This window comes from Temnothorax nylanderi, unplaced genomic scaffold, assembly GCF_030848795.1.
Source record: "Temnothorax nylanderi isolate EJ_2023f unplaced genomic scaffold, tnyl_v1.0 TNYL_tig0337_pilon, whole genome shotgun sequence".
NCBI lineage: Eukaryota > Metazoa > Arthropoda > Insecta > Hymenoptera > Formicidae > Temnothorax > Temnothorax nylanderi.
Window position 1 is genome coordinate 5,777 of NW_027249399.1, and position 131,971 is coordinate 137,747.

Sequence of the window (131,971 nt, forward strand, 5' to 3'; positions counted from 1 at the left end):
TATTCTTTTCACAATTCCTTCTTCTCTCTCTTCCATTCCATCTGCGGCTATTTCTTTCCTTACGCCTGTTATTATTCCTTCTCTTGCTCTTCCCTTTTTTCTTTCTTTCGTCGCTGGCTGATTTCCACACATATTTATCCGATAGCCTTCTTTTAACTTTACACCATTCTTTACACCCATGTTTCTAACATAGCTATTATATCCCAGTTTTCTATCTCTTTCCAAAATTCTTCGTTTTTCCTCTTTAATCCAGCTATATTCCAGAAGCCTACAGTCATTCACCCTTTCCTCAATTTGCTTGCCCCCTTCCTGTCCCCCGTTCCGCATCCCCTCTCTCTTTTTCCTGTTCCTTAGGCCTTCTCCTTCCTTATCTCCTTTCCTTTCCTTATAACTTCCGAAAATCACTCCTCTCCTTTAGCTCTCCTTTACTTTCGTTCCATTTCAACTCTCTGTTATCCACCCACATCTTCTGATAACCAACTGTGGTAGTAAGGTCGTCATCTAAGAAGATTTCCTTCCTAACTCTTTCCTTTTTGCTATTATTTCCCTCTTGTCTTCCCAGTTTCTACATTTAATCAATGTCATTTTGTTATTTCCATACCCTACTTCTTGTAATTCTTCAATGGCCTCTTTTATCTTATTTATTTCACCTATTATCTTCTCGGTTTTCTCTTTCTTTTCTATCTTGCTTCTTATCGCCGCCCCTTTCACAATTATATTGTTTCTCCTTCTTCTTCTCTCCGCCATTTCCATATTTTTTTCTATCTCCTTCATTTTTCCTATTAAATCTCTTCCCTTACTTTCCTCTGTTCCGCTCAGGTCTACTTTCTCAACTTTCTCCTCCAGCTTTTTCATTCTTTCCTCCAACGACTTTCTTTCCTGCTCCCATATTTCTTCTCTCTTCTTGTATTCTTATGTTCTTTCAACCCTTTTATTTCGTTTTTTATTTCCTCTTTATCCTTTTTTCTTTCCTTCTCCTGTTCCTCCAATTTCCTTAAAATTTCTTTTAGCATCTCCTCTGCTGCCATGTTCTCTTCTCCTTCTCCTCCTTTTTTAATTTTAGTTGGCGGTGATCTACTAACCTTCCTTGCTGCGTTAAATTTTTCCAGTATTTCCTTTTCTGCTCTAGCTGTTTCTTCCTCTACTTCTCCTCTTTTCCTTTTCTGAATATAGTTTTTAATTGATTCCAGACTATCTGTTCTCCCTCTTAGCTTGGACAGCTCTTCCGCCTTTGTTGGTCTGCCCTTTGTTTTCTTTCTACGCTCGTTTTCTTTCTTCTCCTCCTTATCGACTTGCCGCTTACTCTTTATTACTCCTTCCTTCTCTATCTCCATCCGCCACCTCTATATTCTTTATGTCTACACAGACTTCCTCTATGCCTATGCTTTCCTCTTTCTCTTACTATTTTTATCCGTTCCTTCCTTGCCGATAAATTAACTCTTGTTTCCTCCGACAGGTGTCTTCGCTTTCCGTCTTCTTTACTTTCGTGTCTTTTCCTGCCGCTCTAACCTAACTCGTCTTTCGACTTTCTTTAGTGTCTCTTAAAATAAATTCCTATTTCCTACAATTGACCTACCGTATGTCCTCTTATTCTCCTGCCTCCGCTATTTCCTACTCCCTGCTTCTCTCCTCTCTCTTCCTACTGTATCCGCTACGTCCAACTGTCTATCTCCGTCTGAGTAACCACGTCCGCTCCCCTCAACAGTCCAACTCGGCTATTCTAATAAATACAATATAATATTAAAGATAAAAAACATTTCAATCTTATTAACTAAAATTTAAGAAATGGATCTAAGTCTTATAGAATATCCTGTCAATTTTTTAAAATTAATTATGTGTGTATAAAAATGTGACATTATTAAGAAATTTTATTAGACATATATATTTAAATAAGTTTTAGAAAATTGTTTTATATTTTCAAATGTTATTTTTTAAGCGTGCCACTTTATTATAAGAGTGGACTCCACGATACAACTGATACAAAAATTGTGTCGCTCCATAGCGCGAGACAGTGTCGTGTCTTTTGATACCGTTCTTATAACACTATTTGTCAAATTTTGAATACGAGAAACAGATCACATCGAATGCCTTCTATCGGATACTTTGAGATGCAATATTCTCATCTGATCATATATAATCTTATATGACTATATAATTTCATATACGATTATATTATTTTCAGTTTAAATTATAAGATATGTTTGCAAAGTAATACGATTAATATATTTGTTTATAAAAACTATAATATATATTATATAACAGTTTTTTTCATTAATTATTACAGGTAATTTCACTGTTTACGAAAATATTTAATAAAAATTAATATGTCAATTAAAAGAAATTAAGTAGGTATCTTATGCAAAACCATATATGACTATATAAAGTTATACTTAAAGAGGTTTAGCCATATAATATTGTTCAAGATTATATTTCCATTTCTTATATGACCATATATAATTATATATTTACTAATATGCACAAATAAAAGGTATTTTTTCCCGAGTGTATAATCATATATGCTTATATATGGCCATGTATAATTATATACTCTCATATATGGCCATATAATATTGTTTAAGATTATATTTTCCATTTCTTATATATGATCATATATAATCATGTATCTACTAATATAAACTAATATGAATAAATAAGAGATTTTTTTTCCCGGGCATATATAAATATATACTCAGATCTATCCATATAAGTTTGTATAACTGCCCGGGAAAAAAAGTTTGTATATAATTATATATAAATATATATGATTATATATAATGCAATTATATATGAATTTTATCTCTATACGATCATATATAATTATATATAATCATATATAATCATATATGAACATATATAATGAGTAAATAAGTAACATTTGCTTCGCCAGAGAATAATTAACACAATTAGGAATTTTTAATTGACTATATACTGGCAATGATTATAATCGTGGCAACGATTATAATCGTCGTGACAAATCGTCACCGCGTTTTGACCAAGGATTCTGGTCATTTTTAAATTGATGTAATTTTAGATGCTTATAATATAAGCGTCTTAATTAAATAATTAATTTCATTGCGAAATTCCTTGTAATAATACAAGTCCATAGCCTCACTTTTAATGTGAGTTTATTAGATTCATTAAAGCACATGGTAGATTGATTGTGGATAAAAACTCAGTTGAATCTCACTTGCCAGCATATCAATACAGGCCCTGGATCCAAAATCCAATAAGATCGTCTATTGGCCCCTTTCGAACCTTTCAACTTTTATCTGAAACACTTTTCCAATAAACCAATACTTTCTGAGATAATTGGTGGAAATAATTGGCACACGAAATAAAACCTTATTTTATATATATATATATATAGGGGAGACCGGGGCCTAACCGTCAGTTTTTTTTCGGTGCCGATTTTTAACAAGAAAATAAATAATTTTAGTTAAATGTGGTATACCACTGTAAAGAGTGAACCTTTAGCTACAAAATTTATATAGGAAATTTTTATCTACGTCGCTTTGTTTAACCGGTATAGAGCAAAAACGACAACGGTGGAAAAATTGAAATCTCAAAAATGCCGGGGTTTAACCGTCACACTGCATGTTCAATACATATACGTACATCTAATCCTGAAAAATGATAGGATACATCTTAATAATTGTTTTTTAAGAGAAAAATATAAAAATTTATTTAAAATTTTTATGCGAAACGTTATTAAAAAATAGTTACGAGGGTTCCTCTTTCCGCAGAAGTCACTCGCCCGACTTGTTTCACTCCTCGACGTCCGATGACTCTATTCGGTGTCTGAACGGTTGTAATTCCCGTCTCATCCATATTCCATATGCAGTGACCCTGGAAATGCCCGGAAATGCCTTGGAAATGCACCCGGACTGCTTACTGACGGATTAACCCCAAACACAAGTTTCAGGTTTGATCGCCCACGAAATATTAGACATCAACGATAATGAAAAAACTACACTGGATTCGTGTTCAGCATGCATTACTCTTTATAATCACGTACCTCGAGATTTGGAGAGCAAATATTATTGCAGATATTACAAAATTTCCACGCGCAGAAAATGTAACTTTCACCATCCGAAAACACGTTTACCCTCGTAAAAATCATAACACGGCAGGTAACCTGCCGAAACTCCGTTGGTCACATGGGTACCATAAGCAGCGTTTACAATGTTAATAGCGAGTTCGCACAATATACAGGTTCCGAGATATTTGATTTGACGGTTCAACCCCGGCGACGGTTAGGCCCCGGTCTCCCCTATATATATATATATATACATATATAAACTTTGCATAGTGTGTGGTAATGTTCTCTTTTGCGGGTATGTATTATCGGCGGAAGCAAATTGAGAACATTTAAATATGGGGTTTATTCTCTTTGGGTGTTACTTTCATTTGAGGGTTCATATTTTTAGGGTTTATACCGTCATTTTTAAGGATTAACCATTAATTGAAGGTTAACTATCACTTGAAGGTTAACCATTATCCAAAAAAAAACCCTTAAGGTTGGGTGTGATTTCGGACCGCCAATTGAAGATTAACCTTCAAATAATGGTTAACCTTCAATTGGCGGTCCGAAATCACACCCAACTTTAAGGGTTTTTCTATGGTGTTTTTTTAACGGCTAACACCAAAAGTTGAGTGTATTTTTCCATAAGGGAAGAACGTGCATTTAACTGAGTTATGACGTCACAAGTGAGAATTATTTGAGTTTTGATGTAAATGGAAAGCAACTATTAGTTCACTCATTTAAGAGCCAAAGTACATAACATGGCGTAGCGATATACGACGGTCGTAGTCCTCAACCTGACAAATCAGGATACGCCAAAGCTTGTGCGTTACTTACGTCCACGACTACGACTGTCATATGTGCTTTGGCCCTTACGTGGAGGAATTATCGTATAAGTTACTACAGAAGTAACGCTCGCGTAAACGTAGTACGTGACAGATAGTGTGTGTGTATGTATGTGTGTGTGATCATCAATATATCATATAATATTATATATTAGAAGGTGCATCCAAAATCACACACGTATGGATATGCTGTCTTGTAAATGTTTTATAAATTGCTGTCTTGTAAAAGTTGAAGAGAACGAGGAAGTGATCTGTAGCGTAATTCGTATTGTAGGCAAGTTAAAATATTAATTGAATCGAGTCCATTATATTATTTATGATAGACGTTGATTTTATATCTTAGTATCTGGAAATATTAATTATTCACGAAAGCAATAACAACAAAATAAATTTTGGTAAATTTTATATTCGTATTCAGCTATCTCTAACATTTTAAAAAATAATTAAATTAAATATGTTCTTTTCACATACAAAAAAGATTAGACTCTAAAAGGATTAATTAATATTTAATCTAAATATATCTATCATAATAAAAATTATAATAGCAAAGTTTTTGGAAGTGGTGGACAAACCAGTTTATATTTTTAATGCAAACTTTACCTCGAATTTTTATATTCGTTGTCAATCATCAGAGGTTTTTTTCTGCAGATATTTGAAGACTGGTGGATAATGGATTTTCTCGTGATTGAGCCCATACACGATTCTCTCTATTTAGATACTAACTTTTTGAATTCTTACACTAAGACTTTACTTTGGAGTATGGCGAACTCTTTGGTAATGAAGTTCTTAACAAGGTAAGATTTAAGATTATGCAATATAATTATAATTAAATTATCGTTTGGAAATATTATATAATTACTTCTTTAATTCTTTCTAATTAAAATGATTCTTTGTAATATTAAAAATTTGTTAAAGAGAATTAAGAAGCTATTACCACTTGGGTTGGAATAGGAAGACCCTTGAATATGAACACAAAGATACCACTTGAGTTTTATTTTTTTAAAGTAGTTGCACAACAATTATTTTTCAAAGCAATATACATATTTTCTTTACAATTGGCGCAATTTAATTTAAAGATTTCACATCTTTTTTTGAAATACATGTCACTTGAGTTAAGTTAGGTAATATAATTTTGTGAAGGAAAAATAAAGCTACCACTTAGGTTGGATTTTTGAATTTACAAAATACATTGCGTGTACTTGGCGCCTTTTTTTTATCTTTTTTGAAAAAGGTAATTTTGTACTGATTAGACTTACCAGATGATCCTAAGGATCAAGAAGACAGATCACAAATTGTGCCATCAACAGCATTCTATGACGCACCAAGAGAACGTATAGAAGATCCGAAGCAATCTAGTATGAGTGGAATAAAACTTTTCCTACTGATGTTAGTTGGTGCGCTCTTTTTAATAGCTTGTGTTGTCATGGCCATTATGTTTTACCAAAAGCATCAGGAAAATAGTAGAAAACGATTTTACTAAGTCAGATTTTAGGTAGTGTATGTGTGTGTCTTGAGCGTCGCAGCTTACCGATTTCTCTTCTATTCGAGATTTTTTGTATACAAAGCGTAACTTACGAAATGCTCATAAGACTGTCTTTATTTAGTTTCTATTAAAAAATTAGTATAAATCTTTTTTTTGTCTATAAGAATAAAAGCTTCAAGGTAAAGGAGAGACGTGTATGTCTGTGTGTGTGTGTATGTGAATAGAAGTATTCTAATTCCAATATTTGCAGAATGTTGCCCCATTGGATTAATTGTCGATGTCATTGATTGGGCTCAATATACATTTATTTGATTTTATTATAGTCATACGTATCTTCATGTCCTTAGGTCGTATATCCTTCCGCTCTATAGTCATATACCCTTCCATCCTAAGGCCATGTGGCCCAGGGACATGTCTTCACGTCCTTAGGTCGTATAGCTTTTAGACCTAAAGTCATATGTCCTTCCAACATAAGGCTATCTAGCAGGTCATGTTCTAAGGGCAGGTGTCCTAAGGTTGTCCATTTCCGACCTTAGGACACCTGTCCTTAGGACTTACGTAAGGACATGGTTTGGACCAGGGCGTTCTAAAAATAACTTTAAATGGTCTCTCAAAGCTCCGGCGATAAGAGGTAGGCGTTCGTCGCAGAGAAAACATGAAGCAAGCATGATAGGAATTGCTCAAGATGTGTCGACGGCACGTGAAGCGTGGTCTATTTTATTTACGGATGAGATGCTCGATAAAATTGTAACGCATACAAACGAGGAAATAGAGCGATTTGTAGCTAGACTTAGAGCGAGAAATATCTCACCGCACTACAGTTTCTTAGATATAGTGGAATTAAAAGCATTCATCGGGTTATTATATTTCGCCGGGGTGCATAAATTAACCGGCACAAATATTAGACGATTGTGGAAGCCTTATAAGCCTTATGGTATGTCAATGTTTCAATGTGGGATGAGCGAAAATCGTTTTCTTTTTTTACTACTCTGCTTGCGATTTAATGATAGAGCTACGCGCGAAGAACGTAAAAGCCAAGATCGACTTGCTCATATTCGCGAAACTTGGGAAGCATTTATTGCGAATTGCACCGCTTATTATGAACCATACCAGAATGTGACAATTGATGAACAGCTTCTCGGATTCTGGGGTAAATGTATTTTCCGTATGTATATTCCGAACAAGCCTGACAAGTATGGCTTGAAAATTGTCATGCTAAATGACTCGTTGACTTCTTATATGTATACAGCTATCCCATACACTGGGACAGTGCAAAAGAATCCGATCAAAGCTGTTCCATCATATTATGTTAGAAAATTAAGCGAACCAATTTATAACAGCGGTCGGAATATTACCTGCGACAACTGGTTTACCTCAGTGCCGTTGATAGAAAAAATAAAACGTGAGTTTTCGTTAACTGTTGTAGGTACTATCAGAAAAAATAAGAGAGAAATTCCAGATTCCTTTAAAAAAAAACCGCGTGAAGGAAACTGTCAATTTGCTTACCATGACAATAAGACGCTAGTGTCGTTTTCTCCTGAGCCAAATAAAATTGTTCTCTTACTGTCTTCGCTTCATCCGTCCGGACAAATCGACGATGCTGGTAAACCTGAAATTGTCGTTCATTACAACAATGTTCACTACAACAAAGAATGTCGAGAGCACGCGGTTGCGCGAGACAGCGCGAGGTAACAGACGACCACAAAAAAATAGCAAGCACAGAAATTGAATAAACAAACTATATTTACAGAAGTTTATGTACAAAGTCTTATAGCGTGTCCCTTTCAGGCGACAAGCCGTGAGCGTTAGCGCGCACAGAGATTAGCGCGGCGAAGAAGCTGTTCCGCAAGCGAGTGCGAAGCGGCGGCGGTGTAGCAAAAGCGGTTACTCAAGCAAGCGAGAAAGCAAGAGCAAGTGCGGGATTCCAAGCGGAATGCGGTGTAACTCGGCGGAATATAGCGATCGTACAAAGATACTGCGCGATATCGGCAAGCGAAATCGATTCCGCGGCGCAGCGGCGATCCCTTTATCACCTCCGTGGTGATGCTCCCTCCAGGCCGATCACCGATGATTTCGGGCGGGTGATTGGCCCTCGGCGGCCTACGTCATCGCGTTGACGTCACGATTTCGGTTGGAGCTCCGACGTGCTCGTTACGTGTTTTCAATTGCCATGTTTATGGCATGGATCTTTCCTTAGTGAAAGCGTTGTTGTTTGACTTTATTTGTGCGCCCGGTCGGCCGTGGCTGTGTTTTGCCAGCAATTAGCGAACTTTCGATGCGATGAAAGATCCATGCCATATTAAACATTGCCGTCGACAAATTCTCAAAGGGGCTACTTGACATGCGATTTTCAGCAAGGAAACAAGCGCAATCTCAAACATCCCGCCCGCCTCGGCAAGTGTTGACGAAACATGGTGCGCTCGACGGTGCGACCGACGTCGCGGCAGAATATCGATTTTTCGATCGATTCATCGTGATCGCGATTCCGGCGCGTGGTGCTAGCGAGCAATGGCGGCGCGGCGCGGCTGCGCAGTATCACAACGCGTGGTGATCTCGAGCGAGAAGCATAAACATTCGCGATGCACGTAACGCGAATTCGGTGACATGTGAGAAGTGAAGTGATACGTGAAAGTGAATCTGTGTGTCGCACAGAAAGTGAAGTTGAGGCGGAGGGCCGAAATAAGTGGTTGAATGGATCTTCAACATTGGCAGAAGGCCGGTGACGGACGATTACATGAAGTGAACGCGAGAAATGCAGGCGGAGAGCCTATAATTAATTAAGCGACGGAGAGTGTCGATGGGCTCACGCATCCTTCGGCGTCGGCAGGTCCTCAACTCCGGGAAGAAGCACGAGTTTGCACAGTGGTCGAACCAGCTCTGACGTGGCGGTGCGAATCGTCGCCACTCGAATGATGTCATCGTCTCCTGGGTGCAGTCGAATGATGCGGGCTAGTGCCATCGGCTCGGTGGTGTGCTTTCGGCTCGCACCAGGCACAGAGATCCGACGGCAGGCGCATCCTCGCGTTTGAGCCACTTCGGGCGTGCGGTCATCCCGTTAACATATTCGCGCGACCATCGGGACCAGAAGTGATCGCGCATCCTTTGAAGGTGTTGCCACCGGGAAAGTGAGCTCTCAGCCGTGTCAGTCGAGGAGGGCTCGGGAACAGCCAGGAGAGGAGCACCGATCAGGAAGTGTCCTGGGGTGAGAGCGGATAGGTCGTCCGGATCGTCGGTCAAGGCTCGCAGCGGCCTGGAATTCAGGCAGGCTTCGACCTGAGCGAGGAAGGTGCTCATCTCCTCGAACGTGAGCGTGGTCTCTCCGATGACCCGACGGAGGTGGAACTTCGTCGACTTCACGGCGGCTTCCCACAGTCCTCCGAAGTGCGGTGCAGCTGGCGGGTTGAAGTGCCATTTGATGCCCTCCGTGGCGGCGGCGTGAGCAAGGCGACGGCCGTCGGCGGAAGAAGCTCGGAGAAGCTCTTTCAGAGCTCGGTCGGCCCCCACGAAATTGGTGCCGCAATCAGAAAACAGTTCCTCGCACAGGCCTCGCCGGGAGATGAAGCGCCGGAAGGCGGCGAGAAAGGCCTCCGTCGTGTAATCTGAGACGACGTCCAAATGCACAGCCTTGGTGCATAGGCACACGAACACGGCGATAAAGGCCTTGTGCGCTCGGTGCCCGCGGCCTTTGCTCGTGCGGATGAGGATCGGGCCGGCGTAGTCCAAGCCGGTCCGGAGGAAGGGGCGTGCTGGAGTGACTCGTCTCTTCGAAGATTGCCCATCGGCGGTTGAGGAGTCGTGGCTCGCCAGCGGGTGCACCTGACACAGCGATGCAATCGCTGCTTGACAATGGAGCGGCCCCGAGGTATCCAGAACCGGAGACGAAGCAGGCCAAGGGTGAGCTGCACTCCTCCGTGCAGAGTCCGACGGTGGCACGACTCAATGATCAATCGAGTGAGCCACGAGGAGGGCGGTGCGATCATCGGGTGCCGCTCGTCGGTGGAAAGCATGGCGTGCTTGAGGCGGCCTCCGACTCTCATGACGCCGTGGTCATCCAGGAACGGACTCAGGCTCGCCAATGAGCTTCGAAGTGACACAGTGCGGTTTGCCGAAAGTGCCGTGATCTCGTTGGCGAAGTGCAGGGCTTGCACCACGCGAAGCCAGAGCAGCAGTGCGTCGTCGATCTCGTTCGATTGCAGTGAGAGTGCGGTGGTGCGGGACGCGGTGCGTCGCCAGCGAGTGCACCAAGCCGTGACTCGAAGAAGCCGGTGCAGGGAGGAAAACCGAAGAAGCATCTCGGGCTCGGCCTCGACCTTCTCGGCGGCGACGTGCGTCCCGACTCTCTGTTCGGGCGGCTCGGTGTCGGGCATCTCCGGGCCCTCGCATGGCCACCGAGATCGGTCTTCGCGGAGCCAGGCGGGTCCAGTCCACCACAGGGGATGGTCCATTAGTTCGCCTGGAGCGATCCCTCTGGAGGCGCAATCCGCTGGGTTGTCCCGCCCGGGGACATGTCGCCATTGAGCGTCAGGGAGCTTCAGCTGAATGCGGGCCACGCGGTTCGCCACGTACGTTTTCCAGCGGGAGGCGTGTCCTCGAATCCACTTCAGAGTGACCTGTGAGTCGGACCAAAGAACCGTGGGTGCTGTGAACAGACGTAATGTGGCACGAGCGTGACACGTGAGAGAGGTGAGTAAGTCGGCGGCAGTGAGTTCGAGGCGCGGCAGGGTCACTTGCTTGACCGGCGCCACCTTGCTCTTCGCGGCCAGCAAGTGAAGAGTTACGGTGCCGTCTCTGGTGATGCGGAGGTACACGGCCGCGGCGTATCCTCGCTCGGACGCGTCGGCAAAGCCGTGCAGCTCCACTTGTGCGTTCTCGTCTCCGCTGTCAAGCCAGCGGTTTACGCGCAAGCGGGAGAGAAGAGGCAGTTCCTCGAGGAAGCCCCTCCAGCAATGCGCGTCGGCGACGGGAAGCGGATCGTCCCAATCAAGTCGTTGGAGCCACGCGGACTGGATCAGGATTTTCGCGCGAATCACTACGGGGGCGAGCCATCCCAACGGATCAAAGAGGCGAGCGGTTTCGGCGAGAACGCGTCTCTTCGTGAATTCCGGAACCGGGCGCGGGTGAATCGCGAACGCGAAGGTGTCCTCGCTCGGGTGCCACAATAACCCGAGGGTGGAAAAACTGTCATTTTCCCACGAGTGCGGTTCGTGGTGGAGTCGGTGCTCGGGAGGAATTCCCGACAGCACTTCGTCGCAGTTCGCGGCCCATTTCCGAAGCGGGAACCCGCCCGCCGTGCACAGCCCGCGGAGTTGTGTCTGTTTGGCGATCGCGTCGGACAAAGTGTTCGCGCCCGAGACAACATCGTCCACGTACGTGTCCTCGAGCAGTGTGCTCGCTCCCTGTGGATATCGCGATTGTTCGTCGTGGGCCAACTGTCGCAACGTCCGAATGGCCAAGAAGGGCGCGCACGCGAGACCGTACGTTACCGTGAGGAGCCAGTACACGCACACGAGGGCGAGGAGAGTGCAACGCCAAAGGATGCACTGGTACTTCCGATCGTCCTGGTGGATGAGGATCTGCCGGTACATCTTCTCGATGTCCGTGACGAAGGCGTAGCGGTGCCAGCGCCAGCGCATTAAGACGTCGGCGAGAGCGGGCAGCAGATTGGCGCCCACGAGGAGGTGGTGATTCAACGACTCGCCGGACGGCGTTTGTTGCGACCCATTGAACACCACCCGCAGTTTCGTGGAGGTGCTCGATTCCCGAAGCACACCATGGTGAGGTAAGTAGCATGCAGGAGTGATGTCGTGGTCTTGAGAAGCAACTGACTCCATATGTTTCAGGTCCTCATATTCTCGCATGAACGTGCGGTAGAGCTCGCCGAACCGGGGGTCCCTCTGGCATTTCCGCTCCATGGCGGTCAACAGGCGTTCGGCCGGTCGGCGTGTCTCGGCCAACGTCGTTGGCTCCCTGGAGAACGGTAATCGGACCACGTACCGTCCCGTCTCCGTGCGGGAATGCGTTTGCACGTAGAAGTCCTCGCACTTCTGTTCGTCTGGCGTGAGGGCGGAGGGAGCGGAAGGCTCTGCTTCTTGCTCCCAGAAGCGGCGCACGAGATCGGCCAACTCGTGGTCGGCCGTTGCTTGGAAGCTGCCGCGCGCGAGGAGAGCCGAGGCACCGCAACCTCCGGAAAGGATCCATCCGAAGGCGGTTTTCTGAGCGATCGGAGCGTACGGTCCGCCCTTGCGAATGCCATCTTCGAGAATGGTGGAGCAGACTTCCGCTCCGAGGAGTAGCTCGACCGGATCTCCAGCCGAAAACTGCGCATCGGCCAGAGGCAGCCCTTTGAGATGGGGCCACGCAGCGGGGCTCTGCGTCGTCGAGCCTTGATAGAGAGACAGGCGGGGCAGCACGAACGCGACGGCGGAAATCGTAGCCCCGGTCGTTTTCGACGTGAGCTTAACCGTCACTTTCCCGCGGGTTGACCCGGATTTCGACCCCCCGATTCCGAAGATTGATACGGCGGAACGAGAGCGTTGCAGGTGCAACCTTTGCACGAGTGGCTCGGCGATGATCGAAACCTCAGATCCTTGATCGATGAGGACTCGAGCGGAATGCGGATTCCCGTTGCGGTCGGCGATGGTCACTCGCGCGGTCGCGAGGAGGATCGCCTTGCGATCGTCGGCGGAGCGCACGGCGGACAGCGCACTGACCTCCGCGGACGCCGACGCGGGAACGTAGGCTTCATGAAGCATCGTGTGATGCCGAGCCTTGCACGTAAAGCAGTTCTTAGTCGATTGGCACTTCGCGACGGGGTGATTTCCGAGGCAGTTGTAGCACAACCGGCTGGACTCGACCACTGCCTTACGTTCTTGACCGGACTTGGCTTTGAACTCGCTGCACGTCATCAACGAGTGCTTTCCCCTGCACTGGGCGCACTGCGGATCGGAACTGTTTTTGGACCCTTGCTTCGCAACGTGGGTCTTCGCGGACCGAGCGGATTCGGAGGCCTTCGCGGCGGTTTTGGGCTTCGCGGCGTTCAGCGTGAGAATGCGCTTCGCAATGAAGTCCGTGAGCTTCTCGTGCTCTGGCGGATCGACGGAGTCGGAGATGAACGATTCCCACTCGAGTCGCGTGCGCTGGTCAAAGAGCTCGACAACCAGGTGGTTAAAGAGGTCCATCCCATGGGACTCGATGGGCCTCCCGATACTCTCCTGGGCATTGACCGCGGTTGTAACGGCGTTGAAGACGCGGCTCAGCTCATCAGCGGTTTCTCCCTTCATCTTCGCCACGGCGGTAAACGTGGCGAAGTTGGAGCGTATCAACTCCCTTTTATTTTCGAAATGTCTACTCAGAATGGCCCACGCGCGGTCGTAATTAGTTCCGGTCACTGTTAAAGAACGCACTAATTTTTCAGCGGGCCCCTTCAGACAGGATCGGAGGTAGTGGAACCGCTCAGTGTTCGAGATCGACGAATTCTCACCGATGACCGACAGGAAGAGATCCCGAAACGAAGGCCATTCCTCGTACGCGCCCGAGAAGTGAGGTAACGTGATACGCGGTAGCGAGGTCTTGGGGGCGCGGTCGCCTCCCTGCGCTGGCCCAGCTGGCACCTGGGGCAACGCGGCTTTCAACGTGCTCGCGTAGGTGGTGAGCAAGCTGTGCTGATGCACATACGCATTCTCGACGGTGTCAAAGAAATCGTTTTTAAAGTACTCACTCTCGGTGTAGAGATCTCGGTAGCATGCCCGAATGAGATCGTGGTTTGATTCGAACTTGGCCCACAAGTCGTCGAGAATGCGGAGGCGAGTTCTCACAGCGTCGAGGGTGATGTTCTCTGTACCCTGCTTCCTCAGGTTGGTCATCGCGTGGGCGATGCGCCTGTGGATGTCGTGCTGACTGTTCAACAAGGCGCTCTGATCCATGCTCATGGCTGCAGTCGTCGTTGAAGAAGCACTCCCGAGTTAGCGGTTGCCGGTCAAATCCGGCTCGAAGGACCAGAATGTTCGAGAGCACGCGGTTGCGCGAGACAGCGCGAGGTAACAGACGACCACAAAAAAATAGCAAGCACAGAAATTGAATAAACAAACTATATTTACAGAAGTTTATGTACAAAGTCTTATAGCGTGTCCCTTTCAGGCGACAAGCCGTGAGCGTTAGCGCGCACAGAGATTAGCGCGGCGAAGAAGCTGTTCCGCAAGCGAGTGCGAAGCGGCGGCGGTGTAGCAAAAGCGGTTACTCAAGCAAGCGAGAAAGCAAGAGCAAGTGCGGGATTCCAAGCGGAATGCGGTGTAACTCGGCGGAATATAGCGATCGTACAAAGATACTGCGCGATATCGGCAAGCGAAATCGATTCCGCGGCGCAGCGGCGATCCCTTTATCACCTCCGTGGTGATGCTCCCTCCAGGCCGATCACCGATGATTTCGGGCGGGTGATTGGCCCTCGGCGGCCTACGTCATCGCGTTGACGTCACGATTTCGGTTGGAGCTCCGACGTGCTCGTTACGTGTTTTCAATTGCCATGTTTATGGCATGGATCTTTCCTTAGTGAAAGCGTTGTTGTTTGACTTTATTTGTGCGCCCGGTCGGCCGTGGCTGTGTTTTGCCAGCAATTAGCGAACTTTCCGATGCGATGAAAGATCCATGCCATATTAAACATTGCCGTCGACAAATTCTCAAAGGGGCTACTTGACATGCGATTTTCAGCAAGGAAACAAGCGCAATCTCAAACACCAATGCTCGCAGATGGCCAATGCGATTTTTTTACGGAATGCTTGACCAAGCCGGTGTTGATTCTTTTAGATTGTTTAACTTTAATGCTTCAAATAGAAAGATTAAACGCGACTAGTATTTGCTCAATCTTGCCTATGAACTTATTAAGCCATTTATTGCCGTTCGATTAACAAAGCCGGGGATCAACACCAGTTTGCGTCTGCAAATGGAATCGTTGTTGACCTATCAGGATCTTCCTGAAGATCAAGATCCGAAAAACCTCATGGCCGAAAACAAAATGTCATCGTATAAGAGATGTGGCTTCTGCCCTCCCCCCCCCCAATCTTGATAGGAAAACGATGTACAAATGTTTGAAATGCGAATTGCCAATGTGCAAAATATACACGGCAAAAATATGTACTCACTGCTCGGTATAATAAACTTAATTTTTTTTATAAAAAATAAATTACTTTCAAAGAATTATATTGTAATTTTAAATTATTTTTAACTTATTTCTATAAAACAATTAAATATATGTATGATTCTCATGTCTGCCATTTTGTTGACGCCAAGTTTTTAAAGCCAAATTTAACTTTTAAATTATGTTTATCAATCGCAAAAACTAGACATGAAGTCTTAAGAATTTTTATAAATTAGTTCCAGAATTACAGGAATTTTTTTCACATGATTGAAATGCTCCAAAAAAGTTAAAAATTGTCCAAGTTCACCATGTCAAATAATTCAACTTTTTGGAACAAATAATTATGACGTATTTTTTTTCATATACTATCATTTCTGTACTTTTAAGATCTGTTAATAAAACGTCTTTATAAGTTTTTTTTAAGTTATGAATTTTTAAGAAAAAGTGATTTTTGCAAAATTTTCTTACGACTTTATTCGACTTATTTGCAAATATCTTTGAAGGTAAACGTTAAATCACAATATCATGTACATGGTCTTGTTCCTTACAGTTTGGCACACAATTAAAAAAAAACAGTTTAAAATTGATGCACAGGACGCGAAGTTATAGTTGAAATACGCGAGTCGGGTATGGCATACCCACGTTATGTATTAACGTTACAGACTGGACAGTATGTGTTTAAGGGTTAATATACCTTACCAAATTATTATTTTTCAAAATACACGTTTACTTCTCTTCTTTTTATCATATATTTCTTTATTATCGCTTTACTGACATAAATCGCTCGCTTCACTGACATGAAGTCTCTATCTATTACCATAAATCAAATAAATCATGATATTACCATGAACAATCCCAATCGATAATTCCATTTCGCGTATCATCGATAATGTTACCGATCGTAAGAAAAGAAATTGTGTATAATGCATAAACCGTGGATGAGCAGCTTGAGCTAAGTAAATATGATTGGTTGGATCCAAAGAGATAAAAATCAATCACATTCTTCGTGCGTTCGAAAAGGCTATTAGCGCTAAAAGTGCGCTCCCTGAGCACAACCTTTTGTTACTCAGCCAGTCGCCGTTGTTATTAACTTTCATTTGTTCATTTGGATCGTGGCATTCGTGGCTGTACCGCATCCGTAGAAAGGCCGAGATTAATCCGGTAAGGTAATCGTGATTATTTGGATCGTGGCATTCGTGACTGTACCGCACCCGTAGAAGGGCCGAGATTAATCCGGTGAGGTGATCGTGATTTCCGGCCATAATTAGAAAAAGAAGAATGATCGTGGCATTCGTGGCTGTACCGTGCAACCGCATGCTTCCCAGTCGCCAACCCTTCGCCAAGGGGTTCCATGGACACGCGACCGAGACATCCGACGACGGAGGCATGGACTAGAAGGAGGTCGAGTGGTCGGATAAGGTAAGGCGCTCCGAGGATGGAGGGGGCGAGTCCCCTATGTAGCAATCCCATCCGGCGCATAGGCGTAGGATTAGATTAAAATAGCGTTAAGGCCCGCCGGATATCGGCAAAATTAGGTTAAGTTTGATTATCACCGCCAAGTCCGTTTCCTGGTTTCAGTTTATATTTCTTTTGACGGCTCAGGCAGCCATGCCATTTTCTTTTGCCCGACATGCGGGGCTTGGCATCATAGGTAGTGCATGACAAAGGCATGAGCCACACACAATCTTCGGGACGGCGCGACATAGCGACAAGCAGGCGCGCGCGAAGAGTAGGACAAAGAGCACCGTCGCGGAAAAGAGGCGATAACCAGACGAGTCACCGCGCCCTGAAAGACGGGCGGGACAAAGCGTTGTCGGAATCCGAGCGATAGACCGCGAGTTTGAAGGCCGCCCGAGGGACGCGGAAATACAAGTCATCCGCGAAAAGTAAGGGTCCCCGACGAAGAGGCGAGGTAAAAAAACGAGCCATAGGGGGTCGTGACCCTGATCCGATAGCGCAGGCGCGAAGTGCGGGGCCGCCCGCCATCATGTAAACCGTGCGTCACCCGCGGGAACGAACCACCCAGAACGCGAGCGCGCCACCCAAAAGGGGTGCATGACCGGTCGGCGTCGAAATCCGACGACCGGGAGAGAAGATAGGGAACCGCCTACGATCTAAAAAACTAAGCACTTTCGGCGGGGAAAACCCCGGGGAATGAGCGTACTAGGTTCCGAACGTAAGTCAGGGAGGGTCGCCGTCGTCGGCGAGTACCATGAAATAGACCCGGACGTCTTCTCCGGGAAGTCGGTCCGGAAGCATGTACGAGAGCGTAATAGAGGACGTGCGCGCGGGTCGGCGCCGTGAAAAGTCAATAAACAAAAAAGGTGAAAAACCACTACCCGGGCGCGGATAGAGTGCCCAGTCCGGAAGGGGCGGCCGTTGGAATTTTCCACGGGAAGCCTCTGGAACGTTCGCAAACAGAAAAACTTGTTATTGCGTCGCGGCGAACATTCCAAAGGAGAAAGCGGCCGTGACGCGGTAGTGGGAGTAGCGGCTGAAAGTGGGGAGCCACTGCGAGCCACGGCACTCGTGGCAGTCTCTCGGGGATCGTAGAAGAAACAACACGTAATACGCAGTTACTCTCGCCGTCGCGCTAAGACCCGCGAACGTTATTGAGTGCGCAACTGATAGTTTTTTCGACATCCTTAACAACCGGGAACGCCCGCGAAACGCGTTAACTTTCGTTAATATAATAGCGAATGGCATTGCATTGCCAAAGATAAGTGTCCGCCGTTAGGCGAACGGGCGCGTGTGCCCAGCGTTACTTGTGACCAACAACTTGTGCAATTTGGATACTGTTAACCAACCATCTGTGTGAAAGCCTATAAATAAACAATTATTTGTAAAATTTATACGGAGATCACGTTTACTTACCCGATCAAGCGGATGCCCGCCATCTTGAACAGCCGTCGATCCGGATCGGAGATTATCGTCGATGGAACATCGGTGGGAGACGGAGAGGAGCCATTAGTAGCAAAAACCTAAAAAAGTGCAGTCGTTAATTAGTTAACTTTCCGCGATACGTATACTTACCTGAAGTGCGTGTCGGCCGGCCATCTTGTTCGAACGCTGATCCCGGTCGGTGATTATCATCCATGATCCACATGGCAGCAGCGCAGATGATCCATCCGGTGCGGGAACCTGAAAAAATTAACGAATTAATTGACTTTTTGGGCCGATGCCTGATACTTACCTATTGAGGCGGCGGCCGGCCATCTTCGTCCGGCGTTGATGTAGAGCGGTGATTGCTGTCGATGATCCGGGGATTGAGGCTGGAGATCGTCCATCCGTGGCGGAAACCTGAAAAGAAAGAAGGATCAATTAGTTCGGTGGCGCGTTGTGACTGGTCCGAAATTGTCAATTCGAGGAAACATATACGCTTACCTTCTCGGTTATTCGAGGTTAAACCGAGTGGCGACCGTTGAATCTAGGACATTCATTGGAATTAGAGGCCCCTGTAGTCCCGTCCGGCTACAACCGTACCCGTAGAAGGGCCGAGAAAAAGAAGAAAAGTGATCCGGTGAGGTGATCGTGATGTTGCGGCCCCAATTAATTATTAAGAAATAATATTTAGAAAGATTACACAGGACCACAAAAAATTTTTTTTTGAAAAGCAACTGGGATCAGAGTAGCAGGATAATAATCGCGTACGCGATGACCCGTTCGTACGCTGCCGACTTTCTTACCAGCTCTTATCGCTCTTAATGAACTGAAAGCCTGGCGTTGTTCGTATAAGGAAATATCGTTTCTTTCGTCGATACGTCCGAGTGTTTTGCGCGCCACAGCAAATTGAAAATTTTGGTGAGCGTGGCTCAATTCCTCAAATGGTTCCGCATGAATGGACAGTCCCATTAAGTAAACTTCATCCGCGCGTTTGTTATCCTCAATTTGCTCTAACTCGAAAGCCCAGGCCCTGTACATGTCTGCTACTCTGGTTCCGATACCACTGCTATGCAACAGCTGATACAGCTCCAAAGGATTCTTTTGCATGCTTATATAATTAATCCACAAACGTATATATCTGCGATCTTGATGATATTTTACATCCTTTTCAAATATCGCTAAACACTGTTGCAAGAGTCTTCCAATATGGGATTCATGCCCACTTTTTGGATAACTCTGCTCCACCCAGAGAATGTACTCGTACCAATTCTCTAAAGGATCATCTCCTTCGTAATTTTTAATTGCATCCTCATACATTTGCTTCTCCTGCAGCAACAACTGCTGGGCATCTGTGTCCTCCTGCGCCCTCAATGCGGTTCCCAATTGAGTGGCATTCCGCCCGTACCTCAACGGTAGGTGTTTCTTATAGATTTTGGGTCACTGAATCCGAATTCGTAAACCGTTTTGCTCCTTCACGTCTAGATTTTTAGATAATCGAGAAAAATAGCGGAAAATCTGTGAAAATTGAAATAAACATTTAAAGAAAGAGCAAAAGTATAACATCAAAGAAAGAGAAAAAGTATAACATCAAAATGCGGTCGCAGAACTGATTTAAATATATTTTGGTAAGTTAAATAAAGTGCAAAAAAGGAGGATGTTAAAAAAGGGACGAATTTCGCCCAAAAAGGTGTAAGTAAAAGAAATAGTGTTTTTTGTAGATCTTGATCTCCTGAATACGATAAAGCTAATAAAAAGTTCGTGGTGCTTGGGGAACACCTTGAAAATTGAGCATAAACGTGGTGTATTTACAGAAATTCGGATGAGATATATGCTATATCATAAAATGTACTGGTGAAAGATTTGTTGGGGAGAGGGAAAAGGGGGAAGAAAGAGTGTTTTGTGTGCGTGTGTGTGTGCATGTGTGCGGGTGCGTGTGCGGGTACGGGTGTGTGCGGGTGTGCGCGTGTGTGTGCGCGTGTGTGCGGGTGTGTGCACACTCGCACACACGCGCACGCGCGCACACACCCGTACCCGCACACGCACCCTCACCCGCACCCGCACCCGTACCCGCACCCGCACCCGCACCCGCACCCGCACCCGCACCCGCACCCGCACCCGCACCCGCACCCGCACCCGCACCCGCACCCGCACCCGCACCCGCACCCGCACCCGCGCACGCACCCGCGCACGCACACACGCACATACACACGCACGCACGCACACACACGCACACACACACGCACCCGCGCACACACACGCGCACACATACACCCGCACCCGCGCACACACGCGCCCGCACCCGCGCACATACACACACACACGCACACGCACCCGCACCCGCGCACGCACACACGCACACACACGCGCACACATACACCCGCACCCGCGCACACACGCGCACACCCGCACTCGCACCCGCGCACATACACACACACACACGTACACGCACCCGCACCCGCGCACGCACACACGCACGCACCCGCGCACATACACACACACGCACCCGCGCACACACGCGCACACCCGCACCCGCGCGCGCGCGCACGCACGCGCACACACACACACACACACACACACACACACAACACTCTTTCTTCCCCCTTTTTTCTCCCCAACAAATCTTTCACCAGTACATTTTATGATATAGCATATATCATCCGAATTTCTGTAAATACACCACGTTTATGCTCAATTTTCAAGGTGTTCCCCAAGCACCACGAACTTTTTATTAGCTTTATCGTATTCAGGAGATCAAGATCTACAAAAAACATTATTTCTTTTACTTACACCTTTTTGGGCGAAATTCGTCCCTTTTTTAACATCCTCCTTTTTTGCACTTTATTTAACTTACCAAAATATATTTAAATCAGTTCTGCGACCGCATTTTGATGTTATACTTTTTCTCTTTCTTTGATGTTATACTTTTGCTCTTTCTTTAAATGTTTATTTCAATTTTCACATATTTTCCGCTATTTTTCTCGATTATCTAAAAATCTAGACGTGATGGAGCAAAACGGTTTACGAATTCGGATTCAGTGACCCAAAATCTATAAGAAACACCTACTTTGATCCCAGTTGCTTTTCAAAAAAAATTTTTTGTGGTCCTGTGTTATTATTGTATGTATTATAAATTATAACAATGTAATAAACGCGACCGTGAAAGTGTCCGCAAGAGTTACGGAAGCCTAGTCAGCAAAACGATGAGTTGCGCGACCGGCCTACATCCGATCGAGCAAGGGTGCGTTCCGAATTAGGCATGAAGTGCGTAGACTGCAATACTGATGCGCAACGCTTCAAAATCGTTCCGTTTCTTAAATGCGCGCATAGTACGCATGAAGCGCTTGGGTGCGTTTCGAGTTACGCATGAAGCGCGTAGACTGCATGGAAAGTCGTTCCGATTTAGCCAATGCGCGCATTGGGAGCGCTTTGATAGTGCTGAGGATTCCCTAGATTGTACTATACGTCCTGAATTCTTAGCACTCCTCCCAGCGCATTGACTGCTTCTATTTCGACTTGAGGCAGTTGATTTGTTGCTTCTGATGCGTTTATGCGGTCTATGCGCTTCATGTGTAATTCAGAACGAACAATCGTTGTTCGAATAAATCCGTTAACCTGACCCTTCGCGATGGAACAGCAACTGCAAGAATTTCCGGTTGTAATAGAAGAAACTAACGAAGTAATAACGTTATTATTAAGTAGGGGAGACCGGGGCTAAACCGCCAACGGGGTTGAATTGCCAAATCAAATATCTTGGAACCTGTATATTGTGCGAACTCGCTATTAACATTGTAAACGCTGCTTATGGTACCCATGTGACCAACGGAGTTTCGGCAGGTTACCTGCCGTGTTATGATTTTTACGAGGGCAAACGTGTTTTCGGAAGGTGAAAGTGAAATTTTCTGCGCGTGGAAATATTGTAATATCTGCAATAATGTTTGCTCTCCAAATCTCAAGGTACGTGATTATAAAGAGTAATGCATGCTGAACACGAATCCAGTGTAGTTTTTTCATTATCGTTGATGTCTAATATTTCGTGGGCGATCAAACCTGAAACTTATGTTTGGGGCTTATCCGCCAGTAAGCACCCGGGGCTGGTCCGCCAGTCTCGTCACTGTGGCGCGCCGGGCGCACGACTTCAGCTCACGGCGATTTCAGGTTAGGTTGTGACCGGACGGCACCTCCTAGGGCCACGAATCGCGTTGAATGTCCCCTTAACTCAACGGTCGCCACTCGGTTTTATCTTTGTCACCGAGAAGGTGAGTATATTCCCACGGATTTTTAATTTAATTAACTTTCTCCCTTTTCAGGTTTCCGCCACGGATGGCCGATCTCCAGCGCCCACCCTCGGATCACCGATCTCAATCACCGCCCCAGATCAACGTTATCTGCACCGCCGTCCCATGGATCATGGATAGTATCGCCGACTGGGATAAACGCATGAACGAGATGGCCGACCACCGCTGGATCCAGGTAAGTAGAAGTATCGTGGTAAGTCAACTTTTAAATGCTGTACTTTTTTAGTTTTCCCGACACGTATGGCTCCTCCGCATCACCGCTGTTGGGTCACCGATGAGAAACTTCGACCCGGATGACCGCTTATCAAGATGGGCTGACCACCGCTTGATCAGGAGTTTGAAAGGTAAGTCAATCAAATAAATCCGGTAATATATTATATACTGATTGAACAATTATTTATTGCTCTTATTTCACATAGATGGTATGTTCGTATATATGCACTTTACACAAAATGGCGTTCGCGCACTTCGTCAACTCGCACTTAAGTCTAATTGGTATTGCAGTACCGGTCGCCTTTTTTATCGGCGATAGTTAACGCGTTTCGCGGGCGTTCCCGATTGTTTATGGATGACGGCTAACGATTGTTCAAACACTCGGCTTATACTCGCGGGACTTAGCGCGATCGCGGGTGCTTCTATTAGATGTAGTTACCGTGCCGACGATCCTCGAGAGACTGCCTCGAGGCCCCTCGCTCGCAGTGGCTATCACTTTTCGTGGCTACCCCCACCACGACGTCTCGGCCGCTTTCTCTTTAGGAATTTACGCCGCGGCGCAATAACATGTTTTTGCTCCCGGCGAACGTTCCCGGTGTTTACGGTGGAAACTTCCACTGGCCACGCCCTTCGGACGACGCACTTTCTCCTCGCCCGGGTAGTGGTTTTCCACCCCTTTCATTAATGACAATTTTATGGCGCCGACCCGCGCGTACGTCCTACTCCGCGCCCCTGATGACGCATCCGGACCGACTCCTCGAAGATGACGTCCGCGTATACCTCGCGGCGCACGCCGTAGACGTCGACCCCCTATGACCCTTTCGTGGGACCTTCCCGACCCCTTTCCGCCCTCTGTTCCAGGCGAAGACGCCCGGGTAGCGAGATCGTGGACGGTCCTGCTGTGCGGCCTCTACGTGGCCGGGCTTCGTCGCCGACCTGATTTTCCGGCGTACCAGGTATTGTACGTTGGTCAGGGACCATCTGTTCCTGCCTCCGACGCACCGTCCGCGATTTCTTCACCCTGTTGTCCGTCTTCGACGCCGACCTGCCCTGACCTCTTAGTCGGTCTCGCAGGTGAGTCATAGATGACCCCGGTTCACGGGAAACGTATGGTTTCCTATTTCGCGGACGCGTTGTCGGATTTCGTTGTCGACCTACTCTGACCCCTTAGTGGGTCTCGCGGGTGAGTCATGGCTGACCCCGGTTCACGGGAAACCTATGGTTTACTATTTCGCGAACGCCTTGTCGGATCTCGATGCCGACCTCCCCTGACCCTTTATCGGGCCTCGCGGGTGAGTCATAGCTGACTCCGGTTCGCGGGAAACCTATAGTTTGCTATTTTGCGAACGCATCGTCGGACTTCGACGCCGACCTGCTCTGACCCCTTAGTGGGTCTCGCGGGTGAGTCATAGATGACTCCGCTTGACGGGAAACGTATGGTTTCCAAATTTTCGAACACGTCGTCGGACTTCGACGCCGACCTGCCCGGACTCTTTGGTAGGCCTCGCGGGTGAGTCATGGATGACTCCGGTTGACGGGAAACATATGGTTTCCGAATTTTCGAACGCGTTGTCGAACCTCGACGCCGACCTACCCTGACCCTTTTGTGGGCTTCGCGGGTGAGTTATGGATGACTCCGTTTGCCGGGAAGCGCCTGGCCTACGAATTCGCAAACGCCTTCGCTCGCGGAAGATTGTGTGTGGCTTGAGCCACTTACCCGCGCGTTTCTCGTCGGTCGTCGCGCGTAAACTAAAATTTCGCTCTCCGCTCAAGCCAAACTAAAGGAAAATATCAACCGACGGCATGTTAACTTATACTATAAGAGCCGTAGCTCGGCGGGCTCTGCCGCGATCCTTAAGACTATCTTAGCCTATCTTAATATCTAACAGCGCCGGATGAGAATCTTAACGCACAACATAAGAATTTAGGGTCTCCTTCCCTATCCTCGGAGCGTCTCGCCTCTACTATTAGCGCCTCGGGTTGCGCTGGTGGCGCTTCTGCTTGTCCTCCTGCCAGTGTTGGGCTCGTCCGGGTCATGACTGCTGCCGACTCTACCCTACGGAGGACCATACGGGGTGCCCCTTTATAAAGGGGCCGCGGCCTGGAAGCATGCGGTTGCATGGTTTCCCTCGAGCGTGATTCTGTCTTCCCTTGCACGTGCGTCAGTTTGTGTAGGAGGGAAATGGTACGCACGTATCGTCGCAAAACGAGTGTTTTGGCCGACCGAAAAGATGGCGGACCGTTGTTTTCGAGATCGCTCACGCTCACGGCACGTCGGCGAGGTACGGCGAGGCACGGCACGGCTCTGAGATCCCGCGATTTCCGCGCGAGAGTTGACATGCCGCGCGCGCTGTAGATCGTCCCGACTCCCGGCCGCGGTAAATCGTCGTTGTTGGTCGTTGTGTCAGTGACAGTCGCGCGTGCGACCGCATCGTCCAGCGTTCGCCGCATCGTCTCGGCGTCATTGTCGCCGCCGTTGTAGTGGTGGTGGTGTCGGTGGTGGTCATCGTCGTCGTCGTCGTGGTGGTCATCGTCGTCGTCGTCGTCGTCGTCGTGGTGGTCGTGGCCGTTGTCGTCGTGGTGGTCGTGGCCGTCGTCGTCGTGGTGGTCGTGGCCGTCGTCGTCGTGATGGTCATAGCCGTCGTCGTCGTCGTCGTCGGCGCGTCGAGGAATCGGCGCGAGGACGCCGTCGAGTCGGTAAAATGGTCGCGCTCCACCGCGAGCTTTTCTAACTCCCCTGTCGCTATTTATCGCTCCCCCGCGAGAAACGCGGCTTGGTTAGGTTGCTCGAGGGTCCGCGCTGATCCTATGGCACCGGAACGCCGTCACGCGTATTCCCCGTGGTTGCCCGCGTTGACAATGTGACGTGCCGTTGGGGAGTTTACGATTTGGTTAACCTCTGTATTCACGTGCCTAAATTGTTTTATGGAATAGGTAAAACAATTATTTTTTAATAATGTTTTGCATAAAAATTTTAAATAAATTTTTATATTTTTCTCTTAAAAAACAATTATTAAAATGTATCCTATCATTTTTCAGGATTAGATGTACGTATATGTATTGAAAATGCAGTGTAGCGGATTAGCCCCGGGGGGTGGCGGTTCAACCCCGGCATTTTTGAGATTTCAATTTTTCCATCGTTGTCATTTTTGCTCTATACCGGTTAAACAAAGCAACATAGATAAAAATTTCCTATGAAATTTTGTAGCTAAAGGTTCACTCTTTACAGTGGTATACCACATTTAACTAAAATTATTTATTTTCTTGTTAAAAATCGGCACCGAAAAAAAACTGGCGGTTTAGCCCCGGTCTCCCCTACAGAAGATGTGGAGAAAGCAAAGGATGGTAAAGTTAATGTATTATTTTAAATGGATTTATTTAATGTACAGGTTATACGTTAGTTTAACCATTGTGTTGTTTTTCATAGACTCAGAATTTTTGCGGAACCTTGTTGCGAAGGCACAAGGCGTAAATAACAATAATATTGAGCCGGTAACTGAACTGGAAGATTCAACAAGTGAAAATTCTGTTGACAAAAACAATGCCGGTAAGATGCACACTTTATTTTTGTGTAACCAATGTCTATAATCAAGTCTTTAATTTTGTATAAAAGTATGTTTATGCAAGTTTAAGAATAATATTGTATATATAAATACTAATATTTCTTGAAGATCTTTTGTGTTTACTTTTTAATTTAATTTTTAGATAAATCAAAAACATTCGTATGGCCGGACAAAGCGGTACTTTTATTAATTGAACTGTATAGAGAAAAGGAGGAAGAGTTCTCAAGTGGTTTCAAGCGTAGCAACAAAATTTGGGCTGAAATTGCCGCTGAGATGAACAAAGCCAACCCAGCCTACGAAATAACAGCACAGCAATGTTCATAAAAAATGGCTGACTTGAAGCGGACGTACAAAAGTATTGTTGATCTGAATAAGAAGAGCGGCAATAATAGAAATTCGTAGGCATTTTTTTGGTATGTTTTATCACACACACATTTTATTTATTGTATGCGATATTCACAGGTGTGCAACAAGATATATTTGTATATTATTTAACACATTATTCCCATCATGCACTAGGTTATGGATTCATTATTTGGTGACAAAGCGTCCATTAGGCCTCCTGCAATTGCTACAAGTGACGGTCCATCGGACCCAAATCAGGAAGGATCATCGTTATCAGTGATTTCATCCCCTACATCGAAAAGTAAGACTTTTTACTTTTGTACACTTGTAGTGTAAAGTGCTCTTATCACGGCTTACAGCGCTCAAGCGTCAAGACGAACGCAGCCTTAATATTAATTTAATTCGGTTCTTATTATTTATTATAGTGTAATAATCGTTTTTGTATTATCTATTACAGGTCCGCCGAAAAAGAGAAAACGAATGGAAAACGTTATGGAAGAGTTCTTGGCCAATATTGCGATAGAAAAAGAAGAAAAAAAAGAAGAAATGAAAAGACAAAAAAAGATACGCAAAGAAAGAAGAATACAACGTAACAAAAGGCATGAGGATCAAATAAGCGTACAGAAGTCATTATAGTCTCCATATTGGGACAATTTATTTAAAAAATGTAGTTTGTACTCTTCTTAAAAGAAATGTTTTAAGTTAAGCGTTACTAGTTGGAAGCTTTGAAAGATGTTTATTTTATATTAATTACTTTATTTTATTTTAATTACGAATTTTAAGTTGGTTTAAGTGGGTAATCCTCACAAAGTATGGTTGGTTTAAGTGGGTAATCCTCACAAAGTATGATTTTGTATAACGTTATGCTTACGAGCAATAGGTCTCGCCTATTAAGGGATATCTTTTAAACGCTTTTTTAAACAATTTTAAGAAAAAATTATTTTTATTTTTTTAAATGTAAAAGTACAAACATTTAAAATACTAGTTATTTTGTTTACATTTCAAAATACACGAAATGTACGACTGAAATTCATAAGACTGAATAATATAATAGGAATAAAACCAAAAATTAAACATAACTAATGTTGGTTTATCAATCAAAAATGTTTATTCATAAAAAACAATATAAAATCCTTTGTATTACATTCAAATATTCATTATCGATCAATTGACGAGCCTCATTTGCAATGCATTCTGTTTCTACTGTTCGTGGGCGGTTCGCGCTCCGACAGGTGCGCTGGAAGGATCGTGGGATCGTAATGGGTCGAATGACGTATCACCAACTGGATCAAACAGCTCTTTATTTTGCACGCAATCTCATCAATGTCACAAATAACTCCGCGACACGCGGCCGCTTACGATTGCGGAATGGGCCGGCTGAACACGGCGCATCGCGCACGCAGCGCGCATCACCACATGTCGCCGATCGCGAACGGAAAATGGTCCAATGAGCGGGTCGCTCGCCACGCCGGAACAAGCTCATTCTCGGCGAGACGAAAATGGGCGATGCCAGTTCGCCAAACACAAAACGCGTGTCGCGTAATACTATGCAGATCAAATGGTTGAACACGGCTGACGCTGCACCTTATGCGTTGGCGATCGCGCGCACAGCGAGCTTAACGACAAACGGTTCAACATGGCGCGCCCGGTACATTGCTCATTAGACGCCACACGGCCGCCTCGGCGCCGCGGCAACTTGACGATGACGACAACGAACGGCCAATAGGGCGCACTTTGCACGTCGCTCTCTTCGACGGAAACGGCCGGACTCGGCGCACGCACCCTCAACGTTTAATGAAAGGAGCGGTTTAACCCGGCGCACTTTACACGCAGGTACGACAACGAACAGCCATACATGGCGAACTTCGCACAGCGAGAGTTATAACGACGAATGACCACAGGTACCCTTCACACATTCAGTATTTACCATGACGAACGGCCACACATGGCGCACTTCGCGCTTTACAACGAACGGCCGAACACGGCGCACTTCGCACCTCACACGTCACGACGACGAGCGGCCACGCGGCGCACCTCGTCTATCGTTTCCTTCACGGAGAACGGCTCAACAGCGCCTCCCGCTTGCCGCGGTTTCCTTCACGATCAGCCAAATATGGCGCACCCTGCACGTGGCTCGCTACCACGGAGAAGCCGACGACGGCGCACCGATCTGGCGAGACCCCGAGAGCGTCAATCGCACGGAAATCGTGATGCTCGCGGACGGAAATCTTGACGCGAAACGGAGATTCTCGTCAACGGAGACGAAGGCCCAGACAACACGAGCCGAATTCTAAGCTCACGCGGACGGACATCTTGACGACACGAAACGGAAATCTTGACGACACGAAACGGAAATCTTGACGACACGAGACGAGATCGTAGCGAACACGGCCGGATATCTTGCTTACGCGAACTCGGGGTCGTTTTCCACAACCGCCCTTTTCCTTGTTCCCTGGCAAAAATTCGAGAGTCTTTTACAAACCGTTGACTCGCACGCTTTCGCGACCGTACTTTTCGCACCGCGGGCGGCCGGCTTCTCTCCCATCCGCGAGCCGACATCCAGAACCCGAAATCCCGCGTCGACAGATCCGCGCCTCGGAGCTGAAAACTCGCGTCGCCGCGCGCGCCACCCGGCCGGGGGGCGCCTCGCGAGCAAAGCTCCCAGAATCGGAGCGACCAATCGCAACGGGGCAGCAACGGCTTACTCAAACCGAAACACATTCATTATTCTTGTTCTTTTAGCATTTCCCATGTCAGTGTTATTGTCGCGAACAGGTGCCTGTAATTCTTCATAATGTTGGACGCCAACAGTCATTACATCATTTTGTAATATGCAAATATTATGTAATACGCAACATGCTATGATAAACTCTGGAATTTTTTTAACATCCGTCAGTGGTAGACAATCTAATAGTATCTAATATTCTAAAACGTATTTTTAATTGTCCAATCGCACGTTTAACTGCCATTCTTGTTGACGATAGACAATAATTAAAATTTTTTGTCGGTTTGACAAATGACCATTGTCTCGAAACGGGACCAACAGGTGCGGATGAATTGCATATGCAGCGTCTCCGATAATATGGGAGTATTGGGAGTCATTAGGGAAGTATATGTCAGGCATCTCTAAAAAACGTGCTACGGGGGAGTTTCTAAAAACTCGAGTATCGTGAATTGATCCTACTTGTCCTGCATAACAGTGCGTAAAGAGGCCACGTGAATCACATACTACTTGGAGATTTAAGGATGGAAAACCTTTTCGGTTTATATAAGAAGCTGAATCAACTGGCGGAGCTCGGATTTTAATGTGTGTTCCATCTATGGCACCGATGACATTTGGAAAGCCGCAAGTCCTTTTGAAATGTTCCATGATATCTGCAACAACAACTTCTTTGGGCCACTGTATAAATCGTGGTGCGATGCAATGAAGTGATCGTCACATCTGAGGGTCCAGGGTTCGAGTCCCTGTTCGGGCGCCATGTAACAATCGCGTTTTCCCCGCTCGGAATTAGCTCGCCGGGCCAGGATGAGAAAACGTGGAGACACTGGTTGGTTTCACAAAACTTTATTCCTTATTCTCTATTTGATAATACAAATTGATGGAGGGTGTGAGTGTATGTGCTTGGGTGTGTGTGTGGCTCCGCTGAGCCGCTGTGTACGTGTGCGGGGTGAATTCGCGGACAAGAGACGGAGGCGCGGTTGCCTTGAGTACTTATCGCTAGACTTATGACTACGCGGGCGGATTCGCGGAGGCACGGTTGCCTTATGCGGACGGTCAGGTGGTCAGGAGCTCACTCGGGGGCACCCGAGCGAGCGGCCCGTACACCGGGGGCACCCGGCTTGAAGACGGGGGCACCCGTCTTTCGTACGGCGGAAAGGGTCGGGGGCGCCCGACCCAGCGGCAGGAGAGGGCAGGTAAATCAACCGGGGGCACCCGGCTGGGAGGCCCGTACTCTGGGGGCACCCAGGTGAGAACGGGGGCACCCGTTCTCTGCACGGAGGACGAGGTTGGGGACACCCAACCTGGTTAAGCGGTCTCGGAGAGTGGTCGTGTCGGGAACAGGAGCTGGACAGGACTGGTCTCGGCAAAAATGGGACTTTTCCGGATTTAGGCGGAGCTTAGCTTCCCTGAGGCGGCGGAACACCTCGGCCAATAGTCTGTGACGTGACAAGTCGCGTCTCCTTCCCGGACGGGCTCGGCCGAGGGGAATTCGGGGATACCTCCTCGTCGGCACGAGGGGAGGGCGGTCGCGTACTAAGAATTGATCTAATTAGCATTTAAGTTTTAAGAGATTGCCGGTGGTGACCGACGTCAACCTGTAACGGCCGCGAGCCGCAACGAGGAAGAGCGGTCAGGATCAAGGAAGCGGCCGGGGGACGTAGTCGACAGTCGGGTCGCCCGGACCTCCCCGCAAGCGCATGAGTGTCGCCGGCCGGAATTCACTCCACACTCGGTTCTAGCAGCGGCAGGAGAGGAATTGAGAGGACCCCGGAACACACCCGAGCGAAATACTCAGGCCAGGGTGCCGAGGAGCGGCCCAGGGAAGTGCGCAGCCCTGCGACCGCCGCCCCGGGGGGTTGCCGGCGGACGGGGCCGAGGCCCGGCCAGCCTGACCCCGAACACCGGCTCAATCATCGCGGCCCGGACAGCCGGTTGATTTGAGAAGCCCGCGCCGAGTCGGAGGTAGTTGGAGCGGCGCCGCCGGAAGGGGAGGCGCGCGAGTAGCGGAGGCGCCGGTGAGAACGCCTGAGAGTGGCGCCACCAGAAGGAGCGGCGCACGAGCGGCCAAGGCGCCGGGAGCGCGAGGATCGGCGATCCGGTCGAGCGACACACGACAGCGCAGGCGCGGGGAACCGGCGCGATCCCGGCGGAGGATAGTCCCGGGACTGTCGTGCCAGCGAACAACGAGGAGGGATCGCCCGAGTGACGAGCCGCCCGGATTGATAGCAGCCTCGACGAATTGTAAGGTCACCACCCTGGCGTCCCCGCGATCAGAAAGAGGGTTAACTCGAGGCGCTGGCCCCAAGCACGTATCGGTTACCTAGGCGCCGCAGGAATTACCTGTGGACGACGGCAAGAGCGCGTGTGTTACCTGGCGCTCGCTGAGAGAGTCGTGTCGGAAATCGTGCCGGGGCCCCGCCGAGAGTGAACTCCTGTAAGTAGAGACCAATGTACCCTCCCCGGGAGTGCCGCCGCGGCCGACAGTCGCGTGGCGTTTAATTGTGTGAGTCGAATAATCGTGTCGTGTTCGCTCGTGTTAATCGGAATAATCGTGTCGTGTTCGCTCGTGTTAATCGTGTCGCGTTCCATCGTGTTAATCGTGTCGCGTCTTATCGGGTGAATCGGAATAATTGTGTCGCGTTTCGTCGTGTTAAATGGGAGCAAGTCGTGAGGGAAAACGGCGAGTCGCGAGTGGTCACGTACTTTGAAGGGCACTCGGCCTCGTAGTGAGCGCCTCCGGGCCCTCGAGGACGGCGAATATTGTGTTTGGCGGGACAGGAAGGTCGTCGGGATCGGTGCGGGGCCGCGGAATCTCCGGATTTGCGAAAGAATTCGGGATTCGCGTGGCAATCCGCGGGATCGTCCGCGATACGAGTCCGTATTTTTGCGTCGTGCGGAATCGAGGTGGCCCGGGTGCACGTCGAAGGCGCAAGCGGAGGTATTGCGGTTCGGTTAGTCGGCCTCGTGGCGTGAGTATTCGTGGTGTGTTCGGCGGAAGGTACCGCGTTGCCGTAATGCTCTCTCGCGGTAATCTGTGTGTTCGAAGTGAGGTACCGCGCTACCTTAATTATCTCTTGTGTTAATTCGTGCGTTAGTCTGCGTCGACTATTTTTGCGTTTCTCAGTTGCGTTCTTGGGTGAGTCCGTCTATCGTGTTTAATATTCGACATTATCGCGTTCACATATTCTGAGATCTTAGTGTGACTATCCGACGTTTCCGTGTCCGCATATTGCGTGCGTCTTCCGGCATTCAGCATATCGGATCGGTTGGAGATAATCCATACCGCCTCTTCGCGTAATTCGTTGCATCGGCGTCGACCGCCGTCGTTAAGGTCTCTCGACCGCACGACCCAAGTTCGAATATGAAATGCGCGGATATATTATACCAACATCTACACGGACTGATATTACATTGCAAATACATTATATCTACACTGACTGATTAAATATATTACATGTGATTCCTTATTACGTTCTTGTGTGGTTAATTGCGTTACGCCTTCTCTCCGAGTCCCCCGAAAGGCAGCTACGCCCTGAGGTATCGCCGGGGATATCGCGTTATATCGAGTAGAGTACGGTGGTGCGATCAATCGCACCTGGCGCCCAATTATTTTGTGTCTGAATTAGTCGCGCGTTTCGCCAATCCACGATAGCCCTCCTCCGGATTGCGAGACCGGGGGAAAAAGCGTCGCAAGGAATTTTGGCGCCCAACGTGGGGCCTCTCGCATGAAAATCGAGAAAATACGAGGGAGTAAAGTATCGAAAGAAGGAACTTGGAGAGAGAGGATACGCAATTATTATTGTTTTGTGAAATTGTTTTCATTTATGTGTGTGCATGTATTGGCCCCGATCACGGCGAGATATACTTTTGAACCGTTTGCGTGTATCGTTTCTGAAATTTCGGTGCCGCCCGAGACGCGTGCCGTATGGAATTTCGGCCGAGTCCTTGAGCTGGCTTTGTTTTGATTTGCCTGCCGCTATCGTTCCGTTCGCATTTCTTTTGGCGAATTCCTGAGTGTTTGTCGCGAGTGGAATGTGGTTGACTTCGGCTCGTTTAGCCGACGTGAGGGGACGGTGAGAATTATTGGCCCTTGCGCGCGTTCCTTTGACCGGGCTCGGTTCTCGGTGTTATTATATTTTTTTTTTCTTTTCTTTTCGTGACTGGCGTATGCGATATTGGCGCGGGTTATTGGCGTGTATTAGCGTTCCCGCGGAATATTATTGAGGAGATAGAGCGTCGCGAAGTTACCGTTGCCTTGCTGAGCCGCGTTTCGCGAAGTACCGGGATTCCTTAAGCTCGACCCGACGCGATTATAATTCGGGGGGGGGAGTATCGTAACATCGCACCGGCGCCGCGACATGTCGGTGAGTAGGTCACCCCATCGCTGGGTTGATAAATTGTCATTGGCTCAGGCGCGTCAGCAATTGGAGAACCGCGGCCTGAAAACTTGCGGCATCTTGCCTACGTTACGAGCGCGCCTCATACGTTTCGAGGAGGCGAGATTAAAGGGCGAAGACCCCCCACCCTCGCCCCCGATGGAGACTGAAGGTGCCACCGGGGCAAATGTCGCCGATGGGGCACAGCCGGATCAGAGGGAACTGCTTCTGGGCGGGAGCCCTAATCCCGCGTTAGGGGCATGGTCATTGCCGCCGGGGTTTACGGAGCCGCGTGCGGGAAAAGGGGGAGGGACGCATTACAATCTTGCGCCACCCCCGCCCGCAAGGCACGAACCGCCTACGGTTGAACGGCGTTCTATGGGTGGGTCCGAGGCCTACAATCTGATGCGCAAATGGGACTTGCATTTTTCGGGTAAGCGGGGTAGTGACGCGGAGGCATTCTTAATGCGTATTCAGGAAGCTCGCGCGATCATTCCTATCAACGACGGGGATCTTTTTAAATGCTTGCCGTTGTTTTTGTCGGGAACCGCGCTATATTGGGTGCGTCTGGAGAGTCTGAACTGGTGTAACTGGCGTGATTTTGAGGCAGCGTGGAGGGCTAGGTTCGGGGATCCGGATTATCAGTATACGCTCAGGGAGGAAGTTCTCCGCCGAACGCAGGGAGAACACGAATCCGCCGCAGATTATATCACTTGTTTGCGCGCTCTGTTTGGTAGGATGAGCCCTCCCTGGACCTTGGCGGAACAACTAACCCTCGCGCACCGTAATTTATTGCCGCGGTTACAAATCGCTATTCGCCGGTTCGAGTTCGCGGATTTTCATGCTCTTGAGGATCTGGCCACTCGGGTGGAGCGTAGCTTTCTTGCCGACAAGAATTATCGACCTCCGTTACCACCGGAACAGTCGATCTTCCCGGATCTCGCGTATCATGCCCCTAAGGGGAAGCCTAAGACCCCGGGTACGGTCGCCGCAGGGGAGGCCGTCAGCCAGCCGGCGGGAAGACGTAGGAGGGCTCCGAAGGCCGCGCCAGCTGCTGCCGCGACAGCGGCCACCGCGACCGTGAGCGCATCCGCTCCTCAAACCGCGGCCGGAACCGGGACCGGCGACTCCGGGATGAAGTGCTGGAATTGCGAGAAGGTCGGACATCGAGCACGTGAGTGCACAGAGCCGTGTCAAATACATTGTTATCGTTGCGGGAAGCGCGGCTTTACATCGAGAACTTGCCCTTCGTGCTCGGGAAACGCGGGGGGGAGTGCGTAGGACGGGTCCCTACGGCTCCGAGTTGCGGGAACGAGGCCCGAGCCGCGGATGTCTCGGCGAAAACGTTACCGGAGTCGAATGTTACCTTTGAACCGACCGAATTGCCCCCACTACAATACCTTCAGATTCGCGTGGGCGGCTGCCCTATCTTGGCTCTCGTGGATTCCGGGTCAAGTCGTACCCTTATCGGTCGGGAAGGGATGGAAAGCTTCGAAAGGTTAGGAATACAACCGGAACGCGGGGGAGGAGCGCGAATCCGTATGGCCAACGGGCAATTGGCCACGATTCGAAGCGAGGTCTCCGCACCGATACGCTTGAAAGATAGAAGCGCTCGAATATCCGTGGACTGTTACCTGATTTAGCGGTACCTTGTATAATTGGAATGGATTTTTTAACTAAATTCGGAATTGCGTTAGACTTCGCTCGAAACGAGTGGTATTTCGCGGATAGGCCGCGTACTCGCTACCGCTTTCACTCGGATGCGACTCCACGCGCGTGTTGTGGTTTGGCCGAGCTAACGTCGGACCAACAACGGCGATTAAAAATTTTTTTACGGACAATCGCGACACCCCCGGAGAACCCGGGGCTAACGGATTTAACGAAGCACAAAATAGAGGTGGGGGATCACCCGCCAATTAAGCAGCGGTGCTATTTGGTTTCGCCAAAGGTCCAGGAGGCTATTCGCGCAGAGGTCGATAAGATGTTAGAGGCCGGGATTATTGAGCCCTCTGCTAGTCAATGGTCCAACCCGATAGTAATGGTTAAGAAATCGAATGGGAAGTACCGGTTCTGTTTGGATTTTCGCGGAGTGAATAAAATCTCGAAAAAAGACGCGTATCCAATACCACCTATGGATGGTATCTTAAATAAATTGCGTTCGGCCAAGTATATCTCGACGATAGATCTGAGCCAGGCGTACTTCCAAATACCCCTGAGCGAAGATAGTCGCGAGATTACAGCCTTTAGCGTACCGGGGAAAGGACATTACCATTTCGTTCGGATGCCCTACGGTCTGACGGGAGCACCCGCGACTTTCCAGCGATTACTGGATGGTCTGATCGGTCCGGAAATGGAACCATTCGTATTTAACTACCTCGACGATATAATAATTGCAACTGAAACGTTCGAGGAACATCTTGCATGGTTGAAGCGCGTGTTGGATAAAATCACGGAGGCCGGCCTCACGATCAATTTAGAAAAATGCGAGTTCTGCCGTCCCCAAGTAAGGTACCTCGGATTCGTAGTAGAAAAGGGGGGTTTATCGGTCGATCCAGAGAAAACAAAGCCGATTATGGAATATCCGGCCCCCCGAAACCTCCGCCAGTTGCGTCGTTTTTTGGGTATGGCATCGTGGTATCGTAGGTTCATACCACAATTCGCCACCCTTAGCGAGCCGCTAAACCGCCTTTTGAAGAAAGGCAGGCGCTGGGAGTGGGGGGATGAGCAGAGTCGCGCCTTCGAGAGTCTTCGCGAGAGCTTAGTGTCCGCTCCCGTTCTTGCGTGCCCGAATTTCGAGGAGCCGTTTGTCTTACAAACCGACGCGAGTTCCGTAGGTTTAGGGGCCGTATTGACGCAAAGATTGGAGGGTGAGGAGCGCGTGATCGCATACGCCAGTCGCGTCTTATCCGACCCCGAGACGAGGTACTCCGTGACGGAGCAGGAATGCTTGGCCGTAGTTTGGGCCATCCGGAAGTTCCGACCGTATTTGGAGGGATATAAATTCACGGTGGTCACCGACCATAGCAGTTTACGATGGCTGCACAACCTTAAGAATCCGACGGGTAGGTTGGCCAGATGGGCTTTAGAACTTTAGAGTATGATTACACGGTCGAATATAGGAAGGGGGCCTTACACCAAGTGCCCGACGCGTTGTCGCGTATATATGAGAAGGGGGAGGAGGGACTCGTTAGTGCCGTCGCGGAAGTGCCGGACTGCGTAGATACCGCGGATACCTGGTATAGGAAACGGTTCCAGGAGGTGACCACCGACCCTAGGAGGTTCGCGCATTGGCGGGTCGTGGACGGGCAGTTGTATTTTTTGCGGCCGAGACTGGTCATTTCCGACATAGTGGAGGATCTCGATAGGTGGAAACTGGTATTGCCGCGGGAGCAACGAGTACAAGCTCTGAAAGAATCGCATGACGCCCCTCAGGCCGGACATTTAGGCATCGAAAAAACTTATCAGCGTCTGGCCGTCGCGTATTACTGGCCGAATATGTTTAGAGACGTAACGAGGTACCTTCGGGCCTGTGATACCTGTCAGAGGACGAAAGTGGAGCAGGCGGGTCCGGCGGGGTGGATGGGACGTCGCGTGATAGAGGGACCGTGGACCGCGATTGCCGCGGATATCATGGGACCGTTACCGCGAAGCAAGGCCGGTCATCAGTATTTACTCGTGATTCAGGATCTCTTTACGAAGTGGGTGGAGATTAAAGCGTTACGAGCGGCCACGGGCCCAAAAATTCGGGTGGCTCTCGAGGATCTAATCATCTCCCGGTGGGGCACCCCGAAAATTCTTTTGACCGACAACGGGACCGAGTTCATTAATCGAGTCATGAGGAGTTTCGCGGAGGAGAATAGTATCATACACACGACCGTACCTCCGTATCATCCTCAGGCGAATCCGGTCGAAAGGGTCAATCGCGTATTAAAAACAATGATAGTGGCTTTTATCGAAAAGGATCACAGGGAGTGGGACCTCCACCTGTCGCAGTTTAGGTTCGCGTACAACACCGCATTCCACTCGTCATTGGGCACCTCTCCCGCCTTTCTGAATTTTGGGCGTGAGTTGACACCGCCCCACTCTTTGCGCGATCGGGGGGACGAAGCCACGGGGGTGGAGGCGCGAGATCCCGAGGAATGGTCACAGCGGATGAAGGGGCTGCCCGCCATCCGGGAGTGGGTGGCGGAAAACCTCGATCGGGCAAATCAAAGGCAGGCCGCGCACTACAATTTGCGAAGGAGGCCGCGTAGGTTTCGCGTCGGCGATCTGGTGTTGCGACGGCAACATGTGTTGTCGTCCGCTGCGCAGGGGGTGGCCGGAAAACTGGCGCCGAAATTTCAGGGCCCGCTCCGAATCAAACGAGTGATTTCTCCGGCAGTATACGAGGTGGCGCAGCCGGACGGATCACCCGCGGGTAAAGTGCACATACAAGATCTTAAGCCCTACCACCCTCCGAATGTTTAGAGATACCTGGCGAGATACCTGGGAGGGATACCGAGCGATGCCGCCGAGTTTAATGCGGCGCCTGTTGAGGCAGTTCTGGGCACGGCACCAGGAGGTATTGTACCTGTTCCACCTGGTAGACGAAACGTTCTGGCGCGACCTGGAGGACGTCGCCAGGCAATACCAGGAAGTGGCATGGCTTGACGGAAGCATGTATGGTCGGGTCCTGGGTCGGAGCCGGGAGATACACATCTTCACCCGAGATGCGACCACCCAGGCCCGTCCGGAGACCGCCACCGCGGCCACGCAACAGGCGGCGCCTACGAGGGATGCGGGCACGCAGGCTCGCCCGGGGACCGTCGCCGCCACCACCCAGATCAGCGGCCCGGAGAGGAGAGCCACCGGAATCCAAACGGTGGAGCCGGCGGAGGGCTGGTGGGATGAGCGACGGGCGCCCCGGCCGGAGCCCCGGGCCCGGGGACCGCGTCACCGGGAGTGTTGGAACTGCGGGGAGGACACCCACCTGTACATGGACTGTCCATGGCCCCGGACGACTCACTGCTACGGGTGTGGAGAAAAAGACGTCACCCTGACGGATTGCCGCCGCTGCGGCCCCGAGTATAGACGGACGGTCCCATATACGGCCCCCAGGGGGCCCCGCGACCGAGTGAGGGGCCGCGAGCGGGAAAGAAGCCGCGACCGGCAGAGAAGCCGCGACCGGCAGAGGAGCCACGGCCGGCAGAGAAGCCGCGACCGGCAGAGGAGTCGCGACCGGCAGAGGAGTCGGGACCGCCCCGGGCGACCTTAGATACCGGTTGCCTAAACCGGGATGACCTACCTGCGTGCGACGGGGCTGTCTCATTCGAGGATTGATGGACTAAAAACGACAAGTTCGCCGGACTGTCTCCTTGTGATCGATGGCCAAAAATTAAATGTTCAATTGTGTACTGTATTTCTGTGTTTTTCCTGAGCTTTTCCCTGGTATGTGGTTCGTTTCATATGCGTGAGGGAGGGAGTCGTGGCGCGTGGGATTGATGGGGGCGAGGTTGGTCTGTGGCGGGTTTCCCCGGAGTAGTTCGTGGGTGAGGTAGCGTACGGTGGCGTGCTACAACGCAGGGTACGATATTGTTGGTCTCTTTTTCGGAAAGCTTGCCAAGGTTACTCCGACGCCGGAGTGGTGATCAAATGTCCGGGTCGGGGTTCTCCCCTCGGCGCTCGTCTGGGGAGGGGGAGTTGTGACGTGACAAGTCGCGTCTCCTTCCCGGACGGGCTCGGCCGAGGGGAATTCGGGGATACCTCCTCGTCGGCACGAGGGGAGGGCGGTCGCGTACTAAGAATTGATCTAATTAGCATTTAAGTTTTAAGAGATTGCCGGTGGTGACCGACGTCAACCTGTAACGGCCGCGAGCCGCAACGAGGAAAGAGCGGTCAGGATCAAGGAAGCGGCCGGGGGACGTAGTCGACAGTCGGGTCGCCCGGACCTCCCCGCAAGCGCATGAGTGTCGCCGGCCGGAATTCACTCCACACTCGGTTCTAGCAGCGGCAGGAGAGGAATTGAGAGGACCCCGGAACACACCCGAGCGAAATACTCAGGCCAGGGTGCCGAGGAGCGGCCCAGGGAAGTGCGCAGCCCTGCGACCGCCGCCCCGGGGGGTTGCCGGCGGACGGGGCCGAGGCCCGGCCAGCCTGACCCCGAACACCGGCTCAATCATCGCGGCCCGGACAGCCGGTTGATTTGAGAAGCCCGCGCCGAGTCGGAGGTAGTTGGAGCGGCGCCGCCGGAAGGGGAGGCGCGCGAGTAGCGGAGGCGCCGGTGAGAACGCCTGAGGGTGGCGCCACCAGAAGGAGCGGCGCACGAGCGGCCAAGGCGCCGGGAGCGCGAGGATCGGCGATCCGGTCGAGCGACACACGACAGCGCAGGCGCGGGGAACCGGCGCGATCCCGGCGGAGGATAGTCCCGGGACTGTCGTGCCAGCGAGCAACGAGGAGGGATCGCCCGAGTGACGAGCCGCCCGGATTGATAGCAGCCTCGACGAATTGTAAGGTCACCACCCTGGCGTCCCCGCGATCAGAAAGAGGGTTAACTCGAGGCGCTGGCCCCAAGCACGTATCGGTTACCTAGGCGCCGCAGGAATTACCTGTGGACGACGGCAAGAGCGCGTGTGTTACCTGGCGCTCGCTGAGAGAGTCGTGTCGGAAATCGTGCCGGGGCCCCGCCGAGAGTGAACTCCTGTAAGTAGAGACCAATGTACCCTCCCCGGGAGTGCCGCCGCGGCCGACAGTCGCGTGGCGTTTAATTGTGTGAGTCGAATAATCGTGTCGTGTTCGCTCGTGTTAATCGGAATAATCGTGTCGTGTTCGCTCGTGTTAATCGTGTCGCGTTCCATCGTGTTAATCGTGTCGCGTCTTATCGGGTGAATCGGAATAATTGTGTCGCGTTTCGTCGTGTTAAATGGGAGCAAGTCGTGAGGGAAAACGGCGAGTCGCGAGTGGTCACGTACTTTGAAGGGCACTCGGCCTCGTAGTGAGCGCCTCCGGGCCCTCGAGGACGGCGAATATTGTGTTTGGCGGGACAGGAAGGTCGTCGGGATCGGTGCGGGGCCGCGGAATCTCCGGATTTGCGAAAGAATTCGGGATTCGCGTGGCAATCCGCGGGATCGTCCGCGATACGAGTCCGTATTTTTGCGTCGTGCGGAATCGAGGTGGCCCGGGTGCACGTCGAAGGCGCAAGCGGAGGTATTGCGGTTCGGTTAGTCGGCCTCGTGGCGTGAGTATTCGTGGTGTGTTCGGCGGAAGGTACCGCGTTGCCGTAATGCTCTCTCGCGGTAATCTGTGTGTTCGAAGTGAGGTACCGCGCTACCTTAATTATCTCTTGTGTTAATTCGTGCGTTAGTCTGCGTCGACTATTTTTGCGTTTCTCAGTTGCGTTCTTGGGTGAGTCCGTCTATCGTGTTTAATATTCGACATTATCGCGTTCACATATTCTGAGATCTTAGTGTGACTATCCGACGTTTCCGTGTCCGCATATTGCGTGCGTCTTCCGGCATTCAGCATATCGGATCGGTTGGAGATAATCCATACCGCCTCTTCGCGTAATTCGTTGCATCGGCGTCGACCGCCGTCGTTAAGGTCTCTCGACCGCACGACCCAAGTTCGAATATGAAATGCGCGGATATATTATACCAACATCTACACGGACTGATATTACATTGCAAATACATTATATCTACACTGACTGATTAAATATATTACATGTGATTCCTTATTACGTTCTTGTGTGGTTAATTGCGTTACGCCTTCTCTCCGAGTCCCCCGAAAGGCAGCTACGCCCTGAGGTATCGCCGGGGATATCGCGTTATATCGAGTAGAGTACGGTGGTGCGATCAATCGCACCTGGCGCCCAATTATTTTGTGTCTGAATTAGTCGCGCGTTTCGCCAATCCACGATAGCCCTCCTCCGGATTGCGAGACCGGGGGAAAAAGCGTCGCAAGTCGGAGGTGCTCTTCAAAGGTGCGGCTGACCACAATAATGTCGTCCAAGTATACGAGGACGTATGGTGCGAGGTCCGGTCCCAGTATCTCGTCGAGTAGCCTCTGGAAGGTGGCTGGTGCGGAATGGAGGCCAAACGGCATTACCCGGAATTGCATAAGGCCTTTTCCCGGTACGGTAAAAGCGGTGACTGGCCGACTTTCGGGCGTTAGTGGTATCTGCCAGTATCCGTTCTTTAGGTCCAGTGTGGACAGATAACGGGCTCCCCGGAGTTTATCCAAGGTGGCCATGACTTGTGGCAGGGGGTACGCGTCCTTTTCTGTGACTTCGTTCACTTGTCGAAAGTCGATGCAGAATCGGTACGTCCCGTCCTTCTTTCGGACCAGCACAATGGGCGAACTCCAAGCTCCGTGGGAAGGCTCAATCACGCCTTCTCGTTCCATCTTCTCTACCTCCCGGTCGATAACTGCCTGCATGGCCGGGTTCCGTGGTCGGTACCGTTGCTTGATGGGTCGGTCGGTCTTGACCCAGATACGGTGTGATATTCGATCGGTCGGGCCGCGGATGCCCTCGAATAGGGCGAGTTCCCTAGCTAGGAACTCCTGGAGGCGACGTTCCTCGTCGGGGGTTCGGGAGGCCAGTCCCTGGGCTACGGCTCCGCATTCGGTCTGCGCGGTCTTGCGTGGTGCGGTGGCCCGCAGCACGATCCCCGTCCGGGCCCACAGGTCCACGCCGATGAGTACGGCGCCCTGTAGCGATGGCATGATTAGGAAGTCGTGCTCGAGCACCTTCCGGCCAATCTTCACCGGGAGCGTCATGGTCCCGGGTATCGTGGTTGAACCTCCGTCTGCCAGGTGGACGGAGCTTGTGCCCTGTCGGATCGGGAATCCGAGGCTCTCCGCGTAGCGGGCGGTATCCGTATTAATAAAGGACACCTCGGAGCCGGTATCGATCAACGCTCGCATAGCGCGGTGTCGTATGCGGACGGAGATGTGCGGCCGCGGTTGGTAGGTTACTCGGACGGCGGCGGGGTCCGGGTGGCGGCGGCTTCGCCCCCGGCCCGTGCGGCGTTTCCCGGCGTCGGGTGGCAATCGCGGGTGAGGACGCCGTCCTTGCCACCGGAAATTAGTTGGCGCTGTAAGTTTATATTTTTTAATAAATTATAGCTCAAATGATTGCTCCCTAATTGCTCCCTCAGAATCAACAATTGCTCCCCTTTTAAAATTATTATTTTTTAAGATATTTGAAAAAAACGTAAAATTTATAATTTTTACTCAAAAACATATTTCTAATAACCCTATGCAACTGAATCCGGCATAGAACGATTGCTCCTTAATTGCTCCTTATTGCTCCATCATAATTTTAATGATTTATTGCATTTTTATTGAAAAATTAACAAATTAATCATTTCACTAGTGACGCCGCCGCCACGTATCGGCCGCCTATTGTAACTATGGCTCGGCAGCCATATTGGCGGAAATATTCAAACGTAATATAATAGCTCTATTGTTCATAACTATATCTGAAAGAGTTTAGTCAACATTTCCTATTGATTTTTGGTAGAATAACTATTTCTCGCTTTGCTCTATTGGGATTTTCAATCGCTCCATTCGTATAATTAATTTTATATGACATTTTAGCAAAGAACTGTTCATTTTCTTGAAAAAATACATTTCTCACAGTCTTCTGCAAGTATATCTAACATAAAACGATTGCTCCTTAATTGCTACGCGTTGCTCCATCATTACCTTAATGATTTATTGCATTTTTATTAAAAAATTAACAAATTGATCATTTCACAAGTGACGACGCCGCTACCTGTCAGCATTGTGCATTGAGCCCTTATTGACGTTAAGCTGAGTTTCCACTGTGCGCGTCACGCGTCGCGTCATTTGTCGTTAACCAATCTAAACATCCCATCTCAAATAATGTAATAAAATACGATGCTTTGATTGGTCGCGGCGGATAACGCGATGCGTGACGCGCTCAGTGGAAACTCAGCCTAAAGCCTTGTGTACACGATATTAAAAATCGGTCCGAGTTTTGGTTTAAACTAATGAAACTGCTGCTTTTCTGTAAGAGCTGCAAGTTGATTGGCTTAAACTAAAACTCGAACCGATTTCTAGTATCGTGTACACAAGGCTTTAGTGCCCATCTACAATATGTGTTTTAAGCCCTAAAGGTCGGTTTTCATGGGCAGTGTAATGCTGCAGCAGCGAGCAGCAGTTTAGTAATTTCTTAGAAAATTCCTAGGAAATTACTAAACTTTTTTAGAAATTATTAAACTTTTTTTAGAAATTACTTAGTAATTTCTAAGAAATTACTAAACTGCTGCTCGCTGCTGCAGCATTTTACTGCCCATGAAAACCCACCTTAAGCCTTAAGAATTTGTTTAATCACAATTGAATTTGAGGAGAATGAATTGACTGTGATTGGTCAATTTCTTAGGACTTAGGGGTTAAAACACTTATTGTAGATGGGCACTTAAGAACGTTGCGGACGTTAAGTGAAACGCATTCATAAAAAATTTTGATTAGTTGATACCGTTCAGGGATTGGGCGTAAACATAATACAAAACACAAGGCAATAAATTTTCAACCTCGGAAGCTGTGTATCAATGCATTCTGTTTCTATTCCCTATTTCTATTGCCTATACCTTTGTATTGTGTTGCGTATCCCCTAATGCTGGATCTACAATGCGAGTCGCAAAGTCGTGAGTTGCAAGAATTGACCAATCACAGTCGAATTTGAGGAGAATAATCGACTGTGATTGGTCAATTCTTGCGACTCACGACTTTGCGACTCCCATTGTAGACCTAGCATAACAGTTCAATATTATTAATATATAAAATTTATTAACACAAAATAGACGAACAGAAGAATAGCGCTAAGGAACAGTAATGAAATTTTATTTTATATTCTGTACATATGTTAATATATTAAACTGTTCCCTATTACCTGTTCCCTGTCCCCTATTTTTTTCATTGTGCGCAGCCCTTTACGCGTTTTGTTTGTTGCCGTCCTTGAACAAGACCAGACATGTTTCAACACGTTACGCGCGTGTCTTTTGTCTGGATTATATTTTGGTGCCTTTTCATGCTGACGCTCGACGCTCATTTCCAGCGGCAAGAAGGTCGCATTACCACAATTGACGCTACGGATTAGGATTTGATTGAAATTTGACCAATCAGAGCAAAGTTTACTAAACTTGAGATCAGTTTTCTCTGTTCTGATTGATTAAATTTCAATCCAATCTCAATCCCAATCCGTAGTCTCATACAGGCTTTACGATTACAACTAAATAGTTTGTAACGATGCACCCCCGAAAACTAATGCCGTAAGATGAAAATTCTCGGGTGCGGTGACCGCACTCGCCTTCGGCTCGTGCGTCAACTCCGCACCCGTGAATTTTCATCTTTACGCACACCCTATTTTATTGTCGCAAGTGCGTGGAAAGTGGTCCATCACGCACGCGCAATGGGCCACTTTCCATGCACGTGTGTCATAAACATTGTTATGTGCAATGGTCAGTCTGCGGTTTACTTGACGCTACAAATGCTTCGAAGCATTCCTCTTCTCTTTTCTTTCAATGAAGAAAGAAGAAGAAAAACGCTGCAAAGCATTTATAGCGTCAAATGGACCGTAGCCTTAATATGCAGTTAAAGCCCCTTGCACAATGCCAGGCAACACAGGCAATAGGCACAGAATTTCCAACGTGACGGAAACTCTGTGTCTATTCAATTGCCTGTGTCTCCTGCAGCGCAGCCGAGATAGACGAGGGATGCGTTGCTTACAGATCTCGCCCTGGCGACTAGGTTTCTCGTTGTAACGGCAAAGGCTATATTAGTTTTCCATTGCTTCAGTGTCTCGCAATCCCTTAAAGCATTGTTAACGGAGCTGTTGCGACTTCTCGGTGAGCAGTTTGCGTCCTCGCGCTTTTATGTAACGTTTAAGCCGAGCGGTGGAGAACGTGCAACGGAAGCTATCGCAAACCAAAGAATCTCTGCGACATCGTATCGAGAGCGAGCATCCGATCCTGTCGCGGATACGTCGTGGATGCGCGATCGCATGCACAAAACCGAGGAGGGCGAGGAGATTTTCATCGAGGAGTGCGAATGGAGCACGCATGAAGAAGCTCTCGCGCGCTGCAGCCATCAGAATCTCACGCAGACTGTGTACTTCCTCAATCGTGATTTAACTTTCATGAAAGAGGTATCTATTGCCCGATCTTTGAATTCTATCATCTTGGAACTTGTTAGAAACCTGGATTTGTCTGTTTCAGAGAGAGCCTGTTCTCCTGAAAGAACTGCGGAAGGTAAAAACTTTGACGAGGATTTTCCAATGGCCAACGCAAATCTGGCTACCGAAGAACTGGATAATAAGACGTAATTTCCAAGGCCAATCCGAAATCATTCCAACCATGCTGAGCAATACTCCGACTTCTATTACGACGCCTCGCGCTAATCCTAGCCAGCCTGTTTTTTTGGTTAAAAGAGAGATTGTACACATAACTGCGACTTCTCGGTGAGCAGTTTGCGTCCTCCGCGCGCTTTTATGTGACGTCTAAGCCAAGCGGTGGAGAACGTGCAACGGAAGCTATCGCAAACCAAAGAATCTCTGCGACATTGTATCGAGAGCGAGCATCCGATCCTGTCGCAGATACGTCGTGGATGCGCGATCGCATGCACGAGGCCGAGGAGGGCGAGGAGATTTTCATCGAGGAGTGCGAATGGAGCACGCATGAAGAAGCTCTCGCGCTCTGCAGCCATTAGAATCTCACGCAGACTGTGTACTTCCTCAATCGTGATTTAACCTTCATGAAAGAGGTATCTATCGCCCGATCTTTGAATTCTATCATCTTGGAACTTGTTAGAAACCTGGATTTGTCTGTTTCAGAGAGAGCCTGTTCTCCTGAAAGAACTGCGGAAGGTAAAAACTTTGACGAGGATTTTCCAATGGCCAACGCAAATCTGGCTACCGAAGAACTGGATAATAAGACGTAATTTCCAAGGCCAATCCGAAATTATTCCAACCGTGCTGAGCAATACTCCGACTTCTATTACGACGCCTCGCGCTAATCCTAGCCAGCCTGTCTTTTTGGTTAAAAGAGAGATTGTACACACAACTACGACAAGGTACCGCAATCGATCAAACTATTATTATGCATTTTCATGTTCGGAACTTTAATGATTTTGTGATAAAGGTGGCCAATGTGGCGTTGGATAAATTACATCGCCAATTCGACTTGGAATGCGATGTTCCTGTTGGGTGTAGCTGTCCCATGGTGTAGTCCAGTGTTTTTCCGCGCTCTACTGCTGGTGCAACCGTTTACCCCCGACTTGGAATTGAATCAACTAAATGGGACATTGTTCCCGAGAAAGTTTTCGCAAATGCCTACTCTTTGTTCCCGACTAATAGCACTCTGGAGGCATATCAGTAAAAGTAGGACGCATTTTGAAACTGAACCAGACACAGGTAAGATCTCTTTATCATGTTTATATTTTAATTCAGAAATATAATTAGAGTATCAGACTCTGAATATTAGTAATGCAATACCAATACGTTAACAATATTTAACAATATCTTTTTAGGATTCATCGGCATAAGCATGACCAGACATTTAAATAGGTTATGGAACTACGGTGCCAAGGGCCTATTAGGCCTGTTCATATTTCCCGTAGTGTGCGTTCTGACGAGCGTCAGTTCGCTGATTGTCGCTCTCACTGCGGTCTTGTGGTTAGTTTCTTATCGTGCGATGGGTCTCCTTTTTTTCTTTTTTAAAGTAGAACGCAATTGAATTTAACTCATTGGCTGTTTCAGGATGCCTTTGGTCACGTTGATGCTACATACGTTCATAATGGATCTGGATAGTCCTGAGCCGAGCTGCAATCGATACTTAGCAAAGTAAGAAATTTATCATTTTGGCACGGTTGACGATACAGGTTATATTGAGATTAATAATATATTAATAATGTAGATTGTTCTGACAATTATGGTGCTCACATTGGTATAGTTTCTATTCGCGATATTTTAAAATTATATTATAGTAAAAAAAAAACGCGATCACTGCAAATTCCATATCACAGTGCAAGACGTTTTCTATAATTTTTTTTATAACAATGGGTCCTCGTGCTGCAATATCTAATTCTAAAATTATAAAGACTTTAATACAGTTTAAAATTTGTGACAATCAAACCGGTAAATTGAAATCTAAATTTAATTCAGTTTGGAGAGACATATGCGCAACATGGGACAATCGAATGAAACCTTTTAATTTATGTTTTTATGTCCATCAAAATCGGCATAACGTTTTCGAAACATATAAAAAAATGAAAAATGTGATTAATTTTAATAATTTCAATAACTTTAGAGAAGAAAGTATAATTCTAAGTGAAACTGATGACATTGATATTTCTGACTTGTGTAATGATAGTGATAGCAGTTACAACAGTTTGGAGTGGAATACGCAACATCCATGTAATGATAAAAAAATTCAATTCAAAATTGTTTTATCGAAAGAACAATGGTTAAATATTAAACCAGAAGAAAAAGTCAATAATAGGGGAAAAATTTATTATTCTTTGAAGACCGGATGGACACATATTTTGTCTGAATTGATTTTTTTACAAGAAAAATTGCCATGTGCGTATTCATTCAAAAATCAAAAAGTATTACACACGAACTGTTATAATGCTACAGATTATATTGTAAAAATTAATGGATTTTGCAGTGATCACAATTGTAAAGCTCAAATTTATGGGCAAGGATCATTTCAGTTTACCAATGATGATAATGTATCGCTCGAATTCGTTACCTTAAACACTAAAGATTTAGTACACTCCAAAAAAAGATATGTGTCTGGGATTAGAAAAACGTCGTTTAAAAAGCATTTAAAACACAAAAAAGCCAATGTATTTAGAAGTGAATTAATTAAAAAATATCATAAATATGGCGATCAAATTGGTCCTTTGGTACCAAGTAACAATGTTATTAATGGAGTTCGTTTCGAGGCTAAAAATGAAGAATTCGGTGTTAAAGATACTGCATGGAAATCGCTTGAACATTTAAAAAGTGATGTTGAATTTAGTCGTGCTATTAAACAAACAGGCTTTGATAAATTTTTTTTTATGTATTGGACACCGGAACAAATTGACGTTTATAATGACGTGATAAAACTTGGCTCAGCTGTTTCTCTTGACGCGACAGGGAGTGTTGTCCGTAAAATAACACGTTCAGAAAATAATTCTAGTAATCACATTTTTTTATATCAAATAATTACTCACGTTCGAAAGATTATAATACCATGTGGTCAACTTCTCTCGGAACGGCAAGACACTCGAATTGTTGAATTCTGGTTACGAGAATGGATTTCATCTGGCGCACATATTCCTTTAGAAATAGTCACTGATATGTCAATTACACTTCAAAATGCAATTACTTTAGCAACTAATGGAATATTTTATAAAAAGTATTTGTCAATTTGTTATGATTTTTTAATTGGAAAAACTGAATCTGTACTACGGCCATTTATTCGTATTGATGTTGCTCATCTGATACATTGTGTTGCTAGACTGAAATGTTTATCTCGTGCAAAACCAGCAGTAAAAGATTTTTACTTACGATGTATAGGATTTATGACTACAATTGAAAACTTTCAAGACTTAGACAAATATATGAAATCAGTTCTGATTGTCTGTCAAAACGAGAGTAAATGTCATGCAGATATTCAGTGGATTTTGAAAAGAATAGAAACTTTCAAATTTGATGATTCCATTGATTATAAACAGATAAGACAGTCTACTGTTTGTAAAAATGGCAATAATTGTACAGAACACATTTCTTGTAACGATGAAATTAATGTATTTTCTGTTGAGACAGTAGATCATAATTATAACTACAACGCTGATAATCTTTCGGTTTATATTGATAAAATTGTAGAGCAAACGCATTCAGAGCAAAATTCAAATATGTCAATTAATTTTAATGATATAAACATGTATTATTTTCCAGAAATTACCAATGATTTGAAACGTTTATTTAAACAATTTCCATCGTGGACTAATGTTATGTTAAACTGTTTCAATTCAAAAAATACTGTTGCAACGTCTGCTCGATCCGAAAATTATTTTCGATTTGTCAAAGAAAATGTCTTAGAAGAACGTCAACCGTACCGATTTGATAAATTTTTTATAAAACACGTACGGTCAATTAATACCAAAGTTATCGAAGCAAGAGCAGCTTATGATGCATTAAAGAAAAACAAAATTATTATTAATCAAAAACATGAGGAAAAGTTACGTAAGGAGGAACAATTAATTTTACAAGCAAAAGAAAATTGGAAAAATAAAGTAGTTAATGATACATGTGATTTATCTAATGAAAATGAAAAAGATAATTTTTGTACTAATGATTTTGATACTGATGAGTGTAATCAATTAATGGAAGCTGTTAATTCAAAAGATTTTGTTCATTCAACTCCGAAAAGTATGGTGGATTATCCAATTATACAAAATTCAGAAAACAATTTTTCCATTGTGTTGGACGTTGAGAAAAAAGTAATTGAACCGATAATTAAAGTAAATAAAAATTCGGAAAATGACAAGAATTTTTTGAACAAACGTGGAACGTATGTTACTCCATGTCCTAACATAAAGGTAATCCATCAAAAACCTGCTCAAAAAAAGTTTAAAAAAGATTTTATTATAAATGGCAACAGATTACCTCCACGTATGATTAATAATAAAAAAGTTTATCTTTTTAACACTTGTCCGTTTGATTCAATTGCTGAAATTGTATCTGCTGCTTGTTATAACTCTAAAAACTTTAAGAATTTTGTTACTTCACAAATGAGAAAAGAAACTATTTGTTTTTTTACATGTGTAAGTAATTATATTGAACACGGAGCTACAGCGTCGTTTTACAAATTACGAGCAACATTGTTACATTCATTATTTCCGTCTTCTAGTAACATTATAACTTGTGATTGTGAAGGCAACGTTTGCGATTTATTTAGTAAACTAATGACAACATACGATGTAAATAATACTGAAACAATAATGTGTCAAAATTCTCAATGTTGTGCAGTTAATTCGCGGAATATACCAGTTTTAAATTTAGGCGCGAAAATAGTCTGGGAAAAAGGTATGCAACATTTGAATAAGAGTGTAGATGAGTTCATACGCGAAAAAATTATCTACTGTCAGAGCTGTCATACAAACTCCGCTAGAAAAATTATCCAAATTTGTGATTACTTATGTTTAAATATCGAACATTTTTATGAATCATCGATTCGTTTCCCTGACACTTTTCCGAACACTAATTTAAATGATATTCCAACTACAATACAAGTACAAGACAAATATTATATTTTGTGTGGCGTAATCCGGTTTATGCCACCTATTATTATCAAAGGTATAGGACATTATGTTGCATACGTTAGATCACTCACCAACAAATGGACTGAAATTAATGATCTCTGTAAAGAACCAAAAAATATTGTTAATTTACCGGCGATTAGAATATCGTTATTACTTTATGTATTACTTTAACTAATTTTAATAATTTTTCTTACTATGTTGACCAAAGATAACATTAAATATCCATCAGCAATAGTTGCATGCATAAAAAATTTCTGCATCTGTAAGATGTGGAACATCTACAAAAATATCTTTATAGTTATTTATTTTTGATGGTTATATAAAAAAAATACATTTTGTTTAAAATGGAATATATATATATATATATATAGTTTATTGCACATATAGTTAACAATTACAATGTATAAACAACAGCGCACGGTATGTGTGTGAGTGTATGTGTGTATATGTATGCATGCATGTATATAATAAAAAAAATTGCAAAAACGGCGCTATTGTACACACACACGCACACACACAAAATATTTATGTTATATTAATATTTATAATGACGATTTATTTACTACTATTAATAAACAAAATAAGAAACAGTGATAAAGTGCTGTTTTAAATAATTTACCCTTTTATATTATAATTATGTTAAAATGAGAATATACATGCACATATTATCTTTCATTTATGGTTGAGTAGGTCGTAGAAAATGGAATTTAGCCATTTCGCTTATGGCCTTAAAGCCCCTTGCACAATGCCAGGCAACAGGCAAAGGAACAGGGCAGGAAATCATGTATAAATGCAGAATAATAAACAGTGACACGGCAATAGACACAGAGTCTCCGTCACGTTGGAAATTCTGTGCCTATTGCCTGATGCCAACCAATCATAATATTCAAATTTTTTAGGTTGTAATTAACCATTTTTTGGTTATTTTCTGTTCCTATTGCCTGCTGCCTGACATTGTGCAAGGGGTTTGACAGCATATTAAGGCCATTGCACGTAAAAATGTTTTAGTTGTAATCGTAAGGCCGTAAGAAAATAGACCACTCACCAAAATTGATCAATGCTAGGTCTACAATGCGAGTCGCAAAATCGTGAGTCGCAAGAATTGACCAATCACAATAGAATTTGAGGAGAATAATCGACTGTGATTGGTCAATTCTTGCGACTCACGACTTTGCGATTCCCATTGGCTGCGTTCCACTTATCGCTCACAACGCGCGCGATCATCATTTCGTCCTTGTTTAACATTTAACAAACAACAAGGATGAAATGATTCCACGAGCGTTGCGAGCGATAAGTGGAACGCACCCATTGTAGACCCAGCCTAATTCCAATCGAGTATTGTGTGTCATCCGTAAATTACAAACTCGATTGATTTTAATGAATTATCTTAAGTGTATGCTTTACGTCCTTAAGGTATTTTATGTGTGAAAGCCTTAATTTTAGTCCATCCTGCTAGATTTTCTTTTTTGTTTAAAGAATGAGATTGTTAGTGTGTGCAGCAGTCTCTCTAAGGAAAAATAGAAACTCCAAAATATGATCCGGACAAAGGACACGCGCGTAACGTGTTGAAACATGTCTGGTCCTGTTCAAGGACGGCAACGAACAACAACGCGTAAAAAGGGCTGCGCACAATGAAAAAAATAGGGGACAGGGAACAATTTAATATTAACATATGTACAGAATATGAAATGAAATTTCATCACTGTTCCTTAGCGCTATTCTTCTGTTCGTCTATTCTGTGTTAATAAATTACATATGTTAATAAATTTTATATATTAATAATATTGAACTGTTAGGGGCGCAACATAATACAAAGGTACAGGCAATAGAAATAGGGAATAGAAACAGAATGCATTGATACACGGCTTCCGAGGTTGAAAATTTATTGCCTTGTGTTTTGTATTATGTTTACGCCCAATCCCTGAACGGTATCAACCAATCAAAATTTTTTATGAATGCGTTTCACTTAACGTCCGCAACGTTCTTAAGTGCCCATCTACAATAAGTGTTTTAATCCCTAAGCCCTAAAAAATTGACCAATCACAGTCAATTCATTCTCCTCAAATTCAATTGTGATTAAACAAATTCTTAAGGCTTAAGGTGGGTTTTCATGGGCAGTAAAATGCTGCAGCAGCGAGCAGCAGTTTAGTAATTTCTTAGAAATTACTAAGTAATTTCTAAAAAAAAGTTTAATAATTAAATAATTAATAATTAATAATAATAATTAATAATTAAATAAAAGTTAAATAATCGAACGGCTCTACGACAATATGAGCCCCGAGTATAAATATTACATCCGACTGGATGACGTTACCAGTCTGGGGGACCTGCACGCAGGCGCCGCGGAATACGAAGCTATCGAAAAGCAAAACCGCGAGCGAAAGGCAGAACGAAAGGCTCCGGCCGCTACTCCGTCAGTTGCCAGTACCACTTACAACCGGGAGGAGTGCTGCTGGCGATGTAAACAGCGCGGGCACACCCGGTTAGACTGCAAACGGCCGGCCAAGAAGTTCTGTTCCCGATGCGGCAAGGACGGCGTCCTCACCCGCGATTGCCACCCGACGCCGGGAAACGCCGCACGGGCCGGGGGCGAAGCCGCCGCCACCCGGACCCCGCCGCCGTCCGAGTAACCTACCAACCGCGGCCGCACATCTCCGTCCGCATACGACACCGCGCTATGCGAGCGTTGATCGATACCGGCTCCGAGGTGTCCTTTATTAATACGGATACCGCCCGCTACGCGGAGAGCCTCGGATTCCCGATCCGACAGGGCACAAGCTCCGTCCACCTGGCAGACGGAGGTTCAACCACGATACCCGGGACCATGACGCTCCCGGTGAAGATTGGCCGGAAGGTGCTCGAGCACGACTTCCTAATCATGCCATCGCTACAGGGCGCCGTACTCATCGGCGTGGACCTGTGGGCCCGGACGGGGATCGTGCTGCGGGCCACCGCACCACGCAAGACCGCGCAGACCGAATGCGGAGCCGTAGCCCAGGGACTGGCCTCCCGAACCCCCGACGAGGAACGTCGCCTCCAGGAGTTCCTAGCTAGGGAACTCGCCCTATTCGAGGGCATCCGCGGCCCGACCGATCGAATATCACACCGTATCCGGGTCAAGACCGACCGACCCATCAAGCAACGGTACCGACCACGGAACCCGGCCATGCAGGCAGTTATCGACCGGGAGGTAGAGAAGATGGAACGAGAAGGCGTGATTGAGCCTTCCCACGGAGCTTGGAGTTCGCCCATTGTGCTGGTCCGAAAGAAGGACGGGACGTACCGATTCTGCATTGACTTTCGACAAGTGAACGAAGTCACAGAAAAGGACGCGTACCCCCTGCCACAAGTCATGGCCACCTTGGATAAACTCCGGGGAGCCCGTTATCTGTCCACACTGGACCTAAAGAACGGATACTGGCAGATACCACTAACGCCCGAAAGTCGGCCAGTCACCGCTTTTACCGTACCGGGAAAAGGCCTTATGCAGTTCCGGGTAATGCCGTTTGGCCTCCATTCCGCACCAGCCACCTTCCAGAGGCTACTCGACGAGATACTGGGACCGGACCTCGCACCATACGTCCTCGTATACTTGGACGACATTATTGTGGTCAGCCGCACCTTTGAAGAGCACCTCCGACTATTGGCCGAGGTGTTCCGCCGCCTCAGGGAAGCTAAGCTCCGCCTAAATCCGGAAAAGTGCCATTTTTGCCGAGACCAACTCCGATACTTGGGCCACATCGTGGATCGCTACGGCCTCCAAACCGACCCGGACAAGGTGAGCGCCGTGGCCCGATGTCCGGCACCGACCACCGTACGCAAAGTACGCCAATTCTTGGGCATGGCCTCCTGGTACCGGCGATTCGTCGCGAACTTCTCGACGGTGGCTGCCCCGCTCACCCGCCTGACAAAGAAGGGAGTAAAATGGACTTGGGGTCCGGACGAAGAAAGCGCTTTCGAGCGCCTGAAGGAGGCGTTGACCTCCACCCCAGTACTGGCCTGCCCAGATTTTGATCGCCGTTTTATCCTCCAAACGGACGCTAGTTCTCACGGGCTCGGAGCCGTGCTGACCCAGCACCAGGACGACGGGGAACGGGTCGTGGCGTATGCCAGCCGAACACTGAACGGCGCAGAGAGAAACTACAGCGCCACGGAACTCGAATGCCTCGCGATCGTATAAGGCATCCGGAAGATGCGAGGGTATCTCGAAGGATACTCCTTCACGGTGGTGACCGACCATCAGTCCCTCCGGTGGTTGCAACGCTTGGAAGAACCCACCGGCCGGCTGGGTCGGTGGCTGTTCGAACTACAGCAGCACGACTTCGACGTACGATACCGCAAAGGCAGCCTCAACAAGGTCGCCGATGCCCTCTCACGCCAGCCAGAGGTGTGCGGCGCCCAGGCCGCTCCGAGGTGCCAATGGTACCGGCGGATCCTGACCGGAGCAAGACAACGCCCTACCGAGTTTCCAGACTACCGCATCCAAAACGGCCAGCTGTTTCGTCACATCCTGCACGATGTGGATTTCCGGGAGGTCGACCCGGCGGACCAGTGGAAACGGTGCATTCCGAAGGAGGAACGGGCCCGGACCATGCAAAGGCACCACGAAGACCCCACAGCGGGCCACTTCGGGGTCGCCAAGACCATCGCTCGCATGGCCAGACTGTTCTATTGGCCGGGGATGTTCCAAGACATCACCCGGTATGTCAGCCAGTGCCCAACCTGCCTGGCGCACAAGGCACCCACTACCAAGCCAGCCGGAAACCTCCATACGGCACCCGTCACCGAGCCCTGGCAGCAAGTGACCCTGGACCTCGTCGGCCCCTTGCCACGGTCCACCCAGGGCCATGCTTGGCTGTTAGTTATGCAGGACCGGTTCACGAAGTGGGTCGAACTCAAATCCCTGCGCAGGGCCACCGCTCCGGCCGTAACTAAGGCGATCCTCGACCGAGTCATCTACCAGCACGGATGCCCCGACCAGATCATTTCTGACAACGGAACCCAGTTAAAATCGGTTCAGCTCGAGGGGGTCCTACGAGCATTCCAGATCGAGCACCGAACTACCCCCGTGAGAGCGCCTCACTGCAACCCGGTCGAGCGCACCAACCGGACACTGAAAACCATGGTAGCCCAGTATGTCGGGAAAAACCATCGGCACTGGGACGAGCACCTGTCCCCGTTGCAGTTCGCCTATAATACCGCTCGACACGAGGCCACCGGGTACACACCGGCGTATCTCAACCACGGCCGGGAGCTCGCCCTCCCGCACCCGGAAGACCGTCGCCATGCGGCGAACCCGGCACCCCACCAGACCCGACGTCGGCTCGAAGAAGCCTACGAGGTAGTGCGGGTCAACATGGCCCGAGCGTTCCAACGACAGGAAGCCCACTATAACCTGCAACGACGGGATTGGAAACCCCGCGTCGGGGACCTCGTCTGGAAGAGGGAGTACCCGCTATCGAAGAAAGCCACGGGCTTCAACGCCAAGTTAGCCCCCCGCTATACCGGCCCTCTGGAGGTAAGGAAAATTATCTCACCCGTCATAGTCAACTTGCGCGACACCCGGGGGCGTTGGCACAGACACGTACACATACAAGACCTCAAAAGCGCGCCGGAGCCCCGAGCCCCGTGTCAACAAACATAGGTAAACAACGCCCGGACCATTTTCGGGGAAAATGACGTCCGCATTCCTGAGTCGGAAAAACACGCGAAAGGGAAAAAGGGACATATACGTCCGTTACCGGTATATAAGCTCGCGACGCGGAAGACTTTTCAGTTGTTTCAGAATAGCTAACCAGTATGGATCGACGTGCGAAGTTAGAAGAGCTTTTCGGCAACATCGATGATCTCGACGACCTGTGGGAGGAGCCGATCGATCCTGGGCCGACCACCAGCCCAGGGGACGCTCCCCGCCGCCAGGCCCCCAGTGTGGGGACTCGAATCCAGCGGGGTGACGCCGAGAATCGTCGCCGCGCCGCCATCTTCATCGAGGCGGTACCGGTACGCCCGGCCAGGCGTCCGCCAGCCACCCGAGTACGGGCGAACCTGCGGCCAGCAGAACGCCCGCAGAATGCCGACCGACCACCAGCCAGGTTACCCTCCGACGCGTCCAGCCGCCGAACTACCCCACGCCCGGGGGAACGCCGCCAGGCCTCCGACCGACTCTCCGGCCAGCCAGCCGCGGCCCCACCCGGCCGCCAGACCGCCCGACCGGCCGCAACCACGGCCGCACGGGGAACCACGGGGAAATCAGCGCCAAGACGGCCACCGAACATCGCCGAAGCCCGAGGACCGACGGCCCGAAACCCCGCCACCCCACCAGTGTGCGCCGCCACCACACCGGCCCTTGCCTCCCCAACAACGACCCGACCCCCTAACCGACCAGGCCCCTGCCCACCCCCGACCACCACGATGGCCCGAACCCCAGGAGCCTCCCCCCTCGACGACCTGCTCTGGTTCCCGCTACCGACCGGCGAGAGAGTAGCCGTGCCCCGATCCGCCGTCGTCCGTAACCGGAAGTACCGAGCCTGCGCCAGCGGATCCCTATGGGTCCTGCGATTCGACCCACGGGGCAATCTCCGGTCGTGCCAGCGGCGCTAACCATTGTATAGATGCAATAAATAAGTAGGCTAAAAAGGCAAAAATATCTCCGTATATTTCCTTCCTAACACGGGGGGGGTGATGTGACGATACGCGTATTCGTCACTAGCGGTACGGCCCTGACGGCCAGCTAACACGCGCTCGGCGTCACGGCACACGTGTTCCTGTGCCCGAGCGGTGGGGCAGCCCCCACCGCTCGCTAACTCGGGGTATAAATAGGGGACTCGAGCCGACACCGAGACCAGTCCTGTCCAGCTCCTGTTCCCGACACGACCACTCTCCGAGACCGCTTAACCAGGTTGGGTGCCCCCAACCTCGTCCTCCGTGCAGAGAACGGGTGCCCCCGTTCTCACCTGGGTGCCCCCAGAGTACGGGCCTCCCAGCCGGGTGCCCCCGGTTGATTTACCTGCCCTCTCCTGCCGCTGGGTCGGGCGCCCCCGACCCTTTCCGCCGTACGGAAGACGGGTGCCCCCGTCTTCAAGCCGGTTGCCCCCGGTGTACGGGCCGCTCGCTCGGGTGCCCCCGAGTGAGCTCCTGACCACCTGACCGTCCGCATAAGGCAACCGTGCCTCCGCGAATCCGCCCGCGTAGTCATAAGTCTAGCGATAAGTACTCAAGGCAACCGCGCCTCCGTCTCTTGTCCGCGAATTCACCCCGCACACGTACACAGCGGCTCAGCGGAGCCACACACACACACCCAAGCACATACACTCACACCCTCCATCAATTTGTATTATCAAATAGAGAATAAGGAATAAAGTTTTGTGAAACCAACCAGTGTCTCCACGTTTTCTCATCCTGGCCCGGCGAGCTAATTCCGAGCGGGGAAAACGCGATTGTTACAAAGTGCATAGGTAACACGTCTTACAGCCCTAAAAGCAGTTGCTTTACCAACTCCATATTTGGCACAAACGGCTCTGTAACAATCCAGAAAAGTAAGCAATGAGAAGCTTGTCGCAAAACAATTTAATAGCATTTTTCACTGGCCGCATTGGTACGCACTACATAACAGCAATGTGTTTTTATTTTGATACACAAATTCGGCACTAGCTACAAGACATGGTGTCAGTTGAATGCAATATGGCACTCAGTCCCAGACAGCATACATGTCTAAAAGATATCGTAAAGATATCATTAAGATTGTCTTTTAGACATTATGTCGGAGGTGCTGCTGAGTGAAAAATGCTATAAATATGTGGTAGTTACACCAGTATAGAGCACAGATGGGTTTTACATACCTGTACGAATCGGGAGTAGCCATAAACCAAAGAGCAATATATAGTTGTTTTTCTGCTGAAATTGGTTTTTTACCAAATACGGTACCTGTGGCATTTAGTGCTGGTCCAATCAGTGATAAAACCATTTCAAATGTACCCGGATGCAGCCTAGAATATTAGGTTATAATATAAGTGAAATTAATAAAACCGAATGGAAAATATTACAACTTTATAACTTTAAGACATTTATGTTTAAATGCTTACCTAAAATGTTCTTTAAATATAATATTCGTGTAATTAGGAATCACGCGATCGACGTAATCCGTAATTTTTTTAACTACAATTTTTTCTCCACGTGATTTACTTGCTATTAGCATAGAAAACAACGTCTGCATATCACTTAGAGATGTCTTCAACTTCATTTTCATTTTCACTGTCGCTTCATTCGGAACTATCACTTTCATCGTTTTTCTTCAAAAGTATTATCGAAGAAATTACAATTACTGGAATTTCTTTGTTGATGTTTTGCACGGCGTCCATATTCTCAATTCACATTAGCGCGCAGAGCGCGCAGGCAACCGTTCCAAATAACTAAAGCGCTTCATGCGCATTGACAAAACGGAACGATTTTGAAGCGCTGCGCAACAGTAATGCAGTTTATGCGTTTCATGCGCAACTCGGAACGCACCCCTTGTGAATTCGGACCGGTTTCCTGCGCGATCTGTGCATTGAGTGAACTGCAGTGAGCTGAATACTAAAATGGACGCCTAACGAAACGTTAAGAGACTATTAACAGTATCAATCACTTCATTGATATTTTCAAACAAAAACGATGAAAGTGATAGCTCGCAATCGAGCGAGAGTGAACTTGAAGATGAAGACATTTCCTTAAGGGATATGCAAACATTGTATTGTATACTATTGGGGAGTAAAGTACGTGGAAAAATGATTGCAACCGAAACAATTACATATTATGTTGATCGCGTAATTCCCAATTACTCCAATATTACATTTAAAGAGCATTTCAGATAAGCATTTCAATCCAAACGTTATTAAGTTATAAAGTTGAAATATTATCCATTTGTTTTGAGAAATTAATTTCACTTATCATAACCTAACATTCTAGAATGTTTCTGGCAACATTTGAAATAATTTTATCATTAATTGGACCAGTGCTAAATAAGACAAATACCACAGCTTTTTTTTTGTAACGCAAGAGAAATCTTCAACTGCTGGGATCCCTGGGGCTCGTCCCAGGTTTGCCCAGTAGCCGCTTTCGGGGAAGACCCCCCCGCCTCCGGGGAGAGGCTTACGGGGGGAGTGTGGGGTTGTATGACATGCACATCGCTCACGATTCTGCATGCATACCCTACCCACTAAAACTCCTGCGGATGTCCCTCACGGCGCTCGTTGTCAGGGGGGACCCCGGAAAACGCGCTAATTTTTCCGGGGCCCCCAGCGCCTTGCCCAGCTGGGCACCATAGCGGGAGACGCCTGGGCGTCTCCCCAGCTCCGTGGAACTGCCTCCTGAACACACACTGCGGCGGGTTGGGGGGACATCCACCCAAGCCCGCCGCCCCTCTAGCAGGGGTGGGTTATACTGCGGACGTGCGGTAACCCCGCCCGCACGCCCGCTCCACCCCCGCGGTCCCCCCTTTAGTTAGTGGGGGGGACCCGTACGTACGGCCATTGGCCGGCGTCGCCGACGGCGACGGCCTCCTCTTGTTCCGAGGGGGGAGGGGGGAGAAGATACCTCCTGTGCGCGTTAACTGCGCCCTTCTCCCCCCGGCACTGTCATGTGCCGTCCCCCCCCTGAAACCGAAATCGCGACGAGGGGCCGCTCCTGGGCCCGCGACGTCGTAAAAAATAACGCCGCCGCCGTGGTGGCGGCGGCGGTCTGCGGCCCGGACCCAACCCGTCGCTCCATTCGCTGTCACTAGAGGGGGGTGGTGCTTCCCTCCTCCTGACGCGTTCGGCTGCCTCCTTCTGCGACATGACTGCGCCGCAGAAAGAGACGAACGCCCTCCATTTAACTTCGCCCTCCTCTCCCCCGGTCACCGCCGCGGAGATGATGGTCGGGAGGGCGAGGTCATCTCCTACACTTTCCCGGAGGGCACGACGCTGCTCCTCCCACGCTGGGCAAAACTCCAGCGTATGCTGCGCCGTGTCTGCCTCCTCCGGGCAATGGTGGCAGCGCGTGGCGCGCTTCTTCCCGATTCGGCACAGGTAATCACCGAAGCACCCATGCCCGGTGATCACCTGTGCCGTGTGGAACGTAAGGCCTCTCCCCTTACGCTCCACCCACTCTCCAAGAACCGGCCGGATGGCCTCTCTGACCCTCCTGCCCCAAAAGGGGGTTCGCGAGAAACTCCTCCCACTCGCGCAGGAGGGTCGTTTTGGCCTGGAGCCTCAGCGCCCTCTTGACCCTCGCCGTTATAACGCCTCCCCCGTCCCTGATCGCCTTAGACCGCGTATACACGCGGGCGTGTGACCTGGCGATCAGGTGAATCGGGGGGATCCCGGCGAGGGTAGTCGCCCCCACGTGCGAGACGGTCTGGTAGGCCCTGGCGGCCCTATTGGCTATCAGCCGTTGGGCCGCCGCCAGCGGCCTACCAAGACGAGCATCCTCGCCCGCCTTCTCCGGCCAAATCGGTGCCGCGTAAAGCAGCACCGATTGGACCGTTGCCACGTAGAGGCGACGCACGTGCCCGCTGGCCCCGCTAATATTGGGCAACAGCCTAGCAAGGCTGTTGGCCATTGCCCTCGCTCTCGGGACCACGCGGGCAACGTGCTTGCCGAAGCTCCTCCTCCGGTCGATCCAGACCCCCAGGTATAGGAGGTGGGGCTTGATCGGGACCTCCGTCCCCTCCACCCGGACGCTGAGCCCCCCGGCGGTGACCCCCCCCCGCAAGGCGATCATAAAACATGGTCGCCTGCGTTTTATGGGGGGCCACTTTCAAGCCCAGTGCCCGGATGGCGTGCACCACGCTCGCCGCCGCCACGTTGGCCAGCCTGATGGCCTCCTGCCAGCCCTCCCCGCTGACCCCCAGGAATATGTCATCGGCATATCCTGTGAGCCAGCATCCTCTAGGGAGGGCCACCCCGAGGACCAGCTCTTAGCGCAGAAGGCCCCCTCCGAAATGGGCTTACGGCCCCGCGTCTCCTCTGTCTTTGCCGCCGGGGGGACCTCCTTGCCTCTCAGCTGGAGGATCATCTTATCCAAGGCCGCGATATCCTTCCTTGGCCTTGGAGAAGACGGCCCCCCGCCTGCCTTTTTCTTCTTCTCACCCGTTACTATGACGTCGGGTGAGCCGCTTCGGGGGCCGGCAGACGTACCGCTGACAGCGCCAGCGGCGTCGGCCGCCTCCCTTGCCCGCCTCTCTTGCACACTCTTCGGTGCGGGCTTGTCCTTAGAGGATTTCGTGCTCGAAATCCTCTCAACCACCACTTGGGGCTGGGAAACCCCGGACTCCTGTTCGACGTTTTTAAAAACCAATTCCTTTTTTGTCGACATTTTTATTATAAAAAATCCTCTCAATCGAACATCTATGTGCGTGTGTGTGTGTGTGTACACGGGCCCGCGAAGCCCCATACCGGGGGATCCGGGAAACCCAGGAGCATCGAGCACGCAAAGGACAGTGGCTTCGGCGGTGGCCCCCGCGAGAACGAGCACGGTCCCGTCCGGTCACCAACCGGCAGTACTCGCCCCCGCGAGATTATACACCCGCTGGTGAGGCAGCCAGGTCGTGCTGGTTAGGCCGACCCGGGCCCCTGTACTATCGGGCGCCCAGGGGAACGTCGAAACCCCTGTTTAACCGCTGTACCCTCTGCCACGACGCGCGCACGACAACCCAGGTCCCCGGGGGCCCCCGGCGGAAACACGCGGAACCCGATCGTGAGTGTGGTGTGTAAGAGTGTAAATGTGTGTGTATGTTTCGATTTCGGGGTTTTCCTTCCCCTAGGCCGGTTGCTAAAAAGCTACCGAGCCCAGCCTGCCCGTCCCTCGCTGCTGCCAAGGCAGTCGAACCGCTCGAACCATAAAGTGGTCCGGGCTGTTCCTCATCCCAGGTCGTCTGGCCCCGACCTCGAAATACGTTCGAGCGGCCCAGACGACCCTCCACTCCTCACGGGCCGTGGGACCACTTCCCCGGCAGCCGTGAGTGTGGGTTCCTCCCCGCCCCTGATCACGGACCACGTCCGAGACCCAGGACGAGAAAGGTAATCCCGCTCTCTTTCCCTGCCGGAACACCGGCGTGCAGTGGGTCCGAAGAGCGGGATCTTCCCCTCCCTCTCAGCGGGTCGGCATCCCTGCCCGCTTCGAGACGGGGGTACCCCCACCCCCACCCCACCCCGTGGCTCGGTGTAGGGAGCAAGCTCCCTCATAACGGCCCCGGCCGGCCGGGCGTTTGAAGTCGGGGTCGCCATCCCCTACCGGCGATTGAGACCGACCCATAGGCCAGTCCCTAAGGGAGTCGCCGGGCTCCCATTCTTCCTGCCACTCCGGTCCGTAGACCGGCGGCAGGAAGGGTGGACTCTTAGACCCCGCACCTCACCAACGGGTCACCACAGTGACTTCTACCAACAGAATCCACTGGACATGACTCGCCGGATCCGAACGGGGACCCCTCTCGCCACGCCAAGGCGGTCCACCACGAGAGAGACAAATACCACAACTGGCAGAAAACGTATTTCAGCAGAAAAACAACTGTATATTGTTCTGTGGTTCATGGCTACTCCCGATTCGTACAGGTACGTAAAATCCCACTTGTATACACTGTTTTTATTTTGTATGCGTGTAACCACCACTATCGTTACATTGTTCGTTACAGTTATTTCATTTTTTATAATGTGGCTTATTGTAGATCCATTTGCGTCAAATTTGGAGTGGGCAAAGCAACGGCTTTTAGAGCCGTAAGACGTGTAACCTACGCATTACATTGCATCGCGCCTCGATTTATCCAGTGGCCTGATGAAGTTGTTGCTGCTGATATCAGGGATAAATTTGCAAAAATTAGTGGCTTTCCAAATGTAACCGGTGCTATAGACGGGACTCATATCAAGATTCGAGCCCCACCAACAGATGCAGCTTCATACATAAACAGGAAAGGTTTTCCGTCTATCAATGTTCAAGTGGTTTGTGATTCGAGTGGCCTCTTCACACACTGTTATGCAGGTCAAGTGGGGTCAGTACACGACGCTCGGGTTTTCAGAAACTCCCCAATAGCACGTTTTCTTGAGAGACCTCAGGTGTACTTTCCTAACGACTCTCATATAATTGGAGATGCAGCTTATGCGATTCATCCCCATGTAATGGTACCATTTCGAGACAATAAACATTTGACAAATCGACAAAAAAATTTTAATTACTGTTTATCTTCAACAAGAATGGCAATTGAACGGGCGATTGGCCAACTGAAGATACGTTTTAGAATATTGTTAGACTGTTTACCACTGACAGACGTTAAAAAGATTCCAGAATTTATTATAGCGTGTTGTGTGTTACACAACATTTGTTTATTGCAAAATGATGTTATGACTGTCGGTGTCCAACATCATGAAAAATATCAGGCACACATTCGCGATAATAATATTGATTTAGGAAATGCCAAAAGAATAGCAATAATGAATGCTTTGCAAATGAAAATAAATTAATAATTAGGGTAGACCGGGGCACGTTGTCACACGGGGCACCTTGTCACATCGGCTTTATTTAAAAAACTAATAACCAGAGGGCAGCACCCGTCATTCCCAAAAGTTTAGTGTATGCCCATCTTTGGTGTGTTTACAGTGTTGAAATTGCTCCAGCCGTGTTGACGTAAAATCAACTTGAAAGTTTTTTGCGACCGTAAGTAAAATTTTATTGTCTAATATTCAACATACTGGACATGAAGCTTATGTTTTTTCAGAATAGACCTTTATATTATCTTAAAGTATGTACTTTTACCTACCGCGTGCAATACCTAACCTTATGAATATCTCAAACGTGTCGGCCATGAGGCTGTTTGGAGTAAAAAAATGCCCTCGGGGCACGTTGTCACGAATTTTAATGTCATAGGTGCAATTGGGATATGGTGCGCTCCTACAAACGGAAAACTGCGAGAGCCGCAGTAGTCGATCTAGAAGTAATTCGTCTTGCTGTTAACGATCAATAAGTTGCGCATTCGAGTGGAATTCTTGTATTTAGATTAAGACGAAAACTTCGTGCTTTTTGTACTTTTTTGAAATAAAATAAATGTTTCTGTGAAGGATTTTACTTTTTTACATTGCAGCGCACTATAATATATTGATATTTACGTTGAATACAGTTTGGATAACATTTTGCATGCAATTACATTTGATGTGACAACGTGCCCCGGTCACGGGGCACGTTGTCACAAGCGACCTGTCGTTATTTATTGTTATGTAACAACTGTAGAGTAACAATCACACAAAATTCGATACTGTCCAATTGAAGCTGAGGGTTCACTCGAAATTTTGGCATATCACAGTACTCTCAAATATTGAATGTAAAAAATACAAAAAATATTGAAAAAAATGTGTGACAACGTGCCCCGGTCTACCCTAAATTTGTAGGATCTATTGACGAATTTATACAGAATTTATATAGTTTGTATTGTATTTTGTAATGAATAAACATTTAGGTTAATAAATAGACATTCGTTTATATTTAATCTTTGGTTTTATTTCTATTATAACATCTTATAATCTTATTAAAATATTCAAATTGTGTATTTTGTAAGCCTCTTCCCACAAAGAAACAAATATTTCTTAAACATATTATCATTTTAACATACAATTATATATTTTTGAACATTCTTTTAACACAAACAACTTATTTCTATTAACGACAAAACTTATTTTATAAAAAATGTTTTTTAAATGTTGTACTAAGCTCCATATCATACTTATACTAACAAGGAGATGGCACGAGGTGTAAAATGAGATATGAATTGAGACATAGCTCATTTGAAAGAGGGTGTCGAGTATATAATCCCGGTAAAGAGATTAGAGTGAATGGGCCCTAGTTGCTGAGAAATTTGCACCCAAAGTTGGGCATCCGGCTGACTGTAAGGTAAGTACCAGAAACATAACCTCTAATAGCATGAAGCGTAGTGGCTGAGCGGACTAAGGCGCTCGTGTGTGCTTTTTGTCCGCGGCTGACTCGAGTTCGAGTCAGCTCGAAATCTTTTTTTTTTTTTTTTTACAATTTCAATAATTTTTTGTGTCAATAATTTTTTGGAATAAATTCTAACAATGAAGCAACATTTTACATATAAAAAATATAATTTTATATGTACATAATAAAAGAGAATAAAAATTTATGTATTAATTATTTATTCTAAAATCTTATAGGAGTAAATAGCAAAAAAAAGTGTTTATTCATATATTATTTCGAATATTCGAGAAGATAGACATAGGTAAAACGAATATAACGGTATGAATCTTTTGTGCCTTTGTTCGAGTTCTAGACCAGTTCTTTTTTCTATTTGCGCATGCGCAGACATTCTTCTAACAAAAGACTCGTAGGGTCTGAGGACTCCTTCGATCCTTTTCATGGTTAGAATTCTTACGAATTTCTAACAGTAAAGAAGCTTACGTTAGTGCACTCTCACAAAATTTGAAAATATTATAAAAATAGAAACATCTGTGGATCCAACATTAATAGAACATATACAGCTATTAGCACAATGTGATATATCGAAAGAAGATTTAACTGACAGCATTGCATATTTTTGAGGTAAATATTTCTTTATTTCTTTGTAAATGTCAGTATTAGAGATGTAATATATAACATTTTTTACAGACACACTATTACAATTTAATTTAATTTATGCTGATCCACCAAAAAAGTTTAATAGATGTGCAAAAAAAGTTGCTGGAAAATTATTTGAAAATTTTATAAAAATGTTAGGCAAGTGTACACTTGCAGAAGAAACGGAATATTTCTTTCTCGATGAAACAGCTGATTGTGAAAATGTAGAAGAAGCGACAACATCAACATGTGACGAAGAATATAAGCCACCACCAGCCAAAATCAGTAATGTGTGCAGAGTGCCATTCGACATAAAATTAAAAATTGTTATGACTGCCAATGAACATCCAAACTGGAGTTTTAAAACTTTACAACAGCGATTTAAAAATCATTTACGATACAATAGCGAAGTTGCACGTTTTAAGAAAGAGATTGTATCAGGTGGAACATTTAAGGATAAAATAGACATAATAAAAAGGAATGTTTATGATCGCTTTACCGAAGCACGTGAATGTAAGCAGCTAGTTACAAGACAACAATTGCAACAATGGGCTATGGCAGCTGCAGTCCAATTTCGGAAGGAAGAAGATTCAAAAAGTGAAGAGGAATGCGCTTTTCGTTTTGTAGCATCCCCAAGGTGGATGACGAATTTTATGAAAACTCATAGAATATCGAATCGTCGAGTTATACGATATTTATCCAAAAAGGAAATAAAATCGCCCGAAGAAGTGATAAATTCTGCAATAGCATTTAAAAATTTAATACAATCCATTTCAACCGACTACAATTCTAATTTTATTATTAATACAGATCAGACAGGTTGCGAATATCGGACAAATATTTCAAGGACATACACACATGCAGGAGAAAAGAAAGTTGAACTTTATATAGGTGATATAAATAAAATTACACATTCCTACACGGCTCAATATTCTTTAACAATGTCTGGAAAATTATTAGATAAAGTATTTGTATGCTTACAAGAACCTGGTAAAACATTTGGAGTGCGTGTCAAGAAGGAAGTTGACGAACTATTAAATATGTGTAAAAATGTTATCGTTGTATGTTCGAAATCAGGAAAACTGACTTCACATTTATATGAACAGTATTTGAAAACAGTTTTAAAACCTTACGTAGGCAACAATCCGTTTTTGATAATTGTTGATTCTTGGGGAGGTCAGAAAAACATTCATATGTATAACGAAAATTTTAAAAATGATGAAAATAAGCCAACATTTAACTTGCAAATTATACCTCCAAAATGCACTCCACTTTGCCAATTTTGTGACGTTTATTTTTATAGACAAGTAAAAATTATCATAAAGCAAATTCAAAACTGTCCAGATACTTTTGTTGGCGGAGAAAAGATAGAATTGAATTCGCGATATGATGCTATAAAAATACAATCTTTGACTCATTATTTATTATCTGCTCCACTATTTAAAAATATGATACAATTTGCATGGTATGCGTCAAAGTTGGCAAATGAACGGGAAATATTTTATAATGTAAATCAGTTATGTTTTCCTCCTAACATTCATAATACAAAATGTTCTTGTAAATCTAATTATTCTTTATTAAATGTTCATGGTGTACGTTCTATTTATGTTTTCAATGCTTCTATAATAATTTTCATCCACAACATTGTACAGCAATGTCCGATTTTTATAATAAATAATCGACAAGACATGTATACAAGCATACTCTACGTATTTTTAATAACTCTACATTCTTATTACTTTGATTATTAATTTATACTCACTTACTTTTTACCTACTGACTACATTTATTATTTTTTTACATTTTACATTACTGATTATTTATCCATGTATTGACTATGTATTAACTACGTATTGTATTTATTATACTGACGATGTGTTAACTATTTTATTATATAATTATATGACATATAACATGTAATATTTTTTGTTTATTTATTATCCCATGATTTTTTCACTTTTCTTTAAAACTACAATTCTTATTCTTTTTTATTATATACATATAAAATTATATTTTTTATATGTAAAATGTTGCTTTATTGTTAGAATTTATTCCAAAAAATTATTGAAATTGAAAAAAAAATGAAAAAAAAAGATTTCGAGCTGACTCGAACTCGAGTCAGCCGCGGACAAAAAGCACACGCGAGCGCCTTAGTCCGCTCAGCCACTACGCTTCATGCTATTAGAGGTTATGTTTCTGGTACTTACCTTACAGTCAGCCGGATGCCCAACTTTGGATGCAAATTTCTCAGCAACTAGGGCCCATTCACTCTAATCCCTTTACCGGGATTATATACTCGACACCCTCTTTCAAATGAGCTATGTCTCAATTCATATCTCATTTTACACCTCGTGCCATCTCCTTGTAAATAAAACATTTTTTTAAATAAACAAACAACATTTGTAATATAAAAACTTAATCAAAAAAACTTTTAATCAATAAATTTTCTTAACTTTAATCAATAAACTTTTAATCAATAAACATCACGAAGAAAGTTTTTATGTAAAAGTGATAGCCCGGAAGCCTAGAAGAGTAAATAAGAATACAAGTAAATGTCAGTTTTAAATTCTTTACCTTATTTCTTATAAACCTACAAGAAACTATATTTTATTTCAAAAATTGTTGTAAAATGGATACTAAAGATTTTTGGACATCTATTTGCTCCTTATGTCTTCTCTCACGAGCTAGCCTATTTTCTTCTCAAATTTTTTCGTGCCTTTTCTCTCTTTTCCTTCTCTCTTCTCTATTTTCTTCTTTTTCTGCGGCCATATTTTCTACTAATTCTTCTAAAACGTGTTCCACCCGTCTTTTCTTCCTCTGCGGACCTGTAATGGATAACATAAAAATGATTAACACTAGATCAATATATGTATCTACACTGTCCATCAATATTTCGTAGGGTCATGCACAACTGTAACTTTTTAGTCTGATTTACGCAGGCAGGGTCGATAACCCATACAGCACAGAAGGTTGCAGAAATATTGTTTCAATATTGTTTCAATGGTGCAACAATGTTGCTGTAAGCTGTGTGCTGTATTGGGTAAGTCAATAATATTGAGCGCGCGTGCACATTGCTGAGAGATGCACATCGGAAGAGACACTTGGCAGTAATACAGAATAATAAAAAAATAATAATTCTTTATTGTTTCAAAGAAGAAAGATAAACCAATTAAAAATTATTTTTTTATTATTCTGCATTATACACCAGTATTTATAAAGTGTTTTAATACACGAGTTCTAATAAATAAAATTATAATGAAATTATTATCCAGTTCACTGGAGATAATTTTTTAGAACAACGACACAAAGTCCACGTAAAAAATCAGAAACAAATTGAGATTTTATTTTTGCAGCTGTTATTTAATTGGCTAGTACACAAGTTCAAGTACTTACTTTTTACGTCAGAGCATGAAATCATAAATGATGTTGACGATGATGATGACTCCTTACAAGGGTTCACTGGACCATCACTCGTCGCAATTGCCGGAGGATTAATTGAAGCTTTAGCGCCAAATATTGAATCCATGACCTATAGTATATAATAATAACGATAACGATAACGATAACGATAACGATAACGATAACGATAACGATAACGATAACGATAACGATAATGATAATGATAATTGTAACAATAATAATTGTAACAATAATAATTGTAACAATAATAATTGTAACAATAATAATGATAATAACGATGAAGATGATAATATAGAATTTATTTTTTTGCATACACATACCGCAAACATTAAATAAAATGTGTACAATAAAATATACTAAATGCATATAAAAACCAGGCATTTTACAATATATGATAGAACGTTTTTACCGAAAAAAAGCCCATGAACTTCTGTGATTTCCGCTTTTCTTATTTGAGTCAGCAATATTTTTATATGTCCGCTTTAAACCAGACATTTTGGACGCACATTGTTGACCTGTCACATCATATAAAGAATTTGCTTCTTTCATCTTAGTAGCAATTTCAGTCCAAATTTTATTGTTGCGCTTTAATCCAGTAGAGAAATCATCTTCTCTTTCTCTATACAATTTCAGTAACAAAAGTACTGCCTTATCCGGCCATATAAATACCTTTAACTTGGCTAAAAGCATTAATTTAAAAAGTAAACACAACTATTAGATAATCAAAATATGAACTTTTACATTATTTGTGCGCGAAAGGTCGAAGGAGTTACGAGTGAAAGGGAATTTTGAATTTAATTGCAAAGTCTTTTTTCATTATGTAAATGTCTATAATAAAATTCCCAATACAATATTTACAGTCTTTATGCCGCGAGTTACGGACAGAGATTCGTTTCGAGAGATTCCGCGAACGACGGATATTCTTTATGCCGCGAGCTACGGACAGAGATTCCGCGAAAGACGGATATTCTCGCGCGTGAAAGCAAGCACATGATAACCGCGAGCAACGGATAGACGAGTGAAGATTTTATTATCGATACACTTTCGTCGGAATACTTTAGTCGAGTGCCTCTTCGCGCGCGGAGGTCAACGGCTAAGCTGATCTCGAGGTCGACAACCGATCAGCTGTTTTGGAATACCTTTGCCCCGGGTGTATGCCTCGCGCACCGAGTCCCCGAGACAAAGGAGCGAGTCGGTATAGGCAAAAACTAAGCTCTGTTTTTCTGCCCTTCTCGTGTACCTCGAAATATATTATTGTTTCAGCGAACGGATCTATTCTTAACTTATGGAAAGGCAGAAAGTGAAATTATTTAAGATTTTAATGCGCTGTATTATTCGCTGGATTATTTAACCGGCGCCGGTTTTAGGTTCGATCGCGAACATTATTATTAATCTTGAGTATATACATATGCTTTTAAACAAAATTAAAAAATTAATTGTGTTAACATTCAAAAACGAGAGATGGCGCGAGAGTAGCTCGAAGGAGGAGAGAGAGTACGGGACTTCATCTCGTATTCTCGTAGTCAGAGACAGTAGTACATGGCTGAACGTAGAACGGAACGGTCGTGTACTTCAGTACGGAATAAATTGAACTATTAATATTACTCGAACGAATGTACGAATCACTTACGGAACCCTTCCTCTCCTTATTAGAGATCGTGCGGGAAATAGGTTGAATCGCGAACGATTAAAGTTAACACGAATATAACACGTCAGAAGTGGGATAAAGGACGGCACGTGAAACGACGAAAAAACGACGTAGAAGTACGGCACGTGAAACGACGATAGAACGACGCCTTACTCGCGAATACAGTGCGGGATAGAGAGTGTGAGTACGTGAGATTTTTGAGTGAGTACGATAAAATCACGATGACGGACTCGACGGTTTTGAGCGCGGAAGTGCAGGCGATTATCCAGTCGCTTATGGACGGTCAGAGAAGGATGTTTATGGAACAACAAGAACGATTCATGCAGACGGCGCGACCCGGGGGAAGCAATACCGGGAATGCAATGGAAGCAGGCGGTACAATATCATATCATGTGATGCCTGACTTAAATCATCAGCTCGAGAAGTTTTCGGGTGAAGGCGATCCGAGAGAAGCGGATTATTGGCTACGAAACGTGAACGACATGGCGCGATTGCACCAATGGCCGAACCAATTCAAATTAGAGACGGTTAAAATGCGTCTCGAGGGCGCTGCGAGACACTGGTATGTACGAAGACAAGCGGACATAGCGACATGGGACGAGTTCAAAACGCAATTCAAGGCCACGTTTGGACGACAGCTCAGCATAGTCGAAAAAGTGAAGCGGATGCAGGATCGACGTCAAAAGGCGGATGAGTCGGTCAACCTTTATTTTCATGAAAAGATGAGATTATGTCATGACGCGGGACTTAATTTTACGGAATCGAAGGATCAAGTTTTGATTGGTTTACGATCGCGCGATTTGTGGTTGCAGCTCAGTAGCTCAGTGCACGCAGCCGAAAACGCGTTGTTTGCAGATATAATAAAGTACGAATCGATTGCTCGCGAACGTCGGGATTGGCTCGGTGGACAAAAAGATGGAAAGTCGCGAAACTCTGCCGATAACAAATCACAACGTGGACCGAAAAGCGCAAACATGAGTGCGAATGGGTCAGGAGACACGAGTGCGGCTACAGCTATGGCGGGGACTTCGACGACGGCGTCGACCCGGAGCACACCAGCAGGAAGAGATCCGAGACCACCAGTGAAGAACGAAAAAGGCGAGCCAAAGTGCTACAATTGTGACGCTTATGGGCATATATCGCGAGATTGTCCGAAGGAACAAAAAGTACTAAAATGTTACAAGTGCGATAAAATTGGACACACGCAGCGGAACTGCACCGAGGCAGCCCCTGTGGTAAAACAGGAAGGGACAGGAGCGACGTATATAGTGAGTGAAACGACGATATCGCCGGAAACGATGCGCGTCACCTCGGGCGCGAAATATTACAAAGACGTTCAAGTAAACGGGGAACTTGTACACGCATTGATCGACCCCGGGAGTTCGATCTGTACTATTCGCGAATCTACGATTATAAGATTAAATCTTCGTACGCAACCAGACGAAAAAGACTTGTTCGGGTTCGGAAATATCGAGCAGGCTGCGGCGCGATCGACACACAGTGCGAAAGTGAAACAAGGCGTTGATGATGTAGTGGACAAAGAAGTCACGGTACATGCGGTGTCGGACGACGCACAACCCGTAGAGATGTTTATCGGGCGTACGTTTACTGAATTGAAAGACATCGCGTACATCCGCGTCGGGGAGATTCTCAAATTCGGCTATCGGGACGACAATCCATTTCGAGAGATCGAAATCGATGAAGGTGGAAAAATCGAGTTACGAGCAAATGAATCAATATCGTTGCCACGCGGCGAGATTTGTTTCATTAATGCTATTAGCGACAGAGACATAGCAAACGGAGAAATGGTGCTTAATCGAGACAAGCCCATTGCGCAGTTACTGCAGATTCAAGACAGTGTCACGAAAATTGCCGTGACCAATACGAGCGCCGAGAAAATAGAAATTCAGCGAGGAGACGTGATTGGACGAGGGGAAGTTGTGCAGCGGCTTGAGGCGAGTGAATCAGCGGTACCACCATCGAACTTAATAAAGATTGAAGAAGTCAATATTGATGAAGACACCACGGAAGAAACGAGAGACCGATTGTTAGCTCTAATCAGCGAGTTCCGGGACTGCTTTGCGATGAATCTGGCGGAGCTTGGACTAACGCATCTGATGGAAGTCGACATCGAAGAAAAGCCAGGAAGCATCCCTTTTCGGCAGAAACCATATAAAGCATCTCAGAAGGATCGAGAGGCCATCAGGACGATTTTGAAAGACTGGGAAGATCACGGGATAGTGAGCGATACTCGATCGCCATACGTTAGTCCTGTATTGATAGTATGGAAAAAGAATGGAGAGCCAAGACTTGTTGTAGATTTCAGAAGATTGAACGAACAAACGATCAAGAAAGAATTTCCGATGCCGGAGATTGACGACCAACTGGAAGATTTAACGGATAATGAGATATTTACTACTCTCGATTTGGCCCAGGGATTTTTACAAGTACCACTGACTGAAAGGTCGAAGCCAAAAACGGCAATTGTGACGCAGGACGCGACAAAACAATGCAATTGAATGATGTTCAGGCTCAGAAACAATCCTTACGAATTTGTACGACTGATGGAAATGGCTTTGAAAAATACGAAGTCATGACGCTATTTGGACGATGTCTTAGTGCCAGCGAAGGATTGGGAATAAATGTTTCTACGCTTACGCGAAGTGTTTGAGGCCATACGAAACGCTCGATTGACGCTAAACTTACGCAAATGCCATTTTGGAAAGGTCAAGATAGAATATCTTGGATTTGTCATATCTAAAAACGGAATACGACCAGGTCCCCAAACAGTACAATCTATTGTACATTACGAAATTCCACGGAATGTGCACGAAGTACGACGGTTTCTTGGTATGTCAGGATTCTTCAGACGTTTCATCCCACGATATGCCCAGAGAGCCGAGCTATTGAGCCATCGGCTAACGAAAAAAGATCAACCATTTAAATGGGAGAAGGAACAGGACGACGCGATTGCAGATTTGAAGAAGGCGTTGATAAACGAACCGGTGCTGCAATTGTATAACCCAAAGGCTAGAACCGAACTACACACAGATGCGAGCACCCTTGGCTTGGCGGGAATGCTATTGCAAGAAGGGAACAATCGAGCTTTACATCTAGTGTACTGTGTCAGCAAGAAGACTACGCCAGCTGAAAGCAATTATCATTCGTCGCGACTGGAATTGATGGCCATTGTTTGGAGCCTAGAACGTTTACGTCAATTTCTTATTGGAATTCCGTTTACGATTGTGACGGACTGTGAGGCTATTACGTATCTAAACACATCCAGATCGAAGAACGCTCAAGCTATACGATGGTTTAACCTGATTCAAGACTTTGACGCGGAAATACAATATCGAGCGGGGGCACGCCTAGCCCACGTCGATGCTTTAAGCCGATGTCCCGAAGAAAAAGGTCAAGACACGTTTGATGAAGTTTTAGAACGAAAATACGAGGTTATGACAACACTCACGGAAGAGGACCAAGTTGCCATCTTCCAACACGGTGATCCGGAAATACGACTGAAGAGAGCAATTCTTATTAAACCGGAAGAAGACCGTACGGCTGGGGAAAAGGGAATTGTCCGCAAATTCGAGTTAAGTAATGGTATATTATACAGACGACTACAAACAAAATCAGATGGTACGACGAAGCTCGTGTTTGTGGTCCCGACGAGCATGAGAAAGAGTTTAGCAGTAAAGTACCATGATTTGAAAGGACATTTTGGACTTGATCGGGTAATCGCTTGAATTCAAGAGAACTACTGGTTTCCTAAGATGAGGAGGTACATTCGAGGGCACATCAAGAATTGTTTTGAGTGCATCATGATCAAGATACCCGCAGGGCGACAAGCAGGGCTCCTCAACCCGATTCCGCCAGGACGAAGACCATTCGAAGTGATTCATGTTGATCATCAAGGACCGTTAATTACGAGCGTAGGAGGAAAGAAGTATTTACTAGTACTGATTGACAATTTGACAAAGATGACAAGGCTTTTTGCCACCAAAACCACGAACGCCAGCGAGGTAATTAAGGCACTGACGATGTTCGAGATCGAGAAAGGAACGCCGACGAAGATTATCAGCGATCGAGGAACGTGTTTTACGTCGCAAGAGTTCGAGCAATTTTGCATGCAACAAAGGATTCAGCACACCATAAATTCTTCACGACATCCACAAGCAAACGGTCAGATGGAGCGAGTGAACCGCACAGTTCTCCCCACCCTGATAATGAAATGTCAAGAAGAAGATAGTCGAGACTGGGTGAAACAGTTACCACTGGTAGAACGAGATCTCAACATTACTCCTAATAAATCAACAGGAAAATCTCCATTCGAAACGCTCCATGGGTATAAGTTCGAATCAGGAGACGAACGGCTACAAAATATACAGCATGAAAATACGATACCTTGGCGCGACCCTACCGAGATGCAAGCGGAAGCACGAGAAAATATCCTGAGGACGCAACAATCTATGTATGAAGACCAGGTACGATCAGCATAGATACCCTGCACCGAAATACGACGTGGGAGAATTAGTATTTATGCGCAGCGCTCCGGTGACTACGGGAGGTAGTCGAAAAATGCAAAACCGATTTAGAGGCCCGTTAATTATAACGCAAATTTTACCAGGCGACACGTATCGAGTGACCGATTTGAGAACCGAAGAGGGCCGCGTCTACGCGACAACGGCACACGCCTCCCAGTTAAAGGGTTGGCCAGGTCCGGATGACGATGACTCTGGACTTAGTGAAGACGAACAGAAGAGCGATGACGAACAAAAGGATGTGGAAGTCGAAAGCACAATAGAGGAAGATCAACCGGAAGAGGAACTACCACAAGAGAAAGAACCGGAAAAGGAACTACTAAAAAAAGGAAAATCATCCAAGAAAGATAGGAAGCAACGACCGCAACAGGAGAGAAAACTTCCAGCGCGACTCCAAGATTATCAACTCTAAGAAACGTTACACTCATGCCTCGAGGACGAGTCATTAAAGCAGGAAAGGCCGAGTGTTAACGTTCAAAAACGAAAGATGGCGCGAGAGTAGCTCGAAGGAGGAGAGAGAGTACGGGACTTCATCTCGTATTCTCGTAGTCAGAGACAGTAGTACATGGCTGAACGTAGAGCAGAACGGTCGTGTACTTCAGTACGGAATAAATTGAACTATTAATATTACTCGAACGAATGTACGAATCACTTACGGAACCCTTCCTCTCCTTATTAGAGATCGTGCGGGAAATAGGTTGAATCGCGAACGATTAAAATTAACACGAATATAACAATTGCAGATATTAATTACACAAAAATAAACTGTTCGTATTTACCTGCATTGTTACTGTCGACAGCATTTTCGTCTGTATCTTCTAATACTTCTGATACGTCATTAATTTCTTGTTGTGTTTCGTTCGCAATAAGTTGTGTCAAAAAAGCTTCGTCTATAAAGAAAAGCACAATCGTTGACCTAGCATCTGACCTACTACAATTAATAAAGTGTATCATAATAATATCTACGTAAACACATAGTATAATTTTACCAAAAATAAATTAATTACTTCGTTTTTTTCTTCAATCAATACAGGAAATTCAAATAATTCTTGATCCATTATTATTTCCGAGCTTATCGATTTCTGTGGTCAATTCTCTCTTGTCTATTGTGTTTGTTCGGTATGTAACCGGTGCAATCTAAGGATGCTGTCCCATGGACATCGGAATTATCGGAAAACGGAATCGGAAAGGTGGGATGGTGGGGAGCTAACCAATTAGAATGATTCCGTTGCGTGTTTTCACATCTGGGTTTTCATATCTGGGTTCCCCATGGCGATCATTTTTCGGAACGGAATTCATGCATGTGCGTAATTCAAATATCTGGCGGTCACTGGCGGTTAAAGAGAGGTTGTGATAAGTTGCTGTTGTATTTATATATTTATTTTGATTGAAAAAAGGGGATATGATGTCATCTGCTGTAAGTATTGTAATTATGAGATACGTATGCTAAGTTATGTTATATTAGGTTATAATGTTGATATATTGATGGTCTAGCATACATTTCTAGCCTAATATACATATACAATATGCTTATAGCAGTTTCAATTTGCGTAAAATTCAATTACTTTAATTATGTATATGATGTTATTTATTTATTATTGGACAGCAAAATGTGGTTACTGTGGATGATTGTTGAAAATGGATGCTATTTTGAAACATTCCTGTTTTGGTATTTTCAACGCTGCATGTCAGATTCTAAGCGTGGATGAGGCTGGAAAAATTGTTATGACAGGTATGAAAAATTTTGTATATAGTATTTATGTAGTATTGTATATAATATTTTTATGCAATGTAAACAGTACGAAATTTTCGTTACAATCAATAGTGAGTTTCCATTCTTATTGTTTAGATATCAATTTGATGGAGACAACAGGGGATGAAAGCCTAAATGATGTAACAGGGAATGAAAATAATGCTTCAGAACCACAAGAAGTAGATGAAGAGCTGATAAGTATAGTTCAACTACGATCAGCCTTGTATGATCCTCGTATACCACTTCAAGAAAGAACTAAATTAAAGAAAAAAGATCTATGGCAGGAAGTCAGTAATTGTCTAGGAGGTAAACTTATAATTCAACATTATCATTACATTCTTTTTATAAACATGTGTTTTTTTTTAATTAATATTTTAGGTGCATATTCACTTATTGGCGCCGAAAAAAGATGGTAATATTTAAGAGATTGTTATACAAAAGCTAGGAGGAATTTTAACCCTTAAATGCCACCCGGGGTCCAGCGGACCCCAGACCCTTTAGAATGATATATTTTCAAATGTTCCCGCCAAAAATGGAGCTCATATTTATTTATTTATTATTTTTTATTTTTTTGATTTTGAAGCCAATATTTTAACTGTTGGCGATCTTAATTTTTTATACTATGTTAAAATTGAAATTTTAACAATATAAGCATTTTATTCTCTTTTCTAAGCCTTGAACAACATTGAAAATAATTTTCATAACTAAATATCAAAAAATCAATAAGTAAGGAGACATTTTTCATGCTGGGGTCTTTTAGACCCCATGTGTCATTTACGAGATTCTTGAGAGGTGTGGCATTTAAGGGTTAAGAAAATACAGAGCACTGAAAAAAGGAGTGGTGCCGCAGGTACTTCCATAAATGAAAGAAATAAACCATCTTTCCGCTATTACAATGCAATGAGTTTTCTTAATGATACATTAGAATATGAAGAGTAAGTTATATTGAATGTGTTAAATGACATGTCGAATAATAACAACTAAATTTATTTTCTATTTTTTTTCCAGAACATGTACATCTTTAAGATTTCCAAACAGGAAAGACAGCTCAAGTAACGAATAACCTTCCTGTTCCTTTACCATCCTGTACAAATTCACCTATGGCTATGAATGACAGCAACGATTTAGAAAACAGGCCACCTTTAACGCCATCACTCTGAATTGTCTGTAGCGACTTCATCTTTGCGAAGTTCGTGTTTAAAATAAATACACACACACACACACACACGCATTAATATGATGATATTGGAGTTTTTAATAATTTAATCTACTGTTTGGTTTCAGAAAGACAACATTCAAATAACATCGACGAAGTAGATAGAGCTTTTTTACAGACTTTAAGCACGAATATTCAAGCCAATCCTATATATTGATTGGTTTATGTTACGACTGGCAGAAGGAATGCGTCGACTTCCCTACAGGGAAAAATCACAGTTAGAGTTGGAGTTTTTAATAAAATTGCGTGAAATGGAGGAAAGATTGGGACTATTAAATAATTAAGAGGATACCTGTTATATCATATATTATATTATACTTAAAGTTTTACAAAAAAAATATTGTAGACGTTATAAAATAATGAATCTATAAATTAATTTTAAAAAATCATTGTGTAATGCCTTCTCTCATTGCTGTTCTATGGCTCCAGCCACTCCATTATTATTTTCATAAGAAATACTTTTGCTATTTTCGCTTTTATTTTTTTATTTCTATAAAATAAAACATACTTATAAACAAAATATAATGTACTATTTTTATTATATACTGTCTTTAACAAATTGAAACTACTATAAGCATATTGTATATGTATGTTAGGCTAGAAATGTATGCTAGACCATCAATATATCAACATTATAACCTAATATAACATAACTTAGTATACGTATCTCATAATTACAATACTTACAGCAGATGACATCATATTCCCCTTTCTTCAATCAAAATAAATATATAAATACAACAGCAACTTATCACAACACTCTTTAACCGCCAGTGACCGCCAGATATTTGAATTACGCACATGCATGAATTCCGTTCCGAAAAATGATCGCCATGGGGAACCCAGATGTGAAAACATGCACGAATCATTCTGATTGGTTAGCTCCCCACCATCCCACCTTTCCGATTCCGTTTTCCGATAATTCCGATGTCCATGGGACAGCACCCTAAGCGCGTTCCGAATTATCCAACACACGCACAGACTGCATCAACGCACGAAACGCTTTCACTGCCTCAAGTCAAAAGAGAAGCAGTCAATACGCTGAGAAGAGTGCAAAGAATTCAGAACGGTTAGTACCATTTAGGGAATCCTCGGCACTACCAAAGCGCTTCCAATGCGCGCATTGGTTAAATCGGAACGACTTTCCATGCAGTCTATGCGCTTCATGCGTAATTCGGAACGCACCCAAACTCAGCAGCAACGAAGGACGAACGAGCCGATAAAAGAGAACGAGAGGAAGAACCGACAGGGCAATTGGAGTCAGGCAGTGACGGGCTTTTCGTGCATAATAATTGTCAAACTGAAGTATTATTAAAGTTCATTTATTCAAAAGTGTTCGTTATTCCATTCCGCCTCCCCCGTGGACGAAAAGAATCCCGGTGTCCACAAAGGGGCACAGTGGTGATATGGATCAAAATCAACCAATGGAAACAGTAAGTATTACGAAATCTTAAAATCTCGGATATTTGCAACTCGTCGCGTCGCGTAAAATATCCCACGGTATGGTCTCGCTTCGCGTATAATTGGCGCGAAACATTACCGTGTCTCTTGATTTACATAATCGAAATATATTTAATACTTGGTACGAGACACTACTGTGTCTGTTAATAATTAATAAATATTAAATAATATAATCCTTTTTATGTTACAGATGGACGATATGTCCGAGAGGGCGATGAAGGAGGCGGCGTTAAAGATGCAGGAATTAGAGCTGCAGCAACAACTGCAAAAAAAATCAGCGCCGCCGCCGCCGCCGCCGCCGCCGCCACCGTCACCGTCACCACCACCACCGTCACTATCACCATCACCGTTGGCTTTGGCGACGACTTTGGCGGCTGCGGCTGCGGCTGCAGCAACTTTGGCGGCTGCGACAACTCCGGCGGCTTCGCCGGTTTTAACTTCGTCCCAATCCGAAAGACGTAAGTATATAATAAATATTGCAACTTGATCGCTCGCGTAAATATATACGGGGCGGTCTCGCGCTGCGCGTGCACTTGGCACGAGACACGGTAGTGTCTCATCATAATCATTAAATCATATTTTTAATTAAATAAATATACAGTCTTTAGTCACGATAGACTGTGTTTCTTAATAAATATTTATTAAAAAATAAAGAGTGGCCCCAAAATCGCATGTTTTTAGCCTATTTTAGTGGCCCTCGAAATTTGAATCAAATTGTATGCCAAACGATACTATATGATGGAACATTAATCTCAAAAAAATTTAAAGTTGAGCATAGGGCTAGTTTTGGACATACGCGGGATCAAAGTAGCCAAATTCCCAATATTGTCCACCCTGATAACCGCCAACGATAGAAAACGATAAAAAATTTCTTATCGTTTTTAATATGGTTAGTGAATCGTTTATTTACGATACTCTATCAGAAATTCACGTTACAAAATACTTGGGATCCTATTGTAAATGTCTTATCAGCTGCACATCAGTTTCTATCGTTTTTAATATGGTTAGTGAATCGTTTATTTACGATACTCCATTAAAAACTCACGTTACAAAATACTTAGAATCCTATCGTAAATGTCTTATCAACTGCACATCAGTTTCTATCGTTTTTAATATGGTTAATGAATCGTTTGAATCGGTTTTAGTCAATCCATTTCAATCGTTACGAATCGTGAATTAAGGAAACAGATTCATACCGATTCATTTCTTTCAATCGGTTTTTATCGTTTTGAAGAATGCCGGGAACGGGGCAACTAGCGCCAGGTGTTGGAGGCCGCTGGGCTCGGTGTTCGGTGTCCGGGGCGGCTACCGCCAGGAGGTCCTTATAGGAAGAGATCCCTCCAGTTACGATACTGGATTTCTCTGCTTTTCGCCTCGCAGGGGGTCTGCTTATATATTATGACTGGATGTATTTTAAATACGAGAAGCGCTTTCCATCATGCGCGGCCTAGCGGCATTGTCGCGAATTGATCGCCAATTCGGTTGATGCGGATTCAATTTATATCATTGATATACGATAGAAAACGAACCGATTTGCTGCCGTAAAGAAGATGATAAGTTGTATGTCAGAAAATCCTGATAAGAAACGATAGATGTGTTGGTTCAGTTAAGTCATATAAATATCGATGAGATGTCTATCATTTTATTTTTATACATCCGTATTAATGCATACGGTAAAATTATTACCATAAATAACGATATATACTATATCGTGTATATACGATTGATTCAGACGGGCAATAATTGTACATATAGAAAACGATTTATAACTATAAAATTTGTATAGTTATTTCTTTATTCGGATCTAAAACGATAGAAACCGATTCGATTTGATTAATGTTTTATCTGTCTTCTAAATATGCAACGATAGAACCGATAAGATACGATTAAAAACGATACAGATATAGCCGTTTTTAATCGTTTTCTATCAGAGATGGTTACCAGGGCAAGTACAATAGACACAAAAAGGAAGTTAAAACTTCTTTGATAATAGTGGTGGTATTTTGAATAGAATTAGTCTGAATGGTTCTCTGACGACCGTACTAAAAATCCACTCCGTCCACCCCTATTGCTTAATATTTTAAAAGGGTAAAACTATCCCCAAAAGAAGTTTTTACTGAATTTCTAAAAAACGGATAGAGATACGAAAAAATGTTTCGAATGGAAGTTGTTTGTCTAAAAATTTTGCACAAAAAAGGTCTGTTTTATTTTTTTCGTACAACTCACTCTTGGCTGAAAACCGCGCCTGAAAAAAGATAATTTTTGAAAATAAAGGGAATCTTCTTAAGGAACTATCATTACAAAAATAAAGTGTCGATATTTTAAGATATACGATAATTGTAGAAAGATGTCAGTTATCTTAAGTATTGCGAAGTGTGATATTTACATCGCATGTGATATTTAAAGTGTCTTATATCAAGATACTTAAGATAACGCAGTACTTAAAATAACTAAAATTTTTCTACAATTATATCTTAAAATATCGACACTTATTTTTGTGATGATAGTTAATTAAAAGGAATTCTCTTTATTTTCAAAAATTATCTTTCTTTAGGTGCGGTTTCCGGCCAAAGGGTGAGTCCTACGAAAAAAATGAAAGAAACTTTTTTTGTGCAGAATTTTTAGACAAACAACTTCCATTCGAAACATTTTTTCGTTTCTCTATCCGTTTTCCAGAAATTCGGCAAAAACTTTTTTTGAGGGTAGTTTTACCCCTTTAAAAAATTAAGCAACAGGGATGGAAGGGGTGAATTTTTAGTACAGTGGTCAGAGAACCATTTGGACTAATTCTATTCAAAATACCACTATTATCAAAAAAGTTTTTAACTTCCTTTTTGTGTCTATTGTACTTGGACAATATTGGGAATTTGTCCACTTTGACCCCCCGTATCTCCAAAAGTAGCCCTATGCTCAACTTTAAATTCTTTTGAGATTAATGTCCCATCATATAGCATCGTTTGGCATACAATTCGATTCGAATTTCGAGGGCCACCAAAATAGGCTAAAAACGTGCGATTATGGGGTCACTCTTTCTTTACCTCTTCTATTCTATCCTTACCCCACGGATTAACGAGATTCCCACTGTCCCTATCTACTATCTAGCGAAACCACTGCCAAGGGAACGGGCTTGGAAAAATTAGCGGGGAAAGAAGACCCTGTTGAGCTTGACTCTAGTCTGGCACTGTAAGGAGACATGAGAGGTGTAGCATAAGTGGGAGATGGCAACATCGCCGGTGAAATACCACTACTTTCATCGTTTCCTTACTTACTCGGTTAGGCGGAGCGCGTGCCCCGAGGGCTTCGTGCCCCGGCGGTCACGGTGTTCTAGAGCCAAGCGTGTCAGAGTGGCGTGAGGCCTCGCGGCCGATCGCCGTTAATACTCCCGCGTGATCCGATTCGAGGACACTGCCAGGCGGGGAGTTTGACTGGGGATCCATCTCCTACTACTTGTCTTGCCTTCGCTGTTAAAAAATCATGACTTTTGTTTTTTCCGTATTTAAATCCAGCTTTCTGTATTTCAAAAATTTCTTTAATGTATCCATCATATCCTCAAGCGCCTCTTTATTCTTAGCCATTAGTATCGTCAGCATAACCTAACGACCAAACCCTACACTTTCCTATTACAATACCTCCTACATTACGTTTATCTAACGCTTTATCTAAATCCGTAATATAAAGACTAAACAGGTCTGGACTCAAAACACAGCCCTGTCTTACACATTTCATCGTGATGAACTTTCTCGTAAGACCCGTTTTTGTCCTGATTATCGTTTCCGTTTCTTCATAAATCCTTTAATCCTGTTTATCAAGCTACGTCCCACCTCTTTTTCTTCCATTACCTTCCATAATTTTCCTCTATCTACGTTATCAAAAGCCGCCTTCAGATACACAAAAAGTGCATATACCTTGTTATTTCCACGTTCTTTTCGGCATAAACCTTATAAGCTGAAAATAGTAGCGAGATTCCTCTATAATTTTCCGCCTTCTCTTTATCACCTCTCTTATACAACGGCACCACTATGCTCATTCTCCACTCTGTCGGAATAGTTTCTTCCTTCCATATTTGGTTTATTAGATCTACCAGACAACTCCACACCGCTGAACCACCATACCTCCAGGCCTCTATTGGAATCCCATCTATTCCTGCTTTACCTAATTTCATCTTCTTTACTGCACCAGCTATCTCCTCTACATTTAACTCATTCTCCTCTTCCTGCTCATATCCTTCGTGCTTCTCGGTTCTTATATCCTCATCAGTTATGCCCTCCTTTTTTTTGTCTAACTTTCTTTCCATTCCGTTTTTCTTATTTATTATTTCCCTCTCCTTACCTTCTAACAGCTTCATAAAATAATTTCTCCATTCTTCTTCCTGTATATTGTTCTCTATCCATTCCTTCTTCCTTCGCCTATTTATATATCTCCAAACTTCTTTTTCATTCCTCAGGTTTCTCAGCTCCTCTTCTTCTTGTAATTTGTCTTTCCTTCTTCTCTCCAACAACGCCTTAAAGTCTCTCCTTCCTTCTATAAAGTCTTCTCTTCTACCTTTTCCTAACTTCCATCTTCTGTATTTCCTTTTCACCTCCCTCTTTTTCTTAGTGCAGCTCCTGTTCCATCAATCCTTATGTCCTAATTCTTTCCTCTTCGTCCTCTTAATCTCCTTATAAATCATTGCCTTATAAATAAACTCTTTAATTCTTCTCCATTTCTCCTCCACCGACCATGACATTTGCCACTCCATTTCTCCTAGCTCCATCGTCCCTTCCTTATATAATTTTCTTGCTTCCATGTTCCAGTTTATTATTCTCCTTATGTTGTCTTCTTTCTCGTCCTCTTCTTCTCCTATTTCTGCTGATTGTCTTCCAATCCCCTCCATTTCATTTGACAAAGGCATGTGGTCCGAGTCCACCCTGTCTTCTACCTTAAATTCTAAAACATTATCTTGTATATATTCGTTTACAATAGTATAGTCGACTACCGAACTGCCTCTCGCACCTACATAAGTAAAGTCACCTTCCCAATCACCTTCTGTTCTACCGTTTAATATATGCCAACCTCTTTCATCTAACATGAGATGTACTGTTTTCAAATCAATCATTGTACCACACTTTGATTACTGTTCGACAATATTAGTTGGTATGGGTACAACACAGCTGAGCAGGTTACAAGTGGCACAGAACCGGGCTATGCGAGTAATACTCCAGTGCGATCGCCGCACCAGGATTGAACAGATGCTACAAGCATTGCAATTTATGTCTATAAATCAGAGAGTGGTGTACAATGTATGCATTTTTATATTTAAGATAGTATTAGGTATGTTACCTAGTCAGTCAAATAAAATAGAAATAGTAGGTGATATAAGTGGGAGACAAACAAGGCAAGCTGAACATATCCGAATTCAGTATCGCAGGACGAGAAGCGCACAGAAAAGTTTATTTTACGAAGGTGTGAAAATATACAATGATCTACCTGCGGAATTAAAAGCATGTACAAATATAAGAGCGTTTAGGCGCTTGTTGAAAGAATATGTTGTGACTAAATTTAGGTAATGTATTAAGAAAATGAGATGTAATGTAAATAGCTGAGAAAGCTAAATAAAGCTCATCTATCTATCTATCTATCTTTTTTCATCTTTTCTCGATTTATTTCTGGCATTCTCTTCCTTGTAATATCACTTCTGCTTCTTCATTCCCTTCCTTCAAGAATCTTCTTAAGGAGTTTCTGCTTGCTAGTGAACTGTGATGTATTGGTTTGTTTTTCCTCAATTTCTTTCTTTATTATTAGTTTTAAATGCGTTAGTTCTTAGTTTATTTCTGTACTTGTTGTATTAGTTTTAAGTGCGTTATTTTATACTGTAGTTTATACTATTCAATATTGCAGTTTTGTTTTGTTTCACTACATCTCTAGTCTGTTGCTAGTGCAATACACTGTGTAATTATGTATATTTGCCCTCTAGCCATGCTCGGGCATAATAAATCATATCATATCATATCATATCTCTCTCTCTACCCCTGTTTTATATACGATTCTTTAAAATTCGATCAATTATTTCCCGAAAAGTTCGAAAAACTTCTGATACCGGTTTCCAAAAAGATCGGTAACGAAAAATTATACACTTTATGGCACTCCCCGGGAAATTCTATATACCCCTGTTTTATATACAATTCTTTAAGATTCGGTCAATTATTTCTCGAAAAATTAGAAAAATTAAAAAACCGGTTTCCAGAAAATCGGTAACAAAAAACTATACACATCATGACACTCCCCGGGAAATTCTACCCCTATTTCATATACTTTTGGTAAAAATTCGGTCCATTGGTTTCCGAGATCATCAAGGACAAACAATCAAACCGACAAACTCTGTCTCTTTATAATAATAGTATAGAGTATAGATTACAGCATAAGTTAATGGTTACGGCCTCCATAAATGGGCCTTATAGCATTAAGAGAAGAATACATTTATTCGCCAAAAGTCAATTCCATATGAAAATTAGTTGAAAAAGACAAATAATTGAATAACAATTTTAGTAATAAATTTTTGCGCTAGAATGGTATCATAAACACGACAGTAATTTCAATTATAGATTAATCAGCATGAAAATATAGGTAGACTTGCAAAAGTCCAAGGCTCTAGTATTGTAAATACTAGAAAATTCGTTTTTTATAGGTTAGGTTTATAAGTATCCAATTTTCCGCAGTACCTCGTTATTGCTGGAGTTTTCCCCCGCATTTAAAAAAAAATTCATTAAAATTGGTTGATTTTTATGCTGGCGAGCGATTTTTGTCCAAAAACGTACACTGCATCACGACGAACGAGCAGCTCCATCGATCGGCGTGTCGCCTACGCATACCGTTCCGTAGGGTGTTTATGCGCGACGCTCTGCCAACGAGGGTGCGACACGTGGCATCGTGAATCTCGACGACGCGGTGGGTCCGGGCACGCATTGTGTCGCTTACGCGAAAAAAGGGAACGCGGCGATCTACTTCGACGCGTTTGGAAATCTCCGTCCGCCGAGGGATCTCGCGCGATATCTCGGTGATGGTGGTGGCGGCGAGAGCGCGATCGTGACGTACAATCGTCGCGCGTTTCAGACATTCGATCAGAGAATCTGCGGAGAGCTTGCCTGCAATTTCTTCGCGAGATCGATTGGGGGAGTGGTGGACGATCGACGTTCTCCCGCGATTTCGCTGACGCTCACGTTAACCAGAACCAGCAGCGTTCTCACGGCGAGTCACTTTCCCGCTTTGGATCTGAGCGACGGCGATTACGAGCTGGGTTTGGCGACTTTTGAGACGTACAATTTGATACCGAACCTTACGTCCGCGAACAATCAATTCTACTTCGGCGAGGACGACCGGGGAATCATCGTTCCGGAAGGATCGTACGAGCTGCGAGCCGTGAGCAGATATCTGCGCGCCGCTCTTCTTTATCGCAAACGTCGCGCCCGTGAGAGAGAAAAAATTAAAGAGAAAGGAGGAAAACTGCAGACCGATGGCGCTGGACAGGTAAAAGAAAAAAACCGAACGGAGAAGGACGACGACGACGACGACGGTTATCACATATACGAGGACGAAGACGACGGTGACGGTGACGGTTATGGCATATACGAGGACGACGGCAAGAACGACGACGATGACGGCGGTGATAGAACGATACTCGCTCTTCGCGCCAACGAGAATACCATGAGGAGCGAGATAAAGTGCGCCTACAGAGTGAATTTTACAAAACCGAACAACATCGGTTCTCTTTTGGGTTTCTCGCGCGATCGTATCCTAAAACCGAATAAATGGTACGTTTCCGACGGACCCGTTGACGTCATGAGCGTGAACATAATTCGCATCAAATGCAGCATCACCACGGGAGCGTACAGCAACGGACGCTCGGTGCACGCGATACACGAATTCGCGCCGAAAGTTCCACCGGGATATAAACTGTCGGAGACTCCGACGCCGATCATTTATTTCCCGATCGTCGCGCGAAACGTCACCGATATCACGGTGCGAGTCGTGGATCAGAACGATCGGTTGATCGACTTTCGCGGCGAGGAGATAACGATTAGACTGCACGTACGTCGTCGTCGCAGTTAGTGTGTGCGCATATCTCCGCGACCTGAAGAGAGAGCGAGAGGAGGGATGCTCGTTCTGAACGGATCTAGCGCGGATTGTACGAACGAGCGAGCTAGCCCGTTCTACGACGAGATCGGAAGCGTAGGGAAGAGAAGAGGTGGAGGAGGAAGGAGAGCTATTCTCAGCAACGCCAACGTCAGATTCCTACGATCGCTGGGTCTCGCCGTGAGAAACGCGTCACCGCCGCGTCGTTTCTACATCAAAAGGAAAGACCATGGCCGACATCCTGAGTATCGGCGGTGAGCCGATCTTCGACGAGCGCATCGTCAGAATCGAGACTCACACGTATAACCCGTACGTCAACACGACATTCGGGCACAACGACGAGATACGAATACCCATACAGCAGCAAGATCTGTATACGCTGCCGTGCGACAGTTTCCTGTACGTCGAGGGACGACTCTATGACGACGGCGCAACGACGTTGAAGGGGAGGGATGATCAAAGGCAATACGCGAAATTAGTTAACAACTGCGTCGCGTTTATGTTCGACGAAATTCGTTACGAACTCAACGGCGTGGAGATCGACCGGTGTAGAAACGTCGGAATAACCAGCACGATAAAGAACTACGTGTCGCTGACCGCCGAACGAGCCAGGAGACTGCAGAACGCCGGATGGAGTTATCCGACGAACGAATCGAATCTGAACAGCGCATCCCATCAATTCAACTTTTGCGTACCTTTGAATATTCTGTTGGGTTTCTGCGAGGACTATAAACGCGTGGTGATAAACGCGCGACACAAGCTTATCCTGATACGCGCTCGTAACGACGTCAACTGCGTCGTAGATCCGAAAAAAACCGTGCCGAGAGATCCAGCCAAGGATCCTAAAATTACGTTGCTGAAGGTGCAATGGCGTATGCCTCACGTGGCGTTAAACGATGTGATTAAGTTATTGCTATTGCGAACGTTGGAGAGCGGACGATTTCTGAGCGCGGGCTTTCGCTCTTAAGACCTGTACGAATTTCCCCTGCTGCAGAGCACGACCAAGCATTCGTGGGCTGTGAAAGCCGCGCCGCAGTTGGAGAAGCCGCGATACGTCATATTCGCGCTGCAGACGCGGCAAAACGAATTCACGGAGGACGCTTCGAGGTTCGATCATTGCGCGCTCGCCAACGTGAAATTGTATCTCAACTCGGAATTCTATACCTACGACGACGTGAACGCGGATTTCGAAAGCGACAAGTTCGCAGTGCTGTACGAGATGTACGCGAAATTTTGAGGAGCGTACTACGGGGACAGTCGCGACGACGCGCTCTTCTCCCCGCACGAATTCGCGCGGGTAGCTCCGCTCGTGGTGATCGATTGTTCCCGTCAAAACGAATCGGTAAAGAGCGCCACCGTGGACGTGCGCATCGAATTCGAATGCAAGGAAAACGTTCCGCCGAAAACCACCGCCTTTTGTCTCATCGTTCACGATCGCGTCATCGAGTACAGTCCGCTGACTAATGTGGTGCGCAAAATTATCTAGCGGAAAATGCGGTTGTAGGATACCGCATCCCGGAAACGAGGGATATATAAATTCGAGGGATCCTTCGATCGTTCCTCAAATCCCGTTAAGAACGAACAGTTTAAGTATATTTTTTTCCAACACGCGCTGACTCAATGGCCGCAGCAGCAACGACGACGACGATCTTCGTCGACCCTGCAGGGATTCGTGGTGGGCGACAGATTCGTCGCGAAGGAGGTGGCCGTGCTCCGAAGCGAGACGCGCGAACTCGCGAATCACGTGTTTCGCGCGCCTATGGAATGGGACCTACTCACGAGCGCCGAGAAGGCAAGGGCAAGCTGGCTGATGGCGAACCATCACGGCCTTCGTTGGAAGGACGGGGTCGTGGACTATTGCTTAGCCAGGTCGATTATTCGACGCACTGTGTGCGACGACCTGGGCGAGAGAGGAGAGACGCTCGGCGCGCGAATCTACGTGAAGGGTCTCGAGAAGAAAAGGTGGCTGGAGGAGATTCTCGGCGACGTCGACGCGACGATCGAGACCATCGACGCCGAGTACGACGACATCGATCGGCTGGAGTTTCTTCGCGCCGATCGTGCGTTTCGCTGCGGACGTCATCAACGGTGCTGCGCGATGGAGAACGTGATGAAGTTGCGCGACTGGTGGATCGAGCGACGCGAATGTCTCTCTAACATCGACTCCGCAGATTAAATGTAAAAACATATTATATATTACTCGATTTTTTACTCCATCTATCTATATTGTATTTACTCATTTTTTACTCCATGCGTATCCATTTATCTATATTGTATTAAATAAAAAAATGATGCAAAATCGACGTTGTTCCTTTTCACATACCTATCCTATACATATGTTATAATTATAAGCTGTCGAATGCGTAAAAATGGCCAGTCGCGAGACGGGTGGGAGCAAGAGCGCCGAACGCGATGCGGGTACGAGATAACGAGTGAGCGATACGGGAGCGAACGAGAACGCGAGGCGGGTACGAGATAACGAGTGAGCGATACGATAGCAAACGAAAACGCGAGGCGGGTACAAAATAACGAACGAGCGAACAATGACGCCGAACGCGAAGTGGATACGAGCGATAACGTTCAGCGTGGGATTGGGTGGAATCGGGAGCATCGAGCGGGAACGCGGTATCGGTAGCGGGAGCGTTGGATGTGGTTATTAATTGTCACACGTATTTATTATTTGTTTTATATAATATTATATTTGTCCACTATTATATTTACTCACTTATTTCACTATTTACTATATTATATACTACATTATATAATACTTATTATGGGCGTTGCTACTTTTATTTATGCGGTTATCTACCTTATTCTAACTTATCCGTTATGCGTGAGTAGGAGTTAGCCCAAGAATCGTGAATCGCAAGGAGGTTAGAAATGGAGGCGACACAATTTATATATCTGGTATAAACAGAGTATATTTACATATTTACAAGTGTTATTGTGTCAGTGTCTTTAATCTCATTTTGCTTGAAAATGATTTTGCCTCCTCTTCGTTTGGTCTGCGTGGCCGCGTTTCTTCCTTCCTTCCTTGGGCTGGTTTCCGTGAATGTCGAAGATGTCCGTGCGCCTAGGAAGTTGGCGAGCGTCCATGCGCTACTGCCGGAGGTGTCTGTAAACCGAGGAAGGCGGCAAGCGGTCGTGTGCTACTGCCGAGGGCGACTAGCGCCTTGAGTCGGTGAGCATTCACGCGCTGCTGTCGTAGGCGTCTAGCGTCTATGTCAGGCGACCAAGCGCCGTTGATTGGCTGGCGTCTTGCGCCTCTGCCAGGCGACCAAGCGCCGTTGATTGGCTGGCGTCTCGCGCCTCTGCCAGGCGACTAAGCGCCTCTGATTGCCTGGCGACTCGCGCCTCTGCCAGGAGACCAAGCGCCGTTGATTGGCTGGCGACTCGCGCCTCTGCCAGGCGACCAAGCGCCGTTTATTTGGCTGGCGACTCGCGCCTCTGCCAGGCGACCAAGCGCCGTTGATTGGCTGGCGACTCGCGCCTCTGCCAGGCGACCAGGCGCCGTTGATTTGGCTGGCGACTCGCGCCTCTGCCAGGCGACCAGGCGCCGTTGATTTGGCTGGCGACTCGCGCCTCTGCCAGGCGATCAAACGCCGTTTGTTTGGCTAGCGTCTCGCGCTGTGTGCCGGGCGACTGGCGCCGTGTGGGCTTAAAGCTTGGGAACTCTTGCCCTAGGCGACTAGCGCTTGAAAATATCTCCTCGGTCCCGTAGGGGGTCTCCCTATATACTGGTCGGTGCGGAATCTTGAACTCGAGAGAATGTGAGGGCGATGCGACGCCTAGCGGCGTTGCTGCGAACTGCCGGTATTACAGGCGCCGCGCGGGCGTGTATCATTAGTGGCGCATGCCGCCACACTTATTTTAATATTATTACTACTTTATATTTAATATTTACTATATTTTTTATTATTTTCACATTTGACATATTCCACATATTATTTATTATTAGAAAGGGAGGGCCAGCCTTCGGCGATGTCCTTGTCGTCGACGTCTATCAAATCGACGTCAATATTGCCGCGGCCGCTCTCATCCTCGTTGTCGTCGTTGTCATCATCAGCGTCTCCTTTATCGCCACGCTGTTCCGTCGAATCAAACCGCGCAACGTCGCTATCTATGCTGCGCATCCTCGCAGCGAACAGCTTAATATGGTTTCGTGATTTTTTAATGACTGACGCAATGAAGGTTCTGCACAAAAAAAGTAAATATCATTAATAAATGAATGAATATATAAATGATTTTTTATTTTTTACGAACTTACATGCGATCCAACATCATAAGCTCCAGGCAGGGCGGCGCTTTCTCCGTAATACTTCTCAAACGATGCTGCAACTGCAGCATCGCATCGTTCAATTCATCCGTCGCCATGGCTAGGGACGTGGTTTGACTTTGCACCTTCGCACACACTTCTTTCAATTCAGTTACTTTATCCATTGTGTTAAAAAAATTTGCGACAAGACTGCGGACAGACTACACCCAAGTCTAGCCTCGAGCTCTTTATATATCGAGAAAGTGCAACAAAAGGAGGATATTGCGGTAAAAATATAATAAGAATAATATTTTTTACATCCAGGAAAAAATGCATTTTATCAGACCGACTCATCCACCGGAATCGTCGACGCAATTTTTTTCTACCCCGAGACCCCCGCTCTAGCCTCGACTTTTTTATATCGAGAAAGTGCAGCAAAAGGAAGATATTGTGGTAAAAATATAATAATAACATTTTTTACATCCAGGAAAAAATGCATTTTATCAAACCGACTCATCCACCAGAATCGTCAACGCAATTTTTTTCTACCCCGAGACCCCCGCTCTAGCCTCGACTTCTTTATATCGAGAAAATGCAACAAAAGGAGGATATTGTGGTAAAAATATAATATAAAGAATAACTTTCTCCGCCAGAAATTAAAAACAAATAAATTCTTTATTCTCGACTAACTGGCAAAAATATAATTATGTGCACTATACGTTTCGGCTCTAGGTTTGAGCCCTTCTCAAGTGCGGTCTGAAATTTGGGAACATCGCATTGTATAAAACCATAAATAAATATAAAATAGTCATTAAAATAGAGAGCAATACCTAATCGTCAATTTGACTCGTCATATGTTAAAGAAAGACATCCTTGTAGCTCATGGAAATGTTCCAGCATGGTCACAAAGCACAACTGCAGGAAAATTACTTATATAAAACCAATATGTGGAGAGAGAATTCGACGATCAATTCTTACGTGTCTCATATAACAAAAATCCACAATTATACATATTCAGTTAGAGAATCTCCGATGTGCCGTGTCGTGTGAGCGGAAGTACTCAGGAGACTAAACGCTGACAAAGAAAGCAGAATCAAGGTGTCAGAAAGGTTGCCGCGAGGAATACTAAAATATAAACAATTAAACTGACGAGATGACACCGTCATATACAGCGTTTAGATTTTCTGTGTCTCTTTGAAGATTAATGGTGTTATTATGTTTCTTTATAAAGAACATTTCAGCAATCTCTCTCATTCTCGTATTACACTCCTTATGCAAAATCTTAGGCTCTGACCACTTGAAATTATGGTTGTTGTGTAGTCGATGTTTGCTCACACCGTCCACCAACCATCCACACAAATACAAAATTAATACCATAACTAACTTACAATTAGTCGACCATGCAATTTTATTATCAGATGATCGGTTCCACCATACAAACATTAAATTCGTTAAAGACATTCTCACAAATAATTGCTTTCCGACTAAGTTGGTGAACAAATATATACATAATAGATTAATGCAACTGAATAACAGAAAAGATATAAGTAATAGTGGTGTTACGTCCTGTTGACTCCATGATTTCTTTCTTTCGTGGGATCGCTCATTTCATCACACAAAACAGACGGAAACCGTAAAATAGCGGTTATCAATTGACGAAGCGGATGCACTCCAACTGTCATCGCTCATTAAATAGTAAATGACGAAACCTTCCAGAAGACTCGAGTCTAATAAAATAGGCAAATTATAGACTTGTTTGTCGCATTCCATTCTAATTCCACGAAATGAAGCACGAAATTTCAATTATCTCGAAATTTCGTGGCATAGGGCGCAACAAATTAAAAATGCCATAAGGATCTGGGTGACCTCTCGGGTCACGGGGGAGCTGATCTCACGCTTTTCCGTGAAACGCAGATTTGACCTAAGACCCACGGCTCGCGGCGATTGATAAAGTTAAGCCTCTGGAAGGGACTGTCAAAGGGCAAGTGATAACGTACTCGCCAATGAATAGCCGCTAATTAGAAATTGCTCATAGACAATGACGATTTTTGGGGAAACTCGCCAGGGGATAGGCGGAAAATCGAAACCGACGTCACGATCAAAAGAGAACTCCACCAATCAAATCAGAATAAAACATAATCCCGCCTCCTTAATTTTGTATAAAAATCGCGACTTTGCGCACTTGGAGGCACTTCTGATCCAGTCCGAGACGTTTTATCTTGAAGCCATATTTACCAGCGTACTTTTTACTCAAACGTGAAACAGATTTCTGTTGCTCCCGCGGTTTTAACAATCGCGAGTAGATTCTGTGCGCGTCAAGATCACGTCGCAGTCCCGAACCGAGTCAAACCTACGTCGGGAAGAATCCGCCGCAGTCACCTCAGATTCCACGATCGCAACCATCAATAGTAAGCCCGAAATACCCGCTCGCTTGTCATTATACATCTTTACATAAATATATATATGTATATACTATATACGAGAATACATATATATATATAAATTTATCTTTAAAACCTCCCCCCATTTCGGATTCAAAATCATAAACTAATTTTTAGTGTACTCGCAAATACACCGCCGCAAGTCCTTGGGCATAACTATCCGGAATCGGATAAAACGAAACAGGCGCGCTCGTATAGTGGAGCGACAGCTCCTTGCTTCATTTTTAAGACGCAAACAGTCTCCGCATATCGACCACTCTATCCTTGATTCTCCCCTTTCGCCATCTCCCTCACCTGTCTGTTGTTCCCTTGCGTATCGGGTGTTCCCCGATACCCCAGAATCATCTCCCTTTTTGGAACCTTCCTACTCTCCAGTTCCTTCCGAGGAACTTGCGGAGTTCCGGGAGAGATCTCCAACTTTCAATTTCTCCCCGGTTCCTTTCGTATATCGAGAGGAATCTCTAGACAGAACTGGTTCCCCCGCGCTCTCTACCTCGACCACCCTCTACCGAGACCGATCACCCTCTCTCTCCTTCTCCGACTCGAGTATCGAAATACTCGAGGAATTCTCCCCCCGAACCTCATCCCCCATAAAAATAGTTTACGAATATATAAATTTATAGTCAATTAATAACCATTCATTGTACCGTAATCATAATCTTACGAAACCGTAAATTTTAAACAACTATTTCTTTGAAATAATTCTGGATATTCTACACTAATGACTATGTTACCAAATTAATGTTTGTTTATTTTATACATTGTCTTTTGTATCCACACATACATACATAGCCCATACTCTTTCTTCACAATCTGATGTAAAATATTAGTTAACTTACCTAATGTATTCTGGCGGGCAGGATAGTCATTTACTATAGATTCATTTCCCTTAAAATCCTGCTCGATGACCTCCGTACCATTGTAACACCCGCGCCTTCTACACACACACACACACGCCGCACTCACACGCATTTATGTAACACAATGATTTTCCATTTTGTTCTTTTCTTGTAATAAATGTGTAATAATTTTAAAATGATATTGGCTTCCCATTATTTAATTTAAGACCTCGCCTCACCGCTACCTCTCTAAATCGCACAAGGTCCGATCCCCGGTAATAGGGATATTACATCCTTGACCGAAAACAGGACCGCGAGTGCACGAAACTCTCAGCTGGCGTAATAGCGTCCCTTCTGGACGTTGACCCATCACTAGAGTTGTCCCGAAAAGTGCATTCGACTCGAGGCACGCGCCCTTCTAGCGTGAACCCGAGAGAACATAAAGATCTCGTTACGTCTTCCCATACCCCCTCCCTTGGATAGCCTTTCCTTCGCTATCCGTCGAACCAATATACCTAAATTCCGGGGTTCTGACGTAACAGTGGCGATGGTGGTCTGGATGGTTCATTTGACCCGCGAAATTATATAGTGATCCCGTACATCAAAGGCTTAAGCGAGGGCATACGTCGTACCTTAAAAAATGTCGGATTGGATGTATTATATACGATACCGAAGAAGCTTAACACAGTCATTAAAAGGGGTAAAGATAGACTGACAACAAACAAAGAGACTAATATTGTATATCTAATTGATTGTGGAGACTGTGAGGCTTCTTATATAGGGCAAACTAAGAGACACCTGGAGACTAGAATCAAGGAGCATTGTCTTTCAAAAATGTCTTTCTTTAACATATGACGAGTCAAATTGACGATTAGGTATTGCTCTCTATTTTAATGACTACTTTATTTACATTTATTTATGGTTTTATACATTGCGATGTTCCCAAATTTTAGACCGCACTTGAAAAGGGCTCAAACCTAGAGCCGAAACGTAGTGCACATAATTATATTTTTGCCAGGTAGTCGAGAATAAAGAATTTATTTGTAAAAATATAATAAGAAATTTTTTTACATCCAGGAAAAAAATGCATTTTATCAAACCAACTCATCCGCCGGAATCGTCGACGCAATTTTTTCCACCCGAGACCCCCGCCGCCACCTATCCGCGCTATCGGTAACGAGCATCCTCGCGTAAACATTTGCATCCGGAACGCTCATCGCGATCGCGCTCAAACCGCAACACACCGTCATCGCAGTTCCACCGTCTCTCTCGCTCTCTCTCGCTTTCGACGATGTGGTTCGCGCGCATAATCGCGTTAACCGCATGTTTTATCGCTGTGAAGTGCATCAATCCCACGGACGAGAATTACGCGCTCACGTTCGATTACCTGCAGAAATACGGATATCTGACCAAAGATGTAGACGCGGTTCCGGCTCAGAGACGAAACAACGTTCTTCGCAAAGCCATCGAGGAATTTCAGAAATACTACGATTTGCCCGGCGATGGAACGCCTAACAACGAAACGCTGCAATTGATGGGTAAACCGCGATGTGGTTTCCGAGATATCCTGAAGCACGGAATGAGAGCGAGTCTATCCAAATGGCCGAAGACGCACCTGACGTGGGATTTTTACGTAGCCACCGAGAACGAGTTGAGCACGGCGCGAGCCGCGTTCGACATGTGGTCGCATTCGGCATTGACGTTCGAACGCTCCGAAACGAATCCTGACATTATAATATCTTAGCGACGCCTACGTCACGGTAACACGGATATCAAAGTAAACGGACCAACTTGCTCGAACAAATTCGAAGGTCCCGGTGGCGTGCTCGCCCACGCGTCTTTCCCGATGGACGAAGCGGGGTTCGTCTCCGACGAGCCGTGGCACATTTACGTCAGTAAAAATCCCTCGGATAAGTACTCCCTGCATTACACGCTGACGCACGAGATCGGTCACTCTCTCGGATTGCTGCACAATAAGCGCAGGACTTCGGTGATGTTCGCGTACTCGCCCGACAAGCCGTATCTGGTTAAGCTCGACAAATACGACATTATTGACATTCAACGTTTGTACGGTGAAAAAATTACGAACGAGCCCCCGCAGACGCCGGCGCCGCCGCCGCCGCCATCGCCGGACCTGTGCACCCTTGATCGCGTAAACGCGATATTAATTTTGGAAAATCGGATGTACATCTCGTACAAGCGTTACGTTTGGTCGATCGATCTGGACGGTAGGACGTACAATGGACCTTTAGCCTTTTCGAATCATATGAGCTTTCTTCACGACAATTACACGCGCATAGCCGCCGCCTATCAATCCCCGTCCGGCGATCTCATGGTGTTCGTAGATAATTCGGTATACATGGTTCAATATCCGGAATTTACTCTGCGGCCAAATTGGCCGAAGACCTTGCAAGAACTCGGATTTCCCGCAAAAACGATAATCAACGGAACGGTAAACACCCACAGAGGATGTTCCTTCGTGCTGTTCAACGGTAACTCGGTGGGCGAGATAGACGAATGTGCGAAGAGTGTTGTCAGATTTACGCTTTTCGAAACGACGTGTCCCGGAATACCGACCGGCGTGACGTCGATCCTCCGATACGTCGACGGCAATCTGTACTTCACCACTCGGACGCAGTTCTACAGATTCAACGAATTTACGAAGACCGTCACGGCGGCTGGTAAATTCGATCTGCGGATGCTGAATATCGTCTGCTCTAAGGCCGAACTGTTGCAACAATTGCGCGATCTCCTCGATCGAATTGTACGCGTGGACGATTTAACGTCACCGGCGAGCGGTTCGGACGATGACGACGACAGTGGCGGCGTTCAGCTTTCCGATCGCCGTACCAACCGAAGGAAGTAGAGGTCTGCGCAAATTCCCACACCACACCACACACCGCGCGATATAAGTAAAAACTTTTCTACTTATACCGATGTGTCGCCCCCAAAGCATCAGTATCGCATCGTCAGCCGAATATGACGCGTCGGAAAAAAATAAGAAACGAACGATACTACAGCGTGTGTGCGAAATGTTCTCGACGTTGACCGATCGACCCGCGCCGAGGGGTTTTTCCCCTCGCGAGACGGATTCGGAGGTGAACGACAACGGTAAAATACGAAGGATCGAATTGACGGATGATCATCATCATCGGGAGGGGGGGTGGTGCGTGCGGTTGGCCTAAGGTGTGAGAGGAGAAAAGGAAGGGTTCTGTGAGGAGCTAAAGTCAGGGAAGACGGAGCAGTGTGGCGGAGCAGGTGGAGGAGAATCGGACGAAGCCGGGAAAGTGGAGGAGGAGTGGAGGATGACGTGGTTGAGGAGTGCTGAGCGAAGAAAGTAAGAATGCGTTTGGAGGTTAGATCGAGGAACAGGAGGAAGAAAGGGCTGAGACGGGGGAGGTGTGAGGTGGTGGAAGGGGAGCGATGACATGGAGCGAGACGGTTGGTTGGAGTGGTGGCGCGATGGTTGGTACGGTGACAGGAAGGCATGGCGGAGATGGGCTCCGGTGGACGGTCCGGACCGGCGCGGGGTGTCAGCGACTTCGAAAGAGTGGGTTGGGACCACTGCGGGGCGGCGGGACCGTCGGGCGGAGTTGAAGCGCAGAACGAGTCGGTAAGAGGGAGAGAGGAGATACCAACGAGGAGAGGACGGCGCGAGAGTCGATGGGCGGACACGCAACTAGCGTCGGCACAGCAATGAGGAGAGACGAGTGATGGAGATCGATTGGTCGATCGAAGGGGTCGATCGAGTGAGGTGAAAGCGCAGAGAGGCACGTGGCGACGGTAAGGCGAGGAGAAAGCGTAGGATACGGAAACAAGGAAGGCAAAAAGGAAGTATTGAAGAAAAGCGAAGATTAGAGTGGAAGAAAGGGAGAGAAGGCGTGGGCGAAGGCAGAGAGTGAAGCAAAAGTAAGTAAGAGAGAAGAAGGAGAGAGGTAGGAGGCACGTATACACACGCACATGCACGATGGATAGAGGAAGGTTAGTGAAGGCAGAAAGAAAGAGAGAGAGAGAGAAAGAGAGAGAGAGAGAGAGATAGATAGATAGATAGATTAAATTTATTATGCCCAAGAAAAACTATAGGGCAAATATTAACAATACAAAAAGAAAGCAAAATGTGCATGCTCTCTCTTACACAAATCGGTTAAGTGTAGAGCACAACCAGTAGCTTATTATAACAGTATACGCTGTAAAAGGACTAGAACTAACGCAACTTAAAAATAGGAACAACGTAAGTAGAATAAAACTAAAACTAATACTAAGAATAATAAGACGCTGCACAACTTACAAGCCGATAACAGGGAAAACGCCATCAAAAGCCCCGCACCAGCAATCAATATCATGCAACCTCACCTGCCAACAAATACGCCCTGAAAAGACCCTTGAAGGAGACAATTGAGGAAGCAGAGGTAATATTGCCTGGAAGAAAATGCCAAAAGTAAATAGATGAAAGATGAAAAGAGTTTCTATAGGTGGTAGTTCTATGGGAAGGAATATGAAAGGTTTGGGATGCATCAAGACGACGATCAGATCTCCTCAATAGCGGATCAAGCAAAGCGAAATTGTCACGCAGATACGAGGGAGAGTGCATGCGAAGAATGCGAAACGTTTGACAGCCAAGAAAGTATAACCTCCTGTTTTCGACTGTAAGCCACCCCAATTGTCGCCTGAACGGAGCAATATGTTCGTCACGCTTGAGATCAAATATAAAGCGAATGCAACAATTCACAAGTCTCTGTAATATGGTGTTCAATTCTCCAGTCAAACCGTGATAGACTAGGCAGCAGTAGTCAATGTGCGGCATAATTAAAGCTAATACCAGCCTTATCCTTAACCTAGTGGACAAGGAGTTTTTGTTAAACTTAAGCTTGTACAAAGAATAATGCACTTTTTGAGAGACATGCAAGATATGTTTTTTCCAAGATAGGTTAGTCGTAAAAATTACGCCCAAATTCTTAGCTTCGTTAACAAAGGGTAAAGGCGTATGGTTTACAATAATAGGAGGTAGACAATGGAGGTCAATATCATTGACATAAGCCTGACTACCAAAAATAAGTACCTTTGATTTTGCAGGATTGAGCTTAAGACCATTCAACGTAGCATAATCAAAAATAGCATTCGCATCCCTTGAAATCAACTCAAGACCATGAAGAATGTCGGCGCGAGTACATTGTAGATATATTTGTACATCATCAGCGAATATCATATGATAAACAAAAGACAGGAATCCACCTATATCATTGATATAAAGAGCAAATAAAAGTGGGCCAAGTACAGAGCCCTGAGGGACACCAGTCGACGTGAAAAGCCACTCAGAAAAGTTACCCTCATTATCGAACACAGCTTGAGAGCGGCCAGTCAGGTAAGAAAAAATCCACGCGAGAACCTCATCAGAAAAACCGATTTCTTTCAGTTTGATAAGCAAACGAAGATGTGGGACCGTGTCAAACGCTTTACTAAAGTCGAACAGAATCATGATTGTAATGAGTCTTTTATCAATTCCCATTCTAATGTCATCACAGACACGTAAAAGAGCAGATTGCGTATTGAAACCGGAACGATACGCAGACTGTCTGGGATTAAGCAGGTTATGTTCATTCAAATAGTCAGTGATTTGTGAGGCCACCATGCGTTCAAGAATTTTTGACATTTCAGGAAGGTTAGCAATAGGTCGCGTATCAGACGGTGACAGTGGAGTGCGAATCTTTGAGAGTGGGCGAATCAACGCACGTTTCCATGATGAAGGAAATATGGAAGCTTCAAGTGAACGATTAAAAAGAGGAATGAGCCACTGAGAAATAACGGGCCAAGCAATGCGAAGAACATAAAGCGGGATGCCATCATAGCCAGACGCGTAGGAGTGAAGAGGTCCATTAAAGATGAGCTTATAAACCGAGTCAAGCTGTATAGTAGAGAAAACAAATTCAGGACGTTGAGAAGTACAAGAAACTGAGGTGATGGCAGAGATAAAGTCAGCATATGTGCAAGGCAATAACGTACCAGACACAGAGACATAGTAAGAGTTAAGTTGATCAGGTGTGAAAAAGCGGAGAGGAGAAACAGACGTAGATTTAACCAGTCCCAAACGAGCAAGTTCTCTCCACATTTTAGCAGAATCAGTAATATTGGCAAGGGAAGCCAAGTGAAACTCACTTTTAGCACGTTTTATGTCATTGTTAAGCTGGTTGCGAAAATGACGGTATCTAGCATAGCCCAGTAGACTGCTTGAACGCCTGGCCTGCTTGTACAACTGATTGCGAGTACGGAGCCGGGATCTCAGTTCGTCCGTAAGCCATCGAACAGGAGGCTTCCTGATCACGGATGCACGAGCAGGAGCAAATACATCAAGTGCTTCAAGTAAGGTACCAGACAGCCAGGCGCAAAGCTCGTCAACATTAGAAGGGAAGCCAGCCAGAGTCTGAACGTTGACAGCAATAGCATCAAGATGTTCAAGGAACGCAGAGGCGTCAATGCTCCTGTAACCACGTCGCAGAATAGATTGATCCAAGTCAAGCTTACGATCAAGTGAGTACGACAATTCAAGTAAATCATGACCTGTAATGAATGGACTCAAGGATTTGGCATATGCAAGAACCTTATCACTATCATCAACAACTAGAACATCCAGCCACGAGTCAGAAGTAGCTGTATGAAAAGTAGCATCAGAGTTGACGATGGTCAAGGATAAGCCAGACATTAGCTCGCGCAAGTAGTTCGCCTCATAACAGTCGGTCAAAAGATTGCAATTTAGATCGCCGCCAATTATAATATTTTTATATATATGAGAGACACCAGTAAGTGATTCAACAAATTCATTTAAAAGAGTGCCCTTAGGTCTCCTATATACTGACACGAACAACACTGCTTCATCACTCGGCAACCGAATTTCAATCATAACATATTCCGGAGCATTAAACTCAATCCCGATAGAGGTTGCAATTAACCTGACTTTGTAAGAGGAAAGGGGTAGGGTCGCAGAAAGTGGCAGAGAGAAGAGAGAGCGAAGAGAGTGAGAAGACAAGGAGGCTGAAAGAGAGGGTGAGGAGGTTAGAGGAGAAGAGGGAGCAAAGAGAGAAAAGGAAGAGGAATGTGGTTTGGAGGGGGTTGGATGGGAGGGACGCAGAAGAAAGGAGGGGTCTGATGGAAAGGGTGGCAGAGAAAGTTTTGGGTAAAGTGCCGAAGATTAGAAGGGTATGGAAAAGGAGAGGGGAAGGAGGGAGGGAAGTGCTGATAGTGGAGATGGAGAATGAGAAGGAGAGAGCGGATCTGTTAGAAAGGTATGGGGAATTCAGGCAGAGGTGGGGGATAGGCGTAGACGAGGACTTGACTATGGAAGAGAGAAAAGCGAGGTGGAGGTTACTTGAGAAGGCAAGGGAAAAGAGGGAAAGAGGTAGGAGAATTTGGGTGGAAGGAAAGGAGATTGTGTGGAATGAGAATGAAGGGAAATGGGAGGAGAAGTAAGGGTAGGGAGGGTCGGGGGTCGAAGAAGGGGGGAAAGGAAAAGGAAGCGAAGGGGAAAGGGAGGAGGTTATCCCTGTGTTGCAAAGGCGGGAGCGGTGAGGAGGCGGAGAGCTGAGGAGTTGGAGCACGGAAAGAGATTGGAAGAAGCGGCCAGGAGGAGGAAAAGGAGAGGCAAGGTTCGAAAGGGTGGGGTGGTGGGGTACCAGGATGTAAAGGGTCGCACGCGGCCAGGTCGGGTATAAGGGGATTTGTACTTGTAAGAGGTTTGGGAACGTTCCTCACAAAAACGCCTCGTAAGCCCTGCGGGGAGAAACAATAAACGCATACATACATACATACATACATACATCATCATCGGGAGTCGCGTTCCAGCTCTCACCCCCCACCGACGTTCGCGACACCCTCGACGTGCCTGCGGTGCGCATCCTGTCGACACGTTATCTGCTGACGACGACTGGCTACAAATACTTAGCCATTGGTATCACGATTAAGTCACCGTGGTACGGTATACCCACGCCTTCGTACGTGGATATCGCCCTGGGAGATAAGCAGGGCAGGGAAATTTCTCTGACGCTCGATATGTGGAAAGGACTAGTCTAGCGCAAACGCGACATATTGTCGTGTCTGCGATCCAACCTCGTCGACGGAACCCGCCCCCCCTCGCCGATATCGATCGGAAACCTGACGCTGTGATTCGGATTGATCAACAACCTGTCGATCTTGCGTATGGAGCTACCCAACGCGGCTCGTCTGGTGATGTCGCTCACCACCCTGCTCTCGCTGTACAATCTCCAATTTTGCGTCGATCGCATCATCTCGGCGGTGAGCGCGGTGACCGAGGAAGTCGACGCGAAGTATTCGCGCTATCGGGAGATAGCCGCCAACACGATTAAGACGGGAACTTCGGCTAAAACTGCGATATTGAAGAGCGAATTTTTCGATCCTAACAACATCGTCGACTGTGAGATTACCGCGCTTTATTTCCGATCCTAATGTCACGACGCATGTTTACAAATATATATATATATATATATGTATATTCATACACGCAAAATAATGTAAACGCACGTCGACGTATGTATATTTTTATTTTTCAGAATTAAAAACTACCGCTCGCACGCGGATATCTCATCTATGTGTTCTCTCTTTCTTTTTCTCTTTTTTTCCAGATTCGTACCTATCTCGACACGATTTCACGCTCCCCAGATCTCCCGACTCCGCTTACTCCACAATCGCCGCGATCGCGTCATCCGCGATACGCAGAGAAGGATTGAAACAACCTTCGGACCGAGAAAAACAAGAACGAAGAAAGGTAATCGGGACCCGCGAAAAGAACGACCTTGAACGTATTCGAACGCGTTTTCGCGGGACGTCGAGAGGAGCGACCTTGAACGAGTTTGAACGAGTCTGAACGAGTTCGAACGCGTTCGACCTCCTTCGGGAGGACGCGCGGTCGATAACGCGCGACGCTCCTCTTCTTTCTTTCAGAGAGAGCGCGCGCGCGATTTCCGCCCCGCTCGGTCGATAACGCGGAACTGCCGATCCGAGCGCCCCCTCGGAACACCTGGGTCCCCCGCCCCGAATCCCGGTGGCAACACTGCAGTGCGAAATTCCTAATTACCCGCCTAGGAAATTTACGTCTTACAAGTACCAACAAATACTAGTCTAGGGACTTTTCCCCCGCGTCGAACTCCCCCCTTCGCCCTGTAAATACTAGTAAATTGCCAAGGGACTTCCCCCCCGCAGTTTCCCCCCACCGATGACCCTTAACACCTTCCCTCGCCCCCCTTGCCCACCTCTTACGGCGTTCCCCCCGCGTTCGCGCGGCCCCCCCGACCCTCCTAACCGCATGCCTGAGTACCGGAGTGCCTGTTACCCTGCTACTTTTATACCTCCTCGGGGCGACAGGTTCGGTGGGGGTAACCGATCTCCGGGCGAGACGCGCGCCGGGCGGAGCGACGCGGAATTACGGTTCCCGGCCGCGCTTTCGCGCTCGGCGAAGATCGGCTCCCGTCGGCACGGTCGGGGCTTCGAGGGAATATCGGTGCTGCGAGCCATTAATGACTCGCGCACACGATTTTTTTGGCAACGATTAAAAAGATGTGGGCGCACCGCGCCCTGTCTTCGTCTGACTGGTGTTCGGTCGGGCGGCATCCGGCCGGTGGTCGCCGGGAAGCGATGCATTTATGGGGTGCATCGTTACACACACTTGATGACTGCACAAAAATATGAAGTATACTCACTCGATGTGTAGACATGCTGTGATTTTAACGCTCTTTGTTCTTTGTTTTATATTTTTGAAGTGAAACTTCTTTAGGCACGGTAGTGAGTTCGATTTTGCGACACGAAAGAGCGTCACGAATTTTGGGAAACGAAAAAGTGTAACGAAAATTTGGTCAATAGGCGTACGGCATTGGCGAGACGGCTCTTTCTTTTGGCACGGTAGTAAGTTCGATTTTGCGACACAAAATTCGAAAGTGTAACGAAAATTCGACCAATAGGCGTACGGCATTGGCGAGACGGCTCCTACTTTTGGCACGGTAGTAAGTTCGATTTTGCGACACGAAACTCGAAAGTGTAACGAAAACTAGACCAATAGGCGTACGGCATTGGCGAAACGGCTCCTTCTTTTGGTACGGTAATAAGTTCGATTTTGCGATACGAAACTCGAAAGTGTAACGAAAATTCGACCAATAGGCGTACGGCATTGGCAAGACGGCTCCTATTTTTGGCGCGGTAGTAAGTTCGATTTTGTGACACGAAACTCGAAAGTGTAACGAAAATTTGACCAATAGGCGTACGGCATTGGCGAGACGGCTCCTTCTTTTGGCACGGTAGTAAGTTCGATTTTGCGACACGAAACTCGAAAGGGTAACGAAAATTCGACCAATAGGCGTACGAAATAAAACTTCTTTGACACGGTAGTAAGTTCGATTGTGCGATACGAAAAAACGTCACGAAAAAGTGTCGCGAAAATTCGACCAACAGGCGTACAAAGTGAAACTTCTTTTGGATCGGTAAGTTCGATTTTGTGACTCGAAAACGCGTCACGAAAATTCGATCAGGCGTACGGCACTGGCGAGACGGATATAGTGAGAACTGCGTGTAACACATTTTCGAGTTGCGGGTGGCTGCGTGGAATGACTAATTCCGTTGTATTGTTTTTGTATTAATTTTAGAAAAGTTATGGCAAAGCTTTGCCTTCAGAAGTTTCACTTCTAACGCGCGTGGCGACCACGCGTTAATTTTCCTTCTATCGCTTTTTCTCTCTTCTTCTACCGTTTCTTCTTCTTCTACGTCGCAGAGAGGTGACATCCCTTAGATATTGAGTCTCGATTGTTGTACGCTATTTGCTTATTTAAAAAAATTTCGACGCCGAATAGTGCCATAAATCATGTCCAAACACGTAGTCCCGATAAAGGGTGCTTCATAGAAAAAATGAAAAGGAAATCTTTTCTTAAAAAAAATTATGGTGGGTATCTCCCAACACCCCCCACGCAAAAAATCCAGACACAGACCGAAAATGCAATCTTGAAAGAAATATTAACATCTCTTTCTAAGACTGCGTTTCAAAATTCAATCTCGGTAACTAAAATCTATAGTTATTTCTGGCTGTCTCAAAATACGCACGAGGTAAATGTGAAATTTAATCAATTTGTAACTATTTTACGAAGAAATTGTATCACCGGTAAACGTAATGTGGCTAGAATCTTGCGCGACGTTTATAATAAAAATTCTTTTATTGAGTGTGAATTGTTAGCTTATGCTGTGGATAAACTTATGCGTGATGTTTCGAGACGGGAGGGGGGGTATGAAGTAGTGGGTTAAGGGGGTACTCTAGTGTACATACGCTTTTTTAAGCTTTTTCCGGGATTTTTTAACAAGGAACCAGTAAAAATTGTTAATATTAGCTTTTATGTATATATTTTATTATCTTTAGAGAACATAAAAAATATTTTTTTGAGTTGAATTAATGAATATAAGTATTAATGAAACTCTATCGAATACATAGCGAAAAAAAGCGCCCTAAATGGCTTCCATGATTGCGTCCATTCTGCTTGTCTGAAACAAAAAATACAAAAAGATTCTTAATTAGTCAAAAGTAATTAACGGCGAATGCGAGTCAGGCACGGTACGTGGTGCGCAAATAAAAATTCATTTGTGGATTCATTTACGAACGTTTCGGCTCTTCCTTCGAGCCATCTTCAGCGTTTATTAGTATAAAGTTATTATTCTTGCTCAACCTGAGGAGGGAAACTCTTTCCTCGAAGAGATGTCTCGTTATACGAGCTGGAAAGCACGGACATAGTGGACATAGTTTCCACTGCAAAAAAGAATATAGAATAGTCAGTAAGTTGTTAAAAGTAAAAAGAAAAAAGAAGAGCTCACCTCAGGAACAGCAATAGTCAAATGATTACAAGAATTTTATAGCATAGAGCAGGACGATTCGGAATAATTGTACAAGTGTAATAATACGTGTCAGATATTTAATTTTTAATTTAATTAATTTAATTTAATTTAATTTATTGCGATGCTTAGTGGGGATACAGTCATAGAGAGTATAAATAAATAAAGAGAGCACGCAAATGGTGAGGCATCAACACGCATTGTTTCTAAGCCTACCAGTGAAGGCAGTAATGTTATAATATAAAATAGGTATAAAACATACAAGGTGGTGATTCGCTCACGAGAATAAAATTTTACACGTCGCAGATTTAAACAATACTTATATACTAAACGCATAGGTAACATACAACTTGCACACAGACGCGCACGTGTGCGCGTTGGTAGACACGACATCGTGCAAGCAATTAGTGATGCGCAGGTTGAGATGCATTTCTGGTAGGAAGTGCAGTCGACAAAATGAAGGCGGACGCAGCTGTACGAAAAGAAGACAAAGAGGATAAGGATCTTATGGCAGAGGGAAGGTCATTGAAATATTTGACTGCACAGTAAGAGAAGGAAGCGCGAAACTTGGCAGAGTGATGCGATGGAAAGGAAAGAAGGCCAGGGTAACGAGTATTCGGGGCGTCATTGGTATGGAGCTCGGAATTCAGATGCAAGAGACGTCGAAGGTACGGAGGAGTATTAGACTGAAGGAGACGGAAAACCAGGCAACAGAGATGAAGCACAAAGCGTTGTTGGACTTTTAGCCAACAGGAGCTAGAATAGAGTGGGGATATGTGGTCAAACTTACGTACACCATAGGAGAAGCGGAGACATGAATTCTGAATGTATTGGATACGATTTAGGAGTTGTTGGTTGAGTGCTGGAATATAAACGACGTCGGCGTAGTCGAAGAGTGAGATGACAAGCGATTGGGTTATATGAAGCTTTTGGGAGGTGGAAAGGATGTGCCGAAAAGGATAAAGAAGACGAAGGCGAGCAAAGGCAGCTCGACATTTTACGTCCACATGATGTTTAAAAGACCAGGAAGGGTCAGTGTAAACACCGAGTATTTTAATTGAGGACGATAGAGGTATAGGCACAGAGTTTAAAGAAAGGTCGAAGGATTGAAGCTGAGCTAGGAGGACTGAGGAACCGGCAATGAGAAGTGAGGACTTAGAAGGGTTAAGATGCAATGCGTTGGAGGATGCCCATTTAGCTACAGCTTTAAGGTCATCGTTTAATGCAGAGATGGTAGCAGAGACGTCGGTTAGACGGAATGACTTGCGCAAAATCACGTCGTCTGCGTGTTTTAGAAGCTCGGCGAAAAAAGGAGTGGAGGCCAGATCAGCAATAAAAATGATGAACAGTAGTGGACCGAGCACGGACCCCTGAGGTACGCCTGACAGAACAGCGCGAGAAGGGGAGAAAATAGGCAGAGGATTATACAAAAGGACGCGCTGAAAGCGGTTTAAGGGGTTAGACCAGTGTGACGGGCGTTTTTTCAGGGTAATTTTCAGGAATTAATTTCTAACAAAATATTTATGAAACACCAGTAATTTTTTTTATTATCTTCTATACACATTGAAAAACGTGTCAAAATTTTTTTGTCCAAAAAAATATAAAACTCGTCGAGTTAAGCCGCTTCGCGCATCCCAATGATTTTCACGCATGATCGGATGGTGTACCTACATGATTTCGCGAAAACCAGTCGTCTGAAACAAAAATAAAAAATATGCTCATTATCTATATTGTATTGGCTTTCGGTTGACGGAGCATTTTATTTTTTTTCATTTTTGGCGACGAGAAAAAAATTCCTGAATTTTGACTGCAATTTTTGGGCCCAAATTACATGTTATTATTATTAATAACACAGGCACACAAAATAAAAAAAGTGGTCTGTACTTTTGACCAGACCCACCTATCTTTATGTATTTTGACGCGCTGAATCCGAATCTGAAGTCCGTTTAGCCCAAACACCCTCAAAATTTCGAGTAAATCGCAAAAAATAGCTAAAAATAGCCAAAAATCACGTTAACCAGTGCGAGAAAATTCGGAAAAATTTTTTCTGACCCAGATCAAGTGTGTTTCTTTTGTATTTTAATGCGCTGATTCCGAATCTGAAGTCTGTTGAGCTCCATTACTAAAAAATTTGGCAAAATCACAAATAAAAAAAAATTGAAATTCGTGAATAGTAAAAAATCCATTAAGGAAATGTCATGGATATGTTTTACTTCAGAACAAATTGTACGGAATCAGGTTTACTTTGATGTTCTTCTTATACTGTTCTTCTATTGTAACGAACTCTTTTCTCTTCGAATGACCTATGCAGTGGGTTTCTCTTTCTCTTCTTCCCATTCTGATTCGTTTCTCTCTTTAGTGTCCAACAGTAATCTGCCATCATGTTGATATCCCATCTTCCTTGGTATCGAAATTCCATTTCACGTATATCTTGATGGAATCGTTCTCCTTGTTCTTCACTGTAGTCTCCAAGGTTTTCAGGAAAGTAGTTAAGATGAGAATGTAGGAAGTGCAATTTGAGATTTATCAAGCAACCTAACTTTTTAAAATTTTTCAACAACTCTTCAACCAAATTCTGGTAATCCTCACTCTTCTCATTTCCTAAAAAGTTCTGAGATACATTCCTGAAATTTTGCCACGCTGCTTTTTCAGTGTCATTCATCTGTGTAATGAAATTTTCGTCTCGAAAAAGAGTTCGAATTTGAGGACCATCAAAGATACCCTCTTTCAATTTCGCATCACTTATCGCGGGAAACTTCTTTCCTAAGTATTGAAAACAGTCACCATCTTTATTCAAAGCTTTGACAAACTGCTTCATGAGACCAAGCTTGATATGAAGAGGTGGTAGCAGAATTTTCGAAGGATCAATCAATGGTCTGCGTATGATGTTCCTTGATCCTGGATGAAACTCCGTTCTCTTTGGCCATTCTTTCTGAATATAGTGATTTACCCTGTTCCTACTATCCCATAAACACAAGAAGCAGGGATTTTTTGTGAACCCTGATTGTTGGCCTAGGATCATAGTTAAAATTTTCAGATCACCGCAAACTTTCCATTGATGTTCCAAATACTTTATTTTCTCCAATACTATCTGCAAATTCTCGTAAGTCTCTTTGAGCTTCGTTGAGTGAGCTATTGGAATAGATGCATATGTATTCCCGTTATGGAGCAGAACAGCTTTGAGACTTCGTTTCGACGAATCAATGAAGAGTCTCCACTCTTCGTCCTTATAAATATTCGGTTTCAATTCATCAACCAACCCTTTCACATCTGAACAGAATACCAATGAATTCTCCTCATCTTCGGCGAAAAATTTCCGAAACTTCTTTTCTCTTTCAAGATAATAGGAAACTTTAGTTCCTTTCGATAAAACATTTTTCTTCTTTAGTTCTGCTGCTAGATATTCAGCTCCATCTTTGGGTAATCCCAAATTTCTTATAATATTATTCAATTCCTTTTGATTGAAAGTTTTTGGAGCCCTTTTCTCACCTGCTGCTAGGTAATCGTCATCTTCGTTATCATTATCCCATTCTTCTTCCGAAAGTTCATCAACCTGCATTTCTTCCTTCTCGCAAGAATGGTCTACATGCATAGGTTTAGTATCCATTGTTTCATCCACGACTGCTCTTTTTTCTGGTCTTACGACTGAAGAAACGTTGGCGTATGTAATGTTAGCTTTCGTAGCCGTGGTAAAACCTTTGACGTTGGTCATACAGAAATAACAGTTTTCTCGGCATGACGGTGCAGACCACATCATCGGCTTCGTAAATCTCAGCTTCTCTGATTTTCCAGTCTTTCCCCATCGCATCAACATTGTATAACACATGCCACAAACTATATGTGGCACCCAGTTCACATACTGGTTGGCGATTTCAATGCTAAAGCAATCTCTGTAAAGAGATTTCAATTTATCAGATATAGGCCTCCGATATTTGGAAATTTCAAAATCACCACATACAAAACAAAACGCATCAGGACTTTTGTTACACTCGTGTGAGTTATTTCTTGTAGCATTATACTCTACAGAGGCCAAGTTACCCACCGATGTAGAGCTGCGGTCGTATGATGACGACGCCTGCGGGCCCGCTTTTCACCCTGACCAGACGCCGATACTGGGTTTCCGAGTCCCTGCATCGTAAAATACATATTGCTTGTACCTGCCATGACGGCATGCACGCCGTTAACCCAGGGACTCTGCCAGGTGTAGGTGTATCTGTTGCCCACCGTCACCACGTGGAGGTGCCCTGGTTACAGGTACAAGCAATCGCTGGAGATCGTCATCAAACGATATACTAGACAGATACATCGGTCTTATGAAAACCATGATGTGTTCTGTTCTGTTTCAGGTCATATCCATGACATTTTTTCTGGATTTTTTACTATTCACGATTTTCAGGCTTTGAATAAAGATGGTGACTGTTTTCAATACTTAGGAAAGAAGTTTCCCGCGATAAGTGATGCGAAATTGAAAGAGGGTATCTTTGATGGTCCTCAAATTCGAACTCTTTTTCGAGACGAAAATTTCATTACACAGATGAATGACACTGAAAAAGCAGCGTGGCAAAGTTTCAGGAATGTATCTCAGAACTTTTTAGGAAATGAGAAGAGTGAGGATTACCAGAATTTGGTTGAAGAGTTGTTGAAAAATTTTAAAAAGTTAGGTTGCTTGATGAATCTCAAATTGCACTTCCTACATTCTCATCTTAACTACTTTCCTGAAAACCTTGGAGACTACAGTGAAGAACAAGGAGAACGATTCCATCAAGATATACGTGAAATGGAATTTCGATACCAAGGAAGATGGGATATCAACATGATGGCAGATTACTGTTGGACACTAAAGAGAGAAACGAATCAGAATGGGAAGAAGAGAAAGAGAAACCCACTGCATAGGTCATTCGAAGAGAAAAGAGTTCGTTACAATAGAAGAACAGTATAAGAAGAACATCAAAGTAAACCTGATTCCGTACAATTTGTTCTGAAGTAAATTCATATCCATGACATTTCCTTAATGGATTTTTTACTATTCACGAATTTCAATTTTTTTTTATTTGTGATTTTGCCAAATTTTTTAGTAATGGAGCTCAACAGACTTCAGATTCGGAATCAGCGCATTAAAATACAAAAGAAACACACTTGATCTGGGTCAGAAAAAATTTTTCCGAATTTTCTCGCACTGGTTAACGTGATTTTTGGCTATTTTTAGCTATTTTTTGCGATTTACTCGAAATTTTGAGGGTGTTTGGGCTAAACGGACTTCAGATTCGGATTCAGCGCGTCAAAATACATAAAGATAGGTGGGTCTGGTCAAAAGTACAGACCACTTTTTTTATTTTGTGTGCCTGTGTAATTATTGAACAAAACATAATATTGACAAAATCGTCGGTCAACCGAAAGACACTAGTCCTTAGAATAAGTGTACCAAATTTTAAGTCGATTCGTTAATTATATCTCGAGATATCGTGTACACCGTTTTGAAAAACATAGTTTTGAGAAAAACGCGTTTAAAGTTTTGGTACTAGTTTCTTCAGTGAAAAAATGTATTTAAGCTTCTTACCCTTAATCTGCCATTCCTGCCTCATAAAGAGGACCTTCCTCTTCATAAAAATCTTCTTCAAGAGCCGATCTCATCGCTCTTCTTTCGACTCTTCCCTCTTTTGAGGCCTCGAACGATTGCGCCGGCAATTGAAATTCTGGTGTCATCCACCTCTGTGCACAATGCAACGGCATTTGGTCCAATTATTATATTCATAATGTGCATCATTTTTAGAAGACTCTCGTAACCTTCGTTGAAAATGCTCGCTGCCAAATATGATGCAATTTCTACCGTCTTTGCGCCGCTGAACACTCGCTTTGGAGCAAACGACCATATGAGAGCGTTGAGACTTTCATTGTTATTTTGCGTAAACCCTCCTATGCACCGCTGTAGTAAATTTTCGCTGCTTAGCTCTTCGTAGATAGGAGTGATTAATCCGCGCCATTAAATTGTACGCAATATTCCAAATATACGGAAATTCCCTCTTACAAACAAAGCTTGGCTTTATGCACTGACGTACCCATTTGATTGCCCTTTTTCCTGACATTCCTTTCGGCTCGTTCTATACCGGGTAATTATTAATCGGGTCGCGAGTCCCTAGAACATTCCTTACAGCGCATGATAACTGCCTCAGCATTCGTCCGATTAACTTTATTTTTTTAATACATATTCCTAATAAGATTCTTTATCGTGTATCGAGGGCTTTTATTGATAAGTTCAATCATGTTTTAATAATAATAAAAAAATGTAACGACTTTTTCAGAAAAAATCACGACAACTTTTTGAAAGTGTGACCATTTCCGTAATTTTTTTTTCGAAAAATCCCCCTCGATACACGATAAAGAATCTTATTAGGAATATGTATTTTAAAAAATGAAGTTAATCGGACGAATGCTGAGGCAGTTATCATGCCCACCGTTTGTGCCTGCGCGAAAAAAGACGTCGGCACGCAGCCGCTACATTTTTTTGTATTTTTTCTTCTTAGTGTATGTTTTCTTTCCTGCAAAAGACACTCTTTACAATAAAAAAAGATACAACTTAATCGGTCTAATAGTTTTCTGGCAATCCCTCATAATTATTGGACCACTTTTCAGGGCCGAGAAACGTATATGACCCCTTAATAGGAACGATTTCATAAAGGACAAGGCAGAGGGAGATAAGCCGTAGTACTCGAGCTTAGCCAGAAGGAGGTGAGGGTCGACTGTATCGAACGCTTTCGTGAAATCAAGTGTAATCAACGCAGTGAGGAGACCTGAGTCGAAACCACGAAGGACGGAGTCAGAGAGGTGGAGAAGTTCAGTCGTGGTGCTGTGCATGCCACGAAAACCGGACTGACATTCCGGAATTATCTTCGCTTCGTTGACAAATGCATATAATTGTTGAAAGCATATACGCTCGAGGAGTTTGGAGAGAAATGGCGGGAGAGAGATAGGACGAAGAGAGGAGAAAGTGGAGGGGTCGCGAGTTTTGGGAATGGGGAGGACAACTACGTGTTTCCAAGAGGAGGGAAAAGTATGAGAGGAGAGGGAGTAATTTAGGATATGGAGAAGAGGTTCGAGACACTGAGGCAGGCAGAGAAGCAGCATACGACCTGAGAGATCGTATGGCCCAGCAGAGGTAAGCCGTATTCGCTTGAGGATATTGTAAAGCTCGGTGGGAGAGATTGGAGTAAAACTGAATGATTCAGGGACATTAAAGGATGAGGAGGCAAAATGATTTAACGTTTCGGGAGAGCAGGAAGAGGAGGGAAGAGAATCAAGAAAATAATCGTTCATAAGTTTAGAATCAAGGATATGTTCGCTGGTTAAACTTGTAATGAGAAAGCAGGATCGATGTGTCACAGGTCAAAGCAGATCGATGTGTCGCAAGTCATTTAAAATTAAAAACATGATATAAACAAAAGTTTTAGATGACGAAGATATTATAAATTGTTGACAGCAGACAGGTATGCGTGGTGTAAACAATCCTGTATCAGATTGTAAATTTAAGCCGTTTTCTTTTCTTCTTTACTAATTACTTTACGGGGTTCCTCCGTAGCCCTCGGCGGGGGAACAGGTGGATAAATGGTAGGAGAGTGAAAGGAGATGAAGGGAGAGATTGAGAGGTGAGGAAGGTGTTGATTGAAGGGGGTAGATAGGGGAGTGCGAAAGGAAGACGGGAGAATGGAGGCGAAGCGGAAGGTGGTCTGGAGGAGACGGGAATCGTTGGTGAAGTGGCACGTGAAAAGTGAGGTTAGGGAGAAGGGCGGGATTGAAGGAATGGAGGTAGCAGCCCAGGTTACACGACGAGGGAGCTGAGCGAGTTGGCAGCAGGGAGTATCGATCGGGCGATCGATCGATCTGTCGCGAGACAGAGGGATTGTCGATGGTGGCGCAGCAGGTATGGAACGGAGCAGGGAGTCGTCGCGACAGATCGATGGATCGAATGACCGAAGGGGCCAGACAGATAGACAGGTGATGGAAAGAGAAGGAGAGAAAGCGACGGAGGGGTAGAACGAGAAAGGAGAAGAGGTGACGAGCGTGCGTGAGCTGGACTTTGGAGGCAAGGAGAAAGGAGCTAGGGGAGTAGATTAAGGGTGAAGATGGACGAGGATAAAGCGGTGGAGGCGAGGGTATGGATACGGACGAGGACGAGGGCCATAGGAAGAAAGGAGAGTAAGAGGTTGGCGGGAGGAGCGGGGACGAAACAGGGAGGAGGAAAGGCGGCGAGCGGGAGGAGGGAGAGAGAAGGAGGGAGGGGAGGAGAGCAGTGGCAGAAGGGAGGGAAGCAGAGAAATGACAGAAGCAAGGGAGGCGGAGGGAGATGGCTGGAGTAAAGAGGAGGGGAGGGGAAAGGAAGTGGGTTTTTGTTTCAGAGCGAAGACAGAATAGGAAGGAGGGAAGGCGGCGAGCGGGAGGAGAGAAAGAGAGAGGGAAGGAGGGAGAGAGAGCAGTGGCAGAAGGGAGGGAAGCGGAGAAATGGCTGAAGCAAGGAAGGCGGAAGGAGATGGAGGAATGAAGGACGAAGGAAGGGGAAATAAATGAAATGTAAGGTCGCATATGGCCAGGGCGCGTAGGGGAGTGATTTGTAAGAGGTTTGGGTACGTTCCTCATAAAAAACGCCTTGTAAACCCTACGGGGATACACAATAAATCTACATACATACTAATTACTTTACTATAATCATACTAATTCTTAATTATTGTAAGTTTGGCTATAGCAGGAACTAGAATGGAATGGAAAAAATGAAAATTAAAAAATGGCGGCACTTGGAAAATTGAGTATGGATTTTCGCGAGTTTTTTTAATCTTTCGAAGGCTGTAAAAATTGTAAATTCTTTTTTTACTTAATTCTAGTTTGGGCTATAGTGACACACTTGCTGAGGATGTACGCAAAAGCTGGACTTGATCGGTCAAATAAATCTTGAGATATCATGGAAGCCATTTCAAAAAACATGGTTTTGAGAAAAACGCGTTTAAAGTTTTGCGCACCGTTTATGAAGATCTTTACTTACGAAGATTAATCTGCCAGTCCAGGACCATACAGGGGACCTTCCTCTTGCTCAAAGAAGTCCTGCTCAGCTGATTTATCCTCCCTAGTAGAAATTCTAAAAATCTACGAGACCTGTCGAGACAAAGCTATTGCTCGTCTCCTGCTGCGCGCTATGAGCCACTCCCTTTAAACCGCTACAACTTCGTCAATTTTATGAATTTAAGCATATCCCTTTACAGACATATTTTTCATAACATATACTTTGAGAAAATAAAAAAAATTTTCGATTTTTTCAATCTTTTACACTAGAGTACCCTTTTAACATGAATAAATGTATATACAATATTATGGAAAGAAAAAAAAATTTATAGGCAAGAATGTTATTTCCGGGGCCCCTCAATTTGATAGGTGTATTTGATAGATCTTTCGCTGAGAAAAAGAATACCGCAAACCACAATGCGCTACGATGCATAGTTTTCGAGATATCAATTTATGTAATCTATCACATAGTATAATAATATACACAGAATTAGCAGTGAAAGAGAGAGAAAGAGAGAGAAAAACAGTACACACATAGGCGGTTGTGAACCTCGGTTCGCGTGAAAAGTTAAAAGCCCTTTTTTTCTTCTTTCGTCGCTTCTGGCCTTAGGACACCTGCGTTATTCTTTGACAGATGTACCGCCCCAGTCAAACTCCCCGCCTGGCAGTGTCCTCGAATCGGATCACGCGGGAGTATTGACGGCGATCGGCCGCGAGGCCTCACGCCACTCTGACACGCTTGGCTCTAGAACACCGTGACCGCCGGGGCACGAAGCCCTCGGGGCACGCGCTCCGCCTAACCGAGTAAGTAAGGAAACGATGAAAGTTGCATTATGTAAAAATATTTAATATCTGTAACAGAAATAATTTGTTATAGCAGAGAATAGTTAGGATATAGAAAAGTGGCACCTCGTGACACCTTGTTTCGCGTGGAAAGTGTATGCGTGGAGGCAGTAAGTTCCGCCGCCCTGCGGGGGGCTCCACTACTGTTAAACTGGACACATAGTGTCCCTTACAAAGTACATGCGTGAACTTTCCACGCGTGGAAAGTTATAAACCCATGTGGGACCTCGTTTCGCGTGGAAAGTGTATGCGTGGAAGCAGTAAGTTCCGCCCCCCTGCGGGGGGCTCCACTACCGTTAAACTAGACACATAGTGTGCCTTGCAAAGTACATGCGTAAACTTTCCACACGTGGTAAATTGCAAACCCCATATATAATACCATACAACAATATTGCTATTATTACATTTAAAAATCGATATCTCAAAAACTATGCATTGTAGCGCATTGTGGTTTGCGGCATTCTTTTTCTCAGCGAAAGATCTATCAAATACACCTATCAAATTGAGGGGCATCGGAAATAACATTATTTCCAATTTATACTTTTCTTCAACCTCCTCCTCTATATTTTTTATTCAAATTATTAATATGTTGTGGTAATGTCCTTTTTAATTATAAACGATTTATTATAAAAAAGAATTAATAAAATTATTAAAATATTAAAAATTAAAATATCAAGAGACACGGTAGTATCTCGCGCCAAGTACACGCGAAGCGAGACCGCACCGTGACTCTTTTACGCGAACGCACAAGTTGCGAATACCCGAGATTTCGAGATCTCAATAACGAGTGAACGGATCAACTTCTAAGTAGGCTTGATCGATAGCTTGGGGTCGATTTATATAATAAAAGTGTTTTTAGTTTTTCTCTACGTCCCCTACGAGCGAAAATATTACAACGCAAAGTCTAAAATGTTAAATTTTACAATTAAGATACGTCGTCGTCGCCGTACGGTTGTTTTTGCATCGATAGATGGCATTTTAGAGATACCTCGAGTGTTTGAAAAGAGACAGCATATACGTACTACGTGTGCGTCGTATGCGCTCAGTGCAGACAGTGCGTTCAGCGCGCTGTCACAGTCAGTTATAACCTAGAAATATGTATCGTGCAACGCCGTGATCTCTCATCATTAAATACGATCGTTTCATTCCAAATTTCGGTCGCGTCACGCAAGGATCGAAGTGCCACGAAATTAGGCTGTGGGTGTCACAAGAGGCAAAATATCAACGGGTCGGAGATAGGTTGTGTGTGTGTGTGTGTGTGTGTGTGTGTGTGTGTGTGTGTGTGTGGTGTGTGTGTGTGTGTGTGTGTGGGTGTGGGTGTGGGTGTGGGTGTGGGTGTGGGTGTGGGTGTGGGTGTGGGTGTGGGTGTGGGTGTGGGTGTGGGTGTGGGTGTGGGTGTGGGTGTGGGTGTGGGTGTGGGTGTGGGTGTGGGTGTGTGTGTGTGTGTGTGTGTGTGTGTGTGTGTGTGTGTGTGTGTGTGTGTGTGTGTGTGTGTGTGTGTGAGAGATCATCAATATATTATATAATATTATAGATTAACCGGAGGAAGCTGATACCGAGGAAATCTTTAAGAAGGAAGGTGCATCCAAAATCACACTCGTATGCACATGCTGTCTTGTAAATGTCTTGTAAATTGCTGTCTTGTAAAAGTTAAAAAGACCGAGAAAGTGATCTGTAGCTCAATTCGTATTGTAGGCAAGTTAAAATATTAATTGATTCTGGCCCAGATTCGAGTCCGTTATATTATGATAGACGTTGATTTTATATCTTAGTGTCTGAAAATATTAATTATTCATGAAAGCAATAACAACAAAATAAATTTTGGTAAATTTTATATTCGTATTCAGCAATCTCTAACATTTTAAAAAATAATTAAATTAAATATGTTCTTTTCACACACAAAAAAGATTAGACTCTAAAAGGATAAATTAATATTTAATCTAAATATATTATAATGTTGGCGCGTTTCGTTTCCAGGCGTAACTACGGTTCGCCAATTAGCGTAAGCGCCGGGTTCGACCCCGACAGGGATCAGGCGTGCGAATTGAGTAAGGACACTGAATTGTTTAACACAAGTTTAATAAAAGTCTTAATACTGTTAACGATTTGAGATCGACGCACCTTTACAGTCACAGGCGCGTGAGCAAATTTCACTACACGGCGTGCACGTGACGCGAGAGTGTCCGGTCGCGATGTGCACATGAACCGTGAATGTTCGTCGGTCACAATACAGCGACGGTAATTAGATGTGAGCGCACTTGGGGCGCTGGCAATTAGCAGGTGCACTGGTAGTGCGTACGATTAGCTGACGCTCTTGTGCACAACACGTACAAGACGAATGTCCGCCGGTCGCGAGACGACGACGGCGTTGAGCGAGCGCACGACGGTGCGGCAAGTAACGCGCACCGGGACGCGAATGTCCACCGGTCGCGAGCAGCGACGGTGAATGAGCGAGCGTGCTGAGACGCAGTAATTAGCCGACGCACTGACGGCGTGGTAATTAGCGGGCGCACTGACGGCGCGATCACTGAGCGGGCGCACTAACGGCGCGGTAAATGAGCGGGCGCACTGACGGCGCGGTAACTTTTCGTGTGCACGACGGTGAGGATGAACTGCGTGAAACAAAGTACTGATTGTAACTTTTACGTGTGAACGACGGCGTAGATTAACCGCGTGACACGGAGTTCCAGATGTGACTACTTTTACGTTTGCACGACGGCGTGATGTGACCGCGTGAAACGGAGTACTTAGAGCGACTACTGAGACCGAAGCTCTCGCGGTCCCGTTTCGCTAGTTTTCGGGAGCGCGACACGTATCGACCAATAGACGTTGACTAGATCACGCGATCCAGGCATGTTGCGATCAATACCGCGTCGGGAGAGACTTCGCGGTCAAGGGTGACGGGGGTGCGGCACGGAATCACCTCGTTCAGAGGGCGGCTGAGGGATGGCGTTACGTGTGACTAATCGATCCGCGATCGCGACGGAAAATTCCTGAACATAAACCGCCCGCCGCGAATAACGATTCGCAACAAGGTCCAGAGCCGCCCGCCGTGAAGCATGCGTTGATCTCGTGCCGCCCGCCGTACAGAGCACTGCGAGTGCTGCAACTTAAACTAATGACGAACAATTTACATGATATGCGGATATTTACAGATATTTACAGATTTTCGTACTAACACATTTCGTTTTAGAGATATCGAGGAATGTCACTCCGGATTATTCAGATCAACCGGTAAAAATGACAACTTGACCACGGCACGTTTATACGTGGATCGCGCCGTTTTGACAGAAACAACTCGAGTGAGTCCGCCGTCGCCGGGGTGACACTCTACGATTCTTCCCAATTCCCATCTGCTCAGAGGAGCGAGAGGGTTTCGCAGTAGTACTAAGCGTCCGACTCGAGCTAGATTTTGAATCTCACGCCACTTAGGGCGTTGCTGCAACGTGTGCAGATAGTCATTCGACCAAAGCTTCCAAAAGCTATCGCGCATCTGTTGAATCAGCTGCCATCGAGTGAGACGGGTTTCCTTTTCCTCGAGTAAGGAGGGTGTGGGCGCGCTTGTTAGCGCTGTGCCGATTAGAAAATGACTCGGTGTCATTGCACAATAATCATCATAATTGTCGGACATCTGCGCGATCGGTCGCGAGTTTAGACACGCTTCGATCTTACATAGGAGCGTGCTCAGCTCCTCGAATGTTAACGCGCCGAGGTGACTCAGTATTCGTTAACGGTTTCCACCGACATGTTTATAACGTTCACGTTGACCGGGAAGAGCAGCATCCTCGCGGCGCACTATTTTCCCGCCGTGGATCTGACCGACGGTGACTACGAGCTCGGTCTAACGTGTTTTGAGACTTATCACACGATTCCGAACGTGAATTCTTCGAATAATAAATTTTATTTCGACAAGGATGACACGGAAATTACGATTCTCGAGGGATCGTACGAGATACGAGCCATACATAAGTTTTAGAAACGCGAAATTTTACGGAATACCCGATAGTGCTCCGCGTAAATTACAATACGATGAAGAGTGAGATTGTGACCGAACTTACAATCTTGAGAATATTGGAACTTACTTGTATATGAATAATACGGTCGCCACTGTGTTTTGGACGCTTACACAGAACGTAATTGGCCTCTGGTCACCTTGACAAAAGGCTTCCTTCCTTCCTTCCTTCTTTTCGTGTAGATTATCTCGATCTTACCGCTACTTGACTCGTTACGTATTTCGAACTATATGTTCCGTAATCACTTTCGTTCGCATATAAGTAATCCGTACTCGGGATAGGAATATGGAATAATTATTACTTCTGTTTTGTATAAACAATAACAAAATTTAATTTCCGCACTTCGTTACAAAATGGAAGAAGAAGAGATAAAGAATCTCGCACGTTTCACGGCCACGCTCATGCCGGGTACGTTTCCCGTACGCTAATCGTTTTAAATCCTTTCCAATACTCGCACGTTGTAGTGAAGATAGGTATAAGTACTCGTGTCTCTCGAAACTAATCTTTCCCTTGAACGCTTTTGCAAATATTTCTAAGTACGTATCGCGTGAATCTAACTGGAAAGACCACGATGTTGCTCTCTCAACAGATTATCCGGGAAAGACCTTGCTCGATTTTTTTTTTTTTTTTGTTGGATCCTTCGTGTGTTTAAAGCAGTGCCCAGGGACAACACCTATTACCTGCATAAAACATACGTGAATTAGACCTGATCTACAATGGATGTTTTAAGTCGTAAGTCGTAAGAATTGGCCAATCACAGTTTATTATTCTTCGACCGCAAGGAGAATAATATTTAATTAGAGTTTAGCATACAGATTACATTATGGAAGTACGATTTATTTTCCGAGTGTAAGTATTGGGAAAAAATTTGCAAAAAACCCATGACACATTGCCTGTAAGGCTGGCTTTTTAGGAGAGGATGAGGGGAGAAGAGAAGGAAAAGGAAAAGGAAAAGGAATTGTTTATGTTGAATCTTTATAATGTTTAGGTAGCTTGCATCTAATAGTCATTGGAATTTCATCTGTGCTATAATTTCCAATGTTGCTAATGAGAGGATTTTCATGATCAGGTTTATAGACTTTAGCTATCATCTCGTAAATAACTTTACCAACATACTCCACTTGCGTTTGCGTATGCAAATCGGTGATTCGCGTTCTAGGAATATTGATGATGATGCGAAAAAATTTTTTCTGCATAATTTGAATTCTTTTGATATGTGATTCGTGAGCTGCCGCCCAGACCTGAGCTGCATATAGTAAAACGGTTCTGGCACAAGTCTTGTATAACATAATTTTATATTCTAATTTAAGATCGCTCTTCCCGTTTATAAGAGGATATAATTTTCTATGGTATAATTTCCCTGTGCTTTACAGATTCTGTCGTCTATGGCAGGTCTCCATTTCAGTTGCGCATCGATTTTAACTCCAAGATACTTAACTTCATTTGCCCAAGGTACCTTAAAATTTTCCATCCTAATGGAAGGTTTAGGAAATCTCTTACGAGTTATGATTATCGCCTCAGTTTTTTCATTGTTGATTGTCATCTTCCAATCTCGAAAGAATTGAGAGATGACATCAACATGCTTTTGCAACCTGCTGACGAGCAAAGCCGGACTCCAAGAAGAGGTATATACGGCAGTGTCGTTTGCATAAATTGCCAATTCTGTATTCGGGTCTTTAGGAATATCGTTAATGAATATGTTGAAGAGAATTGGCCCTAAAATGGAGCCCTGAGGTACGCCCGACAAAGCTTTGCAAACGGAGGAAGATTCACCCTCAAAAGTGACTGTAAAATAGCGATCCCTTAGGTAAGAGCGTAAGATTTTAATTATGTAATCCGGCATACTAAGAGTGTTTAATTTATATAGCAAAGCCTTGTGCCAGACTGAGTCAAATGCTTTTTGAATGTCAAGTAATAGCATTGCTGAACTTCTTTTTTTGTTAATTTCCATTGCAAAGAATTCCGTGACTCTAAGAAGCTGCTGTATTGTAGAATGACGAGACTTAAAACCGAACTGTTCATTGATTATGATATTATTTGTTGACAGGAAGGCATCAATCTGGGTAAGCAAAACTCTCTCATACACTTTACTTAAAGAGCTTAGGAGGCTGATTGGTCTATAATTTGTTGGTGATGTTTGTGCCTTGCCCGGCTTGGGGAAGGCAAGAATCTTGGCCGTCTTCCAACATGATGGAAAGTAGCATAAACGAAATGAGTTTAGAATAATATAGTATATCTGAAGGACGATTTTAAAAGATGATTTTTTAAGCATAACAGTAGTGACCTTATCTGAGCCTGGGATTTTGTTGTTAGGAAAGGATTTGATAATATTAAAGATTAAGCGAGGCGTTATAAATTTCAAATCGCAATGCGGGGTCATTTCGTCTAGTTGTTCAACGTATTCGTTTACAATGTTTTCATGTGGAGATACCAGGCTGGCTGCTTCCTGATAAACCTTTTGGAAGTTTTGCGCCAGTAGTTCTACTTTTTCCTTAGGATCATACGCGAAAGAGTTGTTACCGAGATCAAACGGTGATGCGGGTGTTTTATTTCTCTGTAGAGCCTTCCACAGTCCCCATATGCTGTTGTCACTGATTTTCGCATTTTTTAAGCGCTTAGCCCATTTTTTATTTTTAACTTCGCTTAACTTATTTTGAATGATGGAATTAAGTATATTTCGATAATGCTTATGCTTATCAAGACCAGCGTGCTGGTATTTCCTTCTGTAATAGTTACGAAGTTTAATGAGCTTATTTAATTCAGCGGCTGTGGAGGGGTCAGACGTTATGTGACTGAAGTTGAAGTTTTGCACTTCAGAGGCCTTTTTGAAGGCTCCACAGAGAAACTGTTGCAGGTCGCGAATACAAATATCGATTTCATTCTGGCTTTGCAAACTATGCCTTAATCTCCACGTATACGTTGCAGAATTGAAAATTTTCCAATTAACTTTACGAGATTGGTTTAACTTTCTCTCCATTTGCGATTTCTCAAGATTCAGAAGTACAGGAAGGTGGTTTGATGAAAGTTCATCGGCTGTTACACAAGTATAATCGTAATTCAGATTTTTAGCTACGAAAAGATCAATGTTGGAAGGTCGCCTGCGGGGCATCCTATGCGAATATGTTGAGCTGTGCATGATGTTAATATCTTTTTTATTTGTATAATTTAGCAGTTTGATGCCTCTGCTGTCGTTGCTGAAATTATTCCAGCAGCGGTGTTTAGCATTAAAATCACCACCTATTAGTATCTTGTCATTCGACAAATCTTGAAAAATCGCATTAAATTTATCAAAGTCAAAGTTCTTTCTGGGGGGGATGTACGCAACCCCCAGTGTCAAGCTCAGGCCCGATAGCAGTTTTATGAAAAGAACCTCGCATCCATCTATGTCGGGGTTTGGAAGAGTATGAAAGCGCAGAGACTTACTAATTACGATCGCCAATCCGCCCGCTCTAACGCGTGGAGCATCTAATCGGATAATATCATAACCCGAAAATTTTAACTTGGTACCCGGATGTAGCCACGTTTCGGTTATTAAGGCTATATCAATGTTATTAGCACACATGAAATGGTTTAGTTCAAGTTCTTTATTATTTAAGCTTGTGACATTCCACAAACAAATCCTTAGGGAAGAGGGAGAAGGAGCCATTTTTAGTTTATAAGATCGGCTGCCTCAACAAACATCTGTAATTTGCTAAGTCCATCAGTGCAAGATGCTAGCTTTTTATTAAGCTCACGTATAATATTACACATCGATTTAATGTTTACTAGTTGACTTAGCTTTTTGATTTCAAGGATTAGGCCGTTGAAGTCGGCCATATCATCTGTATGTGTGAGGTTACTAGATATTTTGTTTGGTACGTTATGTTTCAGTGTCTCAGCATATGTTTTTGGTGGTGAATAATCATGTTTGTTCGTTGAGGCAGTCGATCTGCCCGACAAAGGGAGGTCGTGACCAATTGGGTTTAAAAACATAGTTTTACGCCGTGTGTCAGGAGTTTCTTTGTCATGTACATCGAACGGCAACAAGCCAGACGGGCGAGTAGCCGTGCGTTTTTCTAAAAATTTTAGATAAGATACGCATTTTGAATAGCTAGCTGGGTGCTCTCCCGAACAGTTACAGCATTTAGCCGGTGCACTTATATCTTTTTTACAATCCGATGTTAAGGAGGTTCGGTTGCTTCATCGGGGGGAGTAGTGGGACGCGGGGGTTCTGGCAACAGCGCACTAGCGTTTGAAGTAGTGGGAATGAAGAGGATTGCACTGATTGGTCGCCGCGTGTATAGTGCGTGAAGCTGCTCACGATCGTGGCAGTCTAGCAGACGAAAAATCAAGCAATTTATGCTTTAATAATTAATTTTTCTACGAAATGTGCGGTAACCTTCCCCTTTCTTTCACTCATTTATTTGTAAATTATTAAGTTACATGTGCATATTTTTTTTTTCCTTATCATTTGCATTTTTTCTTGCACTTATTTCATTCTGAAGATGTGCAATATGTTATTTCCCATAAGAACCTATGTTAAAAATACAGCCAGTTTCATGAAATTTTAATATGTTGTTCTGGAATGCAAAATAGAATTATGTGAATTTTTTGGGAATTTTTCACCGTCCCGTTTTGAAAAAAATCTACTCCAAAAATTGTACTTTTTAAATTTTTGGAGTAGATTTTTTTCAAAACGGGACGGTAAAAAATTTCCCAAAAATTCACATAATTCTATTTTGCATTCCAGAACAACATATTAAAATTTCATGAAACTGGCTGCATATTTTTGTAGTGACGGAACCTCCTTAAGTGATTCTCTGCACATTTGACACACCTTGGCTTTTTAAAACAATTTGCTGACGTATGGCCAAACGCCTAACATCGAAAGCATTGCAGAACGATTTTGCTGTTAATGAACTTATCCCAGTAAATTCTTAAGTAGAATAAATATCGAATTTTTCTTAATTGCGCGAGCGAGAACTTAGCGCTTAAATTAATTTTATATGTGGCATATGTGCTATTTTCGTCGTTAAGCTGTGTACACGAGTTGATTTCGATTCCATATTTAGTTTTTAGTTCATTGGAGACCGTTAGGTTCTGGATGTTTGAAAGGCCTTTCAAGGTTACGGTGAGAGTTTTCTCTTCTGGGAGTGAATAAGTGTGAAACGCGTACTTTTTGTCAATTGCAAATTTCTTAAACCCAACAAAATTATTTAGCTTAAAAAACTGTATTTTAATTTGGTTGCCAAGGTATTTCAAATGAAAATTTTCGCCAACACTTTGCTTCAGTAGATTCGCGAATTCGGCATAGTCGTGTATTCTAGTTGCAAGATAGATCGGGGGGGTTTTTTAGTTGCCTTATGTTCATCAGAATTTTCAATTGATTCTTCGTCACGATTAGTTAATGTACTCACATGTTCACTTTTTGACTGATCTACGCATTCCTCATCATCTCTCTCAAGTAAATTTATCGTCTCTGCCAGGCATTGGAAGCGATTAGTTGTATTGAATTTACCTTGTAATGTAGAGTCGGTTTCAATGCAGGGTAATTTTTCCAAGCCGGAGTGGCTGAAAGAGTTGTCTTCAGCCTGTCGCTTAAGCGGCAGCCCTGTAGTCTTCTTACCCTCCGATTTGGAGGGGTGTCCAGACGCCCGCTTCTCCGGAGACACCGCGCTGGCTCCGCCGTCCAGCCTTCAGCCTCTCCAGCAGCACCAAGGTAGCCCTTGTCGGCACAGCTCTCACACTCAGAACTCGCAGAGTCAAAGACAAACTTGGATAATGCGATAACCGAGTATGCTCCACCGCAGCTGCTCAAGACCTCGCTCGGTCTCTCGGGCTGGTATTTATACCCTCCGTTCGCTGTTCATCCCCCCTTGGGATCGCACAACCAATCAGAACCTTTCTCGATCGTGCCACACTCATTCTCTTTGTCTAACATGTGGCTGTCCCCTTCTCTCTCGATCAAAGCTTCCGACCGATGTAAATAAGTCAATTTAATGTAACCTGATATTTCTCGAATTTCAACGTTAGCCAAACCTTAATTAAACGAATGGATTTTCCTAGAAGCTTGCAACCACATGTTACACACATTCTTTATCTTTTCTTGATATTAAATACAAGAAAATAATATTATTGAATCCCGTTAACAATAATGAATGCCGATGCATGTACTATAGCTATATGCAATATCATTCGTCACACTCATACTTAACATAATTTCGCGGGGTTCCCTGCTCATTACAGTGATTTCTAATATCGCACATTCACGCTATCATACCCTTTTCCTTACACATTACTAATATTCCCTTTTCTTTTTCAGGTACGTATTCCACGCATCAGAACTCTACAGGACTCTTCAAGTAAGTATAGGTAAGTAAATTTAAATCAAATAATACGTTTATAACGCAAACTAATTAATATTTCCCTTTTTCAGGATTCGAGATGAAATCTCGTTTAAATGCACTTAGCGCTTGCAAAGTGACTCCAATATGCTTCAATAAACTTGAATTAAATGAATCTGTCGTTGAAACGACTTATACTTATATATATAGAAAGTTGATGTAACTGACCTACATTTCTGAAATTCTTCCTACGCAATTTTTATGCATATCTGACACTATAGGTACTTTAGTTAATCTCGATAAAAGTGATTTATGTAATCAAACTTGCGTATTTATCGCTATTTCAGATATTTAATAAATAAAGTGAACTTTAAATAATCGTTATTTCGTTATGCAATAAAGCTTATTGAACTTCTTTTACTTCAAATAAAATGAATCTACCGTTTGAAATCAATAAAAGTTAATATTATGCAAAATTGCAAAAATTGTTCAAAATTGTGAATTATTTAAATAAGCTATTTATTCATTTAAGAATGATATGGAATGTCTCAGTGTACTCCCCTGAATATGAATCTAACGCGATATTTCACGATTTACCAATAGTTAATTTTACTGAAATCACTGAACTTTCACAATTTTGAAGAATCTTGGGTTTTTATTATATAGTAATTGTCAATTAAACACACCAAACACATACGTAATATAAAAATTGAGAAAAGTCAATTATTTAAACTTTTGACCTGAAAAGGTCATTTTGTTATCCATCGTTAATTTAGATATTCTGACTTTATAGAATTTTTCTATAGGCTCACACAATCATTCTCATATGGTCATATCAGTCATTTATTCATAAATAACGAATTTCATATCTTAATATCAAAATTATAAAAATCTGTATCTTAACTAATTATCGCTTAAAAACTATGTGGCTCGCTTTCTTACGATTAAACGAAGAATTTAAAGCCATTCTTGTCCATATTGGACACTTATTCGCCAAGTTGGCCAAAAAGGATAAAATATTTAAATAATGCAAAATACATAAAATAAACTATATGGATGTATTATTTAGGTCCTAACGAACATAGTTACGCTAATTGAATCACGCTCGGATCATTATTTCAAAGTTTGACCTAAATATTTAAAATTATAAAATATTCGTATTTTAAACACAAATCAAATAATATGCATATGGGCCCGTTCCGTGGGTTCCCACGAATCCATTTTCATCATTCAAACTTTCAATATATTGTTATTTATACAATCAGCTGTTCACAGCATTTCCTTATTTCTTCAATGAATTCTTAAATAAATGATGAAAATGCATTCTCTACGTTATCCTGGAGATAAAATCAAATAAATCAACGCTTTCTTTAATGTAAATTATGTATCATATGCTAATCACTGTCTGACTAGGCTAACTCGTAATTATACATTAATAATATAATTAATTCTAGGATGACAATCTCTAATAGAATCATTATCAAAATCTTTAAAAAAGATATTAGTAAACACATGAATATAGAACTAATCTTTGAATAATATGAAAAATATTAAAACGACTAATTATAATAAATTTACCTGTTTGGAAAGGCATTTGATATCCTTAGCAACTATAATCACGCTTTTCTCTTTATTTACATGTTTTAGCACTTAATGTCTATGCAACGCTCTGCGAATCTGCAGGCTGCTCTTTCATTACGGACTCCTGCTGCGTCGCCTTCACGATCTCGTCAACAGGTGCGTCTCCATCGCTGTCGTTTAACGGAATAGTGACATCCAAGTCACCACTTGACGTCTCAATTTCTTGGCTCTGCTCAGGTAACGGGGTCGATGACCTGAGCTCGGTCAGCTGTTTCGTCTCGGCCTTGGTTTTGACTAGCTCTCGCACCGGCGTCGCCTCTCTACCCATGGTTCCCGCTCCCTGGGCTGACATTGGCACCTTAGGCGTTGATGCGGCTGTACTCGATTTAGAGGGCGGCTGCAAGATCAAGTGCGCTTTCAGAGTGAACTTTACAAACCGAACAACGTTGGATCGCTGCTGGGATTCTCGTCGAACCGTATATTGCAGCCAGGACAGTGGCACGAATCGGATGTATCGATTAATATTATCAACGTAAACATTATCCGCGTGGAGTGTAACGTGACCGCGGGTGCGTACAGCAACGGCAAACGCGTTCATACGATACACGAATTTTCACCGAGCGTACCACCGGGATATAAGATATCGGAATCACCGGCGCAGATCATTTACCTGCCGATCATCGCGCGGAGCGTTACGGATCTAACGATACGCGTCGCGGATCAAGACGGACGATTGCTCGATTTTCGAGAAGAAGAGATCACCGTCAGATTGCACGTACGACGGCGACAGCGATAACGCGCGACGTATGACATGCTCGTGTTGAACGACTCGGAGCATGCGAGAGATAAGAATATCTTTACGACTGCGACGATTGACGATCGACGATATCATCAAATCGACATTCGGTAGCGTTAAAAAAGAGACGAGAAAGAAGCTCAACGCATCGAACGTTAAATTTTTACGATCACTGGGATTTGCGGTACGAAACATCTGAACGCGTGAACGATGATTGAAATTTTTAACATCGGAAGCGAGCCGGTCTTTGACGATCGCATCGTCAAGATCGAGACTCACACGTACAACCCGTACGCCAACACAACGTTCGAGTATAGCGACGAGATACGAATACCCATACAACAGCAGGATCTGTATACGTTGCCGTGCGAAAGTTTTCTCTACGTCGAAGGAACATTGACGGTGACCAGAGCAGCCGGCTAAGCCGATAACGTGGTATTGGGGAATAATTGCGTCGCGTTCATGTTCGATGAAATTCGATACGAGCTCGACGGTGTGGAGATTGATCGCTGCAGAAACGTAGGAATAACCATCACGCTCAAGAACTACGTAACGGTATCGTCCGATAGAAGCGTGATTCTGAGAAACGCCGGCTGGGATCCACAGAATAACGCAAATACTGATGGATACTTCAATTTCTGCGTACCGCTCAACACGTTACTAGAATTTTGCGAAGATTACAAACGCGTGGTGATCAACGCTCGTCACGAATTAATATTGATACGATCGCGCAACGACAACAATTCCCTGGTGGGAAGTCTCGCGTTGGAGCCTACTATTAAAATACTCAAGATACAATGGCGAATACCTCACGTGGTTGAGCGAGATCAACAAACTGTCGATTCTGCGCGCCTTTGAAAAAGGACGATATCTAAGTATGGGTTTCCGTTTGTGAGATCTGTACGAGTATCCCCTGTTGCAGAACACGACCAAGCACTCGTGGGCCATTAAGACCGCGACTCAGCTCGAGAAACCGCGATACGTCGTCTTTGCTCCGCGGACGGGTCGGAAGAACGTTATGTCTGCGGACACAAGCCGATTCGACGACTGCAAATTAATC

General features: G+C 45.0%; 6 protein-coding genes and 2 pseudogenes across 6 annotated transcripts; 5 read left to right on the forward strand and 3 right to left on the reverse strand.

Annotated features, from left to right (window-relative positions):
• Positions 1-9,298: 9,298 nt before the first annotated feature.
• Positions 9,299-12,261, reverse strand: LOC139781422 (uncharacterized). Its single transcript, XM_071720278.1, has 2 exons — positions 10,381-12,261; positions 9,299-10,165 (listed from the first exon to the last, which is right to left on the reverse strand). Exons 1-2 carry the CDS (start codon positions 12,259-12,261, stop codon positions 9,299-9,301), a joined length of 2,748 nt encoding a protein of 915 aa, XP_071576379.1.
• A 5,979-nt stretch (positions 12,262-18,240) lies between these two features.
• Positions 18,241-21,929, reverse strand: LOC139781423 (mitotic checkpoint serine/threonine-protein kinase BUB1 beta-like). The gene is made up of 5 exons (XM_071720280.1): positions 21,825-21,929; positions 19,149-19,784; positions 18,513-18,620; positions 18,354-18,460; positions 18,241-18,301 (listed from the first exon to the last, which is right to left on the reverse strand). Exons 1-5 carry the CDS (start codon positions 21,927-21,929, stop codon positions 18,241-18,243), a joined length of 1,017 nt encoding a protein of 338 aa, XP_071576381.1.
• Positions 21,930-21,987: 58 nt separating this feature from the next.
• On the forward strand, positions 21,988-27,414 carry LOC139781424 (uncharacterized). Its single transcript, XM_071720281.1, has 5 exons — positions 21,988-22,057; positions 26,298-26,417; positions 26,576-26,739; positions 26,953-27,105; positions 27,184-27,414. The coding sequence occupies exons 1-5, from the start codon at positions 21,988-21,990 to the stop codon at positions 27,412-27,414; spliced, it is 738 nt and encodes a 245-aa protein (XP_071576382.1).
• Positions 27,415-29,479: 2,065 nt separating this feature from the next.
• On the reverse strand, positions 29,480-59,470 carry LOC139781425 (putative nuclease HARBI1; annotated as a pseudogene).
• A 436-nt stretch (positions 59,471-59,906) lies between these two features.
• On the forward strand, positions 59,907-64,658 carry LOC139781426 (putative nuclease HARBI1). The gene is made up of 4 exons (XM_071720282.1): positions 59,907-60,027; positions 60,126-60,195; positions 63,675-63,755; positions 63,869-64,658. Exons 1-4 carry the CDS (start codon positions 59,952-59,954, stop codon positions 64,656-64,658), a joined length of 1,017 nt encoding a protein of 338 aa, XP_071576383.1. The 5' UTR covers positions 59,907-59,951.
• Positions 64,659-66,499: 1,841 nt separating this feature from the next.
• On the forward strand, positions 66,500-68,437 carry LOC139781427 (uncharacterized; annotated as a pseudogene).
• A 20,699-nt stretch (positions 68,438-89,136) lies between these two features.
• Positions 89,137-90,144, forward strand: LOC139781429 (uncharacterized). The gene is made up of 2 exons (XM_071720283.1): positions 89,137-89,805; positions 89,902-90,144. The coding sequence occupies exons 1-2, from the start codon at positions 89,137-89,139 to the stop codon at positions 90,142-90,144; spliced, it is 912 nt and encodes a 303-aa protein (XP_071576384.1).
• An 8,144-nt stretch (positions 90,145-98,288) lies between these two features.
• On the forward strand, positions 98,289-99,308 carry LOC139781430 (matrix metalloproteinase-18-like). Its single transcript, XM_071720284.1, has one exon. The coding sequence runs from the start codon at positions 98,289-98,291 to the stop codon at positions 99,306-99,308; it is 1,020 nt and encodes a 339-aa protein (XP_071576385.1).
• The last annotated feature ends 32,663 nt before the right edge of the window (positions 99,309-131,971 follow it).

What these genes read in the sequence shown, in the direction of transcription:
- LOC139781422 (XM_071720278.1), bottom strand. Translation starts at nt 12,261, where the DNA reads ATGGAGCGGAAATGCCAGAGGGACCCCCGGTTCGGCGAGCTCTACCGC. An exon ending in ATGACCACGGCGTCATGAGA is followed by an intron (nt 10,166 to 10,380) that starts GTCGGAGGCCGC and finishes TCGCTGTGTCAG; the next exon opens with GTGCACCCGCTGGCGAGCCA.
- LOC139781423 (XM_071720280.1), bottom strand. Translation starts at nt 21,929, where the DNA reads ATGAAGCGCATAGACCGCATAAACGCATCAGAAGCAACAAATCAACTG. An exon ending in CTGGTAAGAAAGTCGGCAGC is followed by an intron (nt 18,621 to 19,148) that starts GTACGAACGGGT and finishes TAATTTTTTCAG; the next exon opens with GTTCCCGCACCGGATGGATC. An exon ending in CCGGCCGACACGCACTTCAG is followed by an intron (nt 18,461 to 18,512) that starts GTAAGTATACGT and finishes GCACTTTTTTAG; the next exon opens with GTTTTTGCTACTAATGGCTC.
- LOC139781424 (XM_071720281.1), top strand. Translation starts at nt 21,988, where the DNA reads ATGGAACAGCAACTGCAAGAATTTCCGGTTGTAATAGAAGAAACTAAC. An exon ending in AGTAATAACGTTATTATTAA is followed by an intron (nt 22,058 to 26,297) that starts GTAGGGGAGACC and finishes TGTTTTTCATAG; the next exon opens with ACTCAGAATTTTTGCGGAAC. An exon ending in CTTTTTACTTTTGTACACTT is followed by an intron (nt 27,106 to 27,183) that starts GTAGTGTAAAGT and finishes TAATTTAATTCG; the next exon opens with GTTCTTATTATTTATTATAG.
- LOC139781426 (XM_071720282.1), top strand. Translation starts at nt 59,952, where the DNA reads ATGATTGCAACCGAAACAATTACATATTATGTTGATCGCGTAATTCCC. An exon ending in CAATATTACATTTAAAGAGC is followed by an intron (nt 60,028 to 60,125) that starts ATTTCAGATAAG and finishes TCATAACCTAAC; the next exon opens with ATTCTAGAATGTTTCTGGCA. An exon ending in CCAGTGCTAAATAAGACAAA is followed by an intron (nt 60,196 to 63,674) that starts TACCACAGCTTT and finishes AGAGACAAATAC; the next exon opens with CACAACTGGCAGAAAACGTA.
- LOC139781429 (XM_071720283.1), top strand. Translation starts at nt 89,137, where the DNA reads ATGGCCGACATCCTGAGTATCGGCGGTGAGCCGATCTTCGACGAGCGC. An exon ending in CTCACGTGGCGTTAAACGAT is followed by an intron (nt 89,806 to 89,901) that starts GTGATTAAGTTA and finishes CCCCTGCTGCAG; the next exon opens with AGCACGACCAAGCATTCGTG.
- LOC139781430 (XM_071720284.1), top strand. Translation starts at nt 98,289, where the DNA reads ATGGACGAAGCGGGGTTCGTCTCCGACGAGCCGTGGCACATTTACGTC.